General features: G+C 39.0%; 1 protein-coding gene across 2 annotated transcripts; it reads left to right on the forward strand.

The window, feature by feature from the left end:
- Positions 1 to 9,795: 9,795 nt before the first annotated feature.
- GABRG2 (gamma-aminobutyric acid type A receptor subunit gamma2) lies at positions 9,796 to 90,957 on the forward strand. 2 transcript variants are annotated; one of them, XM_037037096.1, is made up of 10 exons: positions 9,796 to 10,315; positions 33,656 to 33,807; positions 35,044 to 35,111; positions 37,700 to 37,920; positions 41,073 to 41,155; positions 44,127 to 44,264; positions 83,662 to 83,814; positions 85,929 to 86,134; positions 88,535 to 88,558; positions 90,047 to 90,957. In XM_037037096.1, exons 1-10 carry the CDS (start codon positions 10,209 to 10,211, stop codon positions 90,320 to 90,322), a joined length of 1,428 nt encoding a protein of 475 aa, XP_036892991.1. In that variant the 5' UTR covers positions 9,796 to 10,208; the 3' UTR covers positions 90,323 to 90,957. The 2 variants fall into 2 exon arrangements, with proteins under 2 accessions (XP_036892991.1, XP_036893634.1); XM_037037739.1 differs by lacking the exon at positions 88,535 to 88,558.
- Positions 90,958 to 144,179: the final 53,222 nt, after the last annotated feature.

Here is a 144,179-nt window from a genome sequence, read left to right on the forward strand (position 1 = left end):
ATTTAATTCTGTATTCATATGTTAAGTACAAATTTATGTACACATGCTTCATTAAAAAAAAAAGTCCCTTTAAGTAGCTGAATTTTCCAGGAATTTTTCAAGTATTTAAAGGTGAAGCTCCAAGTATAAAGTGAAAAGATAAATGACTAACCCGGTCCTCCTCAGGCAGACGGAGATGACAAGGTTAATACCATCTAAAGGGAAGTGAAAAAGTTTTGAAAGCGTGAATTTCTATGTCACAAAAGAACATCTTGTTGTTCATTTTTCTTTGCTGATCCTAACAGCTTTATGCCAGAGTTGCAATGAACAAATTCTCCTCAAGTGGAAATAAAACTTAAAATCACTGCTTACATTTTGGTAGATGTAAGGTACACAAAGGGCTTTTTTTTTTTTTTTAAGTATCCAAAAGAAAAGGGTTGGCTCTCAGCTCACTAATTACCTGGGTAGAATCAAGAGTCGAAAACAGAAAGAAAAGCAGGCTGCCTGAAGGAGAGAGGAGGAGGCTGTGAATGCCACCAACTCAGTGGTTCAACCCAAGTCCTACCCTGAAACTAAACCACAAGCCACCAACACCANCTAATTTTCCAGGAATTTTTCAAGTATTTAAAAGTGAAGCTCCAAGTATAAAGTGAAAAGATAAATGACTAACCCAGTCCTCCTCAGGCAGACGGAGATGACAAGGTTAATACCATCTAAAGGGAAGTGAAAAAGTTTTGAAAGCATGAATTTCTATGTCGCAAAAGAACATCTTGTTTTTCATTTTTCTTTGCTGATCCTAACAGCTTTATGCCAGAGTTGCAATGAACAAATTCTCCTCAAGTGGAAATAAAACTTAAAATCACTGCTTACATTTTGGTAGATGTAAGGTACACAAAGGGCTTTTTTTTTTTTAAAGTATCCAAAAGAAAAGGGTTGGCTCTCAGCTCACTAATTACCTGGGTAGAATCAAGAGTCGAAAACAGAAAGAAAAGCAGGCTGCCTGAAGGAGAGAGGAGGAGGCTGTAAATGCCACCAACTCAGTGGTTCAAACCAAGTCCTACCCTGAAACTAAACCACAAGCCACCAACACCACCTTGCCGAATTCCCCCAACCCCAGGCCTCACAACAGGGAGCACTCCCGTTTTCCACATCCCAGTTCCACAACTGACAACCACCCTACTGCTATATCGAAGAGTTAAACGTCAGGATTTAAACAAAGTAAATCACCCTTTGACGACCAGATTAATAAAAAAACCACCTCATAGATTGCAGAGTATTCCATAAGCACTGAAACATAACCACTTTGCAGTGACAATCCTTACCTTTGTCTTAAACTGCAAACTGAGGTTGCTTTGATGAGGGTGAGGAGGGAGAAGGGTGTGGGGAGGTGGAGTCCAGCAGACAGAACACCTGCATTTCCCATCCTGGATCTGGTTTTCATCAACAGAGTGCGTTGGGGTCAGTTCTCAGACATCTCTGGGCCTAATCTCTCATTTTTGTACAAAGAGAACCTTTGGTTGAATATTTTCTAAAGTCAATATCAGGTCCACTGTTATAACTTTTTCCCCTGAATAATTAATTTGATATGATTAATGGAAATGTGGGGAGAGAAACAAAAGTATGACAGTATCTAATGTCACAAGTATAACATCAATGGACTACAACAACTTCAAAGAGGCTGAGTTGATATATTCTATTTAATATCAAATCCCACAACCAGCCACATATAGTCTCTTAGAATGCCAACAGATATTTCACTATCTTAATTGTTTTTTTCAAAATGCTAATATAGCGCCTTGAAACTGAACACCAGGCTGCCTTCCTCATGAATCTGTGTGAGGCTTGAGGACAAAGTTCACGTCTTACTCACTTTTATGTCCCCAGCACCTGGCACAGTGTCTAATGCCGCAAGTGACAATTAGCAGCATCTGTTAAATGAGTGAATGAATGAATTGACAAATTGACTTGATGTGACTGGGTTCTAAGTTTGATCTTGCCTAGGTTTCTGGAGATTAAGTTCAAGTGGATTTCTATTAGAAACAGTATTCAAGCAAGTAGAAATAAACTGTATATGAAAGTGAAGTAAATAGCTGCCTTGCTAATGTGATTGTGTGAATGACAACAAAAATCTCCGTCTTATTGGTCACAATGCTGTGCAACCATCACCTCCATCCACCTACTGAACACATTTTGCCATGTTAAACTGAAAGTCTATACCCATTAAATGATAAGTCTTCATTCCCTTCTCACTACTGTCCCTGGTGACCATGCCACTTACTGTCTCTAGAGTTCTGACTGCTCTAAGTATCTCATGTAATTGGAATCATGCAGTCTTTGTCTTTGGGTGACTGGCTAAAGTCACCCAAAGTCACTTATGCTAAGTGACTGGCTTTCACTTAGCAATGTCAGAATTTCATTCTTTTTAGTGCTGAATAAAAGTTTATTGCATTTGTATACCACATTTTGCTTATCTGCTTACCCATTAATGAACACTCGAGTTGTTAATGTGAATTCTTTGCCTCATTTCAAACCACAAATTTGGAGTTCAAGAGAACCACTCAAAGAGAAGGATGTGTTCCTTGGCTAACGTGGAGAACACAGAGACCTACACATGACTCAGAACCTAACAGTCTTAACGTAGCAAGAGGCAATGACTAGAGCTTTCTGGTAACAGAGGAAGGGACTGGGTGCACTGGAAATGTTCTGCACTTTTAGAGCTTGGCAACAAAACTGTGAGTTCACGGTGAGTCAGAGGTAGCTCCCAGGAAAAGGCGTTGGCTATGGGCCATCCTGATAGATTCCACAGAAAGGACTCCTGATCAGTACAAAGATCTTGAGATCTTCTAGAAATGCAAAAACTGCAAGAGACCGTCACCCCCACTCAGGTGCATTGTTGGCACCAGAAAACTGATTCTGGCAGCTTTTAGTGGGAAACTCAGAGGAACTCTCAAAAGTGCCTCAAAAGAGAGAGACAGTAATTGTGTATCTAAGGCCCTGACACCAGATCATAATGTACCAGTCAAGTAGCATCTTTTCCCCTCCCACCCTTATTAAAAAGCATCTATAGGGTACGTGCCTGGGTGTGGCGGTGTTTCTGGGTTAGCGCCAGAACGAGGGAAGCTATATCAAGGAAAAAAAATATCCGTTTTTATTTCTCCCTCCCCATATCAGGCTTCTTATCCTGAAGTACATCTTTTCAGTGCCACAGGAATGCTTTAAATTGCAAAGTGCTAAACAGAGTTTAAGGCTAAGTTGAAATTGCACATGTTAATACTTGGTAAATAACCTGTTCGTTTGTTAGCTAGCAGTGCCAGGAAGAGCTGTGAGATAGGCCTGGGAGGTCACGTGGGAGAACGGAGGATGAGCACCCAGGGAGACGCGACATGGATTTTTGTGAGAAAGATCGGGGAAGAGTTTCAGCCTTAGATACACTGAGCTAGTTTTCTGGGAGACTTTGAAGTGAAGGGTCTGCTGGGCAGTCAGATGTTTGGTTGTGAAACGCAGAAGAGTATTGGAAAAGGGCTTGCTTCGTGCTCCTGTAAAGATAAGAGTGGTAGAAAATTAATTCACCACACTGTTACCTCTTCCAAGAGAAAGACATGTGTTTAATGAAACTTTAAATGATGCCTAGATCAAAGCCAGGTAACGATTAGGCACTAATAAATTTTGCTGAATGTTAACTACTAGAAAAATTAATAATAATAACGGGTGATATTCTTGAATATTTAATATGAGCCAGAAATTTTATAAACTGTTTACATATATTAATATACTTAATCATGGAGCTATATGAGCTCAGTATTATTCTTAAGCTATAGGCAGATAAGGAAAATATATTTTAAAAACTTTATCAGTTGTGACCCAGGCATGACAGTAAAATTTCTGGTACGACTGAAAAAGTGAATCCATTTTTTGCTGAGACCTCTCGCTTTTTGACAAAGGCAGTAGAATTGTTGAACATATTTCTGTAAATTTAAGGAAGCCCTGTTTTCTTTAAAGTATTAGTCTGAGGCGCTGACATTAGTTTCCTCGATAAAATGGTCTGAAGATTTGAAACTGAAAGTCTTCCTACAGTTTGGTAGGTCCATACTGTATTTCTACTTTCACACTTGTTTTTTGCTGATGTAAACTACGTCAAATAAATTCTACTGGTTGCAATAATGATTTTATATATAGTTGTGTTTATTTACCACAACTGTAATTTTAAAAACTGCAATTAATCATTTAAGAACTGATTCACCTGTTAACCAACACACACACACACACACACACACACACACACACACGAATTTATTTTAAATGTATCCAGGAATATTATCATTATAATAATTTGCTGTCATTTTCATGTGTTCTTTATTTTACCCTGAAGTTTAAAAACCTCTTTTCTGGAGTACTTGACAGGATTCTGAAGCCAGCGGTGTTGGGGGGTGGAGGGAAGCAATTCATACTATAGTTCCAGGCTTGCCTGTCTCACCAGTCCCACCCACTAACAGTGTCACACTAAATGACACTCCTGTGGCTCCCAAGTCTAAAAGAAAGTCCCTGGGAGGCATGTTATGCGCAATGGGAGACATTTGCCCAGGGAAACTCTGCTTCACCGTGTCATGATTGCACAGAACATCTGAGAGTCATTACAAGATAATTTACAGCCTTGATCAAGTTCTTAGATCAAGTGTAAATGTTGAGGATGCCTATAATTTTCAGAGACCATAATTTGATATTCTGGAAACAAAAACAAAACTATACCCAGTGATTTCAAAACACTGGCCAACTTGCGATCCATATACTATTATATGGATAGTATACTTGCAAAAGTATACTGACATGTTTCTGGAAGATACTCAACGAGAGTCAACTTGCAGATTTCGACAAATTTTTAATGAGCATGTACTGTGTGCCAGGCATGTAAATGCCCATTGTCATAAAGAACTGATGCTGTTACAGGATGGCGGGAGCATTGGAAGGGAATCAGATGGAAGTGAAGATGCCTTTCACAGCTCAGATTTCAGAACTCACACATACATATGTTCCACTGGACAGAGCCAATCATAAGGCCAGTCCCAACTCAAGCCTGGGAAAAAAGACCCCACCTCCACAACTGGTTCATCTAGTATCCTGAACAATGAGGTCCTTGCGCTCTCTCATGAGATTTAAGATTAAGACAGAGATAACTAAGCCAAACTTTTTTTTTCCAGTTTATTTTAAGGTGCAATAACACGAACATTGACCCCTGTAATGCCGTGCTACAATTAAAGAAGCTAACATATGTGAAAGAGCTATAGATACCTCTTCTCACATCACTCACAAGGCAATGCTATTCAAATTATAGTCATTGAGTGTTAAAGATGAAGGGTTCTGGGTGTATCACCTGCACCATCCATCATTTTACTGATAAGAAAATAAGACATAGAGAAATGAAGTAATTTCCCCAAAGTCACAAAGTTAATGACAAAGCCAAGATTTCTGACTCTGAACTGTATGCTCTTTGTATTACATCATGTTGACTCTGAAGTTTTATTATCACTGAGATTAAAGTGAATTAATAACTATGTTATTATTTATTGCCCGAATCATGTTACTGAGAGGTGGTTTAAAACCATGCTTAAGAGTTCAATTTCTTTTTTTTTTAAGATTTTATTTATTTACCTTTAGAGGGGAAGGGAAGGAGAGAAGGAGAGAAATATCAGTGTATGGTTGCCTCTCATGAGTCCCCTGCTGGGAACTGGCCTGCAACCCAGGCATGTGCCCTGAATGGGAATTGAACCGTGATCGTGTGGTTTGCAGGCCCGCACTCAATCCACCTAGCTACACCAGCCAGGGCCGATTTCTTATATTAGGCTGTCTGAGTTTAAAATCTGCTCTGCCATGAACTGTATAATCAACTCTATAGATTATACTGGGCAAGAAATGTAGCTTTCCTAAACTTGAATCTTCCTGGGTGTGAAATGTTGATATTAACAGTACCCACCTCATGGTTTTTTAATGAAGATCCAATAAGGCCTGACATGTAGCACTACGCCTGACACAGATTGTGCTTATTGATGAAGATAAGACTTATTTTAACAATAAAATTTTTGTCAAGGTGAAATGAATGCACAGTGAAATGCCGAGGCCTTAAGTGTATAATTTCATAAGTTTTATCAGTGTATAGACTATGTAGTAACTTTCCTAATTAAGATAGAGGATACTTAATTTACCCTACAAATTTCTCTTGTACCTCAAAAATTATGGGCAAAATCCATGCTTATTTTAACCACAGAGAATTCTTTTGCTGCCCTTAAAGATAATATAAATGGTTGCATCATACGGCAGGTACTAGTTCTTGCTTGGCTTTTTTTGCCTAACATAGTATTTAAAAATTTGACTATGTTGTTGAATGTATGTTTATATGTGTGTGTATTTGCATAAGTTATTCATAACATTATTGCAGAATAATATGTTTTTCCCATTGTCCAAAAACACCTTGGGATCTGATTATCTATTTTCCCATTGATGACATTTGGATTGTGTCAATATTGAATACATCTCTCACAGAATTCTTTTTCTTGCAGATCTTTCCCACCTTGGGGCTGTTCTCTGAAAAAAAGTATTTTGATATATTTTCTAAAAATTTTTAATGCATATAAGGTGGAAAACGGTAAACCAAAGTAGGTTTACAGTTTTTCTTATGGAAAATAATATAAGAATTAAAAATAATAATACAAGATAAAGTCTGTTTTTAGGTACTCATAGCTATATTTACTGTTGCCCACTTTTAATAAGACATGTTTATAAAACATTCAAATTACCATCATTTGATAAATATGATGCTTGTATTTTCATTCTTCATAATATATATATATATTTATGTATTTATGTTGTTTTAAAAATATGAAAAAATAGAAAGATGAAAATTAACATTGATATCCTCCCATCCAAACTAATTATCATTAATATGTTGGAGAATTGTTTAGTGTGTTATTTTTCTCAGATAAAAAACTTTTATTTAAAATTTTAATCTAGTACTGCGTCATCACCATCATCATCATTATTATTACTAAGCCCAGAAGTGAATTATGAGGTCAAAATCTTGACCAGTTTGGTTTTTGATATCAGATCTTTTATCATTTGGGAAATTAAAATACATGACTTAGGTTCTGGTTTGGTGGTTATGAAGTAAGCTAATTATTCTGCAGATAACAATTATAACTAATGGACAGAATATTAAATAGCTAAAGTACTAGGAAGGTACCAAAAGCACACAAACGGGATGAAGATTTGGGCACAGAAAGAGAAAACTGAACTGGATGAGATCTAAGATTTTGTAGCTTTCCCGTGAGGGCATGGAAAGGATGACCAATTTTTTTTTTCCATTTGCCTGAAACTTTACTGGTCTCGGTATGAAAAGTCCCACAGTCCAGTGTCACCCTCAATACCAGCAGTGTGGGCTGGCTAGCATCAGCAGAAGGCAGCCATCGGATTGGTTTGAGTTTTCAGAGAGTGTGGGGCTGCCGGAGAAGCCCAGACGGAAGGGGGAAGGTCCAGAATCAAAGTAAGGACAGAGGTAAAACTCCAAACTCACAGGCAGACTTCCCTTAGGTGCTTGTTTCTGGGTGAGAGGAGGGGAGACACCAAGAAGCCCTAGAACAAAGCAAAACTGAAATACTCAAAAAGCTGAGCCAACATTTCAGCCACCACTCGTTGCAAAAAGACTGAGTTTGGAGTTTGAATTCCAGCAGTCTTGATAAGCAATTCAGACTTTCCTAGAAGGAAAGGGTTTAGGGTTGCTAAAACTCTGGAAGGACCACAACCCTTTTCTTTTTTAGAACTAAGAATTTGCTGGAAGTCCAAGGGCAAAACTGAAAGTAACCCAAAAGCAGTATAAAACTAATCCTGCACAAGATTAAGGTCATTTGTCAATAATTTAACTCCTGTTAGAACAAATATTGACATTCTTTAGAAGAGTATTGAAAATCAAAATGTTGATAATATGTAATGTATGTGATACATGGTAAAAAAAATGAAATATACAAAGTACAGCATAAGAAGACACATTAAAAAATAGCAGTCGATATAAACCAATCAAACCTGAAATGAAGTTAGCAAATAAAGACATTCAATGAACTATTTTTTAATAGCGTAAGGACTTATAGGAAAAGTGGTCATAATGTTCATATGATCAGTGAGTATACAGTAGGCAACTGCAGAAAATAAATGAATCCCTTTACTGATTCACGGTTTACGGATTGACCAGAACTGGATTCACTGATTCCATTTCTATAGATTATCTCATGTGGTCTTTGTACGTATGTGAGTATACAAACCTTGGCCTCCAAAAATATGTTCAAATAGCTTCACTAAATATAAATACACAGCTGTAAGCCACCCAGGTGTCTTTGTTAAAAAAATCATAAATAAAAAGAGGGCTAAATTTTCTCACAGTGCAGCAAGGAACAAGGAAACTACAAAGAAGGGGGTTTACATTTGTTTTGGCTCCAATTCAATTATAGTAGGAAGAAGTCCACTGACTACAGAAGTGAATGTAGTCACTGCTTTTATTGGATTTTCCCTAATCCCACAAAATAACTGTCTGGCGTAGAATTCTGAAGTCACGCAGGTGTCCAGGTATGTCTGTCAGGCCTTTTTTGCTGCATAGTCAGAATATGCCTCTTCGGCCTCTGTCATGAGCAGAAGCCACCAGTAACTCTCTCTGCTTTTCTTGGGTGTCCTGTAGGGTTGGAGATGGAGAGAAGACCTCCTCATCTTTGGTACTATTTCTATGCCCCCTGGACTCCTTCTTGATGTTGCCTCCCTGGAAGATTAAGTTTACCTAGAAAAATCAATGGTTTTCATATAACCCCCTGCTGTGTTCCAGGGAAGGGTCTAATTGGTTTTCTTCACCTGTATCCCTACGTGAACACCTTTGCTCTGGTCTTGACTCTGCAGAAACCTTGAAATACTCTTCCACCTTCTTCTCTGTGCTCAGTGAGTGGAGTTCCCTCTGTGGTGGATGAACTAGGTTCCAATAGAAGGATGTCTCTCATGTATCAGTATCCATGGTAACATTCAGTGCCAGAGGGAAGCCTGCTACCACTCATTCACCCCAGACATTTTCAGGATTGTCATGAAGAAGAAATAAAAAAAATGTCCACTCAGCACAGCAAATAAACATCCCTTTATACTGTTAGATGTTCTCTTGACTCTCTCCCTTTGTCCAACTTCCCTTCTAAATGCCCCCTTTGGTTTTGTGGGTTATATGCTTTACTGGGGCAGCTCTCTCCACGCGATTGCATTCTTCAGCCCTCAAGTACTTGGTTTGTGTCTCTACATTCTGAGAGCAGAACAGGAAGGAGTGCATCCTGGAGAACATACAATTTCTTCCTGTCTTTTAAATCTGCTAGTGTTCTCTCCCTTCCGTCCAATTGAAAATCCATCAAAGCTAGTTCCAAATGGCTGGTTTTACAGAGAGGCATCCCCGTCTCCCCTGCACGCTGCTCTCCCCTTTCCCACAACATGATCATGGTTTCTAAGGCTGCAGGATTTCAAAGAAGGATTCTTAGCAAATCTGAGGAGGCAAGCCTCCTGTCATTGGTGTAGAGTTTATGAGCCAGCCCGAGCCTCTCCTGGCTTTTGTGGAGAGGAAAGGCAGCCCTTGCGTGCCTGCGTGTGCAGTGAAGGGTTAAGAAGCGCTGGAGAGACACCACGCATGTGTTAATTCGTGCTGCTGCGGTGCGCATCACTTCCACTTTGACCTCCTAGTTATCACGCAGAGATTCTCGTGATTTTTCTATTTCTTTTAAATACACAAACACACACAGCCCTGCCCCCTCTAAAAGAAAAATCAAAACAAACAAATAAACCTACAGGGATGGACCCGGGGGGAGTACGTGTGAGTGTGTGAATGCCAGGGGCATGAGTGTGTGTACCAGCATGCATGCCTTTCTCTTCCCCTTATTTGTCTCTGTGCGTCTTTCCCTGAACCCTCCCCCTGCCTCAATTATATTATTCCCCCAGACTTGGAAGCTGCTCCCGGAGCTGACGCTTTGATGGTATCTGCAAGCCTGTGTGCTGATCTTATTTCTGCTCCCTGAATATTAATTCCTGAAGCTGGTAGCAATGCATCTCCCCAGTGACGGGACCTACTAGAGGCAGGTGGGGGGAGCCACCATCAGATCCCAAGCATAATAATAATACAAAGGGGAGGGATTCTTCTGCAACCGAGAGGCAAGAAGCAGAGGGGGAAAAAAGCGATGAGTTTGCCAAATATATGGAGCACAGGAAGCTCAGTCTACAGGACTCCTGTATCTTCACGGAAAATGACGGCGTGGATCCTGCTCCTGCTAACGCTCTACCCAAGGTAAGATGTGCTGGTTTTGGCTTTGTTTTGCCCCAGAGAGGTGGGGGAAGGGGTGGGGATGTGGCATTAGGGAGACCACCCAGATGTAAAACTCTCCCAGGGTTTGGGGCTTTGTAGTTTAGGGGAATGTGAATGTGTGGGGAGGGGAAAGGAGGGAGGAAAGAGGAAGGTCACTTTCATTTATGTATCAATTCATTCCATTGATTTGTTTTGTTTTGGAGTGGAAAAGCTATCAGTGTAAAGACTTTGTGTCTGAGGAGTAGCATTTTGATTTTACTGCAAAATTATGTCTGGGGGGGCTATGCTGATACATGTGGGCATTTGAGGCCATGTTGGGGGCGTTTGGGGTGGGGGTCCGGAGGAGAGAACTGCAAATGAGGTCCGGGCGCACCCCCGGGAGAGATGTGTTTGGGGGGAGGGGTTCTGTTCGGGTACATCAGAGTACTGCTTGCGCCTGCACTTTGGCGTTCCTAAGATCAGCCAGCCAGGTTTTCTATCCAGCCCCATTGACCTGGCAGCAGGCTCCCTGATGGGGAAACATGGTTCAGCACCAGGGACAGCAGTTCTGCTTAGGGCCAAGTGGAAAGAAGCTTGTCTAACCCTATAGGACACCCCTAAATTTACACAGGACATCCATAGAGTGCAGGTAGAAGGCCAACACAGCCATGGAGCACTAATGACATCCAGGGCCCTATTCTGATTAGTCCTACCCCCTCCTTGAGATGGGGGGGGTACTTTTGGGTATGGGCTTAGAGAACCTTGTTGGTGCATGCATGGAGGAATATATGCCTGGAAAACAGTTGGCCTCGGTGCAGTGTTGAAAAACATGCTGAACCAGGGGAACACGATGCAAAATTTGTGAAGTATGTTTTCATGCCCTAGAGACTTGCTTCACTAAATAGAAAAGATGGGAAGAGGAGATGGATTCCCAAACCCCTGAGCAGGTGTGTGACCTGAAGTGCTTTGAACTTCCTTGGACAAAAAGAATCAGAGGAATATTCCTCCAACTACAGTTCACCATTTATCCACCCACCTAAACACTCCCCACCCCCAACGCACACCTCAGGATTCCCAGCAAGAACCAAAGGCAGGTCAGAGACCCCCTATCTACATTACTTGAACTCTCCAATAGTGTCATTTTGAAACAAAGCTCTATATTTAGGGTAATTCTCCTCTCCCTGCTACCAGAAAAGAAAAACTAGCCATAGAATATATCAAGCCACTGCCCTAAAATTTTTGTGGGAGTTGATACTTTTATGTAGCAGTTGTAACAAAGGGAGATAAAAGGTTATTTACTTTATTTTAAAAGTAACTAGTCAACCATCCTTCTTTCTTTAAGGGAGGTAATGGGAGATGCCAATTTCTGATAAACAGACCCAGGCAAAATAAGGAGGGAAAGGCCCTCCTGGAGTTTTTAAGCAGCGAGAGGGTCTGCTTAATTTTCCAGTATTTTTTCACACTTCCCTCCTTCACTATAAAAATAGAGTACACTTTCATTAAGAGTACAAGATTAAGTAGATTTCTTCGGAGAGGAGTGGTCCTTTTAATGAAAATGGTTTGTGTGCAAATACATTTTAGTGGGATCCGAGAAAACAATCTTTCTCTTCCAAAGTTGCAGGCATGTTCTCCTGTCTAATACGGATCGTTCTTAATGTGTTCCACATATTAGAGAGTTGACAGTTGCTTATGGGTAGAAAATATCATTCGCATATTCCTACCATGTATGCAACCTGTGGATTAAAATCCAGATAAGACAGGGAAATATGTCTTCCCTTCCTACTCCCCTTACATCCATCTTAGTAAACAATTTTGTAACTAAATAGATGAGGACATTCTTATGTGTGTTAGCCTAATGGTCTTACTTTAACCAAAAATGGGTACATTTATCGTTATTCATAATAGTATCATATCCAAGATGTTTCAGGAGCCCCCATTTTTCTTCCCAATATCATATAAAAAGTAAAACTTAAAAATACATTTTAATTTTCCATTCTTAGCATAGTAGCCTAGATGAGCATTTTAAACAGCTCTAAATAATGGGAGTTACGAGTCATAAACTCTCCAATAGGAAGATTTTCACATCCTCCCAGGAATGACAGAAACAAGTGGTAGTTTGGTGCAGAGAATGTGATTGGAGTTTCAGTTTTACTGCACTCCCATACAAAAGCTATTTGGGTGGCTGAATCAGGCTGGGTGGAAATAGAAGCTTTGATCTGAAGTTGGTCTTAAAGACGAACTATGAATTACAGAAAAGTGCGTGGGATCCCAGAAGGTAATCTGAAAGAGGCTTTTCAGGTAAACAGTGGCAGTAGAAAGTTGAAGAGAAATTACAAAAGAAACATCTAATTGACTTTTTCACTTACATAACTCCAACGAGTACGTTTTCCCCCTGATTTAATTGACTATACTCATTAGGTTGGCTTTACAAAAAAGCAAAGTGAGGAGGAGTAGAAAGCATTGAAGTGAAAATATGCAATAGCTAATATCTCTTCTACTGTGTGAAAGAGTTAATTTTGAAAACTCAAAATTATCCACACTGTCACTTATCATGTGTACAGTGTTGTTGTGGCATCGTGTGGAAAACTTGCTAAAATGGGGATTCCTGGACCATGCGCTGGAAGACTCTGAATCAGTGTGTCCGGGGTGGAGCCCAGGAATGGTCATTTTCAACAAACACCCCGCACTGCACTTTGGAGAGAAGGGGTGCATGCCTTGCTAACGTCCGAAGTTTATTTGTCACTTATTTAATGTGTAAAGGCATTTTCATTATCGCTACTTTATTGAACAGATGAGCACAATGAGTTAATTTTATCTCAGGATTTTTTACTTGTATATAAATCATTGAGTATATTATAAAAACCATTAAGGGTAAGGAATAGCTATAAAGAATTTTTATAAACCCTCCTCATATAAGAGAGAACATTGGTTGAAAAGAAACAGAGACCTCTCTCATTAAAGGTATGTATGCCTGTGTATATAGTTGTATTTTTAAATTATATATAATCCATATGGAAATATTTATACATATAGGTTTTAAAACAAATTTCCTAATTTTATAAACTCTTTTGATGTAATTACATTCTATTTCAGAGTAAAAATACCTTAAAAGAAAGAAACAAAGAGACATACAACAGAAAATTATTTAGAGTAAATAGAAATATGTGCTAGAAGTAAAGATTTTTTTCTTAAAATAAAATAAGATTTTATAGTATACTTCAAGTGATAAAAAATTAATTTTCAAGGAGGGATTAGCAGAGATGAACCTGATGAAATCTGTGACAATCTAACCCTTCCTCTGAAGTGCTAATGCTTAATTTAAAATAGACATTAAGTCAAAAATTTGTAAATATGTTTTTTCTGTTCTTATCTGTAGCCTAAACAGAAATACTTCAGGTAGCTTTCTTATGAGGTGCTGACATTTTTTTTATCCCATAAGTAGTTTTTTCAGAGTTTTTAACTTTTATAGGCTATGAACATGCATGGAAGGCAATATTATCACTCTTCATTATAACCCTGTTTGTTTACAGAATTAACCTCTAGAGACAAGCTTGTTTTTTCCTAATGTTCCAGCTGGTTTTGTTTAGAAAAAATCATTTCCTCAGCATATTTAATTGCTTAGTTGTAGACATAATATTACAAACCGTCTGCATGGAGGCAAACATCTACATAAAAAATAAAAAAGAAAGGCAGAAAGAAAAGAAAAAAGAAAAACTTATTACTAACTATTTTTCAGAATCCAGCCGCCTACCACCCTCTAGACAAAACATCTGGATCCAAGGCAGGAGTTAAAAATTGGCTTTTAATTTAAGTAATTAGTTACATAAATGCCAGCGTGATCTCTTAGACACATTTTAGAAGAACTAAGTGCTAATCTCCTCAAAGCAATTCAATTACAGAATATTTAATGATTGAGGTCTCCATTTGAAAATATGATTCATGCAAGGATTTCTGCTCCACCTGAAATGAAGACTAACTTTAGAGACTTTATCTTTGTTGTACATATTACATCACCAAGGTTGTGGTTATCTCTCACTATTCAATTTCCTAGCCATCCCAAGACAGACTTCCCACAGTTCAAATACAACTGGATTCCTACGATTACTACACATAATCGTAGTTGAAGGGAAAAGAATTTATCTCTTTGGTCTAAGAAGCATGTTAGACTGGTTATTTTTAAGAAATAGCATGCAGAGGAGAAACTCAAAGCCAAGAGAAGTTACCCTTTTGGAAGAGACATTTTGCATTTACAAGGGAAATCTCCATTTGGAAGGGCGTCTCCCTCCCACTAACAGGTGGAGGAGGCTGGTAGAAATGGTTATCAACGGAGAAGGCAGGGCCTTGAGTCTCCATAATAATCATACGTTCAGTTTACTGTGCTTTGCCTGATAGCCTTCCAAGCCTGCCTCCCCCCACCTCCAGTTTCATCTTTTGCCTTTAGCTGGAGATGGTAATAAGGTGGTGGACTGGGCATTCAAGGGAGTTATGCAGTTTTCCGGGGTACTTTTCATGTATACAGGAGGCTATACATAGTATCACACTTCCATGTGTTTTCCTCCTGGTGACTTGTCTTTTTTACTACCGTCAAGAACCTAGAAAGTTAGAGAGAAAATTACTTTTCCTCCCCTACATGGTTCTGCAAAGTACTTCTGCCAAGATCACAGATCGCGGAAGATTGATGAAAAGTTCTAATTAGCACAGTTTACGAACTGTTTGACCACCGTGGGTGTGGGCACAATTTGAGCACTTAAAAACTCAGGATTCCCATTGGGATGTTCATTCTAGATATGACAACCTAGGCAGATAAAGGTAAAGAGAAAAATCCCTCCCTCCACTCCCGGGTCATATGAGATCTATGTGACATCTTCCAAGTTAGTGTGGGCAGTGAAGATTTCCTCTACTGCTCTAGGTTCTTTTGGCTAGTCTAATAATTAAATCTACCTGAGACAGGTTAAGAAGAGAAAACAGCCAAATTCAATGCCATACGTGCATACAGCAACCCACATACATGAGAGCTTCAGAGGGAGGGAGGGAGGGAAAATGTGGTTTCTGTGAGATTATGAAGTAAGGAGACAGTCATGCCCTTGGGGCTTCGGAGCGGCATTGCAGGACGAGAAGAGTGGAGGTGCAGTCACTGACAGTCTGCCCCGCGGTACAGACAGATCACCACAAGTTATCTCTGATAATTCCTCATTTCGGGCACGGCCTCTAACTCCACTCATTTTGGGTAGTCGGAGAGAAAAGCGGGGGTCCAGGAGTTTCTGTTGATCCCACTCAGTTTCCTTTAGCTCAGAATAATCCACCTACTACAGAAGGACATCTGGGGGTGACTTGTTCTGAACCCCCACATCGGAAACTAAATAGTCACAACCTAGTATCAGTTTCAGGGTTTCAGATCAACCCATGTCAAGCACACATATACAATGGAGCGAAATTTTAATATAAAGATAAATGTGTAATGTTTATTTTAATTACCCTATAAAGCATATATTTCAAATATATACTAATGAATTAATAGATAACTAATATACTATATGTACTATATTTCACTAAAATCTATGAAGTAGTTATTGTCAACTACATTTGACAGATTGGGAAATCAAGATTATAGAGAAATTCAATGACCTGCTTATAAGCAATAGATAATTAGAAATATAAAATATATACTTCATAAAATAATAAAACGAAAAAGTAGTATGTGTGTGGCTAGACACAGATCTAGATGCAAGATGATAAACATATATGCATATATAACAGTGCATGTGTGTGTCTGTGTATCTGTGTGTATATCCTGTCCTGCCCTTCCTGTCCTGTGTCCCTTAGTGGGTGCCCTCCAGGAACCAGGAGGCAGCTTTCGTCCCAGTCAGCAGTACTAATTGCGTCCCCGAAAATAATTATCAACAAGGTCACTGTCCATTCCCCCCGCTGACCAGCCAACGCAGTTGATACAAAGCAAACGTCTCCTTTCTGGGGCCACACCGCTGCCTTCCCCAGTGCCGCTCACCATTCTACCCAGACCCCTTCCTCCTCCCCCGGCAGGGCCTCAGAGGAGGCCACCTCCTTGCTTTATTTCTTGGAACAAAGCTACTCTTCCCAGGATGTCCCTTTCTAAATATTCCTTTTGCTTTTTTTTTGTATAAATAAGGATGATTTGGAGTTGTCTCAAAAAAGACTTAACAAATATATGTACACAAATGATTGTAAGAACTGGTTATATGTTAGATGTGTCGCTAATTATTTTCTGAATGTTTTGACCAGTTTCACCCCATCAATAATACTGTTTTCTCAGTAGAGTAGCTAATTAGTCTAGATTATCTAGATTTATCAATATTAATTTTTGTAATTATTTGATTCTATCTTCAGACAGTAAAGTCTAGAACAGACACCTTACTTCCCATGAGCCCACTGAACAAATTAAAATAATCTATATAATAGTATGCTTTGAGATCCTCAGCTTCCATCAATCACACCATTCTTAAATTTATCATCTTTTGTTGAAAGCTCTAAGAAGAAATGCTTCAAATTAATCCACTATTTGGTTGTTTTGTGAGTTTAAAAACATGTTAAATGGCATTATTTAGACCCTGGACCAAAATTATGCTTACAAAATACATTTTCTTAATGGTTCTGTCTCTGTATATAAATACAGCTTAGTCTACAATTCAATCATTACCCAGGAATTTAGCTTCTGCATGTTATTCCATTTTCAAAGAAGAGAACTCGCTTTTCCATGGAGTAAATTTACAGAGTAATCTGCTGCAGTGTTCCTACAAAAATTCTTAGAAAAGTGAAAGACAAAGTGAAGGCAACTATACTGAATATTAAAGTAGAAATAATATTGCTATTTTAATATCTGATGTTTGTATCTTCAATATGTAGATATATAAGGTTGACATTTTAATTCACCTCAATTATATTTGCAACTTCTTTGATAACTTTGGCATGTGATAACCTTTAATTTCTAGAGGCATAAGAAGATGTTATTTCTAGAATCTGGGGCTTTAATTTTTGCTGAGAACGTTTGCACGCACATTCTTATTCTCTCCATGGCCTTGTGAGTTAAATGAAGATATGTTATCCTTTGAAAAGCTGTAAAAAAATGAGATACCAGGAGCCCAAGGGACTCACCCATGGCTCCCTGAATATCATCCGTGAAGCAGGGTTTAGCCTTCCTACTCTCGCCTTAGTCTATACGCCACACAAACCTGGTCACCCTTCTTCTTTCTGAAAGCAAGAAGGATTGTTCCTACTCTGAAATGCAAAAATAATTGCATTGTTCCAAGATACAACAGGCCTCTTCAATTTGCTTAAGTGAGAGTGTTACTTGCTATTCATTTCTTTCTTATTCTAGAGAATAAACACCCTTTGGAAGGAAATGAAAGTCCTTTTACGTTACATGCTAGGGTAATAATAAAATTTAACTGCAAATCATATTAATCTATAACATTATGATATGAGTCCAAAATACGGTGGTAATTCCATATCATTATAAAACTCATTGTATACCTCTATAGATAAAGTGCCATGTAAATATTAACTAAGTAGTACTGATCACACATTTGCCACCCATTCATAAGGAAAATCATAATGAATAGCAAATTACATAATAGTGGGGAAAAACAAGGAATTCTTTTTAAGCAAAGATCCTTTGTGATCATTGAAACCCTGCCATAAACTTGTTCAGTTGTACAACCAAAGTTTATGTACTGAGACAAATATAAACTGAATTCTGTACTTTCGTACACATTTAAACAAAATGGCCAAAACAAACTGAATGGGACTTGTCAGTGTAATCTTGGTAGAAAGAAATAAATGACTGACTGTTACGTCATTTTTTGAGGGTTCTCAGTCCTTTTTGTATAAATTGCTTTCGAAAGCACCTTTGCAATAGATCATTGAGGGAATCTACTCTAGACACAAAACACATTGAGGTACCGTGCCTGAACTAGGTCTGTGCTGGGGACTGGGCTTAAAATCACGGGGCAGCTGAAGCCATGCTGTGCGCCATCATGAAGTGTGAACCTTCTGGGATAGCAGTGACCAAAGAGGCGTCCGGATAATTATTAAATATTAACTCAGATAAAAGCCACACCAAAAAGCCACAGGGTGACACGAGAGAGAACAATAGCTCTCTGGCAAGAGCAAAGGACAGAGAGAGAAACTGAGAGCAACAGTCCAGCTGAAACCCACCTACAATCATCCAACTGGTTGATTTTAATATTCCAACACTTTTCTTGTTCCTAATAGTTTTGCTGAACTTGTCGCCCTCAACTGAAGAGGTTTCTACTTGAAAATGAATGTGTCTTTTTGGGGGGAAGAAGAAGAAAAGGGGTATAAATGTTTTCAAATGTTCTGAAAACTTTTTGTCAGTATTTTTCAAAATCTTTGCAATAAAGATCATATTAAATATAATTAAAGCAACATGGTCATCTATGACATTATTTTAACACACACAAAATTTACAAATCAATGGCTATTTGTTGAGTTTTTGTTCCCCTTACTCCCTATCCTGTAGGTTCTCAAATTACATGCATGATAATGGTCTATTTTCTCACCATCACTTGCAATTGATTCAATTTCTCTAAACCATTCACAGTCCAATATAAGTAGTGAAATACAGTCTAAGTGAGGTGGGGGGGAGGGGGAGGGTGGGGACAAAATCTACCTTAAATACACATACCAGTGTGTGCTTCAGTTACTTTTTAAAATATTAGGCCTTGAAAACTTGGATGTAATTGGATCAAAAAATATGGTGAATATTTTGAAGCTTTTAAAATTAGTGCAAACTATACTGTTTAAGGCCTACAGACATACACAATAAGATTTTAGGGCCCCAGTAATTTTTTAACATTAATACATTATAATCCTTGGTAAGAATATAGATCGTAGTAATTATTTGCAAATAAATTACCAACTGCTTTTTAAGATCAATTTAACTATTTTCTTCCAGTATGCCCCTTCATTATATTCTCTTAGAATGAGCGAGGGAATATTTAGTTCCTCTCAAATAATTACCATTCTAAAAGCAAAGGTGTCCCATCCTTGTACACATGCACACAAAACTGTAACTTAGTTCATTAAAAGCTCTACGGTTTTCTGCATTTTAGCCATTATAGAGGGACTAAAACTGTGTCTATTAGGTTTATGTTTTTTATATTTTATTTTATTATGGACTTGAAGAAGTACTTCATAAATCTTAAGTAAAAATCCATGTCTAACACATATAGTGAAAATATTTTTCCTTTTTTGGGGTGATTATTTACTTATATAGCAAAATTTGTCATTTTTAAATTATGATTAGTATTTTTTCTGTATTTGCTAAGAAATTTTTAACTCCCCTTCAGTTTGCAAAGATATTTTCATACATTTTAGGAGCTTTGTAGTTGTAGCTTCCTCATGTAACCCTGTGATCCATTTAAAATTATTATTATTTTTATTTAGTGCATGTTGGAATTAGATATTCATCCCCTTCATGCATTTATCTGATTGTTTTAGCCTCATTTTTTGAAATAACTTTTCTTTTCCCACGGACACTCCTCAGTAACTTTGACACAATGGCATATATATATATGTCTAGGTCTCTTTCTGACATTTTTATTCCATTCCATTGATCTCTTTGTCTATGCCTAGGCCAGCACTATATGAGTTTAAACGTTGTGGTTTTATAGACATCTTCAAATCAGTTAATAAACATGAAGCACATTCATATGTGCTCTTCTTTTGCAAAACACATTTGTCTATTTTTTTTTTAGATTTTTAAATTTATTTATCTTTAGAGGGGAAGGGAAAGAGAGAAGGAGAGAAATATCAATGTATGGTTGCCTCTCGTGAGCCCCCTGCTGGGAACTGGCCTGCAACCCAGGCATGTGCCCTGACTGGGAATCGAACCGCGATCATATGGTTCACAGGCCTGTGCTCAGTCCACTGAGCTACACCAGCCAGGACACATTTGTCTATTTTAAATCTTTCATATCCTTACATGTTTTAGAAAATTTCCCAATTTATACCAAAGCAAAACAAAAATGTCCAATTTCATCTTTGTTGAAATGATCTTGAATATATAGATCAATTTAGACAGTACTGGCCTTTTTGACAGTCTTAAGTCTTTCAATTTATAAACATGGTTTCATTCACCATTTGTTTTGGTTTCTTTTAATTCTTGTCACCGACTTACTATTTATTTCAGTGTCAACATCTTGCACATTTCCTTAAGTTTATGCTTAAGTATTTTGCATCTTTTATTCTAGTATCTATTTTCCAAATGTTTACTGTTATATAGTAAACCATTTCTTTTATATATCAATATATATCCTGTGATATTAGTTCTAGTAATTAATTCTAATGGTTTTTGTAGATTCTTTATGATTTCTATACACACTATTGTCTTCTGCAAATAAAGACACTTTCACCTCAGAAGGACTTTCTAAAATGTAAATATGGTTAAAGCTTCCCAATAACTCCCTTTTCTCCCATAAGATATGATTGTCTTGGCTAGACAGTATATACACCCATGTATTTATTGTGCAAAAGGGATACGTTTTTACAGTGAGAGAGGGCCTAATTATGAATAATGATGCCAGAACCACAGGTGCCAACTGGAAGTTTCCCAGGCAAACTGGGCATACGATCACTCAACACGGTCCTCCCTGACCTGAACCCTGACAGCCTCTCCGGCGTCAACTCCTGCCCTCCAGCAGACACAGGTCGGCTACCACACTGTGGGTCAGTAGATTCCTAGGGACGTCAGCCTTACTTTCCTGCCTCCTCTCCACGTGCCCTTTTTAGGGCTTCTTACCCTTCTTCCATTTTCTTTTAAGTCTTTTAGTCTTTAACACAGAGTGTTCACCTGAGAGGTGTTTTAAGGTCTGTCAATATTTTTATTAGACATCGTTTCTACTTGTGGTTAAAAAGGAGAGATCACAGTGAATACGTTTCACTAAGCTGCTATTTTTGAAAGTATGAAAATATTCCATAAGAACAGTGACTCTGGGTAGATTATTTTCTAGTGATACCACATGTCACTTCTCTTTTCCATAATAAAATAAACAGCAAATAGAATCAAACTCAGTGTTATAACACCAAGGACATGTTGGCACTCAAATAGTGCTTGAAACATCCGCCATAGTGACTATGCGTTTCCAGGTGCCCTTGTGGTCAACAGGTCGTGAACAATGTCCACAGTCCGGGACGGGAGCTCCTTTCTGGAGACGGGCTGCTGCCGTGTGCACAGACCCGTTTCTCTGATGAATAAGCATCAGGAGAAACTCTGCGAAGAGTCACATGGGGAGGGAGAGATGTCCTCATTCAAGCTGATTCTCCTTGACTTCAGACTTACTTCAGACTTGAAGTAATCTCCCAAGCCAATTCTTAATAGATACTTAAGTATTGATGAAATTTGATCATAAAAATACACATGCACACAAAGCAGAAGACTGGAGACGGGGGTTATACAGCCTGATTTAGGTGATGTGAATGGTGGCCTGCTTCATTCCCATTTATTTTGTGAATCATATTTTGTTTGATCCCTATCCACTATGCTCCCAGCACTCTACCTGATACAGAAGATCCAGCATGGAACAAGGCAACCATAGTCCTTGTTCTTGGGGAACTTATATTGTAGAATAAAGACATGTTTTTTAAAAAAACATAACACTGTATTATAGTAATATAATATGTACTGTAACCATACTTTTACTTATCAACAGTATTCTACTTTGTATTGATTTCTTTCACTTATTACCTCTGATTTAAGGAAGCTGTATAACCACATACGCATTTTACGTTCAACCTTTTTTTAAACCCAGAAATTTACATGATGTTGTTCTTTTCCCCTTGAACTAGGCTAACAGAGGATAGCATCTGACTCTTGTTGAGCTCTAAATTGCTATGCTCCATATAAATAAAAATAAGTGCAAAGTGGACAAACTTGTTTCTCCATGCCTTTGGCCTTCCTGCTATAAATATTTATTGAATTCCCAATAATACTTGGTTGGAACTGCACTGGAGGTAAAAGAGTGAGAAAAACAGACATCTTCTGAATCCCCGTGGAGCAGTGTGGAGGCAGGCAGGCAGTAAACAAATAAGAAACTTCTACATATGATACATGTTGAGGCAATAACTAAACAAGTGTGGAGCCATGGAGAAAATGAAGAAAACCTTTGCTGCAGATGGATGAACAGGAGGGGCTCCTGAGTGATGAATAACAACCTGAGACTAGAAGAGGGTGGAAAAATTCAGCCACAAGAAGATTGAAGGGGAGAGTTTCTCAGCATTGGGTAACATAGGTGCAAGGACCCTGAAAGGGACCCTGAAAGGGGTAAGAACCTGGTTGTGTTAGGGAGGTAAAAAAGGGCCCAGATGGCTCTAAGACAGTGATTAAGAATGAAGAATCCAACATTCAGGGATTGGGGGGCGGAAGGCTGCATGACCTTGCATGACCTTGCAGCCACAGTGAGCACTTTGAAGTGTGTTCCAGAGAGAAGTTTGGATCGTGAGAAATACTTTATATAACACACCATCAGTGTTCCTTCGAAAGAAAAATGATTTTCCTTCTATGATTTGGGAAAATAGAAGGAAAAATCACTTTCCTTCTATGATTTGGAAAATGGTTAGAGTTGCAATTTACCTACCTATATTCAATTGCTTGGCAATTAACTTAATGATTGACTTTCAGCTTCTTTAGAGTTATATATAGTGCCATATATATATATATATATATATATATATATATACACATACACTGTGTATATATATGTATACATATATATATACACACACATATACATGCACTGTTTTAAAACTTATGATCATGGATTAGCTATTGATTCTGCTATTATGTCAATTATTTGAAGCATACTAATTATTTTATGGCATTGTTATAAATCATTGCACTCTGTTTAACACATATCAGCAGATGCATTTTTATAAAGATTAATACTTTGCATTAAAGAAATGACAGAGAGGGTTCCAAAATTCCAAATTAATCAATATGATTTGAGAGTAATTATTTGGGAGACTAATTTTTAATTAGATCTAGAATTTAATCTAGAATTTAATTCTAGCTTCTCATAGAATTAACAAAAGTGTGCTTATCTCCTATTCATAAATAGCTGTTGAACTTAATCTGTGTATAGCAGAACCAGGGAGGGTAATGTCCCATCTAAAGCCTGAAAAATACACAAAAATCTACTCACCAAATTGAAAGGAAACCACAATACTATTTTTCTCTCTTACCAGGAGATTTAAAAATTTTTAGAATCAATTACCTCATACTTTAGTGTGAGAAAATTTCACAAAAATCTCACATCAAAGAATATTTTCAAATTCAGTGATTTACTTTACAATGTAATAGTTTTTTTGTTTGTTTGTTTTATTTTCAGGTTTGCATAGAGAAAGATTGACCTTTATTGGTGTACAGTTGTGTGAATTTTAATACACCTGTAAATTCTTGTAATCCACTATCCCAAGTCACGATACTAAACAGTCTTATCTCCCCCCAAAATAGTTCCCTCCTGCCACCGATTTATAGTCCCACCCTTGATTCTGGCAACAACTGGTAAATTACCTGTCACTGTAGTTTTTCTTTTCTTTTTTTTTTTTAATGCAGTTGTGGGTTTTTAAAAATGTTTTATTTATTTATCTTTAGAGAGGAAGGAAAAGAGAGAAGGAGAGAAATATCAATGTATGTTTGCCTCTCGTGAGTCCCCTGTTGGGGACTGGCCTGCAACCCAGGCATGTGCCCTGACTGGGAATCGAACCTCGATCCTGTGGTTCACAGGCCTGCGCTCAATCCACTGAGCTACACCAGCCAGGGCCTCACTGTAGTTTTTCAATAATGTGACTTAAGGAGGGTGGGATGGGGAGAAAATATAGGCAGCTGTAATTGAACAATAAAATAATTTAAATAAAAAAGAATGACATATAAGTGGAATCATACAGTTGACTCAGCATGGTGCCTTTAGATGCATAAGTTAGTGAGGTGTTAATAAGCACATTAAAAGATGTTCAACATGATTAGCCACTAGGTAAATGCAAATTAAAAGCATAATATGATACCACTATATGCCTTTCAGAATGAGCAAAGTGAAAATAATATTGGCGAGACCAAATGTTGGTAAGGATGTGGAGCAACTAGAACTTTTCACACATTGTGAATAGGAATAAAAAATAGAGAGAAGTTTTGCAATTTTGTTTAAGAGTAAGCCTATACCTAACATAGTACTCATTTCAATACATTTTAATATATTTCAATTTGATAGACTTGAATATATATCTGAAGATATACAGAGATTTCATATAATAGAATTGACCTTCATGTTCATTTTTTGACTCCCAGTGACTTTGAAACTATCCTAAATCTGGGATAATTTTGCCTTTTGTTCCTGGGCCATGAGAAAGTACACAGAGATTCTTAGATCCTTCCGCGGCCTCCTTATACCTAAGTGAACTATTTTGCATGTTTATATGTATTACCTTCTATTTGCTAGAAGAGGGAACCAAAAGTTTTATTAGTTTCCCCAAATGTTTTGTGTTCCAGAGAAAAATATTCTTATCTCAGAAACTGAAATTTGGAAGTGAATACAGAGACAGACTGATAGAAATAACCTTAATATCAAGGTGGAGATGCTGGTAGACAGAGGTTAGTCATACTCTACCATGGGACAATGTTTTTCTAGTATTGCCTTGTTTTGTTATTTAAATGTTGCGTCATTCTACCTGTTCCGGGTATTTGTCTCCTCAAATAGATGAGAGGTGTTTTAATATCAACATTGCAGTTTGCACTTCTTTCCACCTGCAACTGTGCCTTGTGCAAAAGTATCTGTAATACGCGCTGATTAACTGGAGAATCAAGACATCTAAACCTGTAAGGATCTGTTTCCCAAATGTGTCCACCTTCACAGTTTTTGCCACGTCTGAGAGACATCTGGCTATTTATTTTACTTAATTATTATCATAAAACTAGTATTTTAAAAATACAATTATTTGATTTCATATATTTAATACAAATAATAAAACCTGTAAAATCAGTTTTACTTTTCATAACAGAAGACAACTGCAAAGTAAATAGCATGAAACCAGAATAATGTTATCGTGTTGTAATTATATATTGTTTTCTCCCAGAAGTTCTGAGCAGAGTGTTGCTCTCCTTAGAAATTAGGTTATCCAGTTGGAAAGTGTGGTTAAAGCCAAATTACAAATAAAATGAGATTCTGTCCTTGATATAATTGGAAGTGCTGAAAAAAATTTTAAAGGAAAAAATTTTCTAATTACTTGTTTTCCAGTCTCTTAAATGCTATGCCTATGAGGCACTTACAACTGTCTGGGGAACCAGGGATAGGTATGCTCAGCTTTGGGGAACACGAGCATGGGGAGGTCAAAATAGGACCCAAATATTGATGGCAATCATCCTTCGGCATGTTATATAGATAGTTCATTTTAATATTAGCGACAACTCATTATGCATATTTGTAAAGAGTAAGTTTTGCCAAGTTAATTTTTACAAATATTGAATCTTTAAAAAAGGTCATACTCTCATTGATTCATTCCATATTTTAAAAAGCATTCATTTGGTATCTTACCAAGTGCCAGGCACTTGCAAAGGTTTGGAAAACAACACTGTTGAAAACCAAAACACTTCTTGCCTTTAGGGACCTAATAACACTCTACTTTTAATGCTCACACCTAAACCTAATTTTTAAAACACATTTGTTGTTATTATTATGAGGTAAAATGTGTACCAAGTACATAAGACATAAGTATGGCCCAATGAATTATCACAAATTGAAATAAAAACCCGTATAACCACCAGCCTCGTCTGAAAATACAGTATCACCAACACCCTGGGAAACATCTGCACATCCAGCTCAACTCCTTGCCTCTTGCTCTGCTCTCAAAAAGCCATCATTGTTCTGACTTTGAGCTCTAGGCTTGAATTTTGCCTGACCTTAAATTTTGCAAAAGGAGAAATGCAGAGTGTGTGTGTTCGTGCGTGTAATGTGTAGCATCTTTCTCAAATTTTTAGTTTTCAGATTCGTTTTGCTGCAATTAGCATTAGGGGTTCACTAATCTATGTTGTCATACAATATTTCAGTATGTACACATACCACCTTGTATTTAACCATTCTTCTGTGGATTGAGTTCCCATTCATTTCTGTTGCCAATAGTGCAGTAATCAGCATTCCTGGGCATGTCTTTGAAAGGCCATATGCACACATTTGTTTTTGGAGTAAATCTAGGGATGGCCTTTCCGATGATAGGATACCCCAGTGCTCATCGTGAGCAGACACTGCCTAAATGTTGTCCCTCGGCAGTGCATGAGTCCTAGTTGCTCCACATTCTCCCATTTTTATTTAAAAAGGGTTAGAACAAACTGACAACAGCCACACAACCCACAGAAAATGGACTTTGGAGACAAACCCAGAAGGTGACCTGACTTTGATGGTTTTTTCCCATTATAGCCCCGGGCCCCCGTGAACCTTGTAGTTGCCTTCTCCACATCTCCCCTCCTCACCTTCTTAATTATCCCAATTAATTTGGCATTTGTGACGACCACATGCTCTTTGGGAAGCCAATTCTATCTTTGATACTAGTTGTAGAACATAAGATTATTTTTAATTTTTAAAAGATTTTATTTACTTATTAGATAGAGGGGAAGAGAAGAAGAAAGGGAGAAAAACATCAATGTATGCTTGCCCCTCACATGCCTCCAAGTGGGGACCTGGCCCGCAACCCAGGCATGTGCCCTGACTGGGAATTGAACCTGCATCCCTTTGGTTCATAGGCCCATGCTCAATCTACTGAGCTACACCAGGCAGGGCTTAAAATTAGACTAAAATAATTCATATAGTCCCACTCTATGGCCCTAGATATTAATTTCAAAGTATGAGACTTAGGCTTTATAATTACATATGACAGGGCCTCCTTATTTAGTTTGAACATTCTGATTCTTGCAATAAAATTCATCTTGGCTAATAAAACCCCACACATTTATTGAATATAGGTCACTGGTGATCTAATAAAATAAATAGTTTGCATTGTACACAATAGAATATGTACTTCTGATAACGATGGACTGAGTCAAATAAACACACTTGCCACCAGCTGTTGTTATCCTAATATTTTTAAAATGAACTAGGTATGAGCTAAGGAAGTCATTACAAGTAGGACAATTCACTGTCAGAATCAATAGGAGTTTACTTCCCCGCCTTAACTCCACTGTATCTGCATATACACAATTGTCTGTACACATCTGTGCATAGAGCACCCGTCCCAACAGCTTCTGTGCTCTGATGCTCCTAGTCACTGAACACCAGCACAAGGGCTCTCAAGAGCTCCTAGTCCTCTAGACAATACAGAGTCTCCTCCTCCACGATCAGGTTCCAAGTCCCGATATCCTTTGGTGGTATGTACTCACCTTACATAGCTGCTCCTACCCTTTTACTGAAGGCCACCTTTTGCAGTCACTGGCAGAACCCTGTAAAACGGCCTAGCTTACGCGCTTGCCTTACCCGCTGCAGTACGCATTGCTTTGCGAGCCCAGAATTGTTTAAGTGATGCAGCTTATCACATCCATTAGGTTAAATTGTGAGCTGGGCTTTATTCCTCAGCGTGGGGAAATCAAATCACTGGTATCTGCAATGGCAAGCTTATGAAATTTGAATGTTATTAACTTTGTGCTGAAGGTGCCATACTTTTATTGAGCTCAGGCATAAACTAATTTGTTGTCCTAAGGGAAAAATGAGTTTGAGCAACCATTTATTTTGGCTGATCTTATTTTTTGGTGAATGTACAGTGGCAGATTCTCTGGCCCCAACTCCTGTTTCAGAGGCTTGTGGTATAATGGTTTAACATTTTGCTTTGGCTGCCTAAAGTGAATATTGGTAAATAGCATTGTTTTCCTTCAAATCCATTGGCATTTGCCACCATAAAGATAGAATATATATATATATATATATTCTATCTTTATATATATATATATATATTCTATTATAGGAATTACAGTAGTTTAAGAATTAAGTGGGAAAATGTATAGGAAGTTCTTAAAGTTATTCTTAGAACACAGTGAATATTTAACAGTATTGACTATTGGTTTATTTACCGTAGAAAAACTAGGTAGCAAAAAAAGAAGATTCTTTCCACAAACCTGAATTAAGCATGTATTCATGGAATTTATCATCTAGTAATGGAGACAGACAAACGCCAGCCACTAAATACACATTATGACAAATACTAAGAAGCAAATAAAGGACTGAATAGGGTATATAAAGGGGGGGTGGGGGACAAAGGTAGATAAATGGTGAGGGAGGGCCTCCATGAGAAGATGATGTTTATGTTGAAAATTGAAAGGCAAGAAAGAATAAGCCATGCTGAGTATTGTTTTAGAAGTTGGAGAGAAGGAGAGATTGTCAGTGGAAAGAACAATACAGACAAAGGTACTGGGATTTGACCAATTTTCTGAAACTCAACAGACTCTCAGGTAACACCATGATCTAAGGAACAGCACATTCTTCTGTTACTGATGCTTCAGGACTGTGAGGTTCCCAACCGGAATTTAGAGCCTGATGAGAACGTAGGGTAGCTGGGGACCCCTGGGAGTGCAGGACAAGGAAGGAATAGATTCTATACTATATAGTGGAGACAACGGTACAGCTAAAACTGGCAGAGCAGCAGGTCCAATGCACTGGAATTTTTAATACAACAGTTGCAAAGGGTTTATTCTACTGGGATATATGTCTTGGGAGATTTATTTTGATCATCTAAAACACTCCACATTTGACTCATTGCACCTGTGAAATAAAAGTAAGCAAAACTTGTACCAATAAAAAAGTATTAATAAAATTAATGGTTCAAAGAAATCAAATGGTAATCATTTAAAAATATTTCAAGTGTGAAAGTAAATGAGTTTTCCAGTTCTGGCCATATTGAACAAAATGGAAAAGGACTCGTGGACATGGACAAAAGGGGGTGGTTGTGGTGGGGGGGAGGGGTATAAGGGGACTTAATGGTAATGGGAAAAGTACAACAAAATTTTAAAAAATAAATGACTTTTTGTTTATTTGCCTATTTACATATGTCAGAGAATATATATAATATATATTTTATATATTCTGTCTTTATGAAGCCAAACAATGGATTTAAAGATAGCTGAGCCCTGGCTGGTGTAGCTCAGTGGATTGAGCACGGGCCTGTGAAGCAAAGGGTTGCTGGTTCAGTTCCCAGTCAGAGCACATGCCTGGGTTGCAGGCCAGGTCCCCAGTAGAGGACATATGAAAGGCAACCACACATTGATGTTTCTCTCCCACTCTTTCTCCTTCCCTTCTCTTCTCTCTAAAAATAAATAAATAAATAAAAATATTTTTAAAAAATAATAAAATAAAGATAGCTGAATGAAATGCTTTATATCGCACCCAAACATTTGCTATTGTACACCCTGGGCTTTATCTTTTGGAATTTGAAATACTTGGATTAAAGTTTATAATTCCATAACTGCATGATTAATCCTTACAGTGACAGATATCTAGAATATGAACCAAATTTAAATATTTAGAATCTCCTATATTAATGAAAGCAATCTCTCATTAAGCATTGTCTCTCCAGTATTCGTTTTGTTTTTCTAACCCACTTATGAGTATTTCTCCTAAATATTATTTTTGTTCCTGATGGCAAATACAAATTCATTACATGTTTGTATTCATGCATAAATTTAAATCATGAATAGAACTATAAAGATGAAAATTAAAATTAATAACCTCACAACATGGTCATTCTGAGTCAGATTTAAACTAGGAACCTAGGAATCTGTATTCTTAAAAGGGCTCACCCCAGCTCACGTGCACACACACACACACTCACACCAGAGTTAGAACCACTGATTTAAACATTCTGTGCCTGAGATTCTCAAATTTAAACATGTATATGAAGCACTTGAAGATTTTATGAAAATCAAGAATCCGATTTAGAAGCCCAGGTAGGGTCCAAGATTCCGCATTTTACATTTCTAGCAATTCCCCAGAGGCGCTCCTGCAGAACCCAAAGCTCTCAGTCAGACGGCTTTCTAACAATTTTTTGAAAGCTTTCAAAAATGAAAGCTTTAGAACATTTTCTAGCACTACCTTCCAGAAATTGTTACTCAAACTGTAAAAAAAAAAGAATGTTTCCATTATGATAAGTTAATTGAGTAATATCAATTGTAATTCTTTCCTCTTGTAAGATTGGGGGGGAATGGAGACAACTATACTTGAAGACTAATAAAAAATGTTTAAAGAAGATTATTTTTTAAACTGAAGGACCCAAGAAAGCATCATCACTTCTAAAGTCTATTTATTTAAATAGGTGCCTTTAGCTAGAAGTTTAAATTTGTGTTTGCTCTAAGCCCATTCGACTGTTAAGTCAATTTTCTTGAGTCTTTATCAATTTATTTCCATCCTGGTGTTCTCACAGAGCTCACAATTGTACACAGTGGTCAGAGTTCTTCACCCCTTGACTGTTCACCCAGAAACGGGGATGTTCTTAACTCCAAAGAATCACAGAGGGAAATCACAACCAACATGGAATGAGGCTCCTTTTCCTTTTTTAAAGACAGATCCGGGCACAATCCCAGATTATGCACCAGCCCTGTTAATTTAGACATCAGCTGGAGAAGCTCTAGAGAATAAAAACTTCATTGGTAAGGGCTCATTATTTTTCTTCCTGGAAAACATCTGTTTTGAGTCCTTCGTCGCCTGTATTAGACAAAAGCCTAATAGAAGAAGCATCTGTAGAATCAGGCTTAGTTACACAGTTGGAGCTGTTGTTATCAGCCGCGGTGGGCTCTTTAGAGTAATAACTGTAATAAGACTCTTTCCAAAACTATGCGTCAGGCACTATGCTAAGCGTTTAGTGAGTATTCTCTTAACCTTATGCAAAAATGTGATATGAATACTAGTGTTAACTTTATTTTCCAAAGAGAATGTTGATGTTTAGCCAGATTAAATAATTGGCTCAAGGTCATAAAATAATGACAGGGACACGAAGCCAGCCCACAGACCTGGTAATGCCGAACTCCTAAATACATGCCCTTAATTTCTCTACTCTGTTTAACCTCTCTGTGGCTAAATAGGCATTTTAAAGTATGAAAAGAAATGCATCACTGATGCTATGAAGTGACACCAATATGATTATCCTTCTGGCATCCAATAGGGGGTGAGATTAAGAGAATTGTTGGTGCAATTCTGGAAAGTGACATTTCTTCTAAGCAAGTATTTCTCATCACTTCATTTGAACTATTTTTCCTTCTTGTTCACCAGGTAATAGCGATGTCAGTAATGCAGCACCAATGAGGCTTAGACTATTTATTTCTTAGCAGGAGGAAGTGCTTTAAGCAAGCAAACCAAACAACTGAGTAATACATATCACCTCCCCTTGAAGAAACTTTAATAGGGTGCATGTGTCTGATCAAGAGAACCAGAGAAGTGAGACAGACACTTCTGTGTCTGGGGAAGAGAGACAGATAATTTTTTTCTGAAATGGCCCTTTTGTGTGACCAAATTAAACAGTAGTAAAATTTCATTACAATGACATCTAATGGGACAAACATGTTTTTTTCCCCCTCAATGATTTATTGGAAGGATTTAGAAATATCTCAGAGAGAATTTTTTTCTTCTTAAAGTAGTCAGATTTGGGTCACAGGATTAGAGTTCCATTAGGCAGGGTTCCCGGGGCTCTAAAGAAGGAACTGGGGGTCGAGAGGGATTATCTTCAAAGAGAAATGGTCTCTGCCCCATAAAACTGGTCAGGCCACCCTCCTCCCCTACCCCGCCCGTGCCCAGTGGCGCCCTCTGCAGGCGCGGCGATGGCAAAGCTCCCCTGTTACTAAAGTGCAGGATGGAAACACTGCTGTGTTGGGTGTAATGCAGATGCGTGGCTCAATTTACATGGTTCTTTTTCATAAAGGAACATAAAAAAGAGATTACTCGCTTACTAAATTGATTCATGCCTGTGATTTCTCTTAAAAGTTCATCTCCCTCACTCATTCTCAGGCCAGGTTAATCACTTATTAGCTTTCTTCTACCATTTTACCATCTATCTATGTTTCCAAGCTTCATATATAAAACACAGCCATATATATATGACTGAGTATAACTGAAGAAAGGCGATACATATGGTTTGAGAAAAACATATTTTTAATGAGCATAATACATATATATTCAATTAGGGTAATGTGGGGCAGTGATTTGATTTCTGACAAGATTCAGTCTATACCGTGTACTTAGGAAAATAAATTGAAGACAGGTGGGATATTTTATATTTGACATTTGTTATGTTTTTCACCACAAACCCCAGATGTAACCCTTTTGCACTGAGTGCTGATAAAAATGAAAATGGCACCTTTTGTAAGGTTTTCCCTTACCTCTAGATACGGAAAATACAATTGTCTTGTGCATTGTGGGCCGTGGGAGAGGGGGAATTGAACTTGGGGCAGGGGAAAAACAAGCTACAGTAATTCTACTATCTTTCCAAGGTCAGCCTTAGCTTCCAGTCCAACCATGGGGATTTTCTGATATGTTTGGGCATGGAAAACTGAATCACAGCATATTTTGTGGCCTTCTGATCACTCAAAATATGTAGTTTCATTTCTATGATTGTAATACATTAAGCAATAGTATGAATGTCCAGTTTAGGAGCTTTTGCTATAGTAAAGAGTGGTTGAAAGTCTGCAAGTATATTTTTCTTCATAGTACCAGGTTCTTAACCAAAGATAAATGAACCGCCCTTGCTTCAGTGCAAGAGAGGAAAAATACACATACGCACGGCCTGGGGGAAGCAAAGGCAGCAAGACTGAGCTCTCCTAGTAGTTCAACCGAGGAGGGAGAGGCTTGGCTGGCGGTTTGTGGGAGGGAATCTAATTATCAGTCTCTTACTTTCATTAATAGGTGGGAGCAAGTTAATGTCTCACAGGAAAAAGAAGTAGACATCACGCCTGAATTCTCAGACTGCATTCTGATCGTTTAAGCATCACTTCCACAAAAATAGGTTAATCAATAGGTCCTTCATGAGGCTGGGCTGTTGGGCAGAAAGAACGTCAACTATAGAAAAGGCAAAAACAACTGGTAAAGAATAGTCTATTTGTAGGTGGGAAGGCAGAGCATTCTGAAAACCTGGAGAGTACACTTTTATAAACTGTAACCTCCATTGTGAGGTTCAATGATCTAGACTAATCCTCAGGTAGGAATTTTCACTATAATCCATTTTAATTTTTATTCCTGTAACCCGGTTTCATTTCTGCTTTTCCGCCAGTGCTTTGGGAGTAAAAGTTAACTTGGATGCAGTCTACAAGTTTCTTAACCAATATTTTTGTTTGCTCAGCCTCACTAGCCAAAAATCTGATGATGACTATGAAGATTATGCTTCTAACAAAACATGGGTCTTGACACCCAAAGTTCCTGAGGGTGATGTCACTGTTATCTTAAACAACCTTCTGGAAGGATATGACAATAAACTTCGACCTGATATAGGAGGTATGTGGAAATCTTTTGCAGTGTGGTGTGGATAGAAACTCATAAACATGCCTACCACATTAGAAAAAAAGTCAGCATATTTCGAAAACCATAGCCACTTAAATGATACTTTTACTGAATGTTATAAAATAGATAAAGAATATACAAATAGCATTCCAGTTTGAAGGTAGGAGGGGTGCTGATAAGTTCAAATGAACAAAGATAATTTTCAAATGTTACGTGAGAACTGGAAATTCATTTTTTGGCTGGATAGCCCAGACAAAGGCTGTAGAAGAAAAAACAAGTTCTTTATGAAGTGATATAAAAAAGAAACAAGCAAATAATGAGAAAGGAGGTATATCCATTGCCCATTATAACAAACAACTACAAATTCTTAGTGGCAGATCCGATGGTCAAGCCCCAAGTTCAGAGGACAGAAGTGCCCCATTGGGGTGACAGCAAGGTTGCAGGTATATGGAGTAATGATGAGTTCATTCCACCACAGAGAGTTAGGGCATGACCCCTTTGAGGAAAATGATAAAGATGAGACAAATGTTGAACTGAAGCCCAGAATGACATTATGAATCTTTGTTCATTAAATGCGAAATGAAAATGGAGCGCATGCATTTGGTCATAGATGTAACACGACATTATTTTCAATGTCAGACCTCTTTGACAAATAGGTGTGTGTTGGGTTTCCATATGGTTTCCTCGTGTTATCTGATGAGTCCCAGAATCCATGAAGTCACTGAGGAAGATTGATTTAGTGATGGCTAGAGGCGTCCGTGGATACAGTGGGCATAGAAGGAATCAACAGGTGCACCTACGCCAAAACAATTCACTATCCTTGTTGCTCTTTTTATCTACTTCATGCTTCTTTGACATATTTTTCTAGGTCACAAATATTTTTTTCCTATATGGAGCAAGTCAAGCTGCAATGCCCAAATAAATTTCGGAGCCTGAGGGAAAAATGGTAAAATTCAGGCCATCTGAGAAAAAGATAAAAAGAAAATCTGAGGAGTTTTTCTTGTCTGTTCATCTTTACATAGTCTCAAAAGGATGTTTAGTTACAGCATTTACAAGCTAAACAGAGAGACTTCTTTGAAAACCAAATTATTTAAAAGAAGCAAGTTAGTCACTGGCACCAAATTAGTTGCAAATAAATTATTTTTAAAGTGGAAAAATAAATGTATTTCTAGAAAAACAGACTGAAAATTGCACTGCTCTATATGTACATATATCTGCTTATCTCTGCAGTGAAACCAACACTGATTCACACAGACATGTATGTGAACAGCATTGGTCCAGTGAACGCCATCAATATGGTAAGATTCTAATAGTTTGTTATTAACATGTGGCAGGATGAAAATAACAAGAAATATGCCCATAAAAAAATTTGGAAGGGAGAATCTTTCAGATCTTTTTTTTTCTCTTTTCCAATAAGATAATTTTGATGATTTTTTAAATGAGAGTTAAATGTGATCATACCTATGAAATTAATTTGGGTAAAATGCTATACTCAAAAATCAGCAATAATTGTTTACTTGGTAATTATTGCTTTCTACAAAATATAGTGCTCAAGTAATTTTTAGAATATGAATGGTTTACAGAAGGCATCGTTTGCTTCAAATCAGAATTGTCTCTCAGAGGAAATAATTGATCTGATGTAACAATAAATGTAACTTTTTATTGCACAACCCTTTCTATCAAAATCTGAAATGAGAAACTAGATTGGAGTCTATAACAGAATGGAATAGGGTAGAACATTAACTTAACGTAATGTAATGTAACATAACACAATTAAAACTTTGAAATAGTTTTAGTGTTTATAGTGTTTAAACACTATAAACACTAGTGTTTTAGTGTTTTTAGTGTTTAAACACTAACAGTGTTTAACTGTTAAACACAGTTAGTGTTTACCAAGCTGTCAATAGGACACTCTGTTGGATCAAAGATATGAGAAACGTTAATTGCTCCCAATTGGGGTGAATAATAAATTTGCTTGTTTAACCATTAAGCAAATGCCAACATGTTTCTTCTTTATAATGAAAATTCTCAGACTATTTAGCATCCAGATGCAAATTGTAAATATTTAAAAAGGAGAAGAAACCATATATGTACTTTATTGAAGCATAGAACTTTTAATTTCTGGAATATCAGCTCCCAGAACTACCGTCCCAGGATCACAGTCTATGAATCACTGGTTTAACTAATCTTTATTTTTATTTTTTCTTGTTTATTTGTGTTTGGCCAACATGTACACCAGAAAATATTTAATTTTTGTGTGTTTTGACAAATTGTACATCAGAGATTGTTACTCTGTTTACTGGCACATCACTAATTAGTGGAGAAAGAATGTCACGAGACAGGTTCCTTTCTCACCAATTCCCCATTGATGCAGATGGCAAATGGGGAATTAAATAGTGAGCCAAGGGGCACGGCTAACCCCCGCGGAACTGTAGTTCACTGCAATGAGATGGGGCAGTGGGAAGTGCAAGGATGTAACACAGAGTGGTGCAAATGCGATTCCCGTCTAATCTTGACAGGCTCTTTACTCTAGGGCAAATACACAATCTTCCTGTCTGTCCGTGTTCTTCACCGTAAATTGGGGGTAGATTTAGGGGATTGGATTAGGAAAAGTGGATGACTCCTAACCCTTGGCTCTCACATTCTAAGAATGCTGAAGTGTCTTTTTTAAATTTTCTCATTTATCGGCATGATTAAAATCAAATTATAAAGTAACACTACATACTCCTTAAATATGATAGTCAAACTGGAACTCGGGTGCTCTGATGCCAGGCCTAATGGTCTGAATTCACATCGTGCTTCTCTTTGATTAAAGTCAATCCCTTGCCACTTAGTGGTAGATCCTTGAGCACATTTATTACAGAGTAATTTATCATCACAGCACTCTGGCACTTTGAGAATATGCTTTGTGGTAGAGATTAGCACAGTATTAAACATTGTTATTAATTGGTTAATTTCCCCGTGTTTGGAGGAAAAGACAACTATAATAGTTTTAAAAAAAGGAAGGCCATCTTATGCATTGTACTGGTCTTTGCTATCTGCCAGGTACAATGCAAAGCACTTCATGTGTATTCTCTTTTTCCCTCCTCACACATGCCTCACAAGATAGTCCTCATTTTATTATGAGGTGACTGAGGTCCACAGCTCCGGTTTAGGACTGCTTAATTATGCAGGACTTTCACTCTATATAGCAGTGGTTCTCAACCCAGGCGATCACTCTCCTTGAGGCATTTAGCAATGTCTAGAGGAAGTGTTGAGTTGTCACAACTTGGGGTGGGGGTGAGGTTGGTGTTGGCGCTACCGATGTCTAGTGAGTAGAGACTAGGAATTCCACTAAGCATCTTAAAATGTACAAGACAGCTCCCACAACAAAAATTTGCTAACCCCAAATAACCCGAGAGCCCTGGCTGGTGCGGCTTAGTGACTTGAGTGCTGCCTGTGAATCGAAAGGTCTCCAGTTAGATTCCCAGTCAGGGCACAGGCCTGGGTTGTGGGACAGGTCCCCAGTGGGGGGCACGTAAGAGGCAATCACACATTGATGTTTCACACATTGATGTTTCCCTTCCCCTCTGTCTAGAAACAAATAAATAAAATCTTTTAAAAATAACCCCAGAAACTGTGCTTATAGGCATCAAATGCACACAGTGTTATCAGGGCTATGATCTTCAGTCAAAATTCATTTAGACCACTCCTTCTTTTGCCCCCATGAAAATAGCAACTCAACTACAAGAGATGAGTGAGTCTCCTTAGCCAAGTCTGCGCTTTCTTTGGGACAAATTAAAGCCAAAGTATCTCAGAATAGCAATGAGAACAAAAAATGACAATGTTCTACAAGATAACCCTACTGCATTACAAATGTTGCGTTTTACCCTTCTCTTTATTGCAGGAATATACAATTGATATATTTTTTGCCCAAACATGGTATGACAGACGTTTGAAATTTAACAGCACCATTAAAGTCCTCCGATTGAATAGCAACATGGTGGGGAAAATCTGGATTCCAGACACTTTCTTCAGAAACTCAAAAAAGGCCGATGCACATTGGATTACTACCCCCAATAGGATGCTGAGAATTTGGAATGATGGTCGAGTGCTTTACACCTTAAGGTATTCTTTTGGAAGAAGAAATGAGTAATTGCCGGGAATAAAACAAAGTCAACCTCTTAAGACAAAAAAAAAAAAAGAAAGAAAGAAAGGAAGGAAGGAAGGAAGGAAGGAAGGAAGGAAGGAAGGAAGGAAGGAAGGAAGGAAGGAAGGAAGAAAGAAACGAAGGAAGGAAGAAAGAAAGAAAGAAAATTTCAAGCCAACATCAGTGTTGGCATGTTTGATCATCGACAGTACAAAATTAGTTTTTCTTTCTGTTGTCGATGAGCTTTTTCAAAGGAGTAGGAATAGGCCAAACTATTTTTCTGACTGATGTGAGAAGTCATTTTTTCTTTCTCACAAGTGCATGGAACTTTCCTGGCTCTTGTAAGACCTCCTGAGCTCTGCATCAACCTTGGCTTTTGTGGGTGTGTCCTGCTACTTTAAAATGTGGAAACTAAAACGTAGTCATCTTTGGGACCACCGGTTGTTATGCTTGGAAATGTCTCCGTTTCCAAGGAAACTGTTGCAGAGGGAGATTTTTTGATGTGGAAGTCTGCTGTATACTTTCTCTTTTCAGCTATACAATGGCAAGTAACCACAGTGAATTTTGTCTCCCAGCACCCACCCCCAATGCACTGCCAGGTTGTTTGAATTAATTTATTGGCTATTTTAGAAAGACATCTTTTTGGGAAAACTTGGAGCTGTTTTTTATTTTCTGAACTTAAAAATAAAGTAACATTTGGGAGGTTTTCTACTTACCCGGGCCATTATCTTAGCACTTTATGCTTAGATGCATAATATTTATATGCTGACATTTTTCATTGGTGACCATATATTATTAAACAGCATAACAGATAAATGCATACATTTATGACTCAGGCAAACCTGGCTTTAGGTCTTAGCTCTGTACCATGCTACCTGTATGCATTAGGGCAACTCTCCAACGTTTCTAGGGGGTAGCTATCAGATAGCACGGGTGTTGGTGCTAAAAGACACATCTCCAAGCTTTCTTTGTACAGTAAGTTTGATGGGATTGCTTGGTTACATTTTTATTTAGAGGAATTAGATGGGAGACGAGTGGATTATTGGAAAACAAGGCACAACTACCCCACCACACACTGCCCAGCCACCTGAGCTAACTCTTCACTTTTCTTTCTTTAATTTTGTAAAATAGACAATGATTCTCATCTTACAGAGATATAAGGACTAAACAGAGTGATGTATACAGTGCTTAGACCCTAATACACAGTAAACACAGAAGACACTAAATTGATGCATGTATATTTTTTAGTAAAATGTATAAATAGGATTCTTCTAGGTCTTAGTTTTCTGGAACTTTGAGCTTCAAAATGATTCATGTTAAATGCCCTTGAGACATATACCCTATACCTTATATAATATTCAACATACAAAATAAAATACTTTAAAATGGCTTCAAACCTTTGTATCAGTTAAACAGTTATATTGGTAACTAGGAAAAATGGCTATAAGTTTAGAAGAAAGTCACTGCATACATTTTGAACTTATCATGGGTTTTATTAAATGTGAGATAAGGTAATGACTGGAATTAGAATCTAGTAAAAATAAAAGTTTGTCTCATAAATCAGAGCTCAGTATAGCTTTTGAAATATTGTTGATCACACTATCTCGAGTCTATTTATGTTTTCATAATGTTATAGTCATTTTTCACTTCCATTGATTTATAGAATCACTGTACAATATTTAATTACAGAAACCACCTCAGAAATGTTACTCACAAAATTCAAAGTTTGAATGAACTGCCAATCTTTACTGAGAGATTATTATAGTCTTGTTCTTATTTATGAGTTATGGATGTGCATCTGTGTAGCTATATATATTGTATTTATCTGTCTCTGCAAACTATATTATTTCATTTTAATAATTTCAGTGTAATTTAGAAAGATAATACTAAAATATCTAATTCAATTATAATTTTACTTATGAAGAAAACTAATATTTTCTTTGGAAGAGCATTTAATTATAGAGTGACAATGATTAAAACCTCCAGCTTTGGGGACAAAAAATCTTGGAATTATCATAACTGTGCCACTAGCTTTGTAACTTTTGGCAAGTTCAAGTACAATAAAGCCATAATAACTTCCATAAAATGAGAGGACAATTCAACTTTACCCAGTGTCATATAAACAATTAATGTCTCAAGGTTTATTACTTGTGGTTTAAGGTCATTAATTGCCCTATTATATTATAGAAAAATAATCTCCCCAATTAAAGAGTATACTAAACTGAAAAATCTTTTAAAATAAACAAATATTCATAAGATAACATTATTTCATGATTGATATCATTATAAGAAATAGAGCTAACAGATATGAAATTTAAGATATCATCAGTCTATCACCAGTATAATTTTAGAATATGTTCATACTTCTCCAAAGGTAATCAAAACATCTGAACACCTTTAAGTTTCATCTTTCCAAGTACCCCAGTCCACTGAGATCCAGAAAACCTGTCTGTTTAATTAGCACCCCAGATTTAAACTATCTGAGACACACTGGAAAATATATTTCTAGTATTTATAAGTTTATTTAACATCTTCTGTTTGCTACTAGGTATTTTTGCACTCTGTAATGTCCTAGTTAATGGCTTCATCATGTTCCATTGTAAGAATGCATAATACTCCATTGTGAAACATAGGTAATTTTAAATTCACATATAGTAATTTAAAGCTAACGGCTAATAAGCACTTACAAACAGAAGGTTCTGCTTTAATTAGAAGATAAGATCTGAGAATCATCAGCATTCATTTACAGGCAAACAGTAAATGAGCTTCAGTTCTTATAACAGTTTGTTCTGTTAAGTTAAATATCTCCACTGAGCAATCTCCTGTGAGCAATTAATTCCCCCCCCCCCAAATAATAATTGCATGATCCTAAGTTTTGAAAAAATGGAGTTGAGGTCAATGAGAACCTATTGTTTAGTCTGTGGAAAAGAATGGATCACATTAAGTCTCAAAGACTTTTCTCCTGGACTTGGTACATTTCTTCCGTGAAAATCACTTTGTGTTAAGGGTAAGAATGTGAGATACACTCTCCAGGAATAAAGATGAGAAATGCGCATTAGAAATTGTGCTAATGTATATTTTGAAAACTATGTCTCAAATCTTTCTACTTATGTTTCATATTTCTGTTGAGATTGACAATTGATGCCGAGTGCCAATTACAGTTGCACAACTTTCCCATGGATGAACACTCCTGCCCCTTGGAGTTCTCCAGTTGTAAGTAACACTCATTTGCATTCCGTATCCCCTCTCACCACAGTCTAATTGCAATGTCCGTGAATTGGGAGATTCACGGAGAATGCCAAATTGTATTGAGCGGTGATGTTCACGTTGAAGACTTTGACAGTTTCTTTCATCATACCACCAGCTTGTCCCCATTAGAGTGATTCTTGCAAAAAGGAATCTAATTTATCACGAAGTCTAAATAAGTTTCATTGCAGTACAAACTTTTAATAAGTTGGCAGCTGTTGCCAGGAGCCCTTTGTTGGGCCGAGAAGAATTACGAAGCCAGACCTGGATTGAGTAGAACGGGGTACTGGTGAATTATACACCCCCCTCCCTCCATGGGCTCAGGAGAAGAGAGTAAGAGTACATTGGTTGTTTATTTTCTCCCTTACCTGTCAGGGCACGCAGATATCCAACGGTGTCATTTGCATAGTTCAGTTTCGTAGCCCTGTTAAAGAGAACAAAATTAATAACCGCCTCTTCCTCCTGGAGTCCTAGTGATAACCTAGAACTAGTTATCCACCGGTGAGTAAAAAAATAAGGTTTGGTGTTGTTTGGGGCTAGTTCAAATTCTGAGTCTCTCTCTTTAGACCTGGGCAAATTACGACATCTCTACGTCAGCCCCCATTCCCAGGCACTCACCAGAGATGACCAGATCCAACCCATCGCAATGCTGTTTTGCTGATGTGATGCCTGTAAAATGCTTGGTATGCTATTTCAGCGCTCAGGACTCAATAAAAAGCCCTCTTCTTTCTATTATTATCATTATCACCAGACAAGAGACGGCATGCGGGAAGAACACCCATAGTGATTCTAACATAAAGGACACTGACCTTTAGTAAACTTTACAGACATTTCCTGCCTGAATTGAAAACAAGCCTCCGTTTCCCCAAAGTGCTGGCCTCACTACCCGTTCAGGGCCTGTTGGGTTGCTTCTTACGGGCCCTGAACTCCTTATCGTCGGTCTGCCAACCGGGCATATCAAGCAATGAAAACTGATCATAAATTTTAAGTTTATATTTTCATAAATATAATTGACCAGCTAGGGAGTGAGGGAGACTCCTAAGAGCCAATGAAATCATAATAACCATATTATAAAAAATCAGCGGTGAGAGAAACAATCATTTGTTTGTCACTGCATCCATTCGAAAGGGAACTAGACGAAAAATAGCATCTATACCTGGTGGGACAAAAGTAGGTTTACAGCTGTTTGTATGGGAAATAATATAATAATAATAATCCAAGAATCATCTGTTTCATGCACTCACAACTGTAAACCTACTTTGGCCCCACCCTCTCCTTATAAGGGTTCCATTATAAAATTTGTCTTATATGTTTTTACGTCATCCAAGAATAGACTATTTTTAAGTGGAAGCTTCCCCAAGCTTTAGGAGACTAGACTTACTTTCTTTTCACTTCTGACTGGGATTACACATCTTCTGAACCAGCTAAAGCTTAAGAACTGGCGACTCCTGTACCGTCAGGCCACCAGTTGACAACTGTCTTCTGAGCCCAAACACAACTTAATATCACTTATTGCTATCAAAAAAGTGAATCACAGTTACATGCTCCATAGAGGGATTCCTAATGACATCATTCTTTTCCTCAGTCTTCACACACCCTGCCTCCCCACCTCTGCTTCACCGCACACAGAGGTTCTGCTTTCTCTTTTCCTTCTTTTTTTTTAAAAGATTTTATTTATTTATTTTTAGAGGGGAAGGGAAGGAGAGAGGGAGAGAAATATCAATGTATGGTTACCTCTTGTGCATCCCCTGTTGGAAACTGGCCTGCAACCCAGGCATGTGCCCTGACTGGGAATCGAACCATGATCCTTTGTTCTCAAGCCTGTGCTCAATCCACTGAGCTACACCAGCCAAGGCTCTTTTCCTTCTTCTTAATTAACAAATACGTAACAGCCAAAGAGATAGACCAAAAGAAAAGACAACGAGGAAAAGAAAGAAAATAAAATCCCTTAGAATAAGGGATTTTATTCTAAGTAGTGAATCAGCGTCCACAATTGAGACATCTTTTCATAACATCATTAGTACACAACAGTGGAGATGATTTCTGGTTTTTTCAAATCTCTCTCTCTCCACTTCTCTATTTTTCACTTGAGTTTATTGTACAGTTTACTTAATAGTAATGTTTATTCATTCAAAATACAGTTACTATTCATTTTACAAAATAAGTCTTATGATCTTCCCCATAAGCAATCAAATAATTAAAAAAAATAAACTTGTCTAGGGTGTTGGGCTTGGAAATGGTGCTGATAGTCACTGCATTATCAGCATACTGCCTCTTTCATGATGGCTTTCTGTGCTCTGGGCTGAACCAGACTGACCCTTTGGAATCTGTGCAGTGCTCTTCGGTATCTTCCCCTTGACGTTTCTACTTACTGCTTTCATTGTAGACTTCTCTTTATATCAGGATAAAGTCCCAACAAATTGAGAGAGCGAACATAATGTAAATAGTTGAGGTTATTTTCCCCAACCACCTTCTACTCCAAGTGCATGCTCTGGAGAAGAATTGGGGTCTGCCCTTCTCTGGGTATTTTCTGTTTCTGCAGGACTCTCCCAATCTTGCCCTGGTTGACTCCCCTTTACCCTGAAACAATATCTTAGATATGTACTATTTTTTATATACTGACCACTTTTTATATCTTACCCAGACAATGTAAAGTGTACATATAGAATATGTGAAATCATGTATAGGATACCTTCTAAGCAGCGTATGTGACTTTCAAGGATGCTTTTGACCTCATGATTTTTAAACCTAACTTCCTATTAGAATATGATGTCCTTGTATTTCTTTTCTCCAGGGTCAGGCTTTTTAGCCCAGGATCCTCATTAAGTCATAACTTGATCTCTCTCAGTACTTTCCTCGGTGTCTTGTTACTGGAGGAAGTTGCTACATGTGCTCATTTATAATCATGTTAAACGTGGGCTTTCCCATCCCATGGCAGATGGCTATCCGCGGGAAGAAATCGTCTACCAGTGGAAGCGTAGCTCTGTTGAAGTAGGCGACACAAGATCTTGGAGGCTTTATCAGTTCTCATTTGTTGGACTGAGAAACACCACTGAAGTAGTGAAGACGACTTCTGGTAAGATACACTTAAAGAGAATTCTGAGTGACCCTTCAAAAGCTAAAATTCTAGAACATTGAACAACAATTTTTTTAAAAAAAGAGCTAAAACTCTGATGCATAGGATTCAGAAGGTTTTCCAAAACATGTGTATAAGTGATATACAGAAAATTAAAGTGTTTTAATGGTCTAGAGAAAAGGATAGTGAGTATTCTAGCATAATAGATAAATATAAGTGGATTCTGTCAATTCAAAGCAAATTACATTCAAATTGAATTAGTGAATTATTTGCTTAATTTGTTTAAGCAAAAGTAAGTTACAATTATTTTTAAAAATATTTATTAGGTATAAGTGTAATGTTTCTTTTAAGAAATAGGTTTTATACTATATTGAAATAAAAACATTTAAAGTAATAACACAAAAATGAACTTTCTAAAAAATGTAGAAAAATGACCATAATGAATATGGTGAATTCTCCATTAAATAATTTTATGTATTAGACTGACTCCATCACTGGATAAGGGACTGCACTTTGATCTCAAATGGGCCTGGGTTCAAATCCCAACTCCATCAATTACCAGCTGTTGATATTGAGAAAATTACTGAATGTCTCAGGGCATCAACTTTCACAGGTGACCAATGTGGACAAAATGACCTGCATCTCAGACATTCCATGTGTAGGGGAACGAAAGTAAAATGCTTAGAATGATATCTGGTACTTTGTGAGCATTCAATAAACAGTAGCTCTTATTAATTATAATTATCAAGTGTGCATGACACTTACTTGGGTCAGGACTTCAGATTTTTCAAGAGAAGCCAAAATTTTATATTTTTGTATTCAAACCCCATGATTTTAATGGTACTAATTAAACTGATGTACAAAATCCCTGTGAAGCAAGTCAAACATATTTGCAAACTAGATCTATCTTCTGGTGGCAAGTATGAGTCTTCTGCATGTTGAGTATCTACTATAAACAGATGACTCCACCTTCAAAGTTAATGACAACTTAAATATGCCCCGATTTCAAATATAAACCTTGTGCTCTCAGTTTACCATCCATCCAGATATGTCTGTCCACTAGTTGAGCTGTTTTCTGTTGATTTACTCACACATACCTAATATTCTTCCCTTGGAATTTGTAAGGCACAGTTTGGTGTTGACTAATTTGGAACAAGGTCTTAGTCTTCTTTACAGAGAAAAGCAAATTTAGGACCTACACAAAGATGGAAATTTAAGAGTCTACCTGCATAAAAATTTTAAATTCTACCTTTAAGACTCTCTCATTCAAAGAGTTATCTGGCCCTGATATTGTTTTATGGCATTTACAAATTCTCCTAAACATGCTTTTGTTTTGAAAAAAAAAGAACCCAAAAGAAGGTCAAAGAGATGCTCAAGAATATTTTTTAAAAAGTTTCCTCTGCTCCCTTATTCACTGGAAATCCTGACCACCAAGTACCAGAATAGAGTTTCATTCGTTGCCAAAGAAAGATATTCAGGATTGCCTTAGGAGTAAAGTCTTCCATCTGTGAGAGAAAGGACATGTGTAAAAATAATCTCCAAGTTTGCATGCTTCCAGAAAGAGAAATTGAGCATCAAGTTCTGTTGTATATTTATATTTCCATACTTATTCCAGCACCCTAAAACAGAACCCATGAATTCATGACTAGTCAATCTTTTGTTCAGTCATTTGAGCACAGACAGAGTAGCATTAAAATCAAAAGTTGATGAGGGAAGGGTTGGGTTTACATCACAGTGCCTAACATCACCTTCTTCCCAATGTCTCATATTGAGAATGATCTAGAGTAGTAACTATCTATTAGGAGATACTTCCAGAAGAAAATGACCCGCTCACTTAAAGCATGGCGAGAAAAATCAATGAGGTGTCACAAAGTTATTAAGCTTCCTAAGGAAATCAAGCCAAACTGGGTTGATATCAAATTTCATAGTGAGCAGCAGTATCTAATTGATTGCACCAGCTCCTTGTGAATTTTATTGTGGTAGCTAGCTTTCACATTGGTCTTCTCATCCACACCCTGCTCTCTTGCTGGTTTGTGTTTTATGCACGGCACTATTTCATCGGTCTCTGTGAGGAAGAGGGTTGGGCTGAAACTTAAAGCTAATGCCATGAGACAGCCGGATTCTTGGGATAGCAGATTTTGTCATGACTGGAAGTTTCTGCAGGGTCTTTTGTTGGGTTTCTGATGCCATTCCTATTTTCAAGCATAGCTCCATAATTAATTAATATCTACTAAGAAGTTTTGTTAACAATTTTTCTCGGGAAAGTGTTCGAATAACAAATTTCTAACCCTTTTTTTATTTCAGCCACTAGAGCGATGTGGCTTTCTTTTAGGCTTATAGTAAATGTTTCCCTTTAAGAAGCCTGTGTGGAAACTGGGTGAGAATATTTGCTTAAAATGTTACCTGGCTGACTGTAGGGGGTGTCTAACCTTCAGTCATATAAGCCCCCTTTTATGATTTTGTTATATTCAAGTGACTCGACTACCGGTTCCTTGGTGTTTTTTCTTTAAATTGATTCATTGTTATTCATTTAAACATTTTTAAAGGAAAATTCATATTAAGACCATAATCATAAACCAGAGACATGTGACATAAATAGAAACTGATATAAAAATGTCATAAAAAACAAATGTTTAAAAAACTTCTTTAATGCTTTTGAATTTTAAATGCATATATATTTATGTTCCCCAGATTCTGAGTATGTTGAAAAAGATAGAAAAAGCCCTGGCTGGTGTAGCTCAGTGGAGTGAGCGCGGGCCTGTGAACCACACGATCGCAGTTCGATTCCCAGTCAGGGCACAGGCCTGGGTTGCAGGCCAGTTCCTAGCAGGGGACTCATGAGAGGCAACCATACATTGATACTTCTCTCCTTCCCTTCCCCTCTAAAGATAAATAAATAAAATCTTAAAAAAAACAGATATAAAGAGAAGTAACAGAAAAATGGGGGAGTACAGCTAGCACCAAAGTGAGAAAAATTCTTGAGTAAATAGGACAGAAGGAGTGTTTCACAGAAAATAATTCTCTTACCCGTGGAAATTAATGCTATTGATAACCCTTGTGTCCGCCAATCAGATTATCCGCTCACCACCATTTGCATCTGTATCACACTTGAGAAAAATACTGCCGTGGTGGCAGATTGATAAAACTTGAGGAATGAATACCTTTAATTCATAGGCAATAGGACTTTGGATCCATAATTTCTTCTCCAGATCATCCTATTTTCCTGAGTTTTCTATATCTGGTAATGGTGAGCCAGGCAAGAACACTCAGAGAGCCACATCTCTGCCTCCCACATGTAATGAATCACGAAGGCACTCATGCCTCTGAAAGATCTTGTGTAACTGTCCTCTTTCCAGTTGCCATCGCCACTGGCCTAGTTCATGATTTTCTCTGTTTTCATCGGGACTGTGTTGGTAGCCTATTAAGCCATGTCCCTGCTCCATCCCTCTCTTCTATACTATAGTCTATCATTTACACACCAACCCTAAGAGGTAGCACTTTCTGAGCCCTAACTACACGCACCACAGCAAGTATTTTATATAAAAGACCTACTTTAATTCTCATAATCAAAGTCATATGTGTTTACTATCATCAACGCTGCGGGTGAGGAACCCGAGATTTCCAGGGGCTCACTCACTAGCATTGGTTTTTCCGAGAGAAGGGACATAGGTTTCAGAGGCTCGCCCTCAGACTCAGGCCCTTAGTCTCTACCCTGTGTTACTCCCACTGAGGCCCAATGCATCTTTCCGAAGCAGAGCTTTCACCGTGTCTCAAGAATTCGGCGCATGCCATTACGCACAAGCTATTTGCTCCTAAGGTGTGAGCACCAGTCTCAGGGGCTTCCTAGCTTTGTTTTCTGTAATTTCCCAGCATGTGATAATCTGTGATGGTTTCCTGACTATAATTAGCCAATCCCATATGCGCATGTCAAATCTCATTCTTCCTCTTTGGATAGTTTCTCCGTTCATCCCCGTCCTCCTTATGACTTTAAGGTTTAAATAAGGAGCACTTTCTCAGTGAAGCCTTCACTGACCTTATCCACGACATGAATTCAAACAGCTGTTAAGAATGCGTACTCTTGGAGTCAGGCAGCTCCCATTTGATTACTAGCTTGTGTACATTATTTAACATACGTACATTCAATATCACTAATATTGCCAGTTTGCTCTGAGGATTCAGTAAGGTACTCCATAAAAATGCCTAAAACTTTGCCTGGAACACAGGAAGGACTCAGCAGATGAAAGGCATTATTAATTATTATTATACTCATTATTCCATTAATTACTCTCATATTTTCCCCCACCTTATGAAAACAGTTTTTGCCGCATGTTGCTTGGATATTCGTTTTCCTCCTTTCCTGCCTCCTCACTCCAGTAAATCACCAACTTCAGGACAGAAGCCTTTCAGTAATCATCTTTGCATCTCTGATGCTGCCAGCACGGCGGCTTGATCAGAGTCGCTAATTAGTAGGTAACTGTAGGATTGTTTGCGACAACTGTATTGATAAAACTCTGCTTTTTTTCCTCAATGTAATAAGCAATGCAGAACCCTAGTATGCATTTTTCCACTATGCATTGCTCCTTGTGAAGGAGATTTTGTTCTTTCTGGTCATATTCCCGTTTCCTGTTCACCAAACTATCTACCCAATTTTTAGTACGAAACAGAACTTTGTTCCTTCAGATTCTCACTGTGGAACGTGGGGTAGAAAAGTGAGAAAATTAGTGTCTTAGGGGAACCTATACTCTGGGGATCCAAATGCCATCATTTTGATTCAAAAATAATATATCCTAGTTTCCCTAAATTAGAGTACCATTAAAACCCCCATATTGTCTTAAGCAGGGCAAGCATCAGTGTTTTATAATATATCATCATAATTTTTTAAATAAATCGATGTAGATTAATTATTATTTATTTTCTCTTTGTCTTTAACATATTTTTGGCTTAGATTCCCTGTCTTGCTTATATTTTCCTGATTTACATGATAAGAAATGCATACATATTAAAATAAAATTTTGCATACCACTAAATTCATCTTACTTTTCAACAGTGACATGCAGAGCATAATTTTAGAAAAGTCAGCTCTATCAATTGAATTCCTGTTCATTGCTTGCTTTCTAAAATCCGTCTAACCCACTCTATCTTCAAACCTTCCCCACTATTCTCCCAGCTTGTTTTTTATCTTCCCTGAGGTTTTATGGGTAGCTTGTACTTCAGGTCTTTGTGCTCAATTTTCTTTATTTAATAGCAAGCTCAAGTCCAAACTTCTCTGCTTATATGAGTGTATATGTCCTGGTCATATAATTCAAAAAACTCACCCAAAAGGGGAGAGGTGGGGAAGCTTCTACCTTTCAGGCTATGTTTTAATCAAGATGACATTCGACGGACACATTCACTGAGAACTAGTTTGGAGAAAAGAAAAAGGAAGTGTAAAAGAAAAGATACATGTTTACAGTAATTTCTTCACTGTAAGAAGAAATTTCAAGCTTCACTGTAATTTCAAGCTCACTGGTGAGCTTGAAAGAAAGAAAAAAATTAGAATCCTAAATGATAGTAGAGGAATAATACAGCACCAGCCCCACAGTCTCTCAGCACTTCTGAGTCACAGCAACTGGTAAACCCCGTTCAGTCAATGGTAAACTTTGCAAACTACTTGCATCAATATAATATCTGAAACTAAATCAGTGGAAGACTAATAGATTTTTATTTTCTTCTAGCTCCAACTTAGAAAAATTAACTTTGGTTTCAGGAGAGGAAAGTGTATGAATTACATAAAGAGAGCTGGGCCAAGAACAGCCATGGGGAATACAATCGGAATGAAAGTTTCTTATTTTGAAAATAAATGCATTTGACTACAAGTCCCTTTAAAGCCCTTGTCCTTGGAGCTATCCACACTCTGAGGCAACCAAGGTTACACTACACCTGCCTGATGCAGGAGCGACTCTCCTTATAAACTAATGTTCTCCTAGAATGTTTGCCTCCATTAAGTTTTCGACATGTTCTTAAAGCAAAGCAAAATGCTAAAAACTCCTTTAGGCTTTTGATTTGGGGGGAAACCACACGTACATACACACCCTCTCTATTTTCTTTGAGTTGCGGTACTGGAATATTCATACTGAAATACATCCCATTTAAGAATCAGACATTGGACTTTAAAATTCCGAGGCTGCTCTGACATGACATAGATCAAAACAACATTAATTTTTATCCAAGTTTTTGGTGTTTCCTAACTCAACTGAAAATCCTTGAGAAACACATTTCTCAGCATGATGGATATAACTAAGAGGCCACTCTTGTCCAGCTATTTCCCCCCAAATAAATATAAAACAACGAATAATTTTTAAAAATACAGAAATGTGAGTGAGATGGTGGAGACTGGTACAGATGCCCTGCTGTAAATGAAACTCATTGAAGTTTCCACTCATTGTCCTTGATGTAACTGAATATTTCATCTTATTTTTGCATTTTCAGAAAAGAATGCTGTTCCACAGTGCAAACATGCAAATTTAAGAATGCCAGAGACTGCCGTGGGCAGCTAATAACAGTGAGGAAAAGAATGCTTTTTAAAAAAAAATTAACTTTCTTTCTTCAAAAGGAAGCTATTATGCAGATCACAGCATACAGCCGTGCCAGACAGCCCAGAAACAAATGTTCTAGGCGTACAACCTAGACTGACCAGAACTTTTTAACCACTGCTACTCCTCTACTTCTCCTGCTACTCCTGTAGGAAATCTATTTCCTGTAGAAAATCCATTAGCACATTCAATAAGAGCAGAGAGCTCAAGGAAAAGAGAATTGACAGATATGCTAAACTTGACTTAGTGTATTATTTTTTGTTTACGTTTATAGATAGGTGTCCCTGCTTTTCAAGAAACTGCCAATGCTTCACATTTAATATATAAACCACACCATGAATTCTACTTTTTCACATTTGTCTTCCAATTTATCCACCCTCAAATTAGCTACTCTTTGCTATAAATCGTCTTTCAGAAATATGACAAAAAGAAATGCTAAAAAAAGTGGAGTTTTTTCTGTTTTTATTTTTAGAGAGAGGGGAAGAGAAGGAGAAAGAGAGGGAGAGAAACATCAGTGTGTGATTGCCTCTCACATGGCCCTGTTGGGGACCTGGCTCGCAACCTAGGCATATGGCCTGCAACCCAGGCATATGCCCCGACCTGGAATCGAACCGAGACCCTTTGGTTCACAGCCCCCACTCAATCCACTGAGCTACATCAGCCAGGGCTAAAAAGAGTGTTTTTTAAAAAATGACAGTTCTCTCATTCCTATCACCCACCTAGTTATTTTACCTATAAGTGCTTTTCTATCAGCAATATATCCATATTTATGAATACTGAAGGGCATTACGTGATATTGCTTATAATATAAAAGCCCCAGTTTAGAAAAATGAGTTTATTGGAATAATTTCCAAACATTATCTTTACACTTATTATATAGATTATATATTATACTCACTATATATTGCCTACACTCATTTTACTTAACAGCACCACGCACCTCAGTTTTCATCATTATATCTATTGTTTGGTGCCAGGTGGTGAAGAGCTATGTAATACAGAAGACAATGTGTAATTCGTGAGCCGTGTAACAGCTGCTTGTTAGGGACAAGAGGTAGGACAATCATAGACACCGATTATAACCACCTATTGATTACATTTTCTTAGTTGGTGATTTCTGGTTACTAGTATTAGTGACTGATGGTAAAATAAAATTGGAAGAAAAGTAAAATTTCATAGACATGGACAACAGTGTGGGGACTGGCTATGGGAGAGGGGGTAGGCTGGGCAGAGGAGGGCAAGGGGGAAGATTTGGGACAACTGTAGCAGAATAACAATAGAAAATTAAAAAAAAGAAAAAGAAAAATTTAGGGCTAAATCTTGAAGACCAAGCCCAATTTTAATTTTACTTATAGAGAAATTATTCCAAAGAGGTAAAGTCAGTTGGAACCAATTGTTTAACTGTAGCCTGAATCATAGATAGTTAGACAAGAAAAGAGTTGAATTTGATCTATTTTAGTCAACACTGAACAATTGAGAAATTTTATATGAAAATCTTAAATATCTTTCCGTCTTCAACATCTGGGTCATCATTTTCATTTGAGAATGACTGGGTAAATCTGGACTGTCTCCTGCCCCAGTAGGTGAGGCCCAATCTCCAGTTATCAGAGTCCCTACCACTCTGGTGCATTTTCAAGGCTCTGTGCCTTACTTCTTACAAAACAGGCAACGGGAGTTTCTCTCCCACGACCACACCCGAGGAGATGAACGTAAAAACTGCTGCTTGGCCATGGTTGGTTTGAGAATATGGGGTGTCTTACAGAGAAGCGCCAGACCCTGGCCAGCCTAGGTCTCGCTTCATTTGTACATTCTGGAGTTGCGTTTATTTATTATAACCATCTAGTGTATACAATTTGAATGGATTCTAAGGTCCTTCAGTTGATCTCTATGATCCTCTTTCACCCAAGGTGGGCTTTGAGTGAATGTAAAGTTCTGAAGGTTTGTACACAAACAGCTGTGTCTCTAGTCTTCTCTGTATTTTTCTTTGTTAGCTCACATACAAACAGCTAAAAGCTCTGTTGCTATTTTCCTGTGCATTATTGATTAGCAGTCTTGCATAGCCAATTAACAGGGTTTCCAGTTTTACTTTGCTGAAGATGAATAGAGCTTTTGTTCTGTAATAAAGCCTTATTCATGTTCTTTGATAAAATGGGACAGCTGGATACATCGCAAAAAATGATGACCGCTATCTAAGAGTTGCCCTTGTAGTTGTGCTACCACATAGGCGAATGACTTTGAGCTAGGTGAATGACCTTGAGCTGGGGATTTTCTCTCTTGTCTCTCAATTTCATCTCAAAATAAAAAAATCAGACTGGATTGAAATTGAAGGTCCTTTTCATCCTTGAAAGGTCATGTTGTATTCCCTGATGTTCAGCAGTGCTGTCAGAGAGCAAACTTCTGGTGGGTGTTCAGGTTTTCTATGCCCCCACGAGTTCCTACCAGAAATTTCCTTGGGCTTTCTTATTCTGTGAAACTCAGAAACTCAGATCTATTTTTACCTGTCATGTAGAGAGAGCTTTGGTGGCAACCGTGGGAGCAAGAGGCCCAGGGCTTTGCCATAGAGATGGTTGATAAGTTAGTGAAGGTCTGAAAATGAATTTGGAACCGGAAAATAGTCTCACTGTGGGCATGAGGTGCGAGGGTGGATGTCAACTGAGTTTACTGTGAATGAGAAATTGGGAGAGGGTGAGGATAGGACAATGGTTATGACAGAGCTCTAGAGAAGAGAAAGAACAGACACGCAGTGACCTCCAATAGAAAGACTATTTGCAATCAGGGATGCATGGTATAATCTTAAAGTATTACTTTATTTTTAATAGCATAATTATAAAATTTGACTGAAGTGTATAGTGCTATGAATTGGCAGTCCACTGAATTGGAACTGATACAGACACGTTTCCAATAAGAATATGACATGCTAGCCTTTGTAGGCCCTTTATGCATACATCATTTCATTCAGTTTTCACAGTGATTCTATGATGTGACGCTCATTTTCCAGGTGACGTTATCACGAACAGACAATCTTGTAGAAAAGCATCCAGAGACAGCGAGGATCTTGTTCAAAACCACAGATTAAGTCACTAAAAAGACACCCATGTTTCCTGACAGGCTGATTTTCCAATCCAGTGATGCCTTGAGAGCCAGGGCTGTCTCTGAACTTGCCTTTGCAGAAAGGCTTGCCTTGGGCCATTTTTCTTTATCTAGTGTATCATTCATTTCTTCTTTATTGTTATGGCATCTACCTACCCACCAGCCATTTATCACCTCTTTATCGTCAGTTTATCTAAAGCTGGTCGTGCACAAGTGTGGCAGAATCAGACTGTATTGATCAGTTAAGTAAACAGCTCTCCAATCTCAGTGGTTTAAAACTAACATATAATGTATGGCTCTCCCCTAACCCCTGTGATGTTTCATTCTGTGGCTTGCCATTCTCATTGCCCAAGGGGGAAATAGTAAAAACAATCAATAAAATAATTCTCAATGTTTCTACTTTGATAGGCATGAATAACCTTGCCTGCCTTCTATCTGCCAAAGCAAATCACATGGGCGAGTGCGGGGCCCCAGGGAAGGCCTCTCTCGGTACGGACTCAGTAGAAGGAGATAACAAATATTCTGAACTACGAAATCATACCCCAAAAGTTCCCATTAGCATAACCCTGTGGGCTATACATGGCCCACTGACCTGGCCACGCAAGGAAGTGGAGCTCAAGACCACACGTCGGGATGTCATCCTGAGCAAGAGAAAGCGACGCCTTCCTTTCAAGGACAACAGGGCCCAGGCATAAAATGTCTCTCACTCCGAGAGTTACCCTCTCAAAAGAAAAGACTATTTTTGGTTTAAGCCTGCTTCACTCTGTCAATGACCTGAAGCCACCATTTCCTATTTATGTAAAACTGGCTTCAGAAGGAGCAGGTGAGAAAACCCAATGTTAACGTGCAAGTGACGGCAGGGTGACGGGGACTGTCAGGTTTTATAAACGTGAGCCAGATTTCCTCTACCATCCTGCTGGGACGGCCTTCTTAATCACAACAACCACCACAAAAACAAGTCCATAAATATTGGTCCCATACTAAATTCAATTTTACAGGAATTAGGCAGTGGTGACTTCTAAGGTACAATGAAGCAGAATCACTCTCTTGTCAGTAGGAGAAAGTCATTGAACATGATTTAATAAAGAATGGCCACAAAACAACGAACAGGTCAGGCTCTCTTGATCACCGCTACTTGTCACGTGGGAAAAGTCCTTACCGTCTCCAACAGTCCTGCTTCGGGGAAAGAGTACAAATGGAGCAGTGACAAGTAAAACTTCTATACTTTATTTATCAAAACGTTGGGCTTAAAGTTGAACTTCTTCCTCTCTGAAACATTCTTCAAATTAATTCTCTATTTTATAGATGAAGTACTTTATGTACTTCATCTGCCAATAATTTAAAACATTTTCTTGTGTCTAGATCAACCAGCATCTATGTCCCCAAGCCACAGTCTCCTTGGCACTACCCAGGGCTAACCAAACACAAAAGGGAATTCCCATTTTATAGGCTGACATGAATAAGTAAGTAGTAGGAGATATTTTGGTCCTGAAAATCTGCCACTATTAATTTATACACAGATAAGGCATGTTGATAATAATAATAATATGATGATGATGATAATGATGTAATGTGGATGTGAAAGCCAACTTTTATTGGCATTTCCCATATGTGAGGCACTATGCTAGGTTCTTTACTGGATTCATGTAAACATGCAACAACTTTAGAATGTAGATCTTAGTGTTATTTCCAGGATTATATAGCTGGTAAGTAGCAGAGCCAAGATTTGAACCTATGCTTTGAGAGTGGGCCATACCATGTTTATTGGGTCTCCTCTGTAAAAAGTTATTTCTTTTTTATTAAGGAAAAAGACTATTCATATGAACAGGTTTGCACATATGTGCAATACATACTAAAGATAAAGAACATGTGTTTTCAAGGTACTTCATGCCACTTGCACACTGTAACAAAAATGTGTTTCGTTATTCAAATTGATGGCACTAGCTGAGTATTGATAACTGACTCTAACCTCATATGCCTAGTTTTCTTTTTTACAAAGATAAGAATGAGGAAATAATAGTGTCTTGAATGAGACTAGTTAAAATGCTACCTATTACTAGCAGTATTATCTGTGACTCAAAGGAACCCTCTGGATAAAAGTACCTGGGCACTATATTAATAAAACATCACCTCTAATAAAAATAGAAAAGAGAGTATAGCAGGCTAGCGGTGAGACCTGTCCTTGAGTGTTAGCTGAACTTGGCAGGTGTTCACATCAAGGCAGGTGTCTAGCCTCCCAGACCTCACCCTGCTTATCTGGAAGGGGAAAGAATTATACTTGCCTTGCCACAGTTTCTATGGAACTTAACTGAAGTAAGTATCTAAAAATGTTTAGGAAATTACACATAGCTTTGGAAATAGATTAATGTGCTAATAATATAATTGCATTTTCACTCTGCCTCATCCCTTTCTCTAACCCTTGAAAGTAAGAAAGGATTTCTGCATGAAAATTCCAGCCGTATTTAATGACTCTGAGAAAAGAAAAGGGGTGTGTAATTTATTGCCGGTTTGCAGAAGAGAGTGATGGACGCGATGATCCACTCCTGCTTGCTTTGCACACTTCCATGTAGGCTAACGAAAGGGAAGAAAGCTGAACTGTGTCCAAAAAAGGCAGAGGTGTACATAAGAGTGCTCTCTCAATAGCTGTCCCAAAGAGTGGCCTTGGAAGAAAAGTGCTTGAGGATTTGGGAAATATTAAGCTCACTTGCTGAGTGATCATGACTACCTCCATGAATCTAACACACACACACACACACACACACACATGCACACACATACTTAGTAGATGCATTATTTATTATCTCACACTACTAACAATACTGGATGCCCTAGTTATATCATAAAGACAAAAACATGCAAATCAAAGAGACTCTGGACTTGCTGGTCAAGTTTCCTTGCTTCCTAGGTGGAGAAAAATGAAGTCCAGAAAAGTGAAAGTGCCCATAGATAATAATTATCTATGACTTGTCTATGGCCTCCCGACAGTTTTCACAGGAAGTGAAGCATTTCGTGATTGCTTTTGGGTTTTCAGACCTCATTGCAACAGACCTCTCCCAAGCCTCACTGTTAAGGAGGCTTGGGAGAGGTCCATTTCTGCGAAGCACATCTTCTAATCCCCATAAAAGCCCCCGAGGCTCACTTTGGCAGGCCCTCTCTCTCCCATCAAGGATCGGGGAAAAACAGAAAAAAGACAAGAGGGGAAAAAAAATGACTGAATTAAAACGATGACATGTACCTACTTCCGGGTTCGCCGGAAGATCTTGGCATTCAATGATTTCTGAAGAATAAATTACATGTGCCTTAACATTTTTAGTAGGGCTTGTAAATTTAAGTTGTTAGTTAGAATATCATGGAGTGGTAAACGAACAAACAAACAAACTTGAGTATGTCTTACAACCCACCTACTATACCCAGGCCTCCCTCTAAGGTGTTGGCAGCTCCTTAATCAAATGGTTTTAGCCCATTGTGCTTCGGTGTCTCTTCGGTAAGGTGCACGTGACTCTAGCAGGCGCTCCTTCTCAGTGAGGTATACACAGAGAGAGCCAAGCGAGGTGAAGGATGTGAAAACGCTTTATAACAAAGCATCATTGTCATTGCTCTAATAATTAAGCCCCCTGGAGATCTGAAGTCGCAAGCCATGCCTTGGAGTTAAGACTTAAGATGTCTCTATCTATCTCTATCTATACCTATATCTATATCTATACCTATATCTGTATCTATATCTATATCTCAATATCTAAATAGAGATGCAGATATGGATATATGGATATAGACATAGATACATAGGTATATAGATATAGATAGATAGATCTATATATATCATTGTGCCAGTAAGAAAAAGGGGGCGTGAAAAAAATCAGTCACTTGTCCCAGCTCCAGAACAAGCAAGCCTGGAGTGTGACTCAGATTCCCACTTCTCACGCTCGGGTTCCTGTGATCAGATTTTTGTCATCAGTACATGATGAGAATAACAATCTGATAACCATCAAGGGTGATATTAAAGCAACACAAATGACAAAATTGTGACTTTTTTTTTTTGCAACTCTTGGGAGGGGGAATTGCTATTTAAAAACTCAAGGCTAAATTTGGAAACGAAAGGACGAATAAAGTTTTATCTCAGAGGGAGACAGAGGAATGGAAGTTGGCTGGTCCCTAGGGTGACTACATTTTCGCCTCAAGCCAATAGAGGACCTGTAGCACGTGGCAGTTTTTAAGTCCCTGTGACTTTGAGGGATTGCCGAGCAGGGCTAAACTCAGCCCTTGCCATTTCTGGGGCGGAAAAGTTAAACTCTTAGATGAGGAATATAAGATTCTAATTTTGAAATTAGAATCTGTATAGAGTTTTAGAAACAAATTGTAATGGAATTATGCGAAGTCTCTTACTTCTAAGTGCGGATTCAAGAAAAATTACCAAAGTCTGCATTAGTGCTAGTTTCTGTGCTGGTTGGAACTGAGAGGAAAAATACTTGGTTCTTTTTTAAAACCGATAGCCTCATGGAATGTTTCCCTCGGGAGAAATGCAGTTTAAGATATCACAGTTATCCAATATTGTAATAATAATATGATTTACTTATTGAAATCAGATTGTGGAACAACTGCCTTCGGCCATTTCTGTGAAGTACATCTTTTAATCCCCATAAAAGCAGACATGATTACTCCCCTTCTTTGAGAAAAGGAAACTGTAACTCAAGGACATTAGGTAAGGAGTCCAAGCCCAGACATTTCTTTCTCAGTAGGAGAAAGAAAGGGTTTGAAATCAGAGTGAACCAGGTTCTGAAACTCTCTGCTCCCCAGGGTTCTTTTGAGGATGCCTTTCATGAGGGGTGGGGCAGAAAAGGTAGGGGAAATTGTTCTGCACTTGAAATTTACTTTCGAAAACACCAAAACCTGAGATCTGCAAGTCTAGACTTCCTATACCAAAATGCTACCAGATTTTGCCAAAGGCAGGTTCAGCGTTGCTGATTTGGTTTCTCCATTGTGGTCCCTCTCCATATGGTAACTAGTGAGAAGAAACATTTTAAAGGTCACTTCACAGGCACCTGAATGTATCAGCTTCCTTTTCTCATAGAGGCTTATTTACTGTTGAATTTCACTAACTCAGAATAGTCAGAAACTCAATATAGGTTGGGGATGCATGTCAATTAGAGGGTGAACCCATGTAAAACATATTAGACAGGAAAAATGGTTTCCTCCTAGTTTTCTTCTCACTGGCTCAGTATTTTTTATTGTTTTAAATAAAGTGTACCTCACTTTTAAAAAAATCCAAAAAAACTTTTTCTGCTATTGAAAATAATAGTACCGATGTTAATTACTTCTCTCAACTACCCCATGCAGTGGGTATTAACACAGCCATTTTACAAATTAAAAAAACAGAGGCTCAGAAAGGAGGAGCAACTTGCCCAAGGTCCCACGGCTGATGAGTGGCCCAGCCAGTCATCACTGGTTCAGACCCAGTGCAGACTGCAAAGCCTGCCGGGATAAGTCTGCGCAACCCGGCTCCATTTTACCAGAGTGGTCAAAAGCTCTGGTGAGCTCCTCTCTGTGAGGTCAGCCAGGCTCACTTCCCTGGTGATTCATTGGGGGCCTCCTATGTTGCAAGCACCATTAACAGGATTCGAGATGATCAGTTAGACATGGTTCTTGCCCTTGAGAAGCCCACAGTCTAATGGAATGACAATGAGCTGTATCTAACTGAATTTTAAGTAATTTTTACATGAATCTCCATGTGACAAGCCTAATGAAGCATCACCCACAAAAATCCATACTTTTTTTTACCGCAGCAGAGCATATTAATGCTTCAATTGTATGTCATTCTTTTTTTTTTTTCCTGACGGAAAATATTATCCTAAAATTAGCTCAGATTTTTAAAATACCTCAGTATATGTTTGGGATATAATTTGAAAGTATCGGTACAGATATTAATCCAGTTTAAGAGCTATTGTAGTTCTTAATTGTGACTGCTCCAGAAGCTTATTTTTGCAAGTTGCTTACCTCCTCCCACCTCTTTTTCTGGAGGTAGGAATTCTCGCCCCCATGCCTGCAACACCTAGTGCCTCCCAGCCGGAAGCTGGTAGGGGAGAGCTCTCTGCAGAGACCAGCTGCTAGCCCAGCACCCTGAGAACTGGAGTTTGCAAAACGGGAGCCTTCACTCAAAACTCAGCCGAGGTGATGCTTTCCCGTGGCTGTGCCAGCATAATGCTGAGTGAGTGAGATGCTGTATGGCTTCTGCTGGCCTTCCCCTGCCTTTTACATCCAATTTCTGGCCCATGGAAGTACCAGGCATGAGCTTTTGCATCCAGACAAAAGTGATCTGCCTGCACCTCTTGAGAGCATAGCCTTTTGACATTATAGTCAACCTTGCCATTCACCCTTAGTCCCTCCGGAGCCCTTTCTGTGGCCCGGGAGACTGTGATCACAGTGAAGGAGGGCACTGAGCACTCCTTCACTTCTATCACTCATCCCTCGAGGACTGAAATTTCCTGTCCGACATGGAACTGTACCTGCTGAGATTCTCTGTACAATGGTGATATTAGGAGGCTGCAGTCAGCCCTCCAGCACTGCAGTTTTACTTGCATAATGTGTCTTTCTAGCCAAAGGGGTAGACTTGGGAGAATTCGGGATGAGGAGTCAGATAACCAGAGCTCTGGTGCCATTTCTGCAACCTGCAAGGACTCAGGCAAGTTTCTGAGCTAGTTTCCATGCTTACAAATGACAGTTGAAATATTCTATTCAGTCAACCATACAGAATCTTTATAATAACAAAATGAGATTAAAGTATATAAAAATGGCTTTTTAATTTCAAAGCACTATATATAACTCCATAGGATCATTTAAACACGGAAATTTGCCACTTTATATCAAGAGTTCCTATTAAACATGAGAAGAAATCTAACACTGGTTTCATTAACCAAGGTATTCTTCAGTGAGTTCATCATCGAATACTACAGGAATAATTGTCACCATTCAGTGGCATATATGATGGATAAGACACTGGGCCAAGAGGTAACAGGTTAAAAAGCAATATGAGGCATGCACCCCACTTTCAAGAAGCCTAAGGACTGCCCTGGCTGGCGTAGCTCAGTGGATTGAGCGCAGGCCTGTGAACTACACGATCGTGGTTCGATTCCCAGTCAGAGCAAATGCCTGGGTTACAGGCCAGTTCCCAGCAGGGGACTCATGAGAGGCAACCATACATTGATATTTCTCTCCTTCCCTTCTCCTCTATAGATAAATAAATTTTAAAAATCTTTAAAAAGAAAGAAGCCTAAGGACTACTTATTTTAGCTAGTTATTCGAATAATTATAAAACTGTAGAAGCACTCTGTAGTCTCATTATTTAATTCACTTCAAACTAATCTACACAGCTACCCTTTCCTCCGTGAGATGTTCTGACTGACGTCCAGGGCGAGACGCACTCCTGAGACTCATGGGCTATACAGCGCCCACCTGTCCTTACAGCTCCGCTGATTTTAACGATTAACCAGAGTCCACTGAATTTCTGCCCAGATCTGTTTATAAATGTTGAACTATTTTAATGATATACTAAATTCTCCCCAAAGGCACATATTTAGTTGTAGGCTAGTTATAAATTATTATACAATCACTGTATTGAAAATATTTTTACACTTGGTATTTTTAAAGTGGATAAATGTAGATGCGATTTATGTATAAAAAGGTGACACTTTGGTAACAAACTGGTAGACACTGATTCAAAGAAAAGAATTCTTGGGTTTGTTTTTTTTTATAATGATAGATAAAGTATGTGTTTTGTAGGTTTTTAGTTAAAATGCATTTTAAAACATTGTATAAATCAGCCCTGGCTGGTGTGGCTCAGTGGACCAAGCACTGGCCTGTGAACCAAAGGGTTGCCAATGCAATTCCCAGTCAGGGCACATGCCTGAGTTGTGAGTCTGGTCCCCGGGGTGGATGGGGCGGGTGTGCAACAGGCAACCACACACTGATGTTTCTCTCCATCTCTTTCTCACTCCTTCTCCCTCTCTCTAAAAATCAACACCTAAAATATTTCAAAAATTAAAACATGGTATAAATCATACTTATTAATACCTGACAAAAGATCACTTCTAATTAACTGACCTACCACGGACTCTGTGTATGTGATGACGGGGCTTCTCCATTATAAGACCGAACACAGATAAGATGCTGTTGAAGTCTGACTTCATGGTCATCTCCGGGCAGCTAGCGCAAGATCCACACACAGTAGGCATTCCATAACTACCTGTTGTAGCATTCATGGGAGAGAGCTAAAAGAAGGAATTGTGGCTGCAGAGGCATTTTACTGAATCTTGAAAATAGGGAGAAATTGGTTTTGATGGAGATGTAGACAGAGCAGAAAGAGCATCAGTGTGTTCACTTGAGAGCAAGGGATGATTGTTTAATGTCATTTAAGATGTGTAGACATTTCAGGAAATGAGTTACAATTCTGGGCTTGTACTTCTCACAATTATTGGCCTTCAACAGAGACTGAGAGTGTGACATCAGGAAAATTAATTCCTGTTTTTGGCTGAAAGTTCTTAGTTTGGCCTTTAAGTGTTTGTTCCTGTAAAATGTGGAAGAGCTGAAATCAAAGGGTCATATAGAACTATTTATAGGCATGCCTGCATGCATGAATAAATTAATCTTTCACTAGCTTTACAATATCTTAGTGTTACTGAGGGAAAAAGTGGATTTTAAAAAGTTCTTAACTTTTTTTAAAGTTTTTTTTTAAAGATTTTATTTATGTATCTTTAGAGGGGAAGGGAAGGAGAGAGGGAGAGAAATATCAATGTATGGTTGCCACTCGTGTGTCCTCTGCTGGGAACTGGCCTGCAACCCAGGCATGTGCCCTGACTGGGAATCGAACCACGATCGTTTGGTTTGCAGGCCTGCGCTCAATCCACTGAGCTATGCCAGCCAGGGCAGTTCTTAACTTTAAAGTGTACATAGAAGCATAATAGAATTTGTTGAATTCAGTGAGATAAGTTTAATATATACATTTCCTTATTCTGTTAGACTAGAGCTTGCAATATTTTGTTGACTTTAAAAGGTACACACACACAAATACAAATATTTATTTTAAAGCCTGACAAAAATGTACTTACATATTTTTATTTATTTATTTTTTTAAAAGATTTTATTTATTTATCTTTAGAGGAGAAGGGAAGGAGAGAGGGAGAGAAATATCAATGTATGGTTGCCTCCCGTGCATCCCCTGCTGGGAACTGGCCTGCAACCCAGGCATGTGCCCTTGACTGGGAATCGAACCACGATCGTGTGGTTTGCAGGCCCGTGTTCAATCCACTGAGCTATACCAGCCAGGGCATATTTTTAAGTAACTTTGATTTATACAGAGTTAAAAGAAAGTTGCATTGATTAAAATTAAGCAGGAAGTCGAACATTTAAGTGCAACTCATATATTCTAACAACTCTGAGTTAGGTTGCTGGTGCGATGTTGTGCCTGCAAGAACCAAATCAGACCAAATCAAAACCAAACCAGCTGGACAGCTTTTCTACAACACAGAGTCGATATTGTCTGCATCACAGGATTATTATGAGGGGCCAAAGGACACACAGTAGGAAGTGGGCCTTGCCTCATAGCTGATCACCAATCAGTGGTGGGTTAGTGTCAGTTTCTCCACTACCATCCCATTACCATTCTATCCCCCCTCCTTCAAATACTCAACCCTTTTCTCTGTGGTCAAATCACATACAACCTTTCAAACCCAAGATCTAGTGACACTGTGTGCTTGACATTTGCCCTGTTTCATATACTGCTATCTGCAACATTTTTATTGCATTTCCAGTCATTACCACGCAGCTAAGCACTTTGTGTGTCTTTAATCATTGCACCGATGTTTCTTGCCTCCCCAAATAGATTGTAGGTTCACTGAAAACAGATGAATTAAATGACCCCCCTTTATGGTACTGTTTTGAGTGGATGTGTCAGGGAAGCTCAGCGCAGACTTAGGGACGGTCTAAAGCCCAGTCAGTCACCAGTTCTACTCAGCAGAGAATGGTTCACATAACGTTTCCAAGTTATGTAACGATACTTGGTTCCTTTGTCTCAATGGAGTCTAAGTAAAATTTACTTTTAGCATGAAGATATGTGTCAGACAGGATTATTTAAGTCACCAGTATCAGATTCAGCAACTCAAAAGATGTTTACCAAAGATCTGGCTTCTGTCTATGTCTTTCATCTTCTAGCCACGCTTTTGGCTCCGCCCTGTCTCAGTGCCGCCATGGCGGTCCAGCCTCTCACTTTGTGGAAGTGAAATGGCCCAGCAAGCCCAGCCTGCACCTCTCGCCACCACACCATCAAGGAGAACTTCCCTTTGGTTGGTTCTCTTTGCCTGGGATGTTTCTTTCCTTGCTCTAAATCTGGTCTGGCTCACACCCTTAAACCCATCGCTCTACCCTCGGTAGGATTTGCATATGCATCCTGCCTCAAGCATCTGGAATGGGATAATTATGCAAATGTAATGGCTTAGAAAGGGGAGAAGTCAGTTCTCAAAGGGAAATTAGGGTAGTTTGGTCAAAGAAGAGGGAAGGGATAAGATACTGAGTAAATGACCAGTAAACACTTATTACAATGGTGTTCTTTTCTCACACCTAGAGAAGACTGGAATGAAATCTCAATAAAAAGAGCAAAAATAAATAAGAAAAATCTGTTTAAAAATAGGTTAATATCAAACTTACTTTTTCTTAACAGTTCATGTTAAACCTAGAGGTTCAGAGCATTTTTGGTGTCAAACCAAAAATACATCAGGGTGTATTTTCTTGTATTCCTTTAATAATAAATATAGTGTTAGTGGCAATGGCCCAGGGTAGGAAATAGCGGTAATGTCAACAGCAAAATTGTCATACAACATTATCAACTGATGCCTACTTTGGTCATTCTGTAGGTTAGAAATGGAAACTGGAGCTAATAATACAGATGCAAGGCAGGAAAACCAGGGAGCAGCAGATGAGTGCGTGGTCACCATCAGGACTACCCTGCAGTTGCATCACAGGGCCACACCCACTCCATCAGGGATGTATGATCGGTTTTCCACTGTGGTCCAGAAAGAAAGGAGAATGGGAATGTATGCGAGCTACATGAAGAACTACACAAGTGCCTAAAAATTAATAAAACTTCTTAGGAATTAATAAAAAGAGATTTAACTTTGGATTTATACTGCACTGAGGCTTATTTTTCTTTCTTCATTTAGTTGGGAACGAGAGGATTTTAGGGTCAGGGCAGGATGGCACGGTAGAAAGGAGGTCACCCCCAAGTCCTGGCTCTGCTGTTCAGCAGCTTGTCACCGAGCAAATCACTCTAACCCTCTGGGCCTCAGTTTCCTCACCTTTAAAATGAGAGCAGTAAGACATCCCCTTCACAGGAATATTGTAAAAACAACAAAATCACATATGAAACACCATACAATATAAGTAGTAAGTATTCAATGAACTGTAGCTGTTAAAAGCCCATAGTCTCTTACCCACAGTATTTAATCTCAAGCCACAGTCTTAATGTGAAAAGAAAGGCTTTTATTTCATCGTGAGAAAAAATAACGTGACTTGATCTCAACTCATTTGGCAGAAAGAACTGACCTGAATAGACCCGAAGCTTGTTACAGGCCTGATCCCACTGAGTATGTATATTCATACATTTTTCTGGAGGAAGCATTAACATGTTTGGTTTTGGCCACTGTCCTAGATTTTTTCCAAATTGTTCCATAACCTGTGTCATATGCATAGTGCTACTATTTTAAAATTATTTTTTTAAATGGCTTCCAAAACATGAATCCCCAGGAGGTGTAGAGTAAAGGGGTTCATGTCTTTACTTACACGTCTGCCGCGGCTCCAGATGGCTGTGCTATCCACGCACTTCAGCCATTAAAATCACTTAGAGGGACAACTGATTCTCCTTTACAGCAGTGATGGGGCTTGAACATAAAAGAAGAGGTAGCATTGGAATCTCTCAGCTGCTGCTTCATTCCAACCCTCTGTTAACTGGCCCTTTACCACTCGGATTTTTTTAGAGCATGAATTCCGACGACACATCCTGAGCACTTCGGCATCATTCCCGTTCCTTATTCACTGTGTAGATTTCCAGATCACACTCGTTCAGGGGAATTAGAAGTGTGGTCTTAGAATCAGGATTTGAAGGCCAGGCTGGCCTTTTTATTTCTTCTTGCATCAGTGATTCAGGCCCATCACAACAGACTTCTGCCTGTATGTGTAATGCATCCTGTATTCCTTATATCTAGGGGTATCATTGGAAGTCTATCGTGTTTGATACGGGGTTTTAGTTCCCTGGATGCTTAGCTGAACCTTTCTTATTGCCAATAGCTGCTACTGGGGCTTAGTTTTTCAGTAGAGGTCTTGGAACAGCACCTCAGAAAAGAAGAGGGCCTTAACCTTCTTCAGGAAATGGATCCAGAGAGACCAAGGGATTCGAAGGAAACTCGTTTTCTCTCTTTAGAAATGGCAGAAAGGTAACAAAAGATGTGTATTCTTTCTCACAACATTTGAGCAAAGTTATTAAGTGGCAAGTGGCGATGCAGTGGTATCTGAAGTCTAATAATGCTATAAAGCTTCAAGTGTTTCAAAAGGAAGCATCTAAATCAACATTCGTTTGTTACCTTAGAGTCACTAGGCCAGGGTTCTTCGAACAAGCATGGGGAAAACATGGCTCAGTAGTGGGAACAACAGATTCACATCACAAAGCCACAATGGACCGGTTTAGTGAGTCATTCATGTTATCTGTTTGTAATGGACATTTATTTCTTCATCTATCCAGTTGAGAAAATATGTACTTGGAAGCTTACTTGGATCAAATAAGTGGAGGGTGAAATACGGTGCTTGACAATTTGTATCTTCAACCCATTCTAGACTTGGATCATTTTCTCAGGCAAGCATCAGATAAGAAAATCTGAAGGCATTTGTGAGTGTCCTCAGACACAACACAAGGGGATGTTCCTAGGCCCAAGAAAACAAAACTATTGAACTATTTATGAATAATCCCTGTGTCAGTGAGAAGGTGAATGATAGAATGGAAATGAGTAAGAACTTAGAGGTATAAAACTGTTTACTCAACTGGTTGTTGGCAAGCTCCATTGGACTCAATACTCACACTTGCTTGAATAAGCTTGGTGCTTCCTTCTCTGGTTTATCGTGCATCTCCGTGCCTGACCTGGGCTTTCACTCTAGGCCTAATCTTCACTTGCCACTTGAGAGCTGGTCAGGGTTCCTCTTAAAAATTCCCCGTAGCATTGATATGGAATAGAAATAGTCCTCTGCAAAATGGCTCAACAGAGCACATAAAGCCACTTAGAAAGGGCATTTCTTAAACATAAGGACAGTCTTTTTAAAAAAATTTTAATATATTTTATTGATTATACCATTACAGTTGTTCTATTCCCCCCCTTCATTCCCCTCCACCCTGCATACCCCTCCTCCACCATTCCCCCCTTTAGTTTATGACCACGTGTNGTTTTAGTTCCCTGAATGCTTAGCTGAACCTTTCTTATTGCCAATGGCTGCTACCGGGGCTTAGTTTCTCAGTAGAGGTCTTGAAACAGCACCTCAGAAAAGAAGAGGGCCTTAACCTTCTTCAGGAAATGGATCCAGAGAGACCAAGGGATTCGAAGGGAACTCGTTTTCTCTCTTTAGAAATGGCAGAAAGATAACAAAAGGTGTGTATTCTTTCTCACAACGTTTGAGCAAAGTTATTAAGCGGCAAGTGGTGATGCAGTGGTATCTGAAGTCTAATAATACTATAAAGCTTCAAGTGTTTCAAAAGGAAGCATCTAAATCAACATTCGTTTGTTACCTTAGAGTCACTAGCTTCCAGCAGGCCAGGGTTCTTCGAACAAGCATGGGGAAAACATGGCTCAGTAGTGGGAACAACTGAGATTCACATCACAAAGCCACAATGGACTGGTTTAGTGAGTCATTCATGTTATCTGTTTGTAATGGACATTTCTTCATCTATCCAGTTGAGAAAATATGTACTTGGAAGCTTACTTGGATCAAATAAGTGGAGGGCGAAATACGGTGCTTGACAATTTGTATCTTCAACCCATTCTAGACTTGGATCATTTTCTCAGGCAAACATCAGATAAGAAAAGCTGAAGGCATTTGTGAGTGTCCTCAGACACAACACAAGGGGACGTTCCTAGGCCCAAGAAAACAAAACTATTGAACTATTTATGAATAATCCCTGTGTCAGTGAGAAGGTGAATGATAGAATGGAAATGAGTAAGAACTTAGAGGTATAAAACTGTTTACTCAACTGGTTGTTGGCAAGCTCCATGGGACTCAATACACACACTTGCTTGAATAAGCTTGGTGCTTCCTTCTCCGGTTTATCGTGCATCTCCGTGCCTGACCTGGGCTTTCACTCTAGGTCTAATCTTCACTTGCCACTTGAGAGCTGGTCAGGGTTCCTCTTAAAAATTCCCAGTAGCATTGATATGGAATAGAAATAGTCCTCTGCAAAATGGCTCAACAGAGCACATAAAGCCACTTAGAAAGGGCATTTCTTAAACATAAGGACAGTCTTTTTAAAAAAATTTTAATATATTTTATTGATTATACCATTACAGTTGTTCTATTCCCCCCCTTCATTCCCCTCCACCCTGCATACCCCTCCTCCACCATTCCCCCCTTTAGTTTATGACCACGTGTCTCAAGTTCTTTAGATTCTATATTTCCCCTACTATTCTTGCTCTCCTCCTATTTTCTACTTACCTTCTATGCTACTTATTCTCTGTGCCTTCTCCCCCCTTCTTCTCCTCCCACTCCCCTGTCACTAACCCTCCATGTGTTCTTCATTTCTATGGTTCCACTCCTGATCTAGCTGTCCTCTTACTTTGCTTTTGTTTTAGATGTGGTTGTTAATAGCTGTGAGTTTGCTGTCCATTCACTGTTCATATTTTTCATCTTCTTTTTAACATTTAACATTTCATAGAATAAGGGCTTGGTGATGATGAACTCCTTGAATTTGATCTTATCTGACAAGCACTTTATCTGCCCTTTCATTCTAAATGAAAGCTTTGCTGGATAGAGCAATCTTGGCTGTAGGTGTTTGGATTTCATGACTTGGAATATTTCTTTCCAGCCCCTTCTTGCCTGGAAGGTCTCTTTTGAGAAATCAGCTGACAGTCTGATGGGAACTCCTTTGTAGGTGACCGTCCCCTTATCTCTTGATGCTTCTAGGATTCTCTCCTTCATTTTAATCTTGGCTAATGTAATTATGATGTGCCTTGGTGTGTTCCTTCTTGGGTCCAACTTCCTTGGGACTCTCTGAGCTTCCTGGATTTCCTGGAAGTCTATTTCCTTTGCCAGACTGGGGAAGTTCTCCTTTATTATTTGTTCAAATAAGTTTTCCACTTGTGGCTGTTTCTTTTCCCCTTCTGGTACCCCTATAATTCGGATGTTGGAATGTTTAAAGATGTAATGGATGTTCCTAAGCCTCTCCTCATTTTTTTTGAATTCTCATTTCTTCATTCCTTTCTGGTGGGATGTTTTGTTCTTCCTTCTGGTCCATTCCATTGATTTGAGTCCCAATTTCCTTTTCATCACTATTGGTTTCCTGTACATTTCCCTTCATTTCAATTAGTTTAGCCTTCATATGTCCCTCTAATCTGTGACTAAAATCAACCAGTTCTGTGAGCATCCTGATCACCAGTGTTTTGAATTGTGCATCTGAGAGGTTTGCTATTTCTTGGTCGCTTAGAGTTATCAGCTCTGAGGCTTTGAGTTCTTCTTGAGCCATATTTTGGACTGTTCATGCCTGTTACCTATGAGGAGCAGAGCCCTAGGTGTTCACCAGGGCAGGGCCACTCAGTTGCTGGGTTGTGATGCTGTATGTGGGGGTGGGGTCAAAGGAAAGCAATGGTGGCCCCCTCTGCTGCCTCCCGCCGCCAGGGCCATGAGTTCTGGCACGAATGTGCATCCGCGGTCAGCCTGCCACCTTGTGTGCTCACTGGGTTCGCCCGCTGGGGCCTGTGCAGTCGGTCTCACTGCTCACTCCTCTGCTGGTTTATCTGTGCTAATAATAATTATCTAATGATACTATATTATCCGTGTGTGAATGTGTAACCTCAGTCAGCCTGCCCTGCACCCTCACTGGGTCCATGCTGCTACCCCGGCTGCCTATGCGCCTGGGTCGGGGGATCCTTCCTGCCTGCTCTGCTGCTGGCTCCACCCCTCTTACCGGTTCTGGTTGAACGGTTCATTGTAGTCGGACTTCCATACAGTTCAATTTTCTATTCTTTGGCTGCGTCTTTGTTTACCAAACCTTTGTTGTATTCAGACTTGCTTGTGGGAGAAGGTACAGTGTTTCCACCTACACTTCCATCTTGGCAGAAGTCCCAGGACAGTCTTGAAATAAATAAGATACACTGTGCCCTGTTTCATTTGCAATGGAGGGATATGAGTATGTATTTTCACCTAAGCATGCCAAATACTACGTGCAAGATGAGTTCTCTCAGCTTGTGTCAACTCATCCGTGTTCAATAGTTTGAATAAATTAACCTAAAAAGATAAGACCTTGGGATAAATATGCTGTATCCTGAGATGTCAGAGATTTGCCTTTCTAGGTAGAGAAACAATCAGAGGAATCTATTGCCTGTATTTTTTTTCCTTCTATTCCTAGATTTTTATATCTACTTTCTTCCAGTTGGGTTTTTGGGCCACCTATATTTGGTGCTGGAGTCCTACTTAACCCTTTGGCTGTCCTGTGTCATCTTGCTGTCTCCTCATGTATCTATTCTGTCATTATTGTCTGTTTTTACAAATCATTTTAGATTTTTTTCATGAAGGTATAGATAATCAATGGGCACCTGGTTTCTAGTGATCAAGCCACTTCCCCCCAAAGATTGCAGGTGACCTGGGCACACAAGACATCCCAGTGCAACTATGCATAGTGGTTACACTTTAAGTCCCAATATATAAGGTCTGTTGGTAACCTAGACACCAATCTGGAAAGTTAGGATTCCCAAATTTCTAGATACTGCTTATTGATTTCCTGAGTTACCAAGGCAAGAGGATGCCTGGACTGTCTAAGGAACAGCAAGAAAGTCTGCTTGGCCTGAATGTCTGGGATTAACCAAGGAGGCCAAACCAGAGGGAGGGAGTGTGACACAGAGGAGAGTTGAGTGTAGATAGGAAAGAACTGAGGTACCTACTAGGGGTGAAGTATCTTCTCACCTAAAGTTACATACCTAGTAAGAACAAGAGTGGAGGTGCACATGCAGATTTGATTTCAAAGTCCACATGTTTTTTAAAGTATATTTTATTGATTGTGCTGTTACAGTTGTCCCATTTTTTCTCTCCCCTTTGTCCCCTTCCACCTGTTACCCCTCCTACTCCTTCCAGCAATTCCTCCCCCTACTAGGTCATGTCCATAGGTCACACATAGAAGTTCTTTGGCTTCTTCATTTCTTATACTATTTTTAATCTCCCCCTGTCTACTTTGTACCTACCATTCATGCTTCTTATTCCCTGTAACCTTTCCTCCATTCTCCCCCTTCTCTTTCCCCACTGATAACCCTCCATGTGATCTCCATTTCTATGATTCCCAAAGCCTACACTTGCATAAACAGGAGTCGAGCACAGAGCATTGCTTGGGGCAAGCAAGTCAGGCAGAGGCCCAGCGTGAAGTTAGACAGGAGTGTGGAAAGGAGATATCTGGTCCCATAGGACTGGGAGCATGAAGAAGCAGAAAAGCAGAGAAGTGGAAAACATGATAGATAAATTCAGCCTTTATCATGCTTTTGCTTAGATACTCAGAATTAACCAAAAAAAGGGAAAACCTTGTTTATTTATAACTGCCAGTCCAGTTTTCTGAATGCCCTTCCTTTCCTGGTGATTAAAGAACGTGGCTACATGCCAAGCCAAGATGCTCTTCTGCGTAGCTATCTCCAGTTCTCTTCCTTGGCTAAGAGACAATGACTAGGTGTATTGATTTCAGCTCAGATTTGCATCTGGGTCATTCAACTCACATTCAGCAAGTGGCATTCATTCACTGCTAGAGGCAGAGACACTGTCAGCCTCTCCCTGGAGGGCAGTTGACTAAGCGTGGCGCAACTGTTGACATCCCTTTCCTGGTCTCGGTTAGTTTTACATAACAGCATGCCACAGGTCTTCAAGGAACGATGCTGGAAACGGCCCTGGCTTCCCTTCTCATACCACGTGGGAAGGAAATATCAACACTGGGGAAACGCCGTCACTCCAAGCTCAGCTCTCAGCAGGCAGATAATCAACTTTCTCCGATGCCAAGCTCCTTTCTCCTTTCTATGCTCCTTCTCTTGCCACACTACACATGGCAACCTATGGCAAGGTCACTGACAGTTGCCAGTTCTCTAGGAGGGAGGTTCGGGAGGGAGAAGTCTCTCTTAAAGTTTCCTCACTTCTAAAATGAAGGAATCGAACAGGCTGATAACTATCATGGCATATCTCTATGACTATGTTACTGGGCTATTATTTCAGTGGCATGAACCAAACAAATCTGTCCGTGCTTTTCATGGAAAGCCACTATGAGAAAATTGCCATTCAAATTTTAAAAGAATCAAGCTATTGGAATTTTATATTTTATATCTAGTGTTAACCAATGGTGTGGCCCTGAGTACACAATTTTAACTCACTGAGTTTCAGTTACAGCTAGATTAGGTGACTTTTGAGATACCTTGTAATTCTAAATAGTTTAAACTATGTGGGTTGTTTTTTTCCTCCTAATATAGCTTATTTACTCTAAAGTGATAGTGGTTAAAAGAATGATTTTAGAACTGAAAACAAAAAGAGTCTGTCTAAAGGGCCAAACTATATAAGAGAGCAATGAGAGTTTGTGGGAAGTGTTTCATTCCTGGAATTTTCTTTGCTGCACTACAAAAGATGAACTACATGCAAGACTGGTGAGTTTGTCCTCAAGGTAGATTACAGGGTGTCCACCAAAGAGGACACATGGCAAACAGGGAAAGAAGGATCTTCTCCTTTTTCAAAACACAAGTCTAAAAACATCACTGAGACCACCTTCCCTATCATTGAAAAAAAATTGAAGATACTAATATTAAACTTAAGGCAGCTTTATTGAATTCTGTAACTTCCTGCAGCTTGCATGCCAGTTTTTAAAAATATTTCCCATCAGCACTCCACACCATCAAATCTAATAGAGTGACAAGAAATTGGATGGGGTGAAGGAGCTACATACATTAGTGTTAATAAATTCTAGAAAATGTACATCATATAAAAACAGTGTGGAAAGAGGGTGAGATTCTCTTTTTCCCTTCAAGGAAGGCTCTAGAGGGGAAGAAAAAGACTTCAGTTTTTTCACTATTAAACACCACCGACTCCATGTGGACTGTGATGTCGGTAGCACCTACGTCACATTGTCCTTGAGAAATCTCTCCTGATCAGCTGGCCAAGTTGTTGTTTTATTGCTGAGAATACAATAGCACCCTCATACTTTAGGAAATAATATACCTCTTTATAATTAAGGGTGATCGTTATTTTTTCCAGTTTATTCCATGCAAGTCATAAGAGCAGTTTATTTCCTAGCAAGGCTTGGTTAACTTTGAAGTTTATTCAGGAACTCGAGCATGGGGAAGGAGAGAGAAAAATCTAATTAAATCTTCGATGCATACAACCATAGTTCAAGTTTACCACTCAGAGATTAGTTATTTAAATGACGGCATTAATGGAAATAATAAAGTGCTCCATGGTAAAGTGAGAGACCTAGCTCCTGGTGCAGGTTCTGTGCTGTGCATGGTGACTTCTCGCAAGCTCCTGTGCTCCTCAGAGCTCTACTTTTTCACCTGGAAAACAAAGAACCTGCCCCAATCTCTAACTTCCCTTTCGGCTCTGACACCTAAAACCAAAATCCCAATTTGAATTCAGCAACGAAAGCACTGAAAACTCCCTGGGAAATGAGTCCAAAGGCAGTTTCAGTTTTGGGGAGCAGAGCGTTACGCCATTGCTCTTGATGCCGAGTAGACAGGCAATACCACCTGCAAAAGTAAAGCAAGTGCCAACTCAAAAAAAGAAAAGGTTCAAAGGGCCTCTGCTAACCCCCTGTATTGATTCTGGATAGCAGAAAGCAGATACCAGGCAGATACCGCATACATTGGTTCACATAATTCTTCTCTCAAAGTAGTTGTTCCCAGAGGCCCATTTTGCTCAAAATATACTGTCCTCATCTTTTCTGTGGACAGAAAATGCTGGGCATCAACTCCCTGATCTAGACTGTCCTTTATAAAGTGAAAGAAACACAAGACTCTAGGGAGCAAGAAGACTGATGCTAGAATTTTTTCTCTGACATGTAAATGAAAAACCAACAGAGCCTTGAGGTTTGAATCCCACATGTAACCAGATCAATGGATGTGGTGGCTGCTTTTCTGAAGATCCATTATCGAATTGAATTCGTTATATCTTATTTAAAAAAGAAATAAAGTGAACCAGGAAAGAGAAAGGATTCACCCAAGACTGCTCAAGATCAAAGCCAGATGGGAATCAGAACCCAAGTCCGCCAACTTGAGTCTAGTACTTTCCTCACCAACAGAAGAAGTTTCTTTATTCAGAGAAGTTGAGTTTTTTGAGAACCAACTACATGTAATATGATGTCATTTACAAATTTTTACAATGTCTTAAAAATTACCTCAACTATCACAAAATGCAAAACTTCCTGGGTAAGAGAATTCTAGCAGAGAACTAAAACAACAACAACAAAAAAAAACTTTAAAATTGAGTGCTTGGCCATGGAGCAAAGAGCAAGTGAGGTCAAGTTTTTAAGCCTATAATTTTATGGAGTATCCCCAGGAGTGATTTCACGTCTAGGGGAACATTTTGTAATTTGACCTTTTGCAGCCATTGCCTGCAGTTGACTGAATTTAAATGTTCTTTTTCCAGCTGCTTTCAAAGCCATTTTAGAAGGCTTGGTATTCCGACAACATTAGATTTCTCAAGCTCTGTGGAGTCTTGTCTTTAAGAAAATGTCAATGGCTGGGTTACATGAAGCAGGTCCCCCTTCAAACACAGAGTTATGCCAAGCCCATCGAAACAGGGAAAAGAAGAAGAAAAGAAAGCGTTCCTACGAATATGCGTATTTCTCCAGAAGAGATTTCTGGGTTTTGAATTATAATCATTATCAACACGTCTCTCTTTGCCTTCTGATTTTGGAACAGTCTGTGAGATACATTCATAAATTCAACAGACAGAGTTTCAATACCATCCTCATTCCTAGCAGTAACGGTTTGGAAGATATTCCTGACCGTTGCAATAGCCTTTTAACAAAGGCTAAAAAAAAAAAAAATCACTTAGCAGGAAGCTTACATACCAATGTCACAGAAGCTCTTTTGTAAACAGCTCTGCTTGGGAAGCTGTAAATACCACCTCGTCCATACATTGTCTCTGAAAGATTACGAAACACTTTCCCGACCACCAGCATATGTGGTTTTCGCAACAGCCTTAGCAACAGGGATGACATCCCTATTAACTGAGAGAATTAAAAGAACTTACACAAATCTTTGCATTTTGTTGATGCCACGAACGCTTGAATCCTAGGTCTGAATCCTGCATATTCTCTGCAATCGTGAACCTCTCTGCACTCTCTGTTAAAAAAGGTTTTCGTGTTCGCTCAGATGTTCGTAGGAGTTAGGTTTAATTATGCTGGGAAACTGCATTCCCTTTGGACAAATCCAAATGGCAAATGCATTTATTCATTTATATCTTCAGCTCTAGATTTCTAGCTGAAGTTGTTTTATTTACATAAATTCCAAGGAGAGTTTATTCACTGCATTGTTGGAACTTGACAATGGCCACGAAATAATGAATTGTATTACAGAAGGCCATGTTGAGCCAAGAATCTGTGATGGCTTTTTCAGAGGGCAAAGAAGAGGAGCTATTACACGAATATACTTTTCTAGTAAAAGTATAGAGAGCTGAGATATTAGCAAATAGGTATGTTTGCTGGGTGAACCTAAAGAAAACCACTGTTCTCTGGAGGCTGTAAATACTGAGTTTCCTTCTGCTTAAAACTATTCTCCTAAAGAAAAACCCTAGTGTGGTTTGTTGAGTCAGACAGGCTGATATCCCAGACCAATGAGTTTTCATAACAGACTCTTAAAAGTACTGTCTATTGTATAAGGTTCAAGGAGAAATGAAAGGAATTTTTCCCTTTGTGGTTGGGGTTCCCAGTTGTCCAAACCAGCTTTCTGTATTAACTGCCCTCAAAAGTTATTCTTCTTTCACAGTTTTTGCTTTATATCCATGATCCTAACCCTTGGATTGGAATGAACAGGCCGTTCACTCCAGAAGGAGGACTGGTTTGGGAGGCGAGGTGCTGGGTCTGCCACTAGACAGCTTTGCCTCCTAAGACAAAATGCCCATCTCCTTTAGTAATCTCAACAGCTTAACCTTTAGAGGATAGAATTGGGCGATACAGGACCCTTTTAACTTCAGTTTTCTTTTGGATGCTTAGTAACTTCTATGGTTATATGCACCAGAATGGTGTTGAATATATGGACTACAGGAGGTTGTAATAACTGACACTAACGGACCTTTTCCTGTGAGTCAGGAATTGCACCAGGCACATTGTATGTGTTGATTACTAATTCTTTTTATTTTCACAATGACCCCCGTGAGATGAGTTCTAGTGAGGCATTTGAGACCCGGAGAGCTAAGAAACTAAGATCACACCACCATTCAGTGAAGGACTAGGATTTTTGAACCCAGCCAGTCTGACACCACAGTCCTAGCAGTGGATTTTATTAATGCAATGCCCCCTCCTTCCCATGATCCTCTCTGAGCTGGTGCACCTTTTCCCCAGGTGCTGCAAGGGTTGGCTTCTAACAGCCCACCGCAGACCCCTTTCCTGGAGAATTGCCTTTGGCCACCACAGAACGAGGAGATTAAGACCCCCCACCTCAGCCTACAGAGAACAGATGACTGCTTCTCCCACCTCCAGGTGGGGCTAACTCTGTGGGGCAGTTTGCTCCAGAAAATACTGGAAGCCCTCCCCCTTAGGCTGATGTAAATCACGCTCAGCTTTTCCCCACTCACCTTTCCTGCCTCCCTCATCCTCTTTTTCTTACAGACCCAGTAAGTCACCCTTGTGGGATGCTGGACCCCAGCTCTGCTTGTGGGCAATCCCACCTAAGCAGCTCCTGTTCTCATCGTAATGCTAGGCTTCTTTTCCTCACTGGGGATAAATGTAGCCTAGAAAAAAAAATGATAAACTACACTTCTGGTTTGTTATTATATTTTTCTGAATCGTGATTTTGTTCTTTTTCCATCTATGAGCTGAAACAATCAACAGATGAAACAAAAATGGTCCAGTCCCGAGATGGAAATGCACCTATGAGACCTGATGTGGCAGACGGTGATGGTTCTGTTTCAGCAGCTAAGCCCTTTGCTCTGTCTCGCACTAATTGGATCTGGCTGAGAGGCTGAAATGACCGATCGATTCTTTAATAAGCATAATGCAGCCACTCTGATGTAGCTTTATTCTCTTCCCTTCTTTCTTCTTGGCAAGCGGTGAAGGTTGCTAACAGCTCTCTGAGACCTTATGTCCACATCTCTGGGGTTCAGCCAGTATCCAGTAAAGAAGCGATAATGTCTAAAGTAAAAGATTAATATTTTAAAAGCCCATGTTGATCTCTGCCTTGATCTTAAATGCTTTTGGTATGTAGTTCAACCAGAATGTTCTTCATGGCCTTCTTAGCTCAATTTACTCATTCATCAAATAACTGTTGAATTCCTTCTCTGTACCAGGCACTGTACTAGATGCTGAGAGTAAAATCAGTGAGCAAAGTAGGTACCACTGCTTCACTCATGGAGCCCGTGGACTAATTATAAGCTAGAGTGAATTCAATATTCACACCAGTCACATACTTTCAGGGATGATCAGCTCTATGAAGGTTATATAGCACTGTAAATTCTTACCGATCTGACCTAATAAGAGCTTCTCTAATGTTGAGCTAAGTTAAGTGACCTCTGAGAAAGAATAGAGTTATGATGGTAGCATTAGAGTTTGAGCCAAGGGAATGACCATGTGAGAAGACCCTAAGACCAAAAGTAGCAGGGGCCACTGAAGGACCTATAAGAACCCCAGATAGAGCCTGGAGGTATAGTCAGGGAAAAGACCATGCCGAGTGTTATGGGGCAAGTTAAAGAATGTTAGTGTGTCCTGACATTGATGGGTAATTCCAGGAGAGCTTAAAGGTTTGCATATGCATGTGACATGATCAGAGGAGCAGAGAGTAGTCCAAAAATTCAAGGTCCCATGGGAAATGAGGACAAAAGAACGAGCAAGACCACTTGGGAGGGCAGAAAGTAAATCTAGTTGGGTGGTCATAAAGTGGTGATTATAAATAATGTGAGACATGGCTGGAAGGTTCTGTATGGCTCAGGGCCAAGTGCAGTAGAGTGACCTCTTAGGCGATGTGGCTTTTATCCCAAGGAACTTGAAGGGAATGAGCAGAAAGGCGTTCTACAAAGGTCAGCTAATACCAACACTGTCCAACCGAGCTGTCCACAATGAAGTGGCTTTTCTATAATCTGAACTATCACAACATAGTAGTGATAGTGATCAACTGAGAAAATCCGTTTTTAAATTTTATTTAATCTTAGCACAAGTCTAGTCACCAAAAAAGAGTATGTATGTCCAGTGGTCAGGGGGTGATGGTTGGAATGAGGAAAAGGGCGAGGAGATGAGTCGGGGATTTGGCAGCGATGTGACGCCAGGCTGAACAAAGACAGAAAAATTCTAGTAGCATGCTATAAAAATATTTAATCTACTTTTCTAGGGAGTCCAGGACATGGAATAATGAGAAAGAGAGGTCTCAGTTAAATTCAGATTATAGACAGCCTTGCATGCCAAGCTAAGGAGTTTGGACTTTCCTTAAAGGGGAGCGTGGAACTCTTTAAGGCTTATGAAGGTGCTGCTATTTAATGAGAACTGTCAGAAATGTGCTTGCCAGACACTTCACCTCATCATAGCATATAAGATAACAGCCTGCACGTTTTATTGGGGCCTCTGTGCATTGAGTAGCGACGCACATTTATATGTCTTTCTTAGTCTGAGGATTCCAGGAGCAAAGAGTATATAGTTCAGGTATGTTCCTCCCTCTCTCGACTTCACAGAGACTAGCCATTGGAAGGATGTTGACTGTGATTCCCAAGTGGTTTATAAGAGCCTAAGCCACCACTAGGAATGCTGGGCAGGGGATAAAACACTCCGGGGAGGTGTACATAGAAGTTAGAAACTGATTGAATATGAAAGTCTTTTCTCCCCCACAATGTGCTAGACTCCTTAAGCTCAGGGATCTGGATTCTGCCCAAGGACTTGGCGTTCTTTTCCTTTTTCTGGGCACACAGCAAACCTTAAAAAACGCTTGGTGTCAACGAAGAGGCAGTATTTTAGAAAACATTTTTCTCCTCAGTGTTTATTCCAGATATCTAGGAGTAAATTTTTTTAAATATATTTCCAGATTACTGTCTCGAAGGTTTATATCAGTGCATACCCCTATCAAGAGAGTGTAGTTCTGCTCTTGTCCCAGGTCTGGTCAGTGCTGAAAGTTACAGTTTATTTTTTCTGCAGTTTAACAGGCTACACGTGAAAAGCTAACATTTTCCACTACTGGTCACTACTCACATTCAGATGCTTTTCATCTAATTAGCACCCATGAATTGTCCTGAGAGTTTAGCCTACTTGAAAATGTGGGTTTCTTTTCTCAATAATTAATGAGAATTCTTTATGTATCAGTGATATTAGACTTTGATATCTTATTTATTTTGGAAATACTTTATTTAAAGCAAATTATTTATGATACATAAGTTCTAAGCTTTACATGGCAAACCTATCATTTTTTTACCTTTATGACTCTTATGTTTTGTATACCTGACAGACTCTTTCCCACTGAGATTACACGGATATTGCCCTATATTTTCTCCATGTGTGGTATTTATATTCACCCTTAAATTTGGGTCTGTGGTCCATTTTATTTTTGTGCATTAGGTGAAGTATCGATCTAATTTTAGAGAAAAATTTCCCTCAATAAAAGTACAACCAATCAACTGTCCTGCTTGCCTGTGGCCAAAATGAACCTCAGGGATTTATGTTTCAGATTCAAGAGTTTAGTAAGGAGTTCTAACGGCAGATCAAACGCCCCGTCTCAGCATGTCTCCCTGTCTGTCTGAGTCGTAGTCAGAGAGGATACAATTTTCTTCTCACTTAATCCATTTAATTTAGCATTAGTTGTAAGATTCCTTTCATCTTTTTAAAAAAGATTTTATTTGTTTATCTTTAGAGGGGAAGGGAAGGAGAGAAGGAGAGAAAAGTATCAATGTATGGTTGCCTCTCCTGAGTCCTCTGCTGGGAACTGGCCTGCAACCCAGGCATGTGCCCTGACTGGTAATCGAACCGTGATCGTGTGGTTCGCAGGCCCACGCTCAATCCACTGAGCTACGCCAGCCAGGGCAGATTCCTTTCATCTTAATCTCCACATTGCCTAATATAGTGCTCTGTGCATAAAAAGATTAAAAATATTTGCTAACTTAAAGATGAGACTCGGGAAAGGAATGTAAAGAAGAGTATAACAGGAATTATGCCTTCAAAGTTAACCTGACAGAATAATACATTCTCTATCCACTGTATTGAAGTGGAGGAAGAATCAAGAGAAAGGAACAAAGTGAAGTGGGTTTTTATTTTTTTACCACCCTGACAAAATGATTAGGAAGTTTAGCGATAATATATGCAAACTACTTGGTCCAGAAGTCTACACACAGTAGGGCTACTTTACTGGTGATTAGAATGTAATTATTTCATTGATTTTAGATGTTCAGTGGAGAGGCAGACTTCTCTGTCATGAAATCTTTAAGTTTTTAAGAGGAAATAGTTCGTGTATGAAATGGAGCCTAAATGGTCTAATAAATCCAAATTTTAAAGCTTTCATACGGTTTACATCACACTAAAGAAATAATCATCGGAGTTCATTGTTCACTGATGTTGATAGTCTCTTCCTGAAACGAGGCCTGAGAATCAGACTCAATACGAAGAATAAACATTACCGGCAGTTATTAAAATGCTGTCTTCTCTCCTCTATCATAGCTTGTGCCTATTGCATCTGAGTTGGGTGTGGGGGCGGGTAGGAAGCAGGGAACAAAGTAATGTATAAAATGCTGTGGCTTTAAATATTTATTTTCAGATAAATCCATTGAAAAATAAATTTGAAGTGGCTGAAGCCAGCACCTTTGACTGAGTTGACATTGCACCCTTCGCATTTGGTGAACCACTGACGCGGCACCTCCGGAGGATTTGGTTCTAGGCACCTCAGCCCAGGAGTTTTTAAAAATACAAAAAGGATATGGCCTTAGAGATAAGACAGGCACCGGGCTGTCACTGAGCAGCTGCTTGGCTTTTCAATGGCCCGTTCCCAAGTTTGAGTCGGTATTACAGTGGTGGAAAAGCCTGGGCTTTGCTGGTGAAGATAAAAGATGCTCAGAAGCTATTATCTCAAAATAGATATCGATAGAGGAGAAGGCTATGGAAGTTTAGAATCTGACCTCAAGGGAATAGGAGAATTGAATCGAGACAATTACCTTGTTCACTTGAGGCAAAATTAAAATTCACCTGTAAGAGAGTCAGACCATTAATGCCAAAGTGCAGGCTCTCATTCATTTATATGATAAGGAATAAAAAGTTACTAAAATTGCCTGGATTTATTAAAATATTCTTTGTCAAGTGTCATTTAACTCATTTAAAATATGCAGAAAACTCTCAAGGTCTTGGAAAATAAGGAGAAAAAGTACCTCCTGAATATTATTATTTTAAAAGAAAACCTCTTCCTTTGTTTTTGTTTTTGTTTTTAGCTTGCATTTGCCTCTGGTATTCAGATCAGAAAAACAAGAGAACAAGAAAAAAAAAGACAGCCATTAGTAGGGAGCATCTCAAATTAAATTACTATAATCCTCAATCACAGCCTGTGTATGCTATATTCTAAATTAAATAAAAAGCAAGGACCAAACTAATTTATAAGACGTGTTGACATGAAATAGTCTCAGTCCAGCTACATCAACACAGAGGAGTATAACCTCAGGGAACTAATCAAAATCTAGTTAATACAATAAGAAACTCATACCTTCAAGTTTCGAGAGATAATCACTACATAATTGCTACTTATTGATCTCTGAGAAGGGATAGATGTTCCAGTGGGAGCCAGGTGCCCCAGTGCCCATGCCGTTGCTGCTGCCCTCACCAGGCCTCACTCAGAGAAGTAATAGAACATTAATCCACCAAAGGGCAAGTGTGAAGAGCTGCTCAGAACCCCACGCGGGAAACACTGCAGGGGAGACTCCGGACTTCGTGAAGAGGAGCCAGTGAGGGTTTCTGTCACAGCAGCTTGGAAGGGTGTGGAGTAAAGATTGAGAGGGGAAGGAAGAACTGGAATGAGTGGTAATAGCTCATCTTGCTAAATCAGTCTTCTCTGCACGAGCCTTCTAAAGCACCTTGTTTTCAAATCAGATCTAAATCAGCCGAGTAAGGAGAGACACATGGGCTGGAAGCCAAGTAATTAAAATGAAATGCATGGTTTGGATATCATTCTCCATGCAGTTTAGGGCACATTATAATTTAATAAAGAAAAAGAAGTAATATTGGAAAACTGTATTCTCTTATTTGTTTGCTTCTCATCACAAGAACAGGTATAGTCTTTGAAAATGATGTTCTCTACGAGTAGAAAGAAAATACAAGTATATAGTAACTGGGCTAAGTCTTCCTGGTACATTTTCTAAGTTCAAAACTTAAAATTTCCTAAGATTTCACTTGGAAGCCCACAAAATGAAGGACATGGAATTTTAGAAGCCATGTGTGAATCCTGACAGTAAAAATTCAGAGACCTCAAATTTGGTCACATTAAATTATTCTCATGGCTATGTCTTGATTCCTTTATTATATAACCTCCTTTTTAACCCACATTTCCCAAAATACAGCCTCCTGGTTTCTTGTTTTTTCTTTATATATAAATATATAAGTGTATTCATTCATTTGATCATTTATTCAATGAATGCTATGAAATGCCTATTTAGAATCAAGTAGGGTGCTAATTACTAGTAGTGCAATGATGAGCTAAAATAGGCAGTTTGCGGACCCATGCAAATACAGTCTAAATGGAGGAGACAGACAATACAAACATAGCCACACATATAAGTGAGAAAGTATGAATTGAAGTAACTGCTATGAAGGAAAACCATGTGATTCGACAAAGCCTTGAGGAAATATGTCTCAGCACAGGAATTTCATTATAAAGTGAGTAAACTAGTTATTTTTTACTAGTGGTCAGCACCAGCACATCACTCTCTGGTTTGGAAAGACATAGGTCCTGAGAACAAGAGGAAATTGTTACAAATCTTAGGATTCATTTTAGGATGGAGAGGCCCAGTATAAAAACACTGTTCCTTCCCTCCCCAGAAAACAACAACGAATGTACATTGCATGTACCGAGCAAGCAGAAAAGGCACCATCAAAGCTCACCTGGAAGAACATACGATCAATACATTCAGAAATGTTTTCTTCTGTCTAGTGGTCACTTTGCTTCTAAAAGGCTCACACTTCCTTTGGGTTTTGCTTCCTGCTTTCTGTTTTTGCATTCCCCTGTAGGAACTCCCAGTGGAAACGTGTGAGGGTTGGCTATGTGCTTCTTTTTGAATGCTTTCCAGTGTTTGATAAGGGGGCACATGGGGCCATCTTTTTTCTGTTCCAGGAGACTACGTGGTCATGTGTGTCTACTTCGAGCTGAGCAGGAGAATGGGATACTTCACCATCCAGACCTACATCCCCTGCACGCTCATTGTCGTTCTATCCTGGGTGTCTTTCTGGATCAATAAGGATGCCGTTCCAGCCAGGACCTCTTTAGGTGAGACACAGCTTTATTCTTTTTTTCTAAATTGATTTGCTTTTAATTCAGATAGCAATTATATAGATATGCTACTTTTTCATTTTTAAGGAAGACTCGCACATTAAAATGAAAACCAATATTTAAAGTTTTCTAATTCTGCTTTCCTAATCACCTTAATAGAATCTATTTTTAGTAAATTAATAATAAAGTTAAGTTAAATAGAAAAAAAATTCCTTCTAATTTCAATAGATTTTAAAAAGTGTTTGGTCTCTGAGCAGTTTAAAATGTGGAGCTGCCTCCACCAGCTTGTGAGAGCTGGTCATCTGTCCTTTCCCAATGGTGTGTCCAGTGATGTCACACTGGCAGCTTGACATCAGCCAAGGTGAAACTATTAACACCAAAGAAATAGTCAAACACTAAAAACCACAGCCTCCATATTTTCTACAGTCATTTGTTGTACCTTTACCAGCATACCACTGGCTGTTAAGTAATTCTGACATATATAATCATGATAACATTTAAAGACATACATTTATATTCAGTGGCTACTTACCCAAGAGCCATGAAAAAGATTGCTTTGGGGAAAACACAATTAGCCATGAAATTTTGAGAACCCATCTCCCCACTTTTAAGATCACTTACAGTTTGCTCAATCTGTTGTATAATGGATGATGTGTGTCTCAGATTTTCACATCTCTTTTGTCACATGAGGAAGAAGGCACACCGAGATGATAACGGAGCCACAAACTCACAGGGGCATTGGAGTCTAGGTCCACGAATAAACTCATCATAGTCCATAAAATTCCCCAAAGACTTAACTAAGAATAAAGCCACTGAAAAATGAATTATAAAACTGTAATCTTTTCCATCAGCTACGTGAAAATTAGAGCCACATCCCTTGCCCGGTCCCTTCTAGAGAGGCAGTACGGTGCAATGGGGAAGAGCTAGGGTTTTGAAGTCCAACAAATCTGAATTTCAACCCACAGTTATAGTACAGCCTTGGAATACCCTTTAATCTCTAAGTCACAGTTCCCTCACATGTAAAACATGTATCATTTCCTACCTAACTTGTGGGATTTTAATTAGATTGAACAAGGTATTTTGTGCAAAGTTCACAACCCATAGTAAGACCTCAGAAATGTTAGCAACTATGGTCATTTTCTGACAAAATGATCTGTACCAAGCGACTAAAACTGAGGGCAAAAGCAATTACTGGGGAAAAAATTTTTTAAAGCTATCATTTGCATATTGATCCTCTTCCAAACCTAATTTAGTCTGCCATCTGTTTCAAAATAAAGTTATTTTTACTTTCTCTGTTATATGTGGTACTTTATGTTACAAGTCCTATTCAACAATTATAGTGTCTAATGCTACATGCTGAAACAAGCCCAAAATGTGTTGAGCTTATTACTTTAGAACAATTAATCTTCACTCTGAGTAGAATGTGTTGCATGACATGCTATGTCTTTCTGTCTCTTACATGAGCAGGGAAATATCTTTTTTATTTCCAGTATAGTGCCTGGCACATAGCTGGTAGCTCAACAGTTATTCAAGTAATATATGTGTACTTATGAATAAATGCAAGAAATGGACTGACATATTTCAACCTAGCCATCCCACAGATATTTCAAGAAAAAGATTTCACATCAATCTCTTCCTCTGAAGTCCAGATTATTGCTAGTCCCAGTCCCTCTTATGGGCACTCTCCCAGCTCATTTTAACCACTCATTAATGACTGCTCACTGGCAAAGACAATGGTGGGAGAAGGGATCAAGGTGAGTGAGCTGAGTGAGGAGTGAGGGGCCAGGTATGCGCTCCTGTTTGTTGATCACTGACCCAAAGTTGACTTCAAGTCAGACATGTTTGATATACCTTTTCTATTCTCTATAACTACAGTATGCAGAAGTTGTGATGATTTAAAAAATGATCACATGTTTTAGAGTTAAAGAAGCAAACGTGCTACAAAATTAAATGACATTTAAGAGGCAATGAATACTTGTGGGCAGAGTGAATGATTTCAATTATACTTCCTTTCCTATTACTGAGGTTGCTTACCGAGTGTCAAAAAACAAGTTTAGCCTGAGTGGTGACGGATGTGGTCACACGATTTGTTTTACTGTGTCCTCCTTCAGGAATCACGACTGTCCTGACAATGACAACCCTCAGCACCATTGCCCGGAAGTCACTCCCCAAGGTCTCCTACGTCACGGCAATGGACCTTTTTGTGTCTGTCTGCTTCATATTTGTCTTCTCTGCTTTGGTAGAGTATGGCACCCTGCATTATTTTGTCAGCAACCGGAAACCAAGCAAAGACAAAGACAAAAAGAAGAAAAACCCTGTACGTATCATTTCCCACTGGGACCACTGAAATTTTTATGCAGAAACCACCTGACTTGGTTTTGGTTTGATTTTGCTTAGCCAATCTGCAGGGTAAGCCTCAACATTTTGGGCTCCAAAATGAAAAGTGAATGTGTGAGTTTGACCAGGACATAGGATTCACTGAGAAAGACCTGGCAGACTCTGGTAGACTCTGAAAGACCTAATTCACTCTGGTAGACTCTTGCTGTCTTCATTTCATGGGGAGTATAACTGTTGCTAAGAAAGGCATCTATGTGCTAGCTGCTATTATTCTAGATTTCACTGACTTTCATCTTCCTGCCCCTTTGCTCTGACAGTTTGTAAATTATTGATGTGTTCAATGAATTTTTAGGACATTTTATTTATTTATGTACTTTTAGAGAGAGGGGAAGGAGAAAGAGAAGGAGAGAAACATCATGTGGTTGCCTCTAGCATATCCCCAAATGGGGATCTGGCCCACAGCCCCAGAATGTGCCCCAACCAGGAATCAAACCACAACCTTTGGGTTTGCAGGCTGGCACTCAATCCACTGAGCCACACCAGCCAGGGTTCAATTAAAATTTTTATCCAAAGCTTTCTACTAAGAAGTCACAAGATTCTTGACATTTCAAGGGTCACCACACTTTTGCAAATAGTTTAATGTGTGTGTGTGTGTGTGTGTGTGTGTGTGTGTGTATTGCCACCAGAGGATTTCTATTGGTTTCATATTCAATTTATTTTTATTTTTTTGTTTTAAAAGAACATCATCTACTTTGTTTTAAAGTGCCTCATCTATTGTTGAGTAGGTTATTTAGTCTCCCTTTGTTTTCTCATGTATAAAATGAATATTATAAAAACACATACCTGATTGAGCTGCTGTGAGAAACAAATGTGTTCATAGAGGTAAAAAGCATTACATAGTACCTTACACATGAAAGTTCTTATCATGACTAGTTGACAATAATGGTTGATTTAGACAGGAACCAAACTGGATTGATTTCAGTGATTTGGAAACAGGGAGAAAGACTTCTCCCTGTTGCCAAACTTCTAATAGAGATGATGAATCACAAATTTGAATGCACAAATTTGAAGGCCATTCGTTGTCTTTTATTTATTAATTTTGAAGGGAGCACATAGCTACCCATTTACCCACCTGAACACAATGTCCGGCTCATGGGCCTCTATGAAATTTCAGGTCCATTTCCTTCCAAGTCAGAGGCAAAGGAATAAACTGAATGTGCAGCTTTTCCTGGTTTTCTGCCCTAAGGGCCCTGGGGGCAATGGTAGTGGCTAGCTGTCTGACCCATGAACTTTGTGGGGCTGAATGACAGTGAGGAAATCTAGCTGATTATGTATTATTTTGACGCGTCTCCAGGAACACCAGTGACATTCTCTAAATTGTATGTTTATCTGAATATAAGAATTCCTAACAGGTAAAGAAAGAAGCACCATTTTTCTTGAAGGATAAAAAAAAATAAATGCTTCTCTTTGATTTCCCAAATATTCACTATGATTTATGCAGTCTTCTCCTTCCCCGTTCTGCCTCTCTTTGCCTTCGCACTTTCTCTCTCTTTTAGTTTCCTTGTTGTGTTGGTGTTTTTGTTTTCTTCCTCTCCTTCACTTTCCATTTCACTTACCCCCACGAAGATGCTTCTACTGATACTCAGCATTGTTACCTGCTATCAGTAACAAGGGCGTGAGGGGACTGGCTTACAAACAAGTCCCAAGAGTTCTTTTTCTTTCTTTCCTTCCTTGCTTTTTTCCTGCTTTAGAAAAAGCCCTTTGGCTCTCTCTAACAGCTAGGCCACTGCAGAGCGCCTTTTGTTACAGAAATAGAAACCATGGATTCCTTATTTCAAGGTCATGAAGATGACAGGAGAAGAAAAGAAGGCAGAAGAGAAAGGCAATTAAAGAAACTGGGAAACTGAAGTTATCTGTGAATTTCACGCACTTCCCCCTTTTAAGTTAAAATGATGTGATTTATCAGAAGATGTAAAAGCCTAGGGGAAGAATGAGAGACTAAATTTTCATTTCCCCATTTAATATGTCCTTTGGTTCATTATCAGGATTCACCTATTAAGACCTTGTTAATGATAATAAGAAAATGCAGTCATAGAAAGATTCCTCCCAAATAAACAACAGCGGCTTCTGAGGTTAAGTAACTGTGGATTAATTTACTGAAGATTTTACTACCAATCACCAAATTCCCTTTTTTAACTTTAGGCCTATCCTTTGTTGTATGTTCAGAACCGTCACTCTGTGTTTATAATTTCAGTTCATTTTACTTCCTATGTTTTTAAAATGCATTTTTAATTTATCTTATTTTGTCTCTTTTTCCTTTTTTTCCTTCTTTTAATTAAAAAAAAAAATGCAATTCTCTCTTCTGTCTACAAACCCAAAGCTTCTTCGGATGTTTTCCTTCAAGGTATAATGCTTTTGGAATGGAAATTCACTGCATGCAACTGCTGAATTCAAGTATTAATGCTTACATGGTGTTTTTTTTTTTTTTTCATGAGTGGACATTTAAGCATTCTACTAAAGAGGACACATTTAAGATGAAAAAATTCTATACATTTCTAGAGCTGGTTCAGCAAACCCACACTAATGTACAGAGGGTTTGACCTCCCATGAAGCTAAATGATGCAAGCACTATGAGATGGTGTCAGTCAACAGGGCCTCTTTCAACATGGAAGCCAAATCCTACCCTCTCTTCTCAGAAGGAAACTAAATCCAAATCCACTGCCTGCATCTACCGTATCCCACGTATAACCTATCTGCACTTAAAATTTAACTCGGTACATCTTGATGCAAAAGAAGATTGCTTTTAGATAAATAAATTTAATAATCTTTATCGGTCCAAGCTCTACCTGTCAGCTCTGTAAAAACAATACTGTCTTTGAAATGTTCCAGTTAAAACACCCTTCCCACCTCTCAGGGTGAGCCAGGAGCCTTGGGCTCTGTCATGCAATATCGCAAGATTTCTCCTCCCACTTGAACTCTGACAGCTCTGTCGGAGACACTGGGATTTGTATTCATATTATCATAAAGCTAACTCATCCAAATTAACACAAAAAAGACCAGTGAGTCTTACAGCAATTTTATAATTTGTCCTGAAGAGAAACTCATATGAAAAATGCTCAGTCACTAACCATCAGAGAGATGCAAATGAAAATCACAATGAGATAGCAAAAAACCCCTTTGATTAGCATTCAATTAATTGGTACTAGTTTCTTTAACACTAAGTAATGTTCGACAGCAGTAACATTTTTTTCTGAATTTTCACTCACAGGCAGGTAAACATAGCTGACGTTCTGAAGCTTCTAGATAGTGAATGTTACACAAAGTACCATATTTATTTAAAACATAAGCCATACTATTGTGGTATAAACTCAGGACACTTCTGTATTTATATATTTTTTTAACATTTTATACTAAGCATTGTAGACATTTGCTCAGTATAATGGGGTTTACTATTTGCCTATAGGTAAGCATGACACAAGCTTTGATTTCAAAATTGATGCATTTTTATTTCTCTGTTCTACTCACATGCAAAACCATTAAATGCCTTCATGTAACCAACCTCACATCTAATATTTACTAGAATAAGATTCCATGTAGTTGTTTGATTTAAATCTTTAAACTTTTAGTTCTTTTGGTGTTCAATCTTCTGGCTCTAGCTGTTAGCTTGATGGTATTATTTTCAGCCGCACTGCTTAAGCTCAAAATTTGAAATCTGCAAATGTGCTATCCTTCTAAGTTCAATTTCACCATTGTAGATCACGCTGTCATAGCAATTTCCTGAGTGCTCATTTTCAGATTCATCATTCACATTGGTAACATTGTGGAGACACAGTCTAGGACCTACCAAGCATAATGAACTCTGATCCCTCTTTGTCCCTGCCCTTTGTCTCAGGCCCCTACGATTGATATTCGCCCAAGATCAGCAACCATTCAAATGAACAATGCCACGCACCTTCAAGAAAGAGATGAAGAATATGGGTATGAGTGTCTGGATGGCAAGGACTGCGCCAGCTTTTTCTGCTGTTTCGAAGACTGCCGAACAGGAGCTTGGAGACACGGGAGGATACACATCCGTATTGCCAAGATGGACTCGTACGCACGGATCTTCTTCCCAACTGCGTTCTGCTTGTTCAATCTGGTGTATTGGGTCTCCTACCTTTACCTGTAAAGAATGATTGGTTTTATTGACATGGGTCTTGTTCTTCACTAAATCTCATGGGAGATGGGAGAAGATGTCCTTTCTAAGTCCATTTAAGTAATCCTTTGTGTGGTTTACAATCATCTGAATTTGTTTCCACGTTCTAACCCGTAAGCTGTATTCCTGTCATACTGTTTGCCCCTAACTCTTTTTCAGTAAGTGTAATTTAAACTCTAATGTTCTGTGTTGCAAACCTGCAGGGCAAAGTGAAATTAGAGCAAGAACACTGAAGCCAAACAACCTATTTCCAGCTACGGAACTGAAATAGTAAAAGCAATGATTGTTTACAGTGGTGGTATCCTCATTCAATTCAAAATACAATTAGAAACAAAAGATCCCAAACTGCACTCCAAGTTCATTTGGGGTCAACTTGTAATAAATCTGATCCTCATAGAACATCTCCCTCATTTGAGACAAATCGCAACTCATTTGAAATAGAAGAACCTAGGCAAGAAACCAATTTACCTCTATCCCAAGATAGAAAGAAAATTTCCTCCACGTCACATGTACAATGATGTAAATATTTCCATAACATAGAATGCTTCAAGTTTAATGCATGCATCTCTTTAGAGCCAAAATAAATGGATTAAACTTATCATTGTAAAGTATTGTCTTTTATTTTTTGTGTCTTTGGGCTACAAAAGAATCATGAATGTAATTATAAGGATTTGGGATTGGAATTGGAGGGGAAATTTTTCACTATTTTTATCCCTCGTGCATGAAGATTGAGACAGCTAATTTTTTCCTTATATGACGTATTAAAACCCTCTAAGTAAAGTAGAGACTGACTATTCAACATCTGCGGCCTCTAAATGTGCCCAGTTTCATAGAGTATAAAGTGATCGTATGTGCTTGCCGCTATTTATTTTTCTTCCTTTTAGGACTATAGCTATTGACAGAACTTAGTCTGCATCTCAACATCTGCTTCTAGTGATTGTGAGTGCCTTGTGGGCAGTAGCCTTGTCATTTCCTGTTTGGGTCCTTGGCACCTTGCACAGTGCCTGGCACACAGGTGGTGCTCAGCAAGTATAATGTGAAGTGCGCGGGCCCCATACGCTTCCAGTGAATGGCTCTGTGCTGGCCTGGAAACGGTGACTCAGCTTGTCACGTCAGCATTGTCCAAGGATATTGGATCTTGTAGAAATAACTGAGAGGATCCGAAGACCTTTAAAGACTATTTATACTCATTCTCAAAAATTTATTTTAGTCAAGGTCCATACTCCTTTAGAACAGTATTTATGTCCTGCATTTGTATACAAAAATGAGTCTACTAGGGAATAAAATGATGTATAATTCTCCATGTTCAGGGGTGAGTCAGCCTTGACCCATGTGCTTGAGGACCCATTACAGACATAAGCAAGATTCATATTGACTCGTGTTCAAAATATAGTAATCTATACTCTGTATTTCTTTTTAAAAAGTACAGAAGATTGAATTTCAAAAATGAAATAACTAATGAATGACTTACAGGGAGATTGAATCTATGCCAGTGGCCTCATTCGGTTAGGTTGTCATCACATGAAGCGGTTGTCCCGGACGTCAAACCATCCCGAGTGGAATTTCATCTTTATGCACTCATCCTGAACGCTTATTTTTCCAAATTAGCGCCCTCCGTCAGTTCTTCTTTGCGCCAATCATTGCTCTAAGTCAGAATTCAATCACAGCTAGTGAAACTGTATAAATAACCTGGAAGGAGCAGAAAAGAAGAGACGGTGACTTGGTTAGTATAAATCGATGTGAAGTCATCATCAAGTCCCCTGGATGAATCTTGAAACGCATTTAGCTGCCAACTTTACAGACTTTTAACATATCAGTGCTCTAGTATACAACCTCAAACACATGTAAATAGAATCAGTTATTTTCCTGTTTTGAATTGTTAACCTATTAAATGTTAACTCTTTGAGAGAGCTGTTGGCAAACTCTCAACGGTGAGAAACATGTTATTATTGTCAACTTGAACTGTATTCCGTAATGGGGATACTCAACATCGCTAGCTCTCCGGTGTGTGCATAGAATGGACAATAGGAATATCTGTTATATAAGATCTAGTTCTCAATTTTCAGCTGTTCCCTGTGTATGTATTTGAAAACCTTTTCACAAGGGGAATTGCCTCATATGTGGACTTTTACAATAAAAATGCTGCATTCTAATCCAAGGTGACATCCCAGTGGTCTGGTTGGTCTGGTTGGACTTGTTTGTCTCAATGATCGTGCCCCCGCTCTGCCTTCCCTTCGGTTGGCCTTCCTGTGTGAGCATTTGCAATCACGTTTTACATCAGGATACTCCTCGCTCCAAAAGAGTGAAGACACGCATTTTGGATGCGGAGTGGAGATGGAAGGTAAAAATGTCATGCAGTAGTAAAGCTCGAGCCTTCTATACCTCAAAACTTTGCGGTGTGGTTAAGGATATAGACACAATGTCAGATATGATTGGGGTCTCAACGCTACATTTACCAGTTGTTTGACAATTGTCCATTCAGCCTCGATAAACCTCCATCTTACCAGCTATACATTAGGTCTGATAATGCGACTTCATGTAGTGACCCTTGACAGAGGGACACAAGCCCCATCCTTCTAGTGCCTAAGGTGCTCCGCTGACCACGCACCCCCCCATCAATCAGCTCTCCTAAAGGAATCAAGCCTTAGTGTGACTCTGTGTCACGATGGTTCATTTTTAAAGAGTATTTGCACGGTAAACTGTCTTTAAAATCTAGGTTGAAAATCCAGTTCTACTGTTGAAAAACATTCTCACACATTAGATTAGTTTCTGTTAAGGTCAAAGAACCCTTCTCTGTACTCCTGACACTTCAACACATGGGGAGTTAGGCTCCAGAAACCATGTCATGTTTCCCTTGAAGTCCTCTGAAATTTTCAAAAGAAAAAGGCAGCTTAGTCGTTTACAAACACGGCTGCCGTGACCTTCCTCTGCCTGTCATTCTCCTGGCCTCTTGTAGTTTCCTGCTTCCAATTTAAACACCTATTTCTCACCTTCCAGACATGTATAAAAACAGTTTTCACCCAGGTTCTGCCTGTTTCCTAACTCAGGGGTCCCCAACCTCTGGACTATAGACTCGTACGGGTCTGGGCCTGTTAGGACCGAGGCCACACAGCAGGAGGTGAACTTGAATATAATGCACTTGAATCATCCCCAAACCATCCCCCCACTGCCCGAAGTCTCTGGAAAAATGGTCTTCCATGAAACCAGTCCCCGGTGCCAAAAAGGCTGGGGGCCACCTGCTCTAACTAATGCCCTTACCATTAGCTGGGTAGATATTCACGATATGGACTTCACCCCTCCCATCTTTTTTTTTTAATTCCCAATATTATTCTGACACATGGTGACCATTTTTATCTGTGTTGAAGGTCAAATTAAATTAACCAAATGAAGCGGTCTTTGGGGATTATGTCAAAAATTGCCATCTCTGGGCTCTGTCACTACGGATTTTTGTCAAATGTGTAGGGCAACAGCTCTGTTGCAGTGTTTGAATGCTCACTGAGTTTCCAAAGGTCACACAGCCAGCGGACGGCAAACCTGGAGAAGCCACCTGAGCGTTGCTCTTTCTACTGAACGGCACAGTGTTTCAGGATTCGGAAGTAAAATTCTGAAACGCTTTATCTTTCTGTCAAAGCTTTAGGATTTGCTGAACTTGAAGATGGCTTCTTTCTTTGACCTTGATCGCACTTTAATTATTTTAATTTAAATGAGGACATTTTAGAATACCTAGGCGAGTTTGCATTTTGTTTGCTTTCTAATATAACAACCAATCAATATTTAATGTTACTCACTGCTTTCAAAATTCCATTTGAAAAAAGGCATCTCCAGTTACCTGAAAAACTGTAGAACCAGAGTGGCCTTTGTCCCTCAGGGACTGGGACATTAGACAATGACAGTTTGTTCTGGCTGGTCTACAGGCTCATTCTTTCTACTACATCGGAAAGTTGTGGGAATGATCTATAGTGTTCCTTCTGGGTTAGAAATTATAGGCTAATTATAAAAGCCAGTTGTAGCTTCCTTTCGCCATACTCGAGATTGTGAATAAAAGTTTTCCCCTGTTACTGTTGCTAACACAAAATAAAAAGGCAGAGGCTTTTGCCCTCAATTTACCTACGTTCCAATCCTGGCTTTGGTTAGTCATAAGCCCAGCTGCATTCTGCCTCAGTTTCTTCGTCCGAAAAAATGGGGGCAACGACGATTCATAACTCACAGTTTTATTGTAAGGAGTCGCTGTGTTAATATGAAGGAATAATTGGAGGTTAGTAATTTTCTTCTCACAGATATGAAGTGTCAGAAAGGAAAGGGCACAAGAGTCATAGTCCATCTTAAGAATAATTATGTTTAATGAAGTTAATTGCTACATTTTTCCATGTTGTATGAATGCATTTTGATAAACATCTTCACTGACATTATGCCTTACTTGGGAAGTTCATGTACATAAAGAAAATTATAGAGCTAATGGACTGTTTCCAAGTGGAATAATATATTATTTAAATCGCTATATGTAATATATATGAAGATACAAAAGTAGATTTGTTTAAAGTAAAAATTATAATTTCCCTTAAAAATATAAAAATGTCTAATTGAATTACTAAATAACTGTAAATAGCATTATAAATAAATATGTACTTCTATTTTAATACATTATTTTTTGCAGTATAACTAAGCCAATAAATTATTTTATAACTAAGCTTACAAAATCACTAATGAGATGAGTATGAGGAGGATTAATCATTATTGAGGACTGTTCCCATAGAAAAAAATAATGTCACTAGGCTAGAGATAGATAATTCAAGTCACTTCTAGGCATTTTCCTAAAAATTCCTGTCCTGAGAGGTCTCTCGTATGTAAATGAGGGTATTTGGTCACTTCTCCTTCTGACATATCTTAATTCTGTCACTCCTCTGCTGTTTTATAATGGTATTATTATGTCTTATTATTGATTATTATCTAATNTAAAAATGTCTAATTGAATTACTAAATAAATGTAAATAGCATTATAAATAAATATGTACTTCTATTTTAATACAGTATTTTTTGCAGTATAACTAAGCCAATAAATTATTTTATAACTAAGCTTACAAAATCACTAATGAGATGAGTATGAGGAGGATTGATCATTATTGAGGACTGTTGCCATGAAAAAAAATAATGTCACTAGGCTAGAGATAGATAATTCAAGTCACTTCTAGGCATTTTCCTAAAAATTCCTGTCCTGAGAGGTCTCTCGTATGTAAATGAGGGTATTTGGTCACTTCTCCTTCTGACATATCTTAATTCTGTCACTCCTCTGCTGTTTTATAATGGTATTATTATGTCTTATTATTGATTATTATCTAATATTCAGACCCTCCTAACTCTTCCATATCTTCACATGCTATTTTCACTCATTTGTCCTAGTTTCTCCTGGAATCCTCTCCAAAATAGCGCCATATGCCTAGCTCGCCTTTCTCCATTCAACATGTTAAAGTCATCACCCATTAAAGATCCTGCCTGGTCTATGAAGACCTTCCAATTTCATTCAAGTACAACAGGCTACTGTGCTTTGTTTTACCTCTTCCAGTACTTGAGGTGATTTTTGAATAGCCTAATTCTAATGTTTACCTCAGCTAAATACTTATATTCAACCAATCATCTTAGTAAACATATTTTAAATGAACAATTCCATGACAAGAATATGATATAAATAATTCACTACCTATTTGCATCTTAAGAATCTTCTGTGTATCTCCTGGCTTTATAAATTGGCCTCATAATTCTTTCCACCACAAGTATTTTTATGGGTCTGGAGATAAGTCTCCAATCAAAGAAGTTTTGATTAAGCACCTATAACTTCAATTCAATATGAAGCTCTCTATAAACACAGTTTGCAACCCTCACATAGGGCACTATGAGAACAGGACAAAATATATTTTAAGGCATTTTCTGTCCCCAGATGCCTCTAATATGATAGAGGAGTCAGCTAAGAACACACATAGGTATAACGGAGCTATATAAAAAGAGGTAGGTACAGGTAGAAGAAATCATTATTCTCACTGTGGCTGCAACCAGAAAGTATTTTTTTCTGGCATACAAAGAATTTCACCATATGAGAAGAATTCCCATTCTTGCTTTAAAATTTTCTAATTAAAACCTTGCAGAAATACTTACAAATATAAAAAAGCACAAAGAAAAAATATCCTTCACGAGCAGGAATGAACCAATAAAAGCACCATTGTCTTTTCTCCTTTTTCTTTTTTTCTTTCTCTCTATATTTACAAGATATAGATAGAGGTATAGGTATAGATAGAAATCTGTTTGGAATATTAAAGAGCTATACATTTTATACCATGTATTTGGTTCGACATGAATAACTTTCCAGTTGGCTTTCTAACGGTCAAGCAAATGCCTCCTGAAAACTTCTTTCTGGCAGTTAATGTGGGTTAATAGCCATGACCTTCTGGTGAGCCCCACACAAGGTGCCAAGTCAGTCAGTGACTTGCAGTCAAAAGCAGCCTGGAGCCATCTTAACAAAGGGTGGACTTTCCGAGCCAACATTTCTCATACTGTTCAGTTCAAAAAGAGACAGGCCTTCTGAGTCAGTGGAAGCCCAAGGGTACAATTCTGTGCTGGGTTTAGGACTAAAAATAGCAAAGTCAGAGTCCTGTTTTTATTAGCAAAATGAATAGAGGGACAATTAAAACTTAACTGCTACAACTTCACCTAAAGTGACTATGGCTGAACAATTGGAAGAACAGATCAGCTCAGTAGACACTCTGAACCCAGTGACCCACAGAATACAAGACCATGTCCCCTCATTGAATAGTCCCTACTGCCTTGAACCTCGGAGGGGGACCGAGTCCTCATTAGGACCAGATTTGACCTCTGTTGGACTGAAGAGTAGGGCAATTCTACTTGGTACTTAAATTTAATCCCTTTACTCTTTCTTAGACCCTAAAGACTCTGTCTCTGTCTGTTCACTTTCTTTCCCCCCAACCCATGCAAAACCTGATGCCTTTGTAAAGTAATGATGATGTGATTGCATTCAATGAAGTATATTGAGTGCCTACCACGTGCCAAGCACTACGCTAAGCTTTAGAAATATTACGGTAAAAACTATTGGCATGGGCCTTGTCCTTAAAGAGTTTACAATACAATGCTGAAAAGTACTATATATACAATTCAGCATGTGGTGAGAATTATTACCGCATAAGTAAAGATGTGATCACAAAATAATTAACCCCCCAATCCCATATATAGGTGGAGAAATTGCCTTAAACTGGTATTCTTTTATTCTAACTATAATTTTAATATATTTGTATCTTACCAGTAAAAATGAAGCTTAGAAAGTAGTAGATCATTGGGTTTCCCTAGGTTAATACATTATTTATTTTAAAAGTCACCATAATTATTCATGACAGTTGATAAAGACATGAGGAAATACCTAACTCAAGAGGAATTACTGCAGTGGGGTTTTGAGTAGGGGAGAGAGATTGGCCTCAATTATGAATAGAGGGCAAACGGGGATTTATAGCAAAGAGCACAACGGGGTCAGTGGATGAAAAAGTTCAAGGGGAAACCTCAAGGCCAGAAGGATTTTTGCTAAACTGACTCAATAGGATGTGAGTGGAGATGTCCATGGGTTGGTCCCAGAGGAGTAAAAGGCTCAGAGGAGTCTGATGAGAGGTTGGTCAAGGAGACAATCTTTGTCAATATCTAGTACAGTATTAAATTCATTTTTCTTTCAAAAATGTCTTTTCTGGAGTATGTATGAAGTTATACAGCCAACGTGCATTTCTTTTGATCTTCAGGCGCGGGACTTTCACTCAGGAAATAAGCGATAGAGAATCTGGAAGTGCCCTGAAAAGTGTTTTATATGAAGTTGCTGACCCCCCTAGTTGGGCACTGACGAGTTGGCAACAACTGCCAAAGTGAACAAAGTCCTGCCGTTCCCACGACAGCTGGGGCTTTCAGGTTCGGACTGACCCACAGTCCGAACTAACACATACACATGGACCACACATAATAGAATGGCAAAAGGTAGTCTGTGTAAAATTCAGTAGGTAGTTAGAATTATTAAATGAGAAGCCAAGCTTTGATCACAAAATCCTGACCCTTCCCCGAATGTGGAAGATGAATACATGATGTGTACACATAATGCGTACACATAATTTCCCATTAAGTTTCTCCACAGTAAGCTTTCTTATAAAGTTTCTTCTGGTTTTCATCTACATTTATAAGGTCATTAAAATTGGGGGCTATGATATTCACCTCTGAATATTGGTTGCGTAGCAAAGTCCTTTCCCATAATAGGCACTTGAGAGATGCAGAACTATCCAAACAAAATCCGTAGAATGGTACTACTTACTATTACTTGTGAAACTTTCACTTAAAGTACTCATGATGTTTGTGATTTTTGAAACAGATTATTCAGAATAAATCTGTATTTATTTATTTATTTATTTATAGCGATATAGCTCCAGGACCTTCCTAGGCACGCTGTCCACAACCCCTCCCTCAGAATACACTAACTAGGATAAAATCAAAAGTAATCTTCAGATTTTAATCTCCTATCAACAGCAAAGCCAACATCTACTAACAGACACTAAAATTTCAGGGAATGTAATGAGATTTGTTATTTAATAATTATGCATTGATGACAACCAATAGACTAAATTAGTTTGAGGGAGAATTTTTTTTTAATTCTTAAATTCAATCTGTCAGGAACAAAGGGCAAGACTGGAAATGCTTTCCTTTCTGATACGTTAGCTGTTGTTTACAATTCTCTCAATTAATTTTTTTAAGTGAACATGTAGCCAATTTTTGTGCCTCTCATATTTCATACATAATGTTATAATATCTTATCAGAAGTAGGAAAATAAAGAGATGACTATGGTTATGGTGATTTTGTGTAACTTCCACATCTTTCAAAGGATTATTTTGGCTATATCATACACTTTATATCAAACATAAGAAATAGGTCATCTTGCCGTGGCTGGTGTAGCACAGTGGATTGAGCATGGGCCTGCGACCCAAAAGCTTGCAGGTTCTATTCCCAGTCAGGACACATGCCTGAGTTGCGAGCCAGTTCCCCAGTGCAGGGCTCATGAGAGGCAACCGCACATGAATGTTTCGCTCCTTCTCTTTCTCCTTCCCTTCCCCTCTCTCTAAAAATAAAATCTTTAATAAAAAAATAGGTCATCTTTATGTCTTCTGAGTGAGTGCCAGCAAGAACAAGACAAATAGCAAGTTGGAGTGAATAGCACATGGGAAAAAGGATGCAGATAATTTAAAATTTCCTGACTATAAATCTATTAATGTCAAGAATAATCTAACTGGAACTTTAAACACAATAATTCTGTCATATTGCGACTTGATTTTTTGTTATTCAAATTTACATGAGCCTTCATACTACCACTTGCAATAATTTGAACATTTATGCTTGACAATAATAATAAGAAAAGTTTACCTACCAAGAGAGAAGTGTTCCTATGTTTTGATACACAGTGTTGTTATACAGCTTATTTCATAGACATTGATATTGTAGATCTTTGCATATCCCCAGATTATTTGATTTTTCCTCTAACAAAGCATCCCTTGTAGTGCTTTGTGTTATGTAATTTATTAAAAAGTTAAGAGATTCTCAAAGGAAGAAAAGATAGTCAAGATAAAAAAGGTGCTCACTATAATGCAAGCAAGTGATAAACTGAATTATATTAAAAACTCCCTTTTTCCCCCCAAAAGACACATTTCAGGAAGCGATCTGCAGAGACATTAATAGGTATTTGCAATATACATGTATGACCAAGGACTTGTCTGAATTCTAAACAGAGGTCATATAAATCAGTAAGGAAACACAACCCCATGGAAAAATGGGCAAAAAGTGAACAGACTTTTCACAAATGAAATACTCAAATAATTTTTATATAGTCCTTATTGAATTGTAAATTGGATCTACAATACCATGGAACTATACAACTGCTGAAACTGGTTGGAAAAAAGAAAAAAAGAAAATTTCAAGTGTTGGCCAGTATGGAGAAACACAAACTCCCACACTTGGTGGACATGTAAATTGCAAAATACTTTGTAAAACTGTTGAAAGAATCTGCTAAAGATGAACTACACATACCCGAATGACCCAGCAATTCTGCTCCTAAAAGCATTAACATATTCACCAAAACAAAATGGTCACAAGAAGATTCATCGGAGCACCAGTGTTCAGTAACTTGGATCGTGACACCACTCAAATGTCTGTGAGCTGCAGATGGGGTGAAAAAGTTGTAGTGTGTCTGGGCAACAGCATATTCTACACGGCAGAATCCACAACAGCCAGATGAACTACACGTAGCAATCCGTGACATAGAGCAAAATGACAGACCCCAAAGAAAACATAAGTAAGATTCGATTTTGATAAAATTTAACAGAAGCAAAACTGATCTATGGTACAGAAACAGGGAATATTCTTCTGAGTGTGTGTGAAGGGTTGGGGGTGTGGGAGGAGACGATTCCTGGTCACAGAGAGGCTTCCAGAACACTGATAATACTGTTTCATGACCTGGATGCTAGATACATGGGTGGGTCATTATGTAAAAATTATTTTATCAGTACACTCTTCAGTATATGTGTATATAGTGAATCTACTGAATCCACACATATCTATCTATCTATCTATGCTTTTCAATACAGACTTTAATGGACGTATTTACACATACACATTTTCGATATTCATTTATATCCATCTACAAACACTATCAATCTGCCATAACAGTAAAATGTGCCCTTTGGCTATGCGGCCTTCGGCACAGTGAAAAGGATGTTGTTAGAAAACAAAATCAATTACAGTCTAGCTCTGTTTTTGCAAGTCACCAGCGTTGTGAACTCAGGGGAAAAAAATAGCAGGTGCAGAATTTTCTCATGAGGGATTGAGACCATATTAACTNACCTGGATGCTAGATACATGGGTGGGTCATTATGTAAAAATTATTTTATCAGTACACTCTTCAGTATATGTGTATATAGTGAATCTACTGAATCCACACATATCTATCTATCTATCTATGCTTTTCAATACAGACTTTAACTGACGTATTTACACATACACATTTTCGATATTCATTTATATCCATCTACAAACACTATCAATCTGCCATAACAGTAAAATGTGCCCTTTGGCTATGCGGCCTTTGGCACAGTGAAAAGGATGTTGTTGGAAAATGAAATCAATTTCAGTCTAGCTCTGTTTTTGCAAGTCACCAGCGTTGTGAACTCAGGGGAAAAAAATAGCAGGTGCAGAATTTTCTCATGAGGGATTGAGACCACATTAACTCCAGATTTACCATATATATATATATATATATATATATATATATACACCATATATATATATATATACACACCATATAAACANTCCGATCTATATATATATTATATATTATATATATATAATATATATATATATATCTTATATAAGCTCTGTATAAAATTTCACAGAAACACCCCCAGCCTCTGACAAAAAATAAAGAGAATGTAGACAGCTCTTGAGTATCCATAGACCCATCACTGTGTTTGTTTAGGTTTACCCTAGTGGTGCTTTGCAAAATGCATTTTGCAGGTTGATCACGAGTTTTGACTATGTAATTGCAAGTAGAAGAAATTAAAATAATATTTCAGTAGTTGGGAAATATTCTGCACGATGTATAAATAATCCAGTTGTGAAAAATAGATACATATATGTGTGCACAAATTAGTTCATCCATGCATTCACACCCATACATTTCTCTGTCTGGCAGAATCATGAACCCCCACCACAGGAGGAAATTCCTAATGCTGTTTATCCTGATGTGTGTTACGTACATACATTTGCCAAGTGAGAAGTTGGCACGTGAGAATTAACGGCCCTTGGGACGTGTAAGCTGAAATCACTGTTTGTAGTCTCAGTGCCTCTAGGTTCCTGTCTCCTAGCCAGAGTCCCATGGTCCTCCAGCTGTCCTCGATTTCAGGCACTTCAGAAGCCAGCTCTCAAAGGGAAATCTCCAGTGAGACTTATGAAGTCTTTTGTCACCCACCTGAGAACAAGCTACAGAAGCCACCCATGTTCGAAACAAATCATGGCCTGCAACCTCTGTGGGTTTCTAACCCAGGACTTCCTAAAAGTACACTTTAATTATAAAATATATATTTTATAAAATATATAAAATATATATATTTAAATATATATATCCACCTAATATATTCTAAATCAGAAAATCATAAAAATAACATCCAAATTTGGTACACAGATAGATTAGATGGATGAAAAGATAAACAGATAAATGATAGATGGATACATATGAGAAAAATGTTCATATTTATACTGTTTGGAGTACTACAGAATAATGGTGCTTTCTTTAAAAAAAACCCTCTACTACTTCCTAAAATTCTTTGTTGCGCACATGAATTAATTTATTCATCGAAAAAGGGAAATGGTATTAAATTAGAAAATAGCTGTGATAAAAATCTGGACTTTTAAATACATCGTATGTGCTCAGCATGTGAAAGAGGTTAGAGAACAAGAAATTCTACCTAAAAAATTACTACCAGCAAAGCAGACCTTAGGGATACCTATACATATACTCAGTGGTGAATTGCATACACACTTCACTAAAAATAAAAGAGGTTTTTTAATTGTTCAATGTTCTAANAGTCTTTTGTCACCCACCTGAGAACAAGCTACAGAAGCCACTCATGTTTGAAACAAATCATGGCCTGCAACCTCTGTGGGTTTCTAACCCAGGACTTCCCAAAAGTAAATTTTAATTATAAAATATATATTTTATAAAATATATTCTAAATATATTATATATATATTTAAATATATATATCCACCTAATATATTCTAAATCAGAAAATCACAAAGATAACATCCAAATTTGGTACACAGATAGATTAGATGGATGAAAAGATAAACAGATAAATGATAGATGGATAGATATGAGAAAAATGTTCATATTTATACTGTTTGGGGTGTTACAGAATAATGGTGCTTTCTTTAAAAAAAAAAACCCTCTACTACTTCCTAAAATTCTTTGTTGTGCACATGAATTACTTTATTCATCGAAAAAGGGAAGTGGTATTAAATTAGAAAATAGCTGTGATAAAAATCTGGACTTTTAAATACATTGTATGTGCTCAGCATGTGAAAGAGGTTAGAGAACAAGAAATTCTACCTAAAAAATTACTACCAGCAAAGCAGACCTTAGGGATACCTATACATATACTCAGTGGTGAATTGCATACACACTTCACTAAAAATAAAAAAGGTTTTTTAATTGTTCAATGTTCTAAAAACCATAGATGGAGCATATTCACTCTTCGCTGTTCTTGAAGGGCCATCCCATTGGCCCCTCTCTGAGCTCTTCCTGTTTCAGCTGGTCGCTCAGGAAGCTCTTTGAAGACCAAGCCTCTCCCTCACCCACGCCTGCACTTTCAATTCCGGGTTTTTTTGTGTGTGTGTGTTTTTTTTTTTGAATACAGAAAATGTTCATGGGTCATGTCACAATAATAGATCTGGAGGCTGAAGTTCTCTTTACGTTTCTGTCATTAGTGGAGCTCAGGTGGCAATAGTCAATCTATATTCTACCATCCCGCAGTGAGATTTTAAAAGTTTCTCAAGTGACAGGGCCCTTAAACTGGGTCATGGTGGCCCTCCTCCAATTAGTCACCACCGCTCTGCCGTGAGGCTGATGAAAGAACTTTGCAGAGTTCTTCTTCCCTGAGGTGCACTGCTTAAAGATGATTAAATAGCGTGCTTTGCTCTCCGCAGTGCCCACACCCAGATTATAAAGCGACACAATAGGACACTATGTAAGGTGCATATTAATTTTTTGATGTGATAAAACCTCATGGCTTACAAGAACCTTGAAGATCATCTATGTCATTCAAGTGAGAATTTTATTCAATTATTCATTCATTCAAAATAGTTATTAGGCTTACTAGGTACTACAAATGATGCTACCCACTGAAAATTTAATCAAACAAGATACAGAAAATTGCTTCCTTCTTTATTAGGAAATCACTTATTTAATAAATATTTTTGAGCACCTACTATGTTGCAAACACTGTGAGGAATAAGTAGGGAATAGTAGGCAAGGTTGTAGCAAATGATGAGACTCACACTTATAGTATGCACTATGCCCAGTGTGGACTAGCCCAACCTTCAGCTGCCAGCTCTTACATTTCTTTACTCGGGGACTTTTGTGTCATTGGAGTTAATTGTGCTGTCCACACAACAGGCTAGAAGTGTCAGAGAATCAATACTTTCTCTTCCACTCCCCTACTCTCCCCTTAGCTTCCTTCAGCCATAACTGATAAGAGCTGATAGTAGGGTGATTAACTACTCTGGTTTGTCCAGGACGGAGGGGTTACTCAGGGCTAAAACTGTAACTTTAGAGGGAACCACGGTAGAGTGTGACTGTGCCAACTCTCTCCTATGTGGGGCAACTCTGAGGCACAGATTCTTTTAACACTGGGGTGCTCAGATTTTTTTTAACACCTCAGCATAGTAAGCTTTGCTAACCCAGAGTGGCAATGCATTTGAGCTCTTCATTCACCACCTTCCCTTCCCTGTCTTACATCTTTATTCAGCCTCCAATGTTTACAGAGATGAGATTATCTCCCAAATTATTTGCTCTTGAATCCCTCCCCTAGGCTCCATTTGTGCAGAAAACAAATGCTAAAACAAAGTCAGTGCCTACTCATGAAAGGACAAACAGGGCAGGGACAGAGTCACACAAGCAAATGGGTGATGACGATGCAATGTGATGGGTTTCAGGATCAGGAAATGACGACCCCCATGAGCCCCGGTAGCCCTGGGGGATTCCGGTGGGAGTGCGAAGACTTAAAGAAGAAGTTCCATGTAAAGCGTGGAAAGGTGTGGTGCAGTTCACTCACTGAACGGGGAAAGAAAGGTATAGCTTTTCAGTAGGACAAAAAATATTTTTGAAAATCTTAGAACTCAAATAAAAGCAGCCTGCTTAGCGATCTACAGATAATGTCTGTCCGGTGACTGCCATTTGGGATGATGTGAGTAGTCAGGGCCGAAGAAGCCACAGATTTGGGGAGGCTCAGTCATAGGGGACGTTGCAGGCCCTGGTAAGGAGTTTGGACTTCATCCTGTGGGCAGTAGAATGGCATTGACTGGCTGTCATGAAGCAAGGACACGACAGGATCAGATCTGACTTCCGAAAATCGCTCAGACTGCATTGTGGAGAACAGACTGGTGGGACCATGACGTAAAGCAGCGGCACCGGTTAGAAAGATGCTGTGTTGATGCAGGGAGGGTTCGTGGTATTTTGAACAGTGGGGATAGGTAGATAGTGTGGGTTTTTTTTAGCTATTAAGGATGTATACGTTATTTTGTAATATAGCACACAAATTTGTGATTTGTTAACATATGGCTTGTAAGAAAAAAAGTCCAGTTTTTAAAAAATTATGTTTTATTGACTATGCCATTACAGTTGTCCTGATTTAAAAAAAAAAAAACCTCCAGTTTTTCGGTTGTGTAAATTGAGTTAGAATTTGAAAATTATTGAAATAGTACGTCAAACAAAAGCTTTCAGTTTAGGGCCTGTGGGATTTGAGTTTTCATGGAGAACCCCTTATGCAGGTATTGCTAGAAGAATTATACAAAGTATTTAACAGCATGGGATTCAAAATCAAATACATCTAGATTCTAGTTATATGTCCAGTAATTTATTAAATATCTCTGAGCCTCGGCTTATTCATCTTAAAATGGGGACAATATTTGAACCTTATTTTTTTTAAGATTGAGATAATTCATGGAATGTGTTTGGCAGAGGCCAATTCACAGGTATTTATCAGTGATCACCATCCTTACAGGTAACAACAGTATTATTATCCTGGTTGTGGGCTGTGATATGCAGTAGATATCACTGTACTTGGCTACTTAGATTGGGGTCAAAGAAAGAAATACAAACTCATAATATCATCTAAATTATGTTGATTTAAAAAGCATCCAAACCTGTAAAGAATTTTTATGAGATTTTATTTGAGTTAAACTGACAATAATTGCCAGGAAGCTAGATCCCAAATGCCCCGAGAATAACCATTTTGTAGTTTCTTTTATGCATCTGGAATTAAGGAAGATTACAGGAAGGTGGGAGAAAGCAAGGCGGGAACTGTATTGCAGTATAGTCAATAAGATTATGTGCTCTCTGGGGGACAGTTAGCTTATTTCAAAGGTGTGTTACCCTAGAAGCACAAAAACAATGGATGGGATTTGCTTAAGGCAAAGATAAACCTTTCACTAAAGAAGTTACATGCCTGGGGGGAGACCGCCCACCAAGACTAGCCCCATTGGGAGTTTATCATCAGATCACCCCATGAGGTTACTTTCTACAAGTGGTCTACAGGTTATTTTTCATCCACAAAGATTAGGATATAAAATAGTACATGGAGATCAGAAAATGGATAGAATTACTGAGGGTGTTTAGAATGAGAGAGAGAAAGAAGGTAACTATGAGGAAATTCCAACAAGGAGGTTCAGAAAGTCACAGCCCCCCTACCTCCTCTGAAACAGAGTGCAATGCAGGGAGAACTTCACGAACAATTCGTGTTCCGCACAAAGGGTAACTAAAACTAGGATTGAGAAGTTTCCACTGAATCTAGTAGCAGAGAAGTCAATGGTGATTTTATCTACGACCATTTCAGCTGAGTGGAGGTGGCAGACGTCAGACTCTTGCTGTCTGAAGCACAAATGGAAGGTGAAAAAGTGGAGACAAGAGTCGCAGACGAGCCCTTTAACACACTTGGTATTGAAGGAAAAGAAGAGCGATGAGAAAATAGCTCAAGGGGTTAGAAAGGAAGTGAAGGAAAATATTTACCTTTTAAAGATAGGAGAGAATGTCAAAGTTTGAAGTACTGTTGGGAAGGAGTCAGAGAAAGAAAGGTTGAAGATAGAGAAAATAAGTTGTATCTCTAATGACCCAGACTGTTCAGGAGACTGACTGCACTGGGATCCTGTGCAAGGTGAAGGAAAACCACCTTTAATATCATAAGTCAAGAAAGAGTAAAAAAAAAATGGTGCAGATGGGATGAGGTGTGAAGGCAGTTTGTTAAGAAGACAATAACGTAAGTGACGGATCTAGGAAGTAGTGTGGAGGCAATAAATACCGATGCAGATGGCTACAGTGCAAAGTCACAGAATAAATCTAAATTATGCAGATGCCCAGGCACCAATCTAGGTCTATAGAATCAGAATCTCTAAATACTGGACCCCCAAATTGTGCTTTTAACAAACTTCCAAGTAATTTTTATGAAATAAAAGTACTCGATCCAATTCATGATGAAGAATTTGAAAGGCAGTCACCTAGTTGGCATCAAAGAATAGGTTTGAAAGATTAGAGGAAATAGTTCCACATAATCAGTAGGTACAGATTATTGGCATTGACTGTGCTCAAAGGTCATTAGAACTACTGTGTTCAAAGGACTGAAGCTCTGTGTGATCCATACAGACGAAGAAACAGAATTTTTTTAAGGACTTGGGGTGAGGAGCAAGACGTAAGTCAGGTGTTTAATTTGCCAGTAAGTGATGAGGAGCGAGAAATAAGATTTATAAATGTCACCAGTGAATAGAGTAAGCAGTACATAAGTGAAAGTCACACTTCTGCAGTGAATGTTTTTATTTTATTTGGTTCTGTTTTTATGTAGTTTAGCAAGGAGTAATTGACTAGAATGGTTTTGAGATTGAAGGTAATTCAGACTTCACCAAGCAAATTTGTTGGGATGGGAAAATAAACAGAATGACAATAACAGAGATTTTTCAACATAACAGTTCTAATTCACTTGCTCTCTGCTGTAATTTGTTTTCCCATATATCACCTCTGTATATTACGGATGAAGAAATAGAGACCCACAGATTCAAATAACCCGACTTAAATTGCAAAGTTAGTCATTGATAAATTATGATTAACATAGAACTTTCAAGTGTGCTTACCAAAATACCTCACTGATTTATATGGAGTTTCTAAAATCTACTCTGGCTGTAAATGGTAACTTACGTGGTAGATAAGTTTGTCAGGGTTAGTTGCCTGCAGATGCATGGGATTGGTTACTATGGAATGAAGCAAAGTTAACCAGCATCTAAGGCTCAGACTGCCTGCCCAGACACAGGATAATGCCTTAGGGGACCCTAGCCACCGGAAGTGAAGCTGTTTCCACATCATGTTAGTGTTTCTCAGATCTGTCATAAAATCGCCACCAACTTGATAGGTTAACCAACAGTAATTATCGCACAATTGACAAGGATAAATGTTGAAAAGCAAGCTGTTGACAAGACTATGGTCCCTCCACAGATCCAGAGAAGAATTCTCTTACCGCTTTTGGTGGCTCCCAGGATTCCTTGACTTTGGGCTGCATGACTCCAGTCTCTGATTCTACCTTCACACAGCTTTTGCTTTTACCATGCATGAGTCTCTCCTTTACATGTCTCTTATAAGAACACTTCATATCAGATTCTAGTCCCTCCTAGTTATTTTAAAATGATCTCATCTTGAGATTTGTATTTTTTTCATTTTTGCATAGACCTTTATTTCCAAATGATCACATTCAGAGATTCCAGAATATGGACTTATATTGGAAGTTCACTGAATGGGAATCCATTCAACCCACTACCTATCTCACGTGCTATTTCCAGCAGGTTAAAAATGATTGAAACATTGCCCAGTAAGAATTCATGTCCATGAAAAAGACAAATGGGGATGAGGGGATGCTGTCTCATATGCTTAATGCAAATACCTTTCATTTATTTTATATATGTATATTATAATATATATAAATTAGATACTAGAAATTACGTTTTACTTTTTTTTTTTGAGCTTTTACTTTCTCATTAACATTTTAGAGAGTTTTCAATCAACAGATTGACCAACCCAAATCACTGTCAAGACTGTTAAAATTACTGTCAGTGTCTTAGTCTGTTGGGGCTGCTATAACAGAATACCATGGACTAGGTGGTTTATAAACAACGGAATGTGTTTCTCACGGTGTTAGAGGCTGGGAGATGGCACCCGCAGATTTGCCGTCTGGAGAGCGCCCTCTTCTGGCTGGTAGCTGGCTATCTTTTTACTGCACCCTCATAGGGCAGAATGGGCAAGGACCCCCATTATAAAGCCACTATTCCCATTCACGAGGGCTCCATCCTCACGAACAAGTCACCATCCCAGTGTTTCATTTTTAAATGCTATCCAATTTGACATTTTGATTTCTGAGGCTCATTTGCCTCTTCAGCAAAGAGAGATTATGCCTACTCGGGTGGATGTGAGGTATACATGAAATAATGTATCTAAAACAAATTGAGTATTTGAGCCAAATACACATTCAGAAACGAGAAGTGCTAATAGTGTTACTGAGATAATGGAACACCAATTAAGCAAATTATTCAGTAATGTCCTTCTCTGACCTCTAGTTTTTAGTATGCTGCATATTGTTAGAAGATTCAGTTTCCATACAATTATTCCACATTAATATGACATTTAAAATTGCATTTTAAGGTGTTTTGTATACTCCAAGACACCAAATGGGTGAGTGTAATCTGTTCCTTTGAATAAATCAGATTCAAACTGAAAATGAAAAAGTTCAGGACTCAGTTCCCTGTGAGCAGCACACCTTTTTGTGCTACATCCCGTTGGCTCTTTTCCACTTCTACGAAATAAACTGTGCTTGTCTCTATAATATGTCTTCTCACACTACCCACAGAGACATGAGAAACAGTGATATTTTTAATGTAGGCTTTTTTGCTCCCCAGAAACTGAGCTAAAAGAAGGTGAGAATCTATCAGATTGCCAAAGACAAATGTTTGGTGGTAAATTAATCTATCCGAGTGTGTACAATGGACTTACAAGATAGTCTGAAACTGTCAAATTGAATGGGAGCATGATTAGAATAAAGTTGCTCTATGTCAGGATCTTGCTTAAATAGTAGTGACATGTTCTGACAGAATCCCTGGCGGGTGTGAATGACTGAGGAAGCGGCATTGAGATGGTTTCCGAAATAGTTTTTTTGTCAAGGAAACGTTAAAAAGTCAAAGTGTTTCTGCTCCATACCATCTGCAGGCAACACTTTAGGAAGGAGAAGCATATTCTCCCGGAAGCCACACTGTTCGCTGATTCCAACAGTGAGGACTTTCTCCCTCCGTCACTTCCAACTGGACCTGGTCGTTGACCAGGTGTACGTAAAACAACTCCGTGGTTTCCTAAATTGCATGGGCAAGCTAGACGATGCAGGGGGACTGAATTCTGGGAGGGTGGGGAATCAGGGTCACAGTTCTGCCTCCGGCAGTAACTAACTGTCCCTTACTCCTCCCCTTGCTCGGGCCAGGATAGGTTATATTCTGATTTAGTTCCTGTTGTTGAAATACATGTCCCAACATCCAACAGGTAAGTAAGCCTCTGTCAGTACTGAGATGGATGGAAGAGCTCACAGAGAACGGTTTTGATTTTCTAGGATGACTTCACTAACAATCATGCAATATCAAAATATGATTGGATAGTTTTCCAGTTCTTTATTGGTTCATTCTGCCCTTTCTCAACTGGTGTTGTTTGGATGCCCCAGAGGAAACTGATATGTTGCCCAGAAAGAAACAGACACCATAGACATTTTTCCCCCGTTAAATATTTGTTAGAGTTTCAGCCTCCATATTCACAGCCAGAGGGGAAAGTAAATTTATTAAATAAGAAAAGAATGCCTCTTTCTTTTTTGCAATATCTTATTCTCTCTCTTTTTCTCTTAATATGTGAAAATATTCAAAGTAGAAAGTATTATTTCAATGAGTTCTCCTTACAATGTGACATGTAGATTGGTCCAGCAAAGTTATGCTTTTGAGGAACTAAAAAAAGGATGATTAAGAATCATACTACAGCCCTGGCTGGTGTAGCTCAGTGGATTGAGCACAGGCCTGTGAACCAGAGGATCGCGGTTCGATTCCCAGTCAGGGCACATGCCTGGGTTGCAGACCAGTTCCCTGCAGGCCAGTTCCCAGCAGGGGATGCACAAAAAGCAACCATACATTGATGTTTCTCTCCCTCTCTCCTTCCTCTCTAAAGATAAATAAATAAATCTTTAAAAAAAAAGAATCATACTACAGCGCTGTGGATTGAGTGCTGGCCTGCAAACCAAAGGGTCACTGGTTCGATTCCCAGTCAGAGCAAATGCCTGGGTAGCTGGACAGGTCCCCAGTGGAGGGCATGCAAGAGGCAACCATATATTGATGTTTCTCTCCCTCTCTTTCTCCCCCCCTTCCCCTCTGTTTAAATAAATAAATATTTTTTTAAAAAGAGAGAGAGAGAATCATACTACTACTCACCCCACCATCACATAGCACTTCAGTTTGTAAATAACTGTATACGAGATTTTATTACAGCTCCATGAAAGACTATGGGAGAGGTAAAATAGCATTAATCCTTCCATCTATACATAAATGGCGACAAGCAGTTATTTCATGAGAACTCATTTAACTGACAACTGAAAGACATTTTAGAATAGGCTAGTGTTGAGAGATACAGAGGAGTGGAGATAGGCAGAGAGGAAGGAAGATGGGATGGGGAGTAGAGAGAGAGAAAGAGAGATTAAAAACAGGTATTGTGTCACAGCAGGTACCTGATAAACTGAGGAAGCCCATAGGGAAGCCCAGGCTTCTGAAGCCACACAGCTGAGTCTCAACGTGAATACAAAGCTCCTACTTGAAACAGGAGAAAGAAACTGAAGATTTTTGAGGCTTGGTGAGTCATGGCACCATGGAAAATTCTGAGCCTTAAAACTTGCATTTCTTCCCGAAACTTCTCTACTTTCTGGGAAACTGGTCCTTCTCAATTACAGTCAAAAGCATCACAAAACAAAAACAAATCAGTGAGAAACAATTTGACCAAACCAGTCTATGAATTTATCCCAGTACTGTAATCCTCGAACTTGAAACAGAAAGCACCAGGATCATGTGAAGGGTTTTTAAAACACAAACTGGTGGTGGGAAAGTAGCCCAGCACCAGGCTATGTGATTCAAGAGGCGTGTGGTGGAGCCCAGTAATCCACACTTCTAACCAGTTCTCGGGGGGATGCCAAGCTTGCTGGTCAGGGGTCTGACTTCAGATCTATCCAGCCTCTGGTGCATCGACTCAGATGCCTTCCGACCCTGCCAGCCCTACCGACGGTCACCTTTTATTTCATTGCGTAAACTGGGACACTTTTCAGAGTGCAGTTGGTACTAGTAATAACTACATTGGATAAACAAGCAGAGAATTATGTAGAGAACTGAGCCAAAGCAGTGGTGTATGTTCTAAGCCCTAATATTACTGATATATATATTTATTTTTAATATATGTATTGTGTATAAAAATGGATCATGTTAAGTTTTTCCTGGGCAATTTATGAAACCTCTCCAGGCCCTAATTACATCATCTGTAACCTACCTCTTGCTATACTGTGAAAATTTAAACAAGAAAATGCCCATTAGGTGATAAGCCCAGATCCTGGTATATTGCAGTAGATGCTCCGAGGAGCACCTTCGACAGGAAAGAATGACTTTATTCTCTTCCCTACTAACTAAAGACAGCTAACGATGCTTTTCGGCCTCTTAGCAGGTTGCCTCCGTGGAAGCCAACTACCTCACCCAAGGTCATGTCTTAGTCAAGGGCAGTCTGCACCAGTGACTGATGGACACTGGGTATATAGGCCGAATCCCTTGTCCCCAAACAGGGGTGACTCCAAAGAGCCATCCCCCCTCTAGGGAGGCATCCAGAGTTGGCTGAGGCATATGACGAGCCTATGTCATATCTCAACCTCTTCATCTACCCACAACTGCTGTTTTCCCTCCCTTAAGTATCGATTCCTATCGATGTTTACCACATTGATCTCTGTCTTAGGGTTGCTTCCTAGAACCCAGCATGGAGCATACGTAATAAACATTTAATGAGTATGAGTTACACTTGTTACTACTGTCATTCCTTCTATCAAAACAATCACAACTTCTATTTTTTCCAAATAATTGTTTATGACAATGACTCCTAATGGTTAAATATCATACTACTACTTGATCTATGAAAACTACTGAAGTCACTACTATAATTCTATAACTAAGTAACTAGACTTCACAGAGTTTATATCCTGTATAAACTGTATCCTTGGTAGTGATAAAGGCTTTTTCTTGAAGTATAATTAAAGCCTGCTCTCATGGGGAGGCTGTGTTCACAAGATAGGACTCACTATAATCATTTTTTATGTCTGTAAAATCAATAGAAATATTCTTTTTATTTCTGACTTTAGTTATGTTAATTTTATCTTTTCTTTTCCCCCTTAGTTACTTTAGCTGAAGGTTTTCCAATTTTGTTAATGTTTTCAAAAATCTAACTCTGAGTTTGTTGATTTTCTTTATTTTTTTATTCTCTATTTTGTTCATCACTGCTCTAATCTTTATTTTCTTTTTTCTGCTAGCTTTGGGCTCAATTTGTTATTCTTTTCTAGTTCCTTTTAAGGTGTAAAGTTGGGCTGTTGATGGGATCTTTTTTCAGTGAATGTATTTAGGGCTATAAATTTCCCTTTTGCCATTACTTTTGCTGCATTCCATAAATTTTATTCCATGGAATAAAATGCTGTTTTCATTTTCATGTGTCTCAAGATATTCTTAAATTTACCTTGCAATTTATTATTTGACCCAATGGTTGTCTAAAAATATATTGTTTAATTTTCACATATTTGTGTATTTTCCAGTTTTTCTTTTGCAATGGATTTTAGTTTTCATTCTATTAAGATCAGAAAGATACTTAACATAATTTCCTCCTTTTAACATTTGTTAAGATTTGCTTTATAGCCTAACATGCGGTGTATCCTGGAGAACGTACCATGTTCACTAAAGAAGAGTGTTTATTCTGCTATCATTGGGTAGAATGTTCTGATTATGTCTATTAGGTTCATTCTGTCTGCTGTGTTGTTTACGTCCTCTATTTCCTTATTGATCTTCCGTTTGGATCTGTCTGCTATTTAAGAATGCAGATATAATTTTATGTGGCTTCTTGTTTCTTCTCAGAATTTATAGCAGGGATTGGGAAAAATATACAAGAGGGGTTAACATAACAAAGTGGTAGAATTACAAATTTTATATTGTAAATTTTTAAAATTATTATTTTCTTTTGTTTCCTGCTGCCTCGACATCCCCACAAGCAGGCGTAAGCATTCTACCCAAGCGATCAGAGCACCAATGGGATAAAGTTGACCCTTGCCATTAGTTCTCTTCCCACCCTCCCTTGACCATGACCTAGTGACATACAAATCCATCAGTGAAGTCCTACCCTATTACACCCTTATTGCACTGGGGCATTACCCACCTCAGTGGCTACGTGCATTACTCTTTATTATGAAAGGAAGATACGTTTCTGCTGAGACAAGTGAAGACATTAATAGTAATGTAAACTTTATTCCTTTAAAATCCATCTCCTATGCTGTACTCAGCTGGAAGAGTATGGGTACCATTGATGTTTGTCATTAGTTCTATTTTTACAACTGTGATCAAGCTGAATTCTCAACAGTGGACATAATATCTTGGAGACAGTGAGAGAATGGGGTGCAATTGGCTGGTTCTCATCACTATTCTTGCTTTTAAATCTCTAAGTCCTACCCTCTCACTACACTAAACTATTAAATAGTAGGACATCTGTCCTTTGGTTAACATTTATGTGTAACTATTGTTTGGTTAGGTATCAGGACCTCTTGGTTGTGTATGGTCTCTTTCCAGCACTCTAGAGGCAATTTAGATCATGGAAAATACATGGGCTTCAAGCTGAGGTGCTCCACGTTCAAACCATGGTTCTATGGCTTCCAGTCTTTAGGCCTTGAATAGAATTATTAAACTCCTTAATTCTAGCTTCCTAATTGGTAAAAATAAAATATAAATACCTACTTACATCTCTAAGAATAAAAATGAGGCAAATATGTATAATACTAGCCCCATGGGAGTAATTAAAATATTTTAGTCATTAGTGATAGTTTTTTGCATTTTTATTCATTCAAAAATATTTATTCAAATGCTGTTATTTGTCAGGTGTGATTATTCCACTTTAGTAGTAGGAGTGTCTTTTTATCTTTGTACAACACGATACCTGCTATACTCCCTTTCTTTACTAAATGTAAATGTGAACACAGGACTACTATTATTTCTATTGTCTTAGAAAACACTATAAATTGCAAACTTTTTCTAGGTTATCTTTAGCTGGAAATATTTAGAAGGTATGGCATCATCATGATTTATAGTGTAGCCAATTCAAGAGGTATCTAAACGTTCATGAGAAAGAGTATTTTATTGTCTCACTCTTTTCCTGTACGATCTGGCAAATTACGTGTTGTCAACTTGCTGTGATTCTGCTGCCTCAAATTTTGTATCTCTAAACTTAAATTATACATTCGTTCATTATATTTATATGTGTTTTCTTCCATTGCATTCATATATTTATGCATTTTTAAGCATGCCCTAGGTACATAAGAACTTATTCATGAGATAAATTCAAGGTCAAAGCTATTTCTTAAAATAGATTGACTAAATGCAAAATGCTACTGAGCTTAGAATATATGCTTTTTTGCTCTCTCCTAAAGTGAATTGAATGAAAGAAGGAGATTTTACAAGTGTGTTCTAGAACGAACTGCTGAGATATTGAAGGAAGGACTTCCATTAAGGATTAAGCATATAGGAATTGGCTCAAAACTAGGGTTACAGTTGTAAGTATGAAAAACACAGATTTAATCTTGTATTATGATGTATTAATTATTGTATTGTTTTCCATGGGTGCAACTGTAAACTTACTCTTATCTACCCCTGTATTCTAAAATTTATGTAGAGATTGAAAATAAAATATAGCCCCTATGAAACATTTGTGTGTGAAAAATATAAGAGCCTGATACACATTGTGTAATCATAGCAGAATTACTATCTTATAAAAAGTCACTCAATCTTTATGCAATACTTTCCCTGTTACTTCGACAGACCCCAATGAACTCTATTCATGGTATTTGCCTTGAACCCTCAACACATAGATACCACACTATTTAATATTTCATGATTACATAAGGCATGAAGAGTCTGAGAGAGTACTTAATGAGAATTGGGGTATTCTATAACCGCTATTGTGTCTTCTTAAATCAAGAGAAATTGTTTGGATTCTAGGTATAATGCCAGATGAACCCAATCCGAATCTATTATGCTCATGGGTCCACCCCCAGTACTGGGTGTCTACTATGTACTGCCACTAGGGCACATATAAGGGTGCACAGATGAAAAAGGTAGGGTCTTGTCTTCCAGGACCTCCTATACATATATGGATATGAGTAGCAATTCAATACGTAATTTCAATATTTTAAAATTCATCCTGTATTAAAGCAAATGTAAGATATTAAAGAAACACAGGAAAGTCATACAGATCCTAATATTGTGCTATCTGGCATGATTTTTCAAAGGTCGGGACACTGAAACCAAGTTTAAATAAGAAGAGAAGGAAGTTAAATTGTGAAGGTTGATGTTTGTGCCCTATATATGTTACAAGAAGGCATGAAGTAGCCTACTCATTTTTTTTTCAAAAGGAGTAGTTTTAGAAACTGTGTAAAAGTGGTGTTAGTATGTAACTAGAAAAGCAATTCAGTAGTTCCAGCAGGTGCTTTCTGTACCAGACCTATGAAACAGAAGGAACCTTTTGCAGTTAGTTTATGAATTATTCAAACACAGCTATTCAATCTTTTTTGTGTGTGGAGAGATAAATACATATATTGATTTACAAAGCACTTTTTTCACCAAGAAAAAAATGTCCATTAACTTAGACTTTACTTTTTATACCTTAACATACAACTTCATTAAATACAGCTTTATTTTTTAACTTTTTAGTATGAAATTTTCTCTCCAAAATTTTTTATTGAATTTAGTGCGGTGACATCGGTAAATAAAATTATATAGGCATAGATAGAACTCTATAATGCATCATCTGTATATTGTATAGTGTGTTACCCAAAGTCAAGTCTCCTTCCATTACCATTTATCCCCCTTTGCCCTCTTCTACCTCCCCCATCCCCTTTTCCTTCTGGAAATCACCGAACTGTAGTTTGTGTCTGAGGTTGTGTATTTTAGTCAGGGTGCCAGCCAGAAACAGATGGCACATTCAAATGAGGATGACTCAAGGGAGTTTACTAAAGGGACTATTTATGAAGATGTGGTCAGGTCAACACTGCACCCCTGAAGGGGTGAGTAAGCAGGGTATTTACAGATACTCTTAAAGAGAGTCATGTGGATATGGCCACCTGGAGAGGAGATTTGACCTGTAGCTAAAGGATGAACCCGGGCCAAGGAGAAACCATACAACAGTGAGAATGAATACCTTGAGTGACCTCTCTCTCTTTCCAGTGGTCCACCCAATGGGAAAGGAAAAACGATTCTTAAAGGTCAGCCTTTTGGAGGTAGAACACAGGGTAGTAGCACAGATGCCCTGGAGGGCGCGAGAAAGCTACCCAGCACGGTGTAATTCATGANTCAAATGAGGATGACTCAAGGGAGTTTACTAAAGGGACTATTTCTGAAGATGTGGTCAGGTCAACACTGCACCCCTGAAGGGGTGAGTAAGCAGGGTATTTAGAGATACTCTTAAAGAGAGTCATGTGGATATGGCCACCTGGAGAGGAGATTTGACCTGTAGCTAAAGGATGAAGCCGGGCCAAGGAGAAACCATACAACAGTGAGAATGAATACCTTGAGTGACCTCTCTCTCTTTCCAGTGGTCCACCCAATGGGAAAGGAAAAACGATTCTTAAAGGTCAGCCTTTTGGAGGTAGAACACAGGGTAGTAGCACAGATGCCCTGGAGGGCGCGAGAAAGCTACCCAGCACGGTGTAATTCATGAACCAGAAAGGGGACCAATTCACATGCATCCGCTTGATTATCTCCTAACCTTTCATACGCACTGCTTATGAAATTCTTTACAAAAAGTTTTTAAGCAGGAACTTCAAATATCAAAGAATTCTGTGTGTGTGGTGAGGGGGTTCAATTATGCCTTTCTAATTCTTCTGCGCCCATATTACAGGCTGCTTAGCTGATCACCACCAGGGACATCATTAGATGAGCTGAGTCCATTTTCACCTCCTCTTCTGTAGGATTATCATGTCTTAGCACAAATGCTGTAGACCTCACCAAACAATAAAATCAACCACCAGGAAATGTTTTACAGCCCTATAAAACTGATCTGGCACAGCTGGTATGATTGCTAAGTATTACATATTCACAACCTATGGACTCAAGCCAGGCAGTTTTAAATGGAGACATTCCATGTTTGAAGAATAATAAATGCCAAGAAAAATACTAGTACCAGAGCCAGCAACAATTTTCTACGGGATACTTCTGAGGTTCTAAATCTGGTTGTCATCTATTGACTCCTAGTCCAATGTCAAGGTACATAGTGCCAATCCCACATTAAAGAGCCATTGATAGATTACAACAAACAGATCAGACACTCTCCCTTTGGTTTTAGGAAACACTAACCGTAGGAACTGACTTTGAAGGAATATTCTGGTTATTGGAACAGAAGGTGGCCAACATTTCACATCATCCAGACTGGGGAATTATTTCCTGTCCAGACTAGAAGTTGACTTGAGTGTATTATCCCCGATGTATAACAAATGCAAAATAAGCATTATTCTTTGTTATTAGGTAGCAACTTTTAAATTTGTCCCTCCTTAATACATATCCTGCTCATCTTCTATTCTTATATCTTTACCATATCTTGTCTTCTTCCAACAGGATAAAGTAAGTAAACTTAACCTAGAGGAGAAGTGTTCTCTTTATTTTTTTTTGGAGAATATTTCAGTTTCCTTATCTCTAAACTCCAATGTGGGGGGGTCCCCAAACCATCCAGCAATTCTTGGGCACTATCTACCCAGAAATAGCAGCGGATAGCACAGGTTAAGTGTTCAGTCCTACAAGATGGTACTCCCCTCTCTGCCAGTTCAGACGCCAGCTGCCAGCCCAGGTGTCACTTGTGCTTTTGACAAATCAACAATAAATCAAAGGTCCCCACTCCTCTCTTCTTGGATTTGATTTATCTGCTTGTTTGGCTCACAGAACTCAGAGAAACATTGTACTTACTAGATTTCCAATTTATTATAAAGGGATATAACTCAGGAATAGCCAGACAGGGGAGGTGCGTAGGGACCGGTATGGGAAAGGGCATGGAGCTTCTGTTACTTCTCAAGGTACACATACCACTCTCCCCAGATCTCATGTCTACCAACACAGAAGCTCTCTGAACCNTCATCTTCTATTCTTACATCTTTACCATATCTGTCTTCTTCCACCATGATAAAGTAAGTAAACTTAACCTAGAGGAGAAATGTTCTCTTTATTTTTTTTTGGAGAATATTTCAGTTTCCTTATCTCTAAACTCCAATGTGTGTGTGTGGGGGGGGGGGGCGTCCCCAAACCATCCAGCAATTCTTGGACACTATCTACCCAGAAATAGCAGCGGATACCACAGGTTAAGTGTTCAGTCCTACAGGATGGTACTCCCCTCTCTGCCAGTTCAGACGCCAGCTGCCAGCCCAGGTGTCACTTGTGCTTTTGACAAATCAACAATAAATCAAAGGTCCCCACTCCTCTCTTCTTGGATTTGATTTATCTGCTTGTTTGGCTCACAGAACTCAGAGAAACATTGTACTTACTAGATTTCCAATTTATTATAAAGGGATATAACTCAGGAATAGCCAGACAGGGGAGGTGCGTAGGGACAGGTATGGGAAAGGGCTTGGAGCTTCTGTTACTTCTCAAGGTACACATACCACTCTCCCCAGATCTCATGTCTACCAACACAGAAGCTCTCTGAACCCTGCCCTCTGCGGTTTTTATGGAGCTTCATTACCTAGGCACAACAGATTGAATCACTGGCCATTGGCAGTTGAACTCATTCTCCAGATCTTCTCCCCTCCCCAGAGTTGGGGGCTGGGGTAGGGACTGAAAGTTTCAACCCTCTAATCACATTGTTGGTTCTCCTGGCCACCAGCTCCCATTCTTAGGGGCTTTGCAAAAGTCACGTCATGGACATGCACACAAAACCTTTAGGATGTCAAAGGCTGAAGGTCAGTATCATCATTCAATACGTCAAATGATATACCAATGTCATTTGCCAATGAGTTTAGTGTTGCCCAACTGTAATGGAATTTAACAGATGTGAAGAAATGTTGGAAAGCTATGACCTTCTTGTTTATGAGAAGACTTATGAATAAGAGTCTCAGAATTGCCTTTCAAACTAACAAGATTAATTACATGAGATGAAGGGTAATTATCCTCCATTCACATTTTTTAGTGTATTCTGTTATAGAGTGAATTGTGATTTTCACAATGTTCAATAAAACCCAGCTTTAAACTATTTCCTTTGGGCTTTAACCAAGCACAGTTTAGTAATAAATGAAAGAGATATATACCTTTACCAACAGGATTCATCACTATTTTTTCAACACCATTCTCCTCCTTCTCCTGCTTCCTCTTCCTTTCTCTCAGCATCTTTTTCAAAAAGCAATTTTTTAAAAGCTGAAAACCTTGCACTAACTGCCTTCTCAGGATTCGGAAATTAGTGTACCTCCTCTTATTTATTTAGCTCTCTGAAAATAACCAGAAATTCTCTGTTCAACCGAGAAAGACTGAAACCTCTCACTTTGTAGCCTCATGTGGTACCACCATGAATGCAGAACATTTAGAAAAGCTATGGGGTTAAGTCTGTAACACATGTCCCTGTTAAGAAATGTAGAGTGAACAAGCTCTTTTCCATAGCAATTTCTTACTTTAAATAAATGTTTAAAACCCTTTGTGTATGGCACTTCTGTGGCTATTTCTCTTTTCACAGAGCTCCCAAAGCAGGGTCATGGCAGCATTTTCAATGTCTCCTACCACCACCAGAGTCCTTTGTCACGGCAAGACCCCTAGAGTTATAGGGAAACCGAGAAGGCTATATTTTTAAAAATGCATGATTTAAAGCTCAATTTTTTTTCAAAAAAGTTGCTGTATTCTTAACATTGAAAGTGAAATGGGGAGGGGGTTTGACTCCATAGTGACAGCGCACTCGTATTTCCAAGAGAACAGCCCCGTTTCAACTGTATGCTTGCAATTAAGAGGGTCAACACTCAGCCCTTCTGCTCTCTGGGATTGCTGAAGTAGGAGAGAGTATAGTCAGGGATGGCCATGCAGATGGGAAAGGTGACTTGACTTTACTAATCTAGAACGGCGCTCCCTACCTCGCTAAACAAAGGGGTTCTGGAGGCTGGAGAGGGCAGCCGAAGCTTGAAGTTGAAAGAAGCCTTCCCCTCCATTCCCCTCTTGAATTTACAACAGTGGTATCCAGAGAAGATTCAGACTTACAACACTATACTTCGAATAAGTGGCTTTAAAAAACATCATCAACCATTTTGTACTGTCGCTTACCTAACCTTGAATTTTTACATTGGTTTTTTAGACAGCTGCGTAGGCAGGTGTGTGCATTTCCATGACAAAGGATTATAACAGATAAATGGTTTGGGGTTTTCTTTTAGTTTACTTTTAAGAGTTCTGACAAAAAAACACATACACGTGGTTTACATATTACATATACATGCATGTATACATATCTATTTGCATATAGATGACAGCTTAAATCAGCATAGGCTTCTTGAACTACAATTCTTTTTTCTTCAAAACTGTTACAGCATTGCATTGCCTTCTGGTGTTTGACTATAGAAGGAAAGTCTAAGAGAGCTATGTTCCCTATATGTAGTTTTTGTCCCTTTTGTTGATACATAAATGTTAAATGCATTTTATTCTTGAATTTAATATTTAGGTCTGAATTTTTAAATTTTGTGGACTTTTTAAACCTGTATTTAAATCTTCCTTTCAGAATAAATTTAATTATTATTATGAATATTAATTACTACTTAACTGTTTGTCCTTCTCTGTTCATTCTTTCCAACACAGTCTCCCACCCCAAATAAAGTAATCCTCAAACACAGAACCCGGACCTCCTGTATCTACTAATGTCTTTCAACTACTATACACTTTATTTTTATCTCATGGATCTCAGTAAATATCTCTGCTTTGTCTTCTCTACTTGGTTGACTTTGTCTTCACTTGTAATTCAGTCATTTTGTTGTTTATCAAATGCATTTTTCTGATTTTAGATCCCCCCCCCCACTTCACATCTGCTTGCTTTAATTTCAAAGTTTATAATCCCTTTTTGTTTTTTAACAAAACTCATTTTCAGATAGAGGTTTTCCTCTGCATGTTCAGGATATTTCTCTTGCGGTGGGCGGTGGTAAACATTTTTCACAGGCCCATGCTTTTCCTCTGTAGTGAGACTCTGACAGGAAGTTCCACTCAGTGATATTGTACTCACTGTGAACAAACAGTAGCTATTGAAGCCCATCGGGAACAGGTTTCCTGCTTGGCGCAGCATCTGCTTTGAGACAAAGCACTGCCATTTTATTCATTCAACTCATTCCTTCAATAAAAATTGCATCTCTGTTAGGGCCTTGGCATGGGCAATGGAAGTATAACAGAGAACCAAGTAGGCCACTTTGTTTGGCTATCTGCCCCATAAGGGGGGGGAGGGGAAAAATTCAAAGCACTAACACATCTCGAGGAAGTGGTAATGCCATCATTATTGGCACTGAAAGTTCTCTTCCTGCCGTGCTGGCTGTGACAGTCTTCAAAAAGGCAAAGTGGAGGAAACAAGAGGTCAGCCACCTCCTCCATGCCGTTTTACTTCCCACCAATACTTTTATGGCTCTGGCAGCCCTTTATCCTCATTTTCTAGAGCTTGATTCTTGCCAGGGTCTTCCCTGAAATCAACGGCATATTAAAAGGTACAAGGGGGGGCCCTGACCAGTATAGTTCAGTGGGTTGGGTGTCACCCTGCAAAGTGAAAGGTCGCCAGTTCAATTTCCCATCAGGGCACAGGCCTGGGTTGCAGGTTCGGTCACCACTCAGGGTGCATAGAAGAGGCAGGCCACCGATGCTTCTTTTTTCACACTCACGTTTCTCTCCTTCTTCCTCCCCCTCCCTCCCTTCCCCTGTCTCTAAAAATAAATAAATAACCTTTAAAAAGAGGTATAAATGAGGAGGGGTTAGAGGAGACTCATCTACATTACCAATTAGCATCCTTGTCTTCTGGAAACTGCTAACACAAGCTACCAAGCAAAGAGTACTTCTAGGAAAGTTATCTTACCATTTATCAGCTAAACAAAATACTGCAGTAGAAAACATTAGGATCCTAGTGGCCTCAGGGAAGAGTAGTTTTATCTCACCTCTAACAGAGTGAAAAAAAATGTTTTTAAAGGATGTAAGCCAACCACTACTACAAATTATACCTACTGATGTTAAAATTCCAAGTTCAAGTTTAACCATTGTTTTCTGAGTGTTTATCATATGCCAGGTACCATGCTGAATGCTTTCACGTTACTGACTTTCTTGGTGGTTACAAAAATTGTACAGGATAACACCAAGTCTCTTCTTACTACAGTTAAGAAAGCTGAAGCTCTGATAAAGGTAAGAAATCTTCCCAACATCATAAAGAATTGGACCTGAAACTTGAGCGCAGTTCCAATGCAAACCCCTTAACAAGCCCAACTCAAAAGCAACAAGAATATTAAGCATATATAACTCTGAGGTATATTGTATTTACACTATACAGAAGCATTCATGAACTAAATTGATATTCTTAACTATCATTATCTTTGTCATTCTTCGTATTTTAGTAATAATTTATATTTCACAGGAAGTTTTCAAATATACTGGCTTATTTAAGAATCAAAACCATTCATTAAGAAAAGCAGGGCAAAGACAATTAATAATCCCATGTTATAGAGAAATAAGCTCAAGTTTAGAAAATTTAAGGGTCTGCCACTAAGCTTTTTTCAAATAGCTAGGCTCAGGGCTCTCTCAGGCATCTATCACCCCATATTTTACCGATTGCCCTGAATTTGCCTTTTATTCCCCCTCATCAGTTAATGCCTGGTAACCCTCTTATTACCAGAGCTCAGAGACTTCTACAATGAAGCTCAGAGACTTCTACAATGAAGTGTCTAAATATAAAAATTGAATAATACCACACATGGGGAAAAGGGAATGGGCTGCATGAGAATATGCTGAGCGAGTCTCTCTAGGAGAACCAATAATAATTATGGGGACAAAATCACTGTGATTTGAGTGGGCAGAGAAAGGAAAATTCAGCATTAAATGATAGAGTTAAGATTTTCCCTATTCAGAAAGGGTCCCAGGGGGATGAGAGCTTCTCAAAAAGGATTCAGACAGTGTAATAGGCAAGTACTTTCTCCTAACTTGATTTTAGTCGTGAAACATGAAAGAAATGAGAAGAATATATGTTGGGACCACATATACTGTTGTCTTATTGAATAATCAGAAGAAAATCTGGACTGATCCACGCAGAACCAGCTCGGAGTCTGAAATCTGGCAACCTTGGCTAGAACTAAGCAATCACAGAACACAGAGTGTTGGAGTTGAGAGGACTTTCCAAAATTGTCTATTCCCATCCTGTAATATCCCTAAGATAGGATGGTTCAGTTAGTTTCTGTTTGAATCTCTCTGATGGGGGGAGAGAGAACTCCATTAAGGCCCAAGTAGGTTTATTACAGTGCTGAATAAGAGTCATTCATAGAAAGTCTTCTGGTCATCAACTGTAACCAGGGTTTTCAATTTCCTCTCAAGTCTCACTGAATCAATATAATCAATTTTTACTCATCAATAACTTCAAGTATTTAGCCCTGGCTGGTGTAGCTCAGTGGATTGAGCGCAGGCCTGCAAATCACACAATCGTGGTTCGATTCCCAGTCAGGACACATGCCTGGGTTGCAGGCCAGTTCCCAGCGGGGGACTCACGGGAGGCAACCATACATTGATACTTCTCTCCTCCACTCCTCCCCTTCCCCTCTAAAGATAAATAAATAAAATCTTAAAAAAAATTTTAAAAATAATTTCAAGTATTTAGATACACTTATTTTATTCTGGGTCTTTTGTTTTTCAAGCTAAATATCTTTTATCAACTTTTTTTCATGACACAGAGTGCTGATTCCTTTACACCTAAGTCCTTTGCTTCTGACCCTTTTGCTTTGTTAACATTCTATTTAAAGTCCAACCTGTGTGTTCTGTTGAGGATGGAAAATGAGACCAGCACCGAACAAACCCAAAAAGCAGGAGAAAGATTTCCAGATAGTTGTTAACTCTGTCAGCTCTAAAGCATAGGACTCATTTACCCCATGGACTTATTTATAAATCATGAAGTTTGCTCCAATTATAGTCTATAAGAATTTAATTAGTCATTTTCTGTCTATTTTAGTGTTTCACTCTCAAAAGTAGAAATGCCTTGTATTTTTGTTCCTTCTTCTCTTTCACCCACTTCTTACTCATATTTATATCTTTTCTCTAAAGGCACTCTTTTTGACACATGAAATTACGCTTAGATGATAATTTGGGAAATTCAACCCCTAGCTCCAATAGGAACCTACTGGATCGCTTTTCACACTTGAACAGCAAGTCCTTGAGTAAAGTTTCCTTCATGGTGTCTTGTCATAAAGTTAATGAGATGCCATAGGAAATTAACTCTTATTTGTATCCATTAACCTTCGGTAAAATTGGTTTCATTCTACATAGTTTTCTTAAAATGGTAGAATATTTAGGACTTATGGTGCTTTGTGTCACTTCCTCTTGTCTTTCAATATCATTCACTAACATTTCTTGACCTCTTTATTCTCAGGAGTAAAATGTATTCTTATATTTAGGAATGGAGTAAGGCATTCATTCAGCCAAGAAATATTATTGATTATCTCCTCTGTACTGGCATTAGACTGGGCATTGGAAATCAAAGGAGATACCTAATCACTGGGGCTTAAAGATCTGAATATTTAATTAATACATAAAATAAAAATAGTGTTTATTATACATGTAGTATATGTCCACACTCTATTAAGCATTTTTGTGCCTTAAATTCACCCTCATAATACTTCATGAGTATTGTTATCTTGATTTTACAGATGAAGAATCTGATGCTTAAAGTAATTAGAAAACTTATTGTTATTTCACAGCTAGTAACTAGAGGGTTTATAAACTAAATCTAAGATTATTTAAGGTCAAAACCCACTAACTCACAGCCAGGATATAATAAACATATTTCTTTATTTGGAATATCATGTCAGCAGTCACTGCTACTTCTCTTTTTTAGCCTGGTCAGTTTTATTTTTTTTTTCAAATTATTTGAGCTCTTTTAAGGAAAAAGTACATTGTACTTTAGGGAAATACAGGCATCCTACCTAGATGTGACTGTCTAGTTGATTACCTACTTTGCAAGCTAAGGACAGGGGTATTTGTCCATGTTCCAGGCAGTCAGGCAACTCTGATGGGAAGTTGTTTAGAACAGATTTCGAATTTCATTCAACACATAATGTACCACTTCATAAAGCATTAAAGATCGTCATAGGCACTCGGGAGCACAATTGAGTGGAATAGAACAGCAATTTAAAAGACTCTATAAAAAGTAGAAACAAAGCCACTATGTTCCATCTCTGAAACTAATATGCTGGAGGAATTGATTTGGCAATTGTTGCCTTAACCTGCTGAAGTGTTCAAAGGCGTTGCTGTGCACAAAGCAATGCAGTGCAGTGCATTCTCTTTTTCGATGGGCTCCTCTAAATGCAAGGTAATTGCAGGAGTTGTTTCAATGGTGGGAAGGAAGTGGTTCAAGGGACCCCAAAGAGATGCTGCAGCCTCAGAAGGAAGCTATTCGGGGGCTTAGCTCCAGGGAGTCCTTCAGAGAGAAACTGTTGAGGAAGTAATTAACGTCTCTTGGAAGAATGAAAGAGCTTTACTGTGTAGTAGCAGGAAACCCTCCTGAGCTGAATCTTAGGAGAGTCCACGACTCCACCACCTTAGTCACTTAGACAGGTATGAGTCCTGGGGGAGAGAAAGCCTTTGTTATTTCTCTAATCTCCTCCACCGGGGACTTTCTTTTCTTTTTTATACTACTAGTCTTTAAAAGATGCATTTTCAAAAGATACATTTTCAAAAACTACATAGATGTAAAATAAATACATGTCAAAGCTTGCATTTAACTCTTTAATTAAGGAGAGGACCAGTAATCTATTATTTTTGATTCTTGAAGAAAAACCATAGGGAAGGTGATGTATTGGACTATCAGAAATGCTGAAATTAATGTGCTAAAATAGTGCAGAATTGGTAAAACTGGTCAGTCTCCTCAGGGATTCAGCCCACTGTATCTCCCCTGGAGAAATTTACATTGTTCCAGGCAATGGTCTTTGCATAATTAGTAGTCTCCTACAGCTGATGGAAATGTAAAATAGCTCAAAAACAATGAAAAGCTAGATACAATCTTGGAGAGGAGTACTAAACAGGACACTCAGTAATGTTTTTGGTCCATTCAAAGTCTTTCATCATTTTTACCTATATTAGGATCTAATTTTTTAAGTACCTACATTATTTTATTTAATCCAAATGTAACAGATATTGTTTTCATTATCTCCACTTTTAGGTGGGAAAAGTGAGGCCAGAGAGATTGATTTGCCAAACACAACACAATTAATAACATAGCGGCGATTCTTAACACAGGTTTGTCGGAATTCCTACTTCATATTTTTTCCTAGTCTGTATCAAATCTGTCCTTATCTAATAGAACTTAATTTTAAGTGAAGCTTATCATTTTATAGAAATGTCCTTATGCACCTAGGTTTTTAGAAATGTATTTACTGTAAGTTTTGCTTCTTTGGAAACATTTTAATTCCCTAGCAAAAAAAGATGAATGCATCAGGTATTATTTTAGCTGACTTTCCTAGAAGAATTGCATCTGTAAGCGAGAGAAAATGTCTTCTCTTTTCTCTTTTGTTTTTTCTGGCTGGTCTAATAATCAAATCGACATGAGACAGATTAACGGGAGAAAATAAGCAAATTTTATCGCATATGTACATTCTAGGCTTCCATGAAAATACGGGGCCTCGGGGCAAATTGATCAGTTGAGGCCTAGCTGCCACCTTGAGCGAAGGAGGAAGGGTTGGGGGAGGGGTTTGGTATTCAGGTCATTTGCATGGAGATTTTTAAAAAGTGAGTATTTGGTAAACACATGTTTGTTGGGCCAGCTCTAACAGTAGCACACGGAGAGGCCTTCTATCCCATCCCCGTTAGGTTCTTCCCTACCACACCTATTCCTATGAAAGCATAGTTATCTGTAATAACTCCCTTCCTAGAGCAGGCCTCTATCTAAGTTCTTTTAGCAGTTGGGGGAAGAAGGTCAAAGGTTCTCCCTGAGTCCTTTGTTCCTTAGAAACAACCACCTTAAAACAATATCCTGCATATTTGGGGGCAGCAAACTCTGTTCTTCTTCACATCCAAAGACAGATTCATGTGTTAACATATAGATGTATTGAGTACAAGTTTCTTCTAAGAAGAAACCAAATTAGCCCGAGCAAAATAATTGCATTTAATATTATTTTTCAGCCTGTCAGAGCAGATGCTAGATGAAAAGGAAGACATATTGGGTTTAGTCTCCAATATTTCAAAGGGTCCCTGGAGGTTATTCTCAAGCATGAGTACAAAGCCTCTCCCCATACTTGTTTGCTACACCAAAAGCACAAGTTCTACCCTCCCCTGAAATCCTCGGTTACTCCTTGAGCTGAGGATTCATCTGGAATGCTTGCCTCTCGCCAAAGAAGCTTTCTAATAGCATGCAGACTGTTGGAGAAAAAAAAAACAATTACACCTGAGTAAAAAGAAGCCTCGGGAAGCACGCCAGCAAAATTAGGTGGCTGATGGAATATGACGTACTTTCTGTTCTCCATCGGAAAGCTAATGCCACCTCACCTTGAACCCTTTCTTCGGCCTACACTAGCAGTTTTCTGGAGTTCCAGAATTGTCCTTTCCCCCATTGGTATATCTAAGTACCATGTTTATGTACATTTAGAGAGCCAAACAAATACCTGTTAAGGACTGCGCTAGGAGACACACAAACTGACACTGTATATTAATTCAACTTTAAAAATGCAGAGGTGTCCTCCACATAAAGACACATGCCAGGGCATTTTAGGTGTGCAGCAAATGCGGTAACTCAACAAATATTTACTGAGCATGGTCCCTGTACGCAAGGTCCCTACAGTCAATTGGAAGAGACAGCCAAAGTTGTGGCTTGCCTGGAATCACGCATTGTTTTAAAATACAGTTGTTATTTAGGTATGGTGAGACAGCTGCCGCTGAAAATGGACGGTTTGCCACATTCAAAGGTCCCATGAGAATGACAATGTCCCACTACAGGGGACCACATAGGGAAGCCCTGGGTGGTCGTGGAGCAGAAGGAGGCGGGGGGGTTGGGGAATGTGGGCAAGGCACTTCACAGTGGTTTTTGAGGGAAGAAATGGGAGAGGCGGAGCACATATGCGTAAGATTGGATAATTTGGATGACTTTAGTGGGCTGTAGGGCATAGGGACTGTCCCTGGTGGTCTGGAGCCTGGCCCTGAGGTGCCAAGGGCAAACGCACAGTAGCCCAGAGTGTGAGAGCTTCACAGAGAATGTGGCGGAGGGAGTGGGCTCTGGATGGTTGGCGTGCCTGGGAAAGTGGGCTCCTGGACAAGCCGTTGACTGTCTCTAGGGATTGTCTGACCCTGGGCCGGGCAGTGTCTCCTGAGTCAGCCAGCACCTGGATGCCAAAGCATCCGACACAGAAAATGAAAGATGTGGCTAATCTACTCATACTTATTTTTTCCTTCAGGCTCAATACCAAAAGTCCTTAGTCCTACAGGCAGAGAGATGAAGATGATTCAAATGACAGAGAAGGAAGAAAATGAGAAATGATACCATCACAAATAAAATTTTTAAAAAACCCACAAAGGTTTAGAAACCCTTGTCCTCCTTTCCAGCTTCTCACAAGATGAATAAAGTGGGCCAGTGGAGCAGAATGTGACTCTGGAGAAAAAGTACAAATAATACCAATAGCCATCAGGGTTTGCTCATTAAGAACCGGGCACTACGCTCAGGGCTTTGCACATATTTATTTTGATTCCTCCAGCAACTCTAACAGCTTGGAGAAGGTGAGGCTTACACAGTTTAAGCAATTTCCCAAGTTTACATATGAGTACATGGTAGAGCTGGGATTCATGCTGAGATCTGATGGTCTCCAGAGCTGGATCCTCTAGCTATTACATATGCAGACATGCTTAGTCATACACACACATGTGTGTGTATCCACATACCACAGTCCCTTTGATTTGATGGAAGAGACTTTTAAACACATCATTCAAATTATATACAGTAAGATTTTAATTTTTCTACAATGGTTTGGAAATGAAATGTGGGAATTAGATTATAAGAGTATTGAAGATACCCCTATAAATGTCTTTCTTTCAATAATTATGATTGAAAATCTTCACAAACCATATAGTCTTCTCAAAATGAAATTCCTCTAAGAAATCTATTGTTACCTTTAAATACCTAAGCAGGCAGAGTGATGACACGTAGTTCGTAGTGTCATCACTGTGAACACGGGCCGGAACTGGATGGTCCTGAAGAAGTACCAAGTGTGGACTAACCGAACTGGCTTTCCCAGACCATGAAAGCGCACTTGTTGCTGCAGCTGTTACTTTCCTACCTCTTGCTCCTAAAAATGTCATGACAGAAAAAAATTGATATATATATATATATTTATATATTAAATACATAATTTGATATATATATTTCACATTATGCATGTGTATATTTCAAAGGGCTTCATAGAGTGGGTTCACTACTACTTGTACCATTTGCTGCAAATAGAAAGGCAGGAAGAATCACGACCACTAAGATTAAAGAGAACTCCAGGAGCAAATACCACGATGCACCAAGCCCTCGCCCTGGGTTCCCACGGATTTGGGTTTGAATGCAGGCTCCAAGTTCCTGGCTCCGTGAACTTGTTCCTACTCTGTGAAATGGAGAACATCTCTATCTCATGAATGTAGAACTCCTAGTGCAGTACTTAGTGCCTACTATTTAAGCATTCAGTAAAGCCTAGTTGCTACTGCCATCAGAGGATGTCAGCGCCTCCCAAAACTGAACATCAGCTTTGCCTTTAGTGTCCCTTCCCGCCCCCTTTTCGGTTGAATTGCTGCACGTCTGTGCAAACAGCACCCCAGGAAACGAGTTCCTCACATACGAGTTCCTAGCACGTCTGGAACTTGTCTCACCCCAGTAATTTCAACAGGGAAGGCAACTTCCTAGCTGAAGAGCAGCAGAGGGTAACGAACATCAAGCCCCAGGCTCCCTTGACAAGCGTAGCTGTGCCGACACCGAAGGGCTCGGACACAGGATGCAGCGAGCTACAGCTCAGTTAGCTCTGGTGGAAAATGGGATGGTAACTGTTCTGCTCCTGCCAACCCAAGCGCTTGTATTCTCCAGTTCTTATCAGATGGTCCCTTGGTTCCATTTCTCTGGAGGAAGGTCTTGCTCCTGACCATATTCTCACAACAGCAGGAAGGTTACTGCTCAAAATCTCAAAGTGAGGTGCAGAGTTGGCTTCGTTCCCAATTGTGGGGTAAGCAGAGCTCTTTAATTGCCTGAGTGTCAGCTCTTTGGCTCCGTCTTTTTGTGGATACCGCACCCCCCTTCCAAAGCATTCTTTTCCCGCCACACTGATCCTGCCGTGGAAACCTCTTGATTAATTACCAATTCCCCAATACATAACTATGTATATTAATAAACATAGTTATAAGCCCAGCTTTCTAATAGTCTGACAACATTTTCTTCTGAGAATTCACATTTCATAGCAAAATCTAGCACAAGATGTGATGATTTCTGGAGTTACAAATTTCCTAATCACTTGACTGTACTAGGCCATATTTTTTTTAAAAAATAGTGAAATTTACATGCCCACCATTTTCTCCCCAAATATATCTGCTTTTTATCTCTGCCTGGAAAGAATAAACTTAAAAAATAATTTCCCCCACTCTTAGGCAATTCTCGATAGAAATAGAAATTTCACTACGTAAGAAGGGTGATGGTTTAAAATATATTATTTCCATTTCTCTTTAAATTTACCCATAGTCACACCCTCCCTGGTGAGTCCAAGGCATCCTGCTCTCCTAGGGTGGGGTCAAGTTCATGGTAAGAATTAAGTTGTTATAACAATATTTACATTCATGAAAGGAGAAATACTTAATATTTTTGGACAGATGAAATTCTGAGCCTATTATCTCTTAGGGACAGTGTTTCTGATCACATACCATAGTCATCCTAAAAAACATGATGATCTCCACGTGAAACCAAAGTACCACAGATATAATTGGTGGTGCCCATCACAGAGGGGGTGGCTTTTGGGTGACACCTATAGGATCTCTTGGAATTAAGGGTCAAAGGAAATAATGGAACATTCGTAACTCGAGGACATGCCAACATTCTTAAGAGCTGAGTCACCTGAGAATTCTTATCATTTGCTTCTATTTACACTATTTATTCAAGGAATTGAGGAATGAGAAATGTCACAATTCTTGATGAATGTACAGCATAGTTCTTTTTCTTCCTTTTCTTATGTTTCTTGAGACCATCATATCCCCAGTACCAATATTTGAGCACTTTACTATATTTTCAGTTGTAAGCATTCTTATAGCCAATGTTCAACCTGAATCAGGCCTAGTGCCAATGAGCAAGGATGTCTTGTGTAAAGAAACGAGGAAGTCTTGTCTGCAATATTGTGTACCCGTCATTGCAAGAGCCTATCCTGGCTGCACCAGCACGGCTGTCTTTCAGCGTGTTCTCTGCCCTCGCTAACTGGTGAGTGCTCTAGATGCAGCACAGACATGTCACAGAGAAGCAGTAAGAAGCCACATGTTATTTATACATTTGTGTTGATGGGCCAAGACTGTGCTCTGTGGAGTTAATCTGGACTAAACAGATCCTTCCCCCTTTTTTTTAAATTTGGAAATGAGATACAGATTAGCTAATCAGGGAACCTGGTATAGTGGGGCACAAACCAAGAGCTATCCAGGGCTGCTGCTTTGTGGAAAGGAGAAACTCTAGTATCTCAGTGATTTTTATTGAGTCCAGATCCCAGTTGACCTCCATTTCTCTTGCATCTGCAATGTGTCCCTTTCTATATTTAGTTCTTATCTTAAATATGAAATATATAAAGAGGTCGTTCCTGACCTTGGAATAAAAGAAGTAATCTAACAACTCATTATTACATAATCCTGGTTTTAATTCTCTGTGTGACACTCCCTTCTATCCGGTATTTTCTTCTGCACTTATTTGGGTATCATCTGTCTCTCCCCCTGTCCTGAAACAGCAGCCCCATGAAAAGAGGAGCATTATTGCTCACCATTCTATGTCTCTCTCAGCCTATTAATAACCAATGTTGTGGCTGGACCACCCCTTGTGGTTCTTTTTATGACTGCAAGTCACCTTTCAGCAATAACCATCATAAAATTTTGAACACTAATGGTTTATTACTTACAGGTCTTGGAAATCACATGGGGCCATAGAGTAAAGTAAGGGGGGGGTGGAGAGAGAGAGAGAGAGAGAGAGAGAGAGAAAAGAAACTATGGGCTTGGGATTCTGCCTTCATTGAGGTCAAGGGTTGGGCCTAGAGTTTCATGGGGGTCATTCTTTATTGATGAATTTAAAACATAAGAGTGGGGATTTAAACCTTGGGGAGTAAAAATCCAACCAAACAAAAAACAAATCGCCCAATGGCCAGTTACAGAAACCAGCCAAGATCTTTAAAGCAAAGGGAATTGTGGGTTGGTGGGAGGGGCAAACATGACTGGTCTGGCTTTTTAGTCACACGTGGTTGGTAATATGTTTATTTAGTATTGCCCTTTATGAAGTGGATGTCTCTTTGAAGGGCATGCAGTCAAGGCTTAATTCAAGCCCCGGCTGGGTAGCTCAATGGGTTGGAGCATCATCCAATTCACCGAAAGGTTGCAGGTTGGATTTCTGCTCAGGGTGCCCACCTAGGTCGCGAGTTCACTCTAGCAACTGATTTCTCTACAGAAGAGAGAAAAACTAACTGTCAGGGCTGGCGTCGCTTTTGTGAACTCCAGGCGATCCCAAGTACACCTAAATGTCGGGGGCACATAGTAGGTGTCTTAATAACTATTTGTTGAATCTATGAAAAATTATTTTTTAAAATCTGAGCCAAGAAATCATATAGCCCAAGGGAAGAAGGCGCAGGCGGGGCAGTCTGCCGGCTGTGCTGCTGCCCGAGGTCAGCATGCCGTAGTTCTGTCCGTAACATTTCCCTGTGTCCTTGGTTCTACCTGGCTTCTGCTCCTTCTAGGCACGTGATGCTTGAGCAAGCACTTGCCTTTTGTACGCCTCAGTTTCTTCATTTTTAGAGAGAGTGTTCATTTTAAGGAAGTCAAATTGATCCAGAGGGATTAGAGGTTTAATCCCTTTGTCACGTTTACAGAAACTGTGTGGTTTTCTGACTCCAGACTCTGTGTTTGAGTCCCTTTCCCAAACTACCTTCTCCAAATCTTCCCCGAGTAGTTTGCCCTGGGGGCTGGGGAGGTGACTTGCCCAGAGCCCCACACCCCACGGTGTGTTGCCAATCCCTCCACTCCGAGTTTAGCACATTTTCACATTCTCTCTTGCTGCCTACCATTCTTATTGAATTATAATGAGCTCTATTCTATTATAATGATTATGTTAATGTGTTAAGTATTGGTCTCAGCCTGACCTTGTATATGTTTGTTTTTGATGCTCTGTTTCTATTTCAAGTGCAAGGTCTTGGGAGGAGGAAAAGATGTCAATTTAACCACCCCACTGCCTCGTGCTCCTGGAGGCTTAGCAAACACTATTTGGTGATGATAATGGTGATGGAGTAGGCATAATAATATTCCCCTGTCTCTCTAGGGAGCTGGGTGGCTGCTTTATTTTGCATTTGGAATTATTCTGATGTTGTTCCAGAATTGGGTACTTCGAGTCCTCTAAAAGTCAGCAATGGGAAGCAGCATTTTCCATTAGAAAGTTTTCTCAACAGAATTCTGAACCTTCCCCAGATTTGCAAAGGGGAACAGAAGTGTGAAACCCAGAGAAGAGTGTGGAGTGGAGCTGTCGTTTTATATTTGTTTTCCAGGACACTGCTGAGCATAGCAAATATAAATGGTAAATGCTGCATTTCATTTTCAGGAGAGCAGGTGGCACCTGAGGGAGGGGAATTAAAAGAAAATCGGATAGGCAGGATAGAAAAACAACACTGAGAAATATGGAAGCCTACAAGGAGGTTGAATTACCTTCTCCACCACTCGTTCAGTTATGCCCATGACATCTAGGAAGGCAAATAGGTCTAGGTCTTCAGCACAAAGAAGACCATATTTTTTTGGACACACACACAAATTTGAGCATATTTATCACTTGTCTGACAAAGTGTAACAAGGCCCAGTCAGGAGGGGGGCCCTAAAAAAGAATTTGGAATGGGGTCCAGAGCTCAAGGTTTCCAGGAAATATTAAGATGTCCTCACCCCCACCCCCCCAAGGTGTCAGTTGGGGGAAGGGATGAATGGAGCAGGGCCATTGAGAGCTGTTTTGCATAGCAACATTTTTGCAGCTAACCTCTGGCATGGTCATTTAACATATCTATAACCTTTAACTGGTTTCATAGATATGTTAAATAGCTGTGGCCATGCTTTGAGCCAGAGAGAAGGGAGTGGCTTCTACCCAGGATGTAACTGGGGGCTGGTCCCCCACCAGTTACAGCACCTGCTTGAGAGCTTGGAGTTGATTGGCTCCACGCCATGGGGCCACACCTGCCCAGACTCACCATGGCAGCCCAGTAAAGCTGGGAGGATATGGGAGTCCTGGCAGGTGTAACCCATTGTGGGAGGAGTCAGAAATAGGGCTGCAAAGGAGGACTGGCACGGGGATTTAAAGGCAGACGCAGCAGCCATTGGAGGAGAGCCACTCGGCGTTGCCAGAATGGGGACCCCTGCAGCCAGAAGAAAGAAGAAAGCCATGCACTTTTGGCAGAGTGCAGACCCCTGCAGCTTTGGTAGAAGAGGCCCACTTGGCTTTTGGGTGCTCCCTTGGGCCACGTGGCCTGGGCAGCAGGAGAGATTTTGCCTAGAAGAAGAGTGAAATAACTCTTTGCCGGTAAGTCATGAGAAGGTGCCACATGACTTCAGATTAATTGGAGATCCTGCCTGGATGGCGACACAGCTGACGGTGCCAGTGGCCTGGAAACACAGACGTGTGCTTCTTTTGCTGAGATACGGTACCCCAAATTAGGGCAGGGGGAGAAGGAAGAGCTGTGGGCATCTGTGGTCATCCTAAAGGACTTTGATATTTTTATGGGGACATCAGGTCACTGCTTGAAGTCTGTACAGCTTTGAATAAACCTTTCTTTTCCTTTCCTTTTCACAAATCTCNATCTATAACCTTTAACTGGTTTCATAGATATGTTAAATAGCTGTGGCCAGGCTTTGAGCCAGAGAGAAGGGAGTGGCTTCTACCCAGGATGTAACTGGGGGCTGGTCCCCCACCAGTTACAGCACCTCTGTGAGAGCTTGGAATTGATTGGCTCCAAGCCATGGGGCCATACCTGCCCAGACTCACTATGGCAGCCCAGTAAAGCTGGGAGGATATGGGAGTCCTGGCAGGTGTAACCCATTGTGGGAGGAGTCGGAAATGGGGCTGCAAAGGAGGACTGGCACGGGGATTTAAAGGCAGACGCAGCAGCCATTGGAGGAGAGCCACTCGGCTTTGCCAGAATGGGGACCCCTGCAGCCAGGTGAAGAAGAAAGCCACACACTTTTGGCAGAGTGCAGACCCCTGCAGCTTTGGTAGAAGAGGCCCACTTGGCTTTTGGGTGCTCCCTTGGGCCACGTGGCCTGGGCAGCAGGAGAGATTTTGCCTAGAAGAAGAGTGAAATAACTCTTTGCCGGTAAGTCATGAGAAGGTGCCACATGACTTCAGATTAATTGGAGATCCTGCCTGGATGGCGACACAGCTGACGGTGCCAGTGGCCTGGAAACACAGACGTGTGCTTCTTTTGCTGAGATACGGTACCCCAAATTAGGGCAGGGGGAGAAGGAAGAGCTGTGGGCATCTGTGGTCATCCTAAAGGACTTTGATATTTTTATGGGGACATCAGGTCACTGCTTGAAGTCTGTACAGCTTTGAATAAACCTTTCTTTTCCTTTCCTTTTCACAAATCTCTGGCATTGAGAGATGTCTTTCCTCTGGCGGTGGACAGACAAGCCCAGTAGGTATTAGTATACAGTTCTTGGGAGGGGCCCCTGTTTTCTGTAACAATTTTTGGCATCCCTTGGTGGGCCAAATACTGCAAAAGGGATTGAACGAGGAATGGATTTCAGGCCTCCCACTCTTGGCCAACCTGTACTTCATGCTCTGAGGTGACCTCATTCATACGCACTAAGGAGGCAGGTAAATGCCTTTTTCTACCCTCATTGTGTAGGTGAGAGGCAGCCTTGCATACAGAGTCCAGACAGTGTAAAAACAGTGCTGACATCATTTCAGTCCACACAGAGTTTGCTCATACTGATATCAAGGAGCTCCTTCTCTCTCTGATCTCCTTTTCCTTTATTTAACCCCTTAAGTTTCCCTTGGACCCTTGGATTCTTTTAGAAGGGCAGAAGTCCATCTTTGGTCTCCATAGAATAAGAGGAAACTCTTACAGAGTGACTATATATAAGACAAATAAAGCATTTTTCTTCTTTTCTGCTTCTTAAACTTCACCTCATAGCATAATTTCTATGTGTTTATATGCTCACAAATTTGTTTTCTCATTATCCAGTCTCAGGTACTATACTACCTGAGTGAGGTCTTAAAAGAGGATTTAAAAAGAAGGACATTTTTTAAAAGGGGGGAAAGTATTAAAAATGTCAACATTGCCCCACAGAAATGTCTCAGGGCATTAAAAGGGATTACAGAGATTTGAAAAAAATTATAAAATAGTTCACAGTTGCAAAGACAATCCTGTAATAATATGAGTGCAAGTATGATTATTTCTGTTTTATAAATAGGAAAATAGTGGCTTATAGATACTGTATGACTCACCAGGGTCAGACAGCTAATAATTGAAAGAGCTGGCTTATTCTAAGAATGAGAATACTGTTGCTACTTTGGTCATTATCTCTCATTTCCTTTTAAAAATTAATCTAAAACTGCACAAAATGCCTTATATTCACCAAATGGTGCTAGGGATGTGTTTGTGTCTGTGTTTATGATATAGGTACACATACACAAATATTTATATTTTTTTAAACTAGGAAATGCCATCTCTTCTGAAATACCTTTGAGTGCAGACTTAATGTTATCCTCTCAAATTTACATTCCTACTGAACTTCTTTGCTGGTATCCACCACAGTCTGCATGGGTTGTTTTCTACAATTGTATCCCAGGTATGTCTTGAGTCAGGCTCATCATTCTGGCTTACCAGAGAGTTCCAGCATTCTGGCCATGGTTACAGCTTCTAGAATGGCCATAGGTCTCACACCGGATCAATGAAAATCCTTCCTGAAACTGCCCACAGCTCTCAGTGGAGATAGTATCTTTTTTCAAATAAGCAACTAGGGTAATGGGGGTTTGTGGCTATCTGTGGTCAAATATGAGGTATCAAGAGCATATACCTGAGAAGACAGATAGAAAAAGCAGAGCTGAGAGACAAAGGAAGAGAACTCTATTGACACACTTCAAACTTTTTGATCTAGTGTGTCTCAGGAACTTGCCTGAGGACTGTCTGCTCAATAGGCACACGGGTTTTCTTTTTGGATTCAATTGCTTTGAGGTGGATTACTGCAACTTAAAATCAAAAGACTCCTGAGTAATGAAGTAAAGACAATATTAAAGATGAACAGAAGCATTAAAGCCCTCTACTCTTCAAATAACTGTGGAACTGACTGGAGGTAAGTGGCACTATTTCTCTCTCCATTGCCCACTTGACTTTATTTCTAACTTTCCTGTCCTTTATTTCTAATTTTCCTGTCCCTGACAAAGAAACTTGTGTTTCTTTAGCTGATGTTCCTCCCTCCCTCAGGACATAGTTTCTGTGATCAGGGACCCTTTTATACCTGCAGTTGGGTTAGCTTAGATAGGAATATGCCTATCAAAAGATTCTGTCCACACTAAGTGTAATGATGACTAATGAGCTCACTCATCTCATAATTCAACAGTGACTTAACAGGGTGGCCTATGGGGTGATTGGGAGACAAAGAAAGAGGCGATCGGTGTGTGCCCACCACCGCAGACTCAGCCAGTCCTACAGGACGGGGACTTACCTGCCCTTCAGATTAGGGAGGTGTTCAGTGACTTGTTTCAAAGTTGTGACATGGCGGATTTTAAAAGTGGCATCAACCATTCTCTCAATTAAAATAAAGTTTCTCCTGAGAGATCATAAAATAAGAATGCTCTAGCTACTTTGATCACTGTCTCATAATTTTCAAAAACCTCTCATGTTTGCAAAATATATCTACTATGCACAGGTGCCAAGTGGTGATAAATGTGCATGTAAATAAGTAATAATCCTGTTGTCTGTCTCTAAGCGATAGAGAAGCAGGAGAATTTTGATATAAATACCTAAATAAGGCTATGGCTTTACTTAGCCAACTCTGGGTCCAGTCGGGGCAGGCACAGGGCAGGCAAACAGCATGCTGAGCCTCCTCATCTGGATTCTCACCCTCTCTGATACTTTCTCCCAAGAGACTCTTTGACTGCTATATCAAGAAGAGACTGTGTGAGGGACTTCTGGCCAAGATGGAGGCATAGGTAGACACACTGTGCCTCCTGCCACAACCAAAAGGAGGAAAACAACAAATTCAAAACAATAAAACAACCAGAACTGACAGATGAACAAACTATATGGAAGTCTGATAACCAAGGAGTTAAAGAAGAAACACTCACCCAGACTGGTAGGAGGGGCGGAGAGACAGGCAGCCTGGCAGAGAGGGCTCATGGCAACTGGAGGACTGGGCAGTCCCACATCCGTGGGCAGACAAACTGGGAGGAACAACTGGGGAGCAAGACAGACAGAGCAACCCAGGGTTCCTGGTGGGGAAATAAAGCCTCAAAGCCTCTGACTGAAAACACCAGTGGGGGTTGGGGCCATGGGATAAACTCCCAGTCTCACAGGAGAGTTCATTGGAGAGACCTACAGGCTCGTAGAATGTGCACAAACCCACCAACTGGGAATCAGCACCAGAAGGGCCCAATTTGCTTGTGGATAGTGGAGGAAGTGACTAAAAACCACCAGAGAGCAGAGCAAGTGGCACTGTTCCATTCTGTCTTGGACCCCTTCCCCACATACAGCATCACAACACAGCAAGGTGGGTTACCCCACCCTGATGAATACCTATGGCTCTGCCCCTTACTGTGTAACAGGCTCGCTGAGACGAAAAAAAAAAAAAAAGGCCCAAATGAAGGGCAGAGCTCCAGAAAAAATCCAACTAAGTGATGAAGAGATAGACAACCTATTAGATGCACAGTTCGAAACACTGGTAATCAGGATGCTCAAAGAATTGGCTGAATATGATTACAAATTAGATGAAAAAATGAAGGCTATGCTAAGTCTGATATCTTTCCTCTAAGAAATAGAGGAAAATGTACAGGGAACCAACAGTGATGGGAAGGAAACCAGGACTCAAATAAATGATGTGGACCAGCAGGAAGAAAGAAACATTCAACCAGAACAGAAGGAAGAAACAAGAATTCAAAAAAATGAGGAGAGGCTTAGGAACCTGAACGACATCTTTAAACATTCCAATATTTGAATCATAGGGGTGCCAGAAGGAGAAGATGAAGACCAAGAAATTGAAAACTTATTTCAACAAACAAATAATGAAGGAAAATTTTCCCAATCTGGCAAAAGAAATAGACTTCCAGGAAATCCAGGAGGCCCAGGGAGTCCCAAAGAATTTGGACCCAAGGAGGAACACACCAAGGCACAACATAATTACATTGCCCAAGATTAAAATGAAGGAGAGAATCCTAGAAGCAGCAAGAGATAAAGGGACAGTCACCTATAAAGGAGTTCCCATCAGACTGTCAGCTGATTTCTCAAAAGAGACCTTACAGGCAGGAAGGGGCTGGAAAGCAGTACTCCAAGTCATGAAAGGCAAAGACCTACATCCGAGATTGCTGTATCCAGCAAAGCTTTCATTTAGAATGGAAGGGCAGATAAAGTGATTCTCAGATAAGGTCATGTTAAAGGAGTTCATCATCACCAAGCCCTTATTATATGACACGTTAAAGGGACTTATATAAGAAAAAGAAGACAAAAATATAAACAGTAGAATGACAGCAAACTTACAGTTATTAACAACCACACCTAAAACAAAAACAAACTAAGCAAACAACTATAACAGGAACAGAATCACAGAAATGGAGATCACATGGATGGTCATCAGCAGGGGAGTGGGAGGAGGAGAGAGCAGGGGAAAGGTACAGAAAATAAGTAGCATAAATGGTAGGTAGAAGATAGACAGGGGGAGGTTAAGAATAGTATAGGAAACGTAGACGTCAGTGAACTTGGGTGGGAGCGGGTGCACAAGGTGGAGGGGAATAAAGGGGAGAAAATGGGACAACTGTAATGACATAATCAATAACATATATTTTAAAAATAAATAATAATAAATAAATACCTAAATAAGATTACCCAAATACCCAAAGATTTGAAAAAACAAATAAACAGACTCCTCAATTTACTAAATTCACATCCAAAGGTACTTTTAAAAAGTCATGCCTAGCCCTGGATGGTGTAGCCCAGTGGATTGAGCGTGGGTCTGCCAACCAAAGAATCTCAGTTCAATTCCCAGTCAGGGCACATGCCTGGGTTGCAGTCCAGTTCCCAGCAGGGGACCCATGAGAGGCAACCATACATTGATATTTCTCTCCTTCTCTTCTCCTCTAAAGATAAATAATTTTTTTAAACATTCAAAAACTCTTTGTTAAATATCTATAATTAAAACATTAAATTTTAAAAAATCATCTAACCAATTCCTGTTTTATTGCTTCTCCAGGTGAATGTAGGATTATAAACACGCAGAATTTGTCTTTTATTTGTAGCTGTTATATTCTTTAAACAAAATTTGTGTATTCAACCAGAATGTTTAAAGATATCAAATAGGATAGGATGACTTTTACATTTGTAAACACATAACTTTCACACACATATGTTTCACTCATGTTAATAATGAGAGAACCACCAGAATGGAAGAGATGGTATGGGAAGGCATTGAAAAAACGGCACATATGTTTAACAGGGAAAGCACTGCTCCAGTGAGATTGCTGCGTTTGAGGAGATTGATATCCTTCCAAACAATAAACCCCACTCTGTGGAATTACCGTCTCCATCGGAGAGGGAAAAAATTACCACTTGATGCCAGTTTCGATAACCTAGTGGCTAACTTAGGAAGCTGTAATGTATCAAACTCCGATCACTGGCCCAAGTGCCACTTTCTGGGAGCATCTGATATCACTCAGATGGGCTTATTAGAAAATAATCTAGTGTCACACTGAAGTCACATAGTCCACATTTTGTTTTGTTTTAAATTTTGGATAATTTTCCTATAAAGAGATAACTCAGCATAAGGGTGAGCCAAGTTAATTGATCTTACCTAACGACAAATGGAGTTTCTGAGATAAACTGAGGGACTTCATTGATTTTTTAAAAATTATTTCAGGCTAAAAAAACAATAACATAAATTTTCAATTATTCATAGCGAAAACGTATCTCAGATATTTTTAGATTTGCTATTGGACATGAAAAGAATTAGAAACTCAGGCAGATACAATGAGGGAAAGACACAAATTAAATTGCTTATAATATATATCTAAAGGGAGGGGAAAGTATAGTTTAGAAAATTAAACAAATAATGAATGTAGACAGTGTTTCTAAAGGAACAAATCAATAGCAGATGCATTAAAAATAATAAATTATACATATTAATTTTGCTATGAAGAACTTTCAAGATCTTTAGAACTGTTTTCTCTTTGGAAAATTTTTTTTTAAGATTCTTTTTTCTTCACTTTTCCGTACAGTGTTTGAAATGTCACATACCTCCAGAATTTAAACAGGAAGGAAATGAGGGATGGAGGGAATAAATAAACCTTAAATTAAATTATTTATTTTAGAATTTAATTTAGATCACCATCACCATCATCTTAGAGGGCTCTAATTTATTTGCCCAAAGCACTTTATCTTCCAGAAGTAATTAAAATTTGTTTAAAAATACAAATTATACATAGTTGTTTTTAACTTAATTAAATTAGATGGTTTTTCTTCCTTTGCATACTCTGCTTCCTCCAAAACCTTTCTCACCCCTTGTCTTGGGAGGTCATTGGCACTATTTCTACCATAGTTAAAAAGTCACTGCAAATTAACTCACCTTATAGGCAACCACCACCCAATAGTTGCAGGATTTTAGAGACAGGCAGAATATTAAGCTGTTCCCAGAGAGAATAAGCTTATGCAGGACCCAATTTATCTTCCCTGGTTAAATTTAGTAACATGAGCTTCTGGATACACGAGGAGTTTCTAACCAAATGCAAAGGCTAGAAAAGCTAAGCATAGAAAAACATAACAAGAAACAAAATCAGCCCAGATCTGTGCAGCTATGAACAATGAGTTGCATCAATGTGGGGAGGACAGCACTGGGGGAGTCTGAGCCTGGCACGATAGCTGTTTTGGAGTTCGGTGGAAGACCTGCAGGACATGGGTTATTGTCCTGATGACTCTGGGCAAGCAACTTCCTCTTACTCTCCTCAGTGGGGAATGATTCCATGGACACCTGATATGTGTACAATGCTAGTACAAATGGTTAACGGTTTGAACATTC

This window comes from Sturnira hondurensis, unplaced genomic scaffold (assembly GCF_014824575.4).
Source record: "Sturnira hondurensis isolate 20B ecotype Veracruz unplaced genomic scaffold, ASM1482457v3 Scaffold0000022, whole genome shotgun sequence".
Taxonomy (NCBI): Eukaryota; Metazoa; Chordata; class Mammalia; order Chiroptera; family Phyllostomidae; genus Sturnira; species Sturnira hondurensis.

Coding starts and splice junctions, on each gene's coding strand:
- GABRG2 (XM_037037096.1), top strand. CDS start 10,209: ATGAGTTTGCCAAATATATGGAGCACAGGAAGCTCAGTCTACAGGACT. Junction 41,156..44,126: donor CCCCTTGGAGTTCTCCAGTT/GTAAGTAACACT, acceptor ATCCCATGGCAG/ATGGCTATCCGCGGGAAGAA. Junction 86,135..88,534: donor ACAAAAAGAAGAAAAACCCT/GTACGTATCATT, acceptor ACAAACCCAAAG/CTTCTTCGGATGTTTTCCTT.